Source organism: Nyctereutes procyonoides, unplaced genomic scaffold (assembly GCF_905146905.1).
Source record: "Nyctereutes procyonoides isolate TBG_1078 unplaced genomic scaffold, NYPRO_anot_genome, whole genome shotgun sequence".
In the NCBI taxonomy this organism is placed as follows: domain Eukaryota; kingdom Metazoa; phylum Chordata; class Mammalia; order Carnivora; family Canidae; genus Nyctereutes; species Nyctereutes procyonoides.
In genome coordinates, this window is record NW_026575042.1 from 46,983,368 (window position 1) to 47,127,546 (window position 144,179).

Consider the following 144,179-nt stretch of genomic DNA (forward strand, 5'->3'; position numbering starts at 1 on the left):
CTCCTTTCCCTTTATTCCTTTTCACTAATTTTTATATTCCCCAAATGAATGAGACCACATAATGTTTGTCCTATTCTGATTGACTTATTTCACTCAGCATAATACCCTCTAGATCCATCCATGTCAAAGCAATCTACTTAATTTCTTAAATGATCTTCCATTTAAATATAAAAAGGATCACCTCATTCTTTATTTTCTTCTTTCCCATAACTCTATTAAGCTAAGGATCATATCATTGGTACAAAGTCATGCATACATGTGTGTGTATATATACACATAGTTTATGCACACAAAAGATAATAGAATAATAACAAAATGGCCACTTATAGTGACCTTATGGCTTTATATGGAACATTACCAACAAACCTAAAGCTCACTTGCATAACTCCAGTCAAATTTTCTTCTTTTCATCATCCAGTTTTTAAAATTATGCTATAAATTTACCACTTTCTTACTTTTAGTGATTCAGCAGAGATTGTGTGTATGTAGGTATATATGTATGTATAAATCATATATATATATGATTACTTATTTTCATGTTGCGTGTGTTTGAGCAATAATAAAAAAAAGAAATACTGCATATATTTTTCTACAATGCTTTTTTTTTATCCAGTGTGTGATTCATTTGTGCTAATGCACATAATGGTGACTCATTAATTTTCATCACTACATAGGAGTCCACATAGGCTTATTCATGCTTCTATTGTAAGTTGTTATGAGTTATTTCCAATTTTTTGCTATTATGAATAATAGTGCTATTAACTTTCTTGCATATGTCTCCTGCATATGAGGTAGAGTTTCTCTAAAAAATGTACCCACTTGTTTGAGTAGTTGAGCCATCGGTATGAACACCATCAACTTTACAAGATGATACTGAATTGTTTACCAAGGTGCTCATGAGGGTTTACACTGCCACCACCATTTTCTAAATTTTCACCATACTTTCCAGTCTTTTCAAATCTGTGCGTGTAAAACTGTACCTCATTTGATTTTCTTTTCTATTATTACAAATTAGGTTAGGAACCTTTTCACAGGTTTGTTGGCCTTTGGTTTTCTTCCCCCTCTTCTCAGAAATATCTATTTATTTGATATAACCACCGAAGAGGGTATAAAATGTGCAGGCACAATTTAAAGAATAATTATAAAGCAAAAAATTAAAATTTAAAAAGATAAATTAAAAGAATAATAATTATAAAGCAGACTTGTATAAGCCAGGTAAAATTCAAAACATTCTAACATTATCTAAATTAAAAAGATAAATTAAAAGAATAATAATTATAAAGCAGACCTGTATAAGCCAGGTAAAATTCAAAACATTCTAACATTCCAGAAGATCCTTCATGTCCATTACCAGTTTTTCTTTCTTCATCCTCCCAGAGGTAATTATTGTCCTGATTTTTTGTGTTAATAGTTTTCGTACTATTGTCTGTTGTTTTTTCACTCATATATATATTTCTAGTGACTAGAGCTTAGTTGTGTGTTTGTATAAACCTTCTATAAATGGAACCATGCCATATGTATCTTTTCTGTCTTGTTTTCCACTTTACACACTTGTAAACATTTTTACGTATAACTCCAGTTCATTCTTATTTAATGCCGTATAGGATTCCACAAAAGAAACATAGCACATTGATTTCTCCATTCCACTCTTTTTTGACATTTTGGTTATTTCTAGCTTTGGCTATTTCAACCCTATATGAAAACTCGTTTATTTCCTGAAAAGATAAAAGAGATTACCTCAAACATTACCTACTGGAGCAGATTTGATACGTCATAGAATAGGTTTATGTTCACCTCATTTGAATGATACCAAACTGTTTTTGAAAATGGTTCTATCAAAATTATACTTCCACCAGCAGTCTGTGACAGTTTCTCTTGCTGCAAATCTCTGCCACTTCCTGATTCAGTCTTTTTTTTTCCTTTTTCCAACCAACCTAATATGTATGTAATGTCCTATCACTGTAGTTTCCATTTTTACATCCCTTTTTAATACTATTTTTAAAAATTATTTGTATGGATTATTAGTGTTTCCACTTGTGAAATGCCATTTTGAGTTATCTTTTTATTAATTTAGGAATTGTTTGAATATTTAGGCATGAATTCTTTACAGCTTTGTGTCATGAATATCTTCTCCCACTCAATAGATTATTTTTTTTTCATTTTCTTTATAATCTTTTTTGATGTAGGGAAGTTTTTTTATTTCAATGTAATAGAGTTTATCGATATTTTTATTTATATTTAGTTTTAGTTTTGTGTTTCATTTTTTAAAATTCTTATTTTTCTTGAGGTCATAAAGTAATTGTCCTATATTAGCATATAAAATGGCTTTCACATTCCATCCAGAATTTATTTTTGTTTATGGTTTGAGGTAGGGATCAAATTTTATTCTTTTCCATTTGGATACTAATCGTATGAGTGTTATTTATTTAAAAGTCCATTTGATCCTCAATGATTTTCCATGTACTTCTGTTTTATATCAAGTGTCTACATTGTGTAGAATGCTGGTTTGGATGCTTTCTTTACCTTTCAGTAGTCTATTTCTTTCATGTTTTAGTTTTAATAAAAAACATCCTGACACGCATTAAGGTAAAGTCTTAATTTTATTCTTCTTACAGTGTGTTATGGCTATCTTTGGACTTTTTCACTTACATAAATTGATACTTTTTAAAACAGATTTATTTATTTATTTGAGAGACAGAAAGAGCATGAAAAAGGGGAGAAGTAGAGGGAAAGGGACAAGCAGACTGCCCACTAAGCATGAAGCTCAATGCAGGGCTCCATCCCATGACCCTGAGATCATGACCCGAGCCAAAACTAAGAATGGGACATGTAACCGAACCACCCAGGTGCCCCCATTAGTTGATACTTTTACAACATTAAACAATTCATACACAAACATGATATATTTATTTAGATTTTGTTTTCTCCAACAATTTTTAATAAAAAGTTTAATTTCTCTATAAGCTTTTATATTTTTGTTCTGTGGGGATTTTTTTCTATTTTAAATTCTATTATTTTTAAAATTAAGTACCTGGTTTTCAGAAAGACAATTGACAGTTGTATATTGATACTTTTTAAAGTAACTTCTTTAAATTCTCTCATTATTCAAATGATATATCAGGGACTTACACTGATTTTCTTTGTTGGCAATCATCATCTATAAAAAGTGTTAGATGTTTTTTTTTTCATTCTTTCTAAATAATTTGTCCTTTCAGTTATCTTACTTTGCTGGCTGGAATACCATGGTAAATGAAGAATGTAAATGATAAAGCAGTTCCCCTTGACTTGTTCCTGATTTTAAAGGGAATGCTTTTAATGTTTTACCATCAAATCTGAGGTTGCTATATATTTGTGCAGGTAAATTTCAAATTCTCTTTTATACCTAATTTCCTAAAACTCTTTAATATAAATTGATTTTAAGTGATCTTGAATGTTTTTCTGCACTGAGATGGTCAGATAGATAATCATGTTTTTTCTTCTCTAATCTATTAAATCAATTTATTTTGGGGGGATATCCAATTTTTCTTAAGTTAACCACAAGAGGAGGTTTCCTCTCCTTTTTTTCTTCTCCCATTGCCAAGGTACAATATCAATGCTGACTACATTCAAATAAATTATTTGCTTGAGGTCTTTGAGATGTTACTGTTAGTTTGAATTCGGGTTACATATCTCAATGGGAACTAACCTGTCATTCCATTTTCTAAGAGGCGATATTTTATTCTTTAATTCATGGTCATTGTAGACATGCTTTCTATGTTTACATGAGTTTCCATCCCCTACCGAACATTTTTATTAAGGTTGTAGCCTTTTGGGGTCCCGTTTTTATAAGGAGTCTCTGGTCCAACTTCCCACAATCCATCAGTCTGGCCTTTTCTCCTGTCTTATATGGCTCTTAACACTAAACCCAAGTAATAGCAAGTTCTTTAGGCAACCACTAGTTTTAGCACCTGCTTACCTTTGAATTTATGCTTTTGCTTCATTTTGGCTTCTAAGACATTTTCATGTTTTACTGCAAACTTATCTAAGTATCTGAATTTTTTTAATATTAATGTATTATGTTTAGTTGTTTTATAGTGGAAGGGTTTTCTTGGCTAAGGGAAATGAAAATTATGTTTTATATGGCCACATGGGATTCAATTGTATGTATGTAACATCATCTATGTAGCCACATAGTTTTTATATCCAATGTTTATGACAACAATGCTACAAACTCACTTCATAAAATAGGAGTATATAGGTAAAAAGTGTTAGAATTACAGAAAAAAAGGTTATACCTGTTGGATCTGTAATATGTATTACCAAATTGCTTTCCTTAGATGTACTACATTCTATTCCCATTAGCAATGTATAAAGTTACCTGTTTCTCTTCACCCTGACAAGAATATCTGTTATCAGACTGATCTTTGCCAGTCTTGTAGAGATAAAAAAAATGGCATAAGAGTTTTGGTTTAATTTGCAATTCTCATATTTTAAGTGAAAGTCAAGTCCTAATATATGTTTAAGGACTACTTCAGCAAATTTTATGTGCATATTATATTTATACTCTTTGCTCCTTTTCTGTTGGATTGTTAATCATTTTCAAGTTGACCTATATTTCAGCTCATGGTCTGTGATATGAATTGGCGATATTATTTTTCTGTTTTTGGTCTCTTGACTTTGTTGTTGTTGCTGCTATAGAGAAGTATTTTAAAAAGATAAAAAAATTGCCTCTCTATTGTACATAAATACTGGGAAAGCCTTCTAACCTGGGGTATTATAAATCGGAACTTTCAGCATTACTTACTTTTTTTCTTTATCAAGTTTATTGTTACTTTTGTTCTTTCCTAAAACTGTAAGTACAGGTTCAGGATATCTATGACTATTTCCCTCATTTCTTATGTATCTGATTTTTCTGACCACCCTCTGTAATTTTAGAGTCTTGAATAAGATGCACTCTTCTGCAACTGCATTACATTTCTCTGTTATTTAAGCACACCACAGGATTCCTGGAGTAGTTGGAAGTTCTTCCAATGGCATGGTTATTCTGAGTTCAAAGGAAAAAAATGAGCACAATTTCCTCAGGAGTCTAAGTGTTATTGATAAGTATTCTATGAACTGAGAAAGAATCTGGTACAGAAAACACTAACAGGGCAGTACGTCTCTTCTCATTCAATATGATTGAATGAGATAGGTAACTGGGATAGATAATCAGCCAGTTAATCAAAAAAGTTAAAGAGGACTGTCATTTAAAAGGACATTATTTAGATCTTTAAATCTAAATCTAAAAAATCTAAATCTAAAAAAATATATATATAAACATATATATATATAAACATATATATATATATATATAAATGTACAGTCATTGAACAAGATTTTGACTCTTGACCTAGGACTTTCATTTGAGCATTACTTGGTTGATTAAAATTTAGTCATCTTATTGCAGATACCATACTCATACAACAGCATTGACATTTTCCTATTTGGTCTATTTTAAAGTGTGTGTGTGTGTGTGTGTGTGTGTGCATGTGCATGTGTGTTTTAAGCACTTTTAATGACAAGCTCTTCTAGAATTTTCAACTACATCCCCATCATTTACTGTTTCTTTTCAAAAGCATTTATTTTATGCATGTGTTAGAGAATAGCCCACTAGCTATGATCATACAAGATTATGTAGATGTCCATTCATGTGAAATATAGTAAGAATGTACAATGATGATTAATTCAGTGATGTGGTTAAGTAGAATTAAACTAAGTATCCTTCAATTGCATCTCCTATGGAGAGCAATGGTTAATTGAGTGATTTGGTTAGGTGAAGTTAGACAGTTTAAGTTGTACCTGCCACTTTTTACATTTCTTAGAAAGGACAGACACATTCTCAAATCTTTTACTTTTCTGATTTTTTTAGCCAGGTTGTAATAATGTACAGTTATAGATATAATCGTGTTCAGGAAAGTGAATTTAAAACATTGGCCAAAAAAATTGAGAAAATAAAATACTATCCCTATTATATAATTAGTACTATTTGAAGTAAGGTCAGTTTTTCTAAAATGTTTTCTTGGGGCAGCCGGGGTGGCTCAGCAGTTTAGCGCCGCTTTCAGCCCACGGCGTGATCCTGGAGGTCTGGGATCGAGTCCCACATCAGGCTCCCTGCATGGAGCCTACTTCTCTCTCTGCCTGTGTCTCTGCCTCTCTCTCTCTCTCCCCTATGCATATTTAAATAAATAATTAAAAAGTTTTTAAAAAATGTTTTCTTGTCTTTAGAAGACTTTTAGGTGTAGACAGCTTACAAAAATTGGTACAGAGGTTTAGTTTTCTTAATGAGGTATACCACACTTCACTTGGTTTTGTTCTCATGTGGAAACCTGAGAATACACAACCTCATGGACACATGGACAGTGGTTGGCCACTGGTTCTACTGAAATCAATATACCAGAGAACAAGTGCTATTCGAAATGTGTAAATATTATCATCATCATCCTTTTTATCATTATCAGAGCTATCAATTACTGATCATACACCATGTGTCTATCACTGTATTCTGTGCTTTGTTTGTTAAAAGCCTCTAAGGACACTGAAGAGTGTGAATTATTGTTCACATTTTGCAGATGGGGGAAGCTCAGTTAGGTATCATTTTATGAAAGGCAGACACTCAACATCTGTGTGAACAGGATTAATAATGGTCTTGTCTGATTCTTTTCCATTCAGTAGAAACTTTTTCATCAACATACTTTTAGTTAAAAATCTGGGTTAAAGTAACAGAAATCAACTTGAGTCAAATTTAAATATAAGAAGCAATGAACAGTATATAAGTTCATCTCATGAATCAGGCAGCATAAGCAGTCGGACTTTTGGAAGGGACTAAAATAGCAGTTGGATCGTCAGCAGAAATCCAATCTACCTCTCATGTCCTTTTTGTGTTCTTTTGCTTCATTCTCACCCATCTGCAACCCCTCCCCTTCTTCCTCCTGGAACCTTGTGAGTTTAATGGCTTTAGTTCTGGCCCTACACAGGAAAGACCTCTGAATCTCACTTTCTAATTCCCTGGAAGGAAAATCTAAATCTGGCTGGCCTAGTCTGTGACATGTCAGGTATTCACCATTAATAAGTCAATGGAGGTAGGGAGGAGGGTTACATATAACTAATAGAAGGTGCATCTCATCCTTGGAAAGACAGAGGCAATTCTCATAAGAGAGGCATGGCAAAGGCTGCCAGTAGCTCACCAAAATCTAGATTTTCTTTTTAGAACACACTACGTGTCTCAGTCTACTTTACAATCAGGTATAGCAAGGTTACAGCTTTTGTGATAGGATGTGACCCAAAACGACATGTGTCATTTCCAGGGGTAGGCTCTTAGAAAACCCATTTATGTGTCCCCCCATTAGGGCTGAGTAGAAAAGAGAGGCCTCAGGAGCCGTATTTCTAAGTTGGCAGAATTTTTGCAGCCTGGATTTCTAAGCAACTAGGTGGAGTAGCGCTGTTGTGCCAAACTTCCAAAGTTTTATCTTCCAAGTACCGTTACTCGGAAGATAAAAACTTTCAGCATACTTGAGGAACACATTTTGGGATCTAACTTTTATACCAATAAATAGATCTCTCCTAAGTCATATCAAAGAGAGGTCTAACGGGCTGAGAAGAGGGGCCCCTGGGTGGCTCAGCGGTTGAGCGTCTGCTTTCGGCCCAAGTCGTGACCCTGGGGTCCCGGGATCGAGTCCCACATCGGACTCCCTGCCTGGAGCCTGCTTCTCCCTCTGCCTGTGTTTCTGCCTCTGTGTGTGTGTGTGTGTGTCTCATGACTAAATAAATAAAATCTTTAAAAAAAATAGTGGACTGAGACAACATCCCAGGAGACATTTTCTATACACCTCAAAACTGTGGAGAGTGAAACAGAAATCACAGGGGAACCATAAATAGGTTATAACAATAAAATTCCCTTGAAGTCACCTATTTAATTTCAAACACTTATTTTATCAGATCTATAAAATGACTTTGTACATATATCACCTACTCTGATTGTAGTGATAGCTGAAGTCCTGATATTATCCACGGCTTAGATTCATTTTGCTTGGCTTATCTTAATCATACATTGTGAGGTTAGAGTCTAGTTGTTTTCCTTTTTTCCTCTTGGATGTACTTTCCAACGCAACTTATTGTCAGAATATATATGAGACTGTTCCAAAATATGGAATATATATACATAATGCTATGCTTAACGGTAGAAATTCCAAGTTAATTCAGCACAGCCATTGTCCCGAAGGAGATGACTGTATAATTGGGCAAAAGAGACACAGAGCACTACAATGATTAAATAGCAAGCTAAAAATGTTTAAATGCCAAACACAAATCTTTTCTTCATGCATTCTGTTTTATTTTTATTTTTAAAGATTTTGTTTATTTATTCATGAGAGATACAGAGAGAGGCAGAGACACAGGCAGAGGGAGAAGCAGACTTCCTGCAGGGAGCCCCGCAGAAGACTCAATCCTGGGACTCCAGGATCACACCCTGGGCCTAAGGCAGACACCCAACTGCAGAGCCCCCCAGGGGCCCCCATGCATTCCATTTTTTAAAAAACCTCCCAAAAGTCTGCATTCTGCATTCTCCTTTTTTTAAGGTGGGTGTGTTACATATGTATAAGTATCCATCATAAATGTCTGAAGGATTAGACTCCCAAGTATTAGTAGTGATTATTGTGGAAGGATTACAAGTGATATTTAATGGGTTGTTTATTTGTATTCTACTTTTCTTCTTTAACAGATTCGTATTGTGTGTAAAGAAAATTCTAATGGAGAAATGTAGAGGCATAGAGAAGAGTTCTGGCTATGAGTTAATTCTAAAATATTTTAAAAAGAGAGGTCAAGGAAAATGTCAAGTGGCAAGCTGTGTTTATTTTGTAATAGAGAGAAGGGGTAAAGGGAGATAAGAAGGAAATTAATGGAACAACCACACCTAAGAACTCCTCCAATATTTGAACAAGGACCGCAGCCCGTGAGACGTTATTGCATTCATGAATACATATTGAGATTTTAATACGAGGTTAACTTAAGAAATACTTTATTCTTTTGGAGCTGAGTTCCCCTTTTTACAAGTCGGATGGATCTTTTGTGTATTACTCTGGCCCAGAAGAGGGCAGACCACCACACAGAAAGAACTTTCACTTGACCTTGTAAAGAAATGACGCCCATGGCATGATCAAATTCCTACAAAAGCAAATGGCAACTCCTCTTCAAAAAATGTGTTGCTTCTTTCCTCTCAGTTGTTTCTGTTCCCATTTGTAACCATCTTCAGACACAAATGCTGCTTTCTGAATAAATTATTACCGTAATAACATTGGTACCATGATTATTCTTCCTAAAAGGTTTGTACTTCTTCTTAGATTAGATCTTTTGCATTTAGTAGTGGATCCATTTTAAAAGGAAAGTTTGCTGCTCTTTTAAGGAAAACAAACAAAGAAAAAATACTTTAGAAAGCAACTCGTCCTGTATTTTTAAGTAAGCAAAGAAATAAATGCCAAAGTAGTTTACTTAAAAAGAGAGGCATGATAGAATGAACATAATTCAGTGGAAAAGTCCACTGAAACTCCTTGCAGAGAAAAGCTAAGCCTATTTGCAAGTAGGCTTTTATTTGCTATTATTTCATTTGCTGTTATGAAATATGTTTTAACACTTGACCACCTATTTCTTTCAAAAAATTTAACAGATAAAATTATTACCATGTTAAATTGTTTGAACTACCAATTGGATTTATTAGATGAACCACCGAAGAGAATTTGAATATACGATAAAGTGGTTTGGTAACTATATCCTATTATATTTTGGATGCCTCACTAAGGTTCTCTAAGAATTCATTATAATCTGTTGTGCCCTTTTGCCATCTGGTTTGAATTGTGTTTGAGGCCAGACCCTAAAGTACAAAATGTCAGGTTGATATTTAAAATAAGTTCAAGGGTTTAAAAGTTATCCAAAAACTTATTTGCCTTTGCTTTTCTCATTCTCTGCTTAATGTGATGATATTAAGATGACCTGCCATTATTAAGGTAAGGGCTTAAGAATTACAAACGAATTGTAAATTAGCATAGAACTAAAACCTGAAGCTAATGGGGACTCGAGGAAGACTAGCTTCCAAGACTTTTATTTTTCTGAGGCTTTATTTTATTATCTAGTCTTCTGCCAAAAGGACACTTAATTAGTAACTGAACAAATTACTCCAAAGATTTTAGGATGTACTATTATAAATAATTTTCAAAAAAATTTAAGGAAACAAGTTAATAATCTCATAAACCCCAAAGAGATTACAAATATGCTGATGTATTTGGTCAGGCCAACATAATGCTTTAAGACAGTAGTTATATTAGCCAAAACTATTGCTTTCCAAAGTTGTATATAAATTATTTTCACGCATTATGCTGTAAAATTGTTGCTTGTATCTCTATTATGTTACACAATTTTTTATAAAATCTTATGTCCCCATGATTTCACTATTGAAAAACAAACATTTGTAGTTCTGAGATGGGGATTTAAAAAAAAAAACAAGATTAACTTTGAACTTCAAATAGGAACAATAAACCTCAGTTTAACTATTCTCTACCTTTGGGTGTGATTCAGAAGTCACAAGAAAAGTAAAGCTAGCTTAGAACCTTTGATTTATGATCCATTTGATTGGCTTTTGGTGACTTACTTAAAGCATAAAACAAATCTTTTTGTTATCTTTTCCTGAGTTTGATAACTCTAGCAATAAAAAGGGGGACATGTTATACTTCTAAAGCTCTCTGAACATGCCCTCATAAGTTGAAAGCAAAGAAAACTAAATCTGATTGCCAAAGATTTATAGCTCATGAATTTACTGGTATAAAATGTTTGGCTTCTTGGGCTTATTCATATGTCTGGGAGCTAGATTGCTTCCCCCTGCCCTGGTTCCATGGAATTTAAAACATATCATCTGTTCTAGAGTTTTTATTTTCCTGCATCCATCAGCAAACAATCACACCATTTTAAATCTTGAAGAATCTTCAAGTTCCTCTCATTCATTTTGTAGATAGAAAACTAATATCCTGGAAGAGCACATAATTTCACTCTGGCTGGAATCAAGAATTTTTTACATTAAAAAAATAGATGCACTAACTCATAGTCACTTATTTAGTAATAAAGGGTTCAAGAAAACTCATTGTGAGTACTGTCACAAGGAAGACTGTTCAGGCCGCAGGTAAGCAGATGGTTAGCCACTCCATTAGCCATCTGGTTGTCCTCAGGTCCTACTTATGACCAACCACATTCCCTGAACCTGAGATATTCCTTCTTTCCTGATGAAAGAGAAGGTTCAAGACTTACCATTGAGCAAATTATGGAGTAAGGCAATGTTCAACTACCTGTATTAGAAGTTCTACCCAAGTACTGTCCAGTAGAAATATAATCTACATTAGGAATAGAATTTTAAAGCTTCTCCTAGCTTTTATAAAGTAAAAACAAATAGGTAAAAATACATTTTAAAATGTTTTACTTAATGCAGCGTATCTAAAACATTATTGTTTCAACATGCAATAATTATAAAAGAAATGATCATTAAAATATTTTACATTATTTTTCCCTATTGTCTTCTCAACCTAGTGTGTATTTTATTCTCACATCTCATCTCATTCAGACTAGCAGCAAGTGTATTGGCCAGTTTGGCACTATCCCTCCTTCATTTACCTGCACAGGCTCCAAATAAGAAGAAATCATTAAGTAATCATGAACAGTTTAGCAGATCAAGAACAGTTTAACATGATAAATACAAATAAGCTAATGCTTAGTTTTTAGGTGACTAGAGTATAGTGGTTAAGTGTACCTGAGTTCCAAACTTTGGTTCAAACTTTGCTTAGGTTCAAAACTTCCTGGCTTTCCACTCAATCACATGTCCTCAGATAACATTAGTTAACCTCTTTGTGCTTTAGTTTCCTCATCTATAGAATAGCAGAAATAGAGTATTACCTACCCCATAGAGTTGTTGGAGTTTAAGTAAGTCAAGATGCCTAAGCACACAGAGAGTGCTGGGATATGTATTGGCAGTTGTAATTGTTGTTATTGATTATTATTATTACTTTTCTAAAACAGTGATTTTTTTTAAAGATTTTATTTATCTATTTGAGAGAGAGAGAGAGAACAAGCAGGGGCAGCAGGAGAGGAAGAGGGGGAAACAGGTTCCTCACTGTGCAGAAACCCCAATGAGGAGCTCCATCTCAGGACCCCAGGACTACAACCCAAGCTGAAGGTAGACGCCCAACCAACTGAGTCACCCGGTACCCCCAGAACAATGATTTTTAAAGTATGTTTCTTAGACCATCAGTATTAGCATCACCTGCAATCTTATTACAAATGCAGAACTCAGAATCTTCATTTTAATGAGATTCTAAAATGAATTCATATGCACATTAAAATATGGGAAACAATGTCCTAGAGATTAAGCAGATAAATTATAAAAATGACAAATATGACATCTGGGAATTACAATTTATGCTACAATTAGCACGGAGAGAAATTGGTGTCTTAAGGTTCTCCAGAGCAACAGAACTGATAGGATATAGATAGATGATAAATAGATTAGATAGATAGATGATAGATAGATAGATAGATAATAGATAGAGATTTATTAATTATAAGTTATTGGCTTATGCAATTATAGAGGCTAAGAATTCTCACAATCTGCAATCTGGAGACCCAGGAAAGTCAGTGCTGCAATTTGAAGGGCTGAAAGCTGAGTAATGTAGCTTCCAGTCTAGGCCTAAAGACCTGAGAACAGAGTGCTGGGGGCAGAAGATTGTTCCAGGTCAGTCAGGCAGAGAGAGACAGACACAGACTCATAGACACTAGAAGAACATATCCTCCCTTCTTCCACCTTTTTGCTCTATTCAGACCCTCCCATATTGGAGAGGTCAATTCACTTTACTCAGTCTATCAATTCAAATGCTAATCTCCTCCTAGACACATTCAGAAATAATTAACCAATTATCTGGGCATCCCTTGATCCGGTCAAATTGACACATAAATTAACTGTCACACTCAGAAAAATTAGAAGCAAGTAAGGAGCTGTAAAAATATCAAAAGGAAATTTGGCATAGAGATGAAGTAAAAACCTAAGGAATTCTAACTATGACCATCAACTTCAATTTGATTAACTTTAATCTTAATGATTTATCTTCACCAGTAAGACTAGTTCACTATAACAAAAGAAATAAGAGAAATCAAAGGTAGAAAGAGAAGTCTCATCAGTCTTTCTATGTCTCATAGGCCTCCTTGGCGAAGAGCTCATAACTGCAGAACAATTTGACTCTTAAAGGCCCAGTGAAGAAATTAAAACAGGTGATTTCCACACATTTAGTAAACAGAGAGACTAGAAAAATCATGACTTTTCCCATTACAGAGAATTAAATAGGAGAGCTTAAATTGGTATGACTAAAATGTCCTCAATCAGATCTTCATATCACATACGTGTCTGTAGGATAATAATACTGATATTTGTAATAATAACAGCAGCTAACATTGCTAGGTTCTGGTTTCTTCAGGATGTGGCATATGTTACTCATTTAATCATCATAACAACTCTATCAGACTGGTGTTATTTTATAAATGAAGAAAGTGATGCATAAATAAGTAAGTTATTTGTAAGTTATTTGTCCAAGTTCTCAAGTTAAGTCACTGAGTAGAGCTCAAATTCAGGCAGTCTGGCTCCTGAAACTATATTTTTAACTACTGTGCCATACTGTCTATTTGACTTACTAGTTGGAGGACAACAGAAGACCTGGCTGTCCAACAAGGAGCTGAACAATAAATGTCCAAACAGTCCCTAACTCTATAATAAACTATGTTATTCAGGATTTCTTTTAACCCAAAAATATTTTTAATGCTTAGCTTTTTCAGAAAATACGAGGTAAAGCAATATTTGGTAAATTGGCTGCTAAAGTTGACATTACGTAGAAAATTGAATTTATATTCAATTCAAGAAAGTTAATCTTTTTAAAGTTTTATTTATTTATTTTAGAAGGGTGGGGGAAGGAGCAGAGGGTGAAGGATAAGCAGGCTCCCCATTGAGCATGGAGCCCAGTGCAGGGGGCTTGAGCCCAGGACCCCAAGATCATGACCTGAGCTGAAATCAAGAGTTGGAGGTTCAACTAACTGAGCTACCCAGGAGCCCAAGAAAGTGAATCTTTTAAAAGTATTAGCGTATTGACTGAAAATCTCAAGTTTATCTCAAATAATTAATAATAATATTTTGTTGAGCCCTCATTTCCAAAAGTTCGATGTAGTAGGGATGGGTAGTGAGGAAACTTAGCTAACTAGTGGTTTTTCAGACTGTTCTGATATATTCAATTCAGTAACTTCCAGTCCAAATAGATTAACAGCTAAACTTAGTTTTGTGTATTTAATCGTATGAATTTTTATTCTCTGTCCCCACACCTTTGCTAGTGATAAGACAGAGGTGATAAGGAAGAAATATACATTATGTCCAGCGCATCTCTGTTAGTAGCAGGCATTTACAGCTCTCTTTTGATCACCATAGCTGACCTTGGATGCCACAGTGTGGCTAATGCCCAAATCCTAGTCTTTTTTAGGAGCTCTGTGTTTTTGCTCAATTTTCAGAGACTCCACTGATGCTTTTCCTGATGTGTTTGATACTGCAAGCTTTCTCCTCTCCCTCATTCCCCAGGTGATGGTCCACCCCATGACTCTTACTGTCAGGTTATTCTCTCTGTTCCTATGGACAGCCAATTTGTGGTACTTGCAAGGTGGCTAAAGCTCCAGCTGCCTTGAGCACTCTCTACCCATAGGATCTCATAGATCTATACCACTTCAGTCCATGGCCCTATAGATTGACTTCAGAAGCTTTGCTACCTCTTCTCTATCCTACTTCCCTGTAACCTGTAACATTAACACTAAAGTCTAACTCTGGGCTAAGTAGTTTTCAGATAACAAGTCATTCATCCAGCTATTGTAGTAGAAAACACTTGGTTTTAGCCCAAAGCATCCCAAGAAGCGATTGATAGAACAGATCCTGACCTTAATTGTATAGAAAACAGAGAAACAGTATATCCATTACCCATACTCCATGAGTGAAAGGGAAAAGACAGGATAGTTATGTGTTCTTGGGTCTTGATCACCCCCAGATTTTTGCTCTCTCTCGCTCTTTCTGTATCGCTCCCTTTAAGTAGAGTTGCCATAGAAGCACTGCTGTGTTTTAGCAAAATTTTATCCTCGAGTCTGAAGTCTTTTGTTCTTAGCCTTGAACTGTTTTCAGAGAAAACCTACAATAGAATCATGAATCCCAGGGGATCAGGAAAAGGTTTCAATAATGTTCACTTTCTCTCATTATCATAACAAATACCCAAATCATAAAGAAGTAAAAATGTAGAAATTTAAATATAAAGTAAAGGAAATGATTTTTACTCTTCAATAATATACACTGAATTAATAGTTATAAATACCAATAAATGAAGACCAACGTTATGCCAAGTGCAAAATGCTTTCTTCTGCTAATGAAGAATAACAGTTATAAAAGTTATAAAAACTTGCTCTAATCTATCTAATCTAATCTAATCTATAATGTAACCTAATCTGGAATGCTCTAATTATCTGTTTCACAAAGATCAGGAAATAGAGTTAGGAAGAAGTTATAAGGCCAAACACCTACTGTCAACAACTTTAGAGATTATTATTGTTATTATCCCCATTTTATAGATGAGGACTCTGAGGCTTAAGAGTAATGTTCTTGCTCAAAGTCATATGAAAAGTAGAGTCTTTTTAATTCTGACAGTAATTAAAAATATCTTGATATTGGCTTGTATTAAAGGTGTCCATGGCATTCGTATGGACTCAGTTTCATGAAAAAGATTTGAGCTTTTTAGGATGGTTACCAAAGTTAGGTGACTATTGTTCTCTGTAGTCCTCTGACAGCAATATCTCTTATGAAGACTGATTCCTTAGGAAAGAAAAAAAAAAGTTAACAACCTGTCTTTTGGAATTAGCTCAAGTGGAGAAAAGAAGCAAGTAGGACAATGCCTTGTCCTGAAATTATCCTATGTACATTATATAGTTCTGATAAAATTCATTGTATTCTGGTTTATATACCTCAGACTCTTGTGAATTAGCTAGAGTGGATAACCAGTTTTTCTGACCATGCTAAATCTGGGACAGTGATAAGAACTTTATTATAATTAGTATGAGAGCTAAAATTAGGACCATTGTAAGTTCTTCCTTCTTTTTAAACTCATGCTGCTCATATACCAGTGGTTAAAAAAAAAAAGGATTTTTTTTTTCTAATTCAAGGACCCCGTTGAGAATCTGTTGAAAACTAAAAGTGCACATATGCCTAGGCACAGAAAAAAATAGCTATCATTTCCAGGGTTTAAACTTGTAGCTTATGCACAGACTATCACTGAGGAACTCTCATCCTCAAGAGACTTGCCATCTTATTCGGTAAAAGATAATCACAAAATATTTATAGAATAATTACAGAAGCTAAATGGCTTATACACATGTATGTGTATACACATACACACATACACAGGGAGAGAAATTCCCCTGTCTGGAAGAAACTGGAGGTCCCTTTTGTTTAGATAAACATAGCAATGGTTTTGTGTATGCAAGTTTGAAGATGGTAACTGGACTAGAGGAAAATTGCCCTGCCTGTAAAGGAAAAGGAAATATAAGCTGCTAGAGGAGATACCTAAAAGGAAGAATTCTGGGGCTATTGGTCTCTGTGAAGAAAGAACAGAAAAACAGGATCCTGGTAGTGTGGGGACAGAGAGGAAGGCCCGGAGTAGAAACAGATCCTTGGTGGAATGAACTCAGACTGAGGCAGTGTACGACCCTCGCAGCTCAGTGCCTTAGTTATCTCAACACAATGGAAGCTTCTTTTTCCCATATACCAGTTCAGGGGGCAGAGCAACTACTCAGATTAGTTGACTTTTAAGTGGACGCTGGGAAATTGAGGGCATTTCCATCTTTTGTCTCTACCCTCAAAACCAAAGGCTTTCTCATGATTGCTATAGCTGGGGAAGAGAGAGAGTGGAAGGTCTCATATCTGCAATAAACACCCTTCACTTCTATCACAACCCCTTGGCTGAAACTAGTCACACGATCTCACCTAGCACAAGGGGATTGGGAAGTAAGAATTTCCACATATTTAGAACAAAATGTTAGTGAGTTCCAAAAATGTTTACTGCAAGACATTTTTAATAGAGGAGTCCTAATTAGTTTGCTGGAGGTATCTATTGCTAAACTTTTCATTTGTCTCCCCTGTGAAGTCTTCAGTGGAATACATAACTCTTTTCATTCCTTACAAGGACTCAAAGAGGTGTGGAGGTCTGCATACCAGTGGAGCATAAACTAGGTACAGGAAGACCCATTCTGTAGGTACAGTTGGAATACAGTGAGCAGAAGACCACCATCCGATGATAGAGTACCATGAGACAGGCAGCTTCCATGGTAGGAGAGAGCTGCCTGGCTTCTAATCCAAGCTACCTTCTATAATTCCGAGAAAGTTAAGTGACTTGCTCATGTATAAAACGAGTAAGCTAGATTTAATAACTCTAGTGTTAAATTGTACAGAACTAGTAATAGATGCAAAAGCAATTAAAGAAGAAAGAAATCAATTTAAGGAGTAAAATTATTTTTAGTCAAGTAATCTCATTTTTTTTAGCCTATCTGACCAATCTATTACTACCTCTGATGACCACTTCTATTAATGAGATTTTATTAGGTAAGATATATCAAAAAATCTAATTTTGTTCCTTAAATTATAATACTTATCATAAAAAAATACTCTTCAGTCAGATCAAGTGGGATACAATATTGACCTTAGGTACATTTTCTTTTCATTTTTATTTAAAGAAAATATATACTAACGTGGGTAAAAGTTTGCACAATGTGTTTATCTCAACATTTGGCAGATGCATATAGGGTAATTGCATATATAAAGGTGATTATATATCAGGGTTTGCCTGGGGCAGTCACAACAAAATTATGAATAGCCCCCAATTTCATTCTCTAGAGTATCCCAGTTTGAACAATAAGTTATATGTCACCCAATGTACATACCATATGGTTTTCAGTAACTGATTTTTGTATACACTCAACACCAGGGCCCTTACTTTCTATCTACTATATAATCAGACTCCAAATTAACTTAAATCAAACACAGGGGGCACTTAGAACTCATGCAAAATACCAATTTAGTTTTTATCTCTTTATCGTTCACTCCAGATAGAAGGTTTTCCATGTTCACATCACCAGCTAAAGCAATCAAAATGAGTAATTGTTTTCTCCTGATTCATTTACAAAGGGAAATCCTCCATTTGAGGTGAACAATCACTTCTGATTTCTCTGGGGTAAGCAGAAGCCAGTAATAATAAGCATTATCCTGTTACATTTTGACATCGGTCTGAATGATATACCTAATAGAGCACTGAGAAACATGAACATAGTCTGTAGATTTTCAGTCTTCTGTCATGGAAGAGCTCGGACTATCCCTGAGAATTACTCCTAATTCAAAATTAATTTTAAAAAATGGTTACACTGCCCTCAATTTAAGCCTAATCTGGATCTCCCAATGATCTTCTTTATAATTGCTATAAAAATAATTTAAACTGTTTTAGAAGAGTGATAACCTTATTTTTTTATTTAAGAATTCAATATATTTTTAATATGTCTTTAATGTTGACTTTTTTTTCCTACAGTGCTAATTACCTTGTGTTCCTCTAATTCACTATGTTTTTTAAACACTATGTTATTATCAACTAAATGTTGATAATAACAACACAAAAAGGACTCCCAACTAGTGCCAAAAATAAAATATGTATCACCTGTGTATCTTGCTCCACAAAGTTTTATAGATTACACTAAAGGATTCTACAGGTATAGAGATCTATTAGTGCTCCTTTGCAGAGTCTTGGTTCCTCCATTTCATAGGTACCTAGATTGGTTATGTTAACATGAGCCTGATATAATGGTCAGAAAAGGCAATGATGTTTTCATTATTCCCTTGGATCAACATTAATTTAATTCAACAAAAATTTAGGCCACTTCATAAATTCACAATATTTCAACAGCAAAATTGTGCTATTTGGCTTATTTTAATATTTATATATGGTTGATAATTTTATGTAGAATACAGAGAAGTTTCATTCATAGACCCTTGATTTAGAGTTTGTTATAATTCTGTTAATACTGAGCTTTGTTCCACTTCTAATGTAAAAGTTTCTAAGCTAGTTATCACTGAAAGCAGGGAAAAATAGAATGGTTCAGGAGCGAAGCCACAGGTATAAAAGAACTTGGGCTCCCTCATTCATTGCATCCCACAATGAATACTAAAAGCAGAAGGAGGCCTGAGACGTTTGTAATTAATTGGGCAATTGGTGGTAGATGTATTATTTTGAAACAAATTCCAGATAACACATTATTTTATCTGTAAACATTTCAGTTTGTATCTCTAAAATAATTTGGATTCTTTAAAATCTAACCATAATTTTATAATTATACCATAAAAGGACAACAATTTTGTTAACTCTATCGCAATTCCCAATTGCCTCCTTAATACTTTACTTTTTAGTTTAATTTTTTGAGATCCAAATAAGGACCATGCAGTGCAATAAGTTAACATCTTATAAATCTCTCTTTTAATCTCTCCTCTCTCTTCTCTCTCCTTGCAAATTATTTGTTGATAAAAAGCAAGTTATCCACATTCTGTAGAGTGTCCTATGCTCCAGATTTCGTTGATTATATTTGATGGTGTTTTTTAATGCGCTCATCAAATCTTAACCTTTAACATTTATCGACTCTTTGGTTAAACTTAGTTATGATTTATATAGATAAATGTTTTTTTTTTAATCTGCTTATTATCATGCTTTGGAAACTGGGAATTGATCCCAGAGTGCCTTATTCTTAGTCCAGGATTGGAAAGGTCCAATCCATCAGCAGGTATCTACTAACTTGTACTTATTTTCTTATTCATTGTTTGTATTTCATAGATAGAGTGACTAAGGAAATTGTCTGGAATAATATACACTGAAAGGACAGGATAGAACTGCAGGGTGAGCTATCACAAAAGAGTTTTTCACACTGGGACATAATGAATTAACAGTACACGAAGAACCGTTAGTTACCATCTCAATAATTTTTCATCATCATACAATAAAACACTGAGGCCACACCCAATAGCAATTTGGATGACACCCCTGAAAAGAGTGTGTTGTTCACAGTAATATTAGCTGTTTAACTTTGGTGCAATTTTTTCCAGACATTATTTCATAAAATATGATCTCTTCAATTAAGGAGTTTTGCTGTGTTCTGACAATTTCTAAAATATGGCTGCAGAAAAAGAGACCTGAGGCTCTCAGGCTTAAGGTCTTTGAAATATTGTTGTTTAAACATGGAAATCTCTGATTAAAATCTATAAATTAGAGTAGATGCTGATTTGATGATTTAAAGGCAGCTCTTATTTATGCCCTAGCTACATACATAGGAGTACGGTAAAACTTGTCTTTGCTGTTCACTGTATTTTTTGTCTGTTTGTTTGCTTGCTTTAAATTTTGCCAGTATATCAGCTCTGTAGAAGTTTGAAAAAGAGCTTGGAATTTATACAGTTGTTTTAATATTCATTTGCGAATGACCACAGTGATATTAGAACTTTTGAAATATACATTTTGGGAAGCCCTTACTTGTCCTTAGCTATGTTAATCAATGAAACTAATTATACTATTCCTTTTCTGTTGATGTTAAATTTGAAGAAATTACTGAATCATGTACCAAATGACCTGATTTAACCTTGATATTTACTAACTAAAGTAAATTAACTGAGAGGGACACTTTAATTCATGATATTTTTGGGAGATAATTGTCATGGGTCTCCTGAATTTCTGCATGTCTTGTGAGCAAAGGTACTGATGGCCTTTGTTGAGCTTTGGAAAGATTGTCTTGTCAAGGATATTTGTGTAGTGAGTGAGTAGCCTTGAAAGTTAGAGGTAAAATCTCCCAGAGCAGAGAGCAGGTTTGTTTACTCTCCAGCATAATAAAATGTTTTCCTCTGGGTAAAAGTTGAGCAAGTTGCTCTGTAACCCATTATAAAACCGTAGGATTCTCTAAGCTTGGGGCTTCTCAGCTGTGACACAAAACTTAGCCTCTATGGGACAAGTGGTTTGATGTCAATGTGAAGTTGATTCTTGCTGTATTGTGAGTAATAAATTGTTTTTTTTTTTCTGACCCCAGGATTCTGTGATTTCTAACAGTTTCCATAATACTGTGGCGAGTTAACTTGCTAACTTGTAGGCAGAGTAAAATCTTCACAATTTTTAATAGTTGCTATAATTTGCTTATCTTTAGAATTAAGGGATTGGTCGGTGAATTGGTTTAAATTTAATTTTTAGTTCTGATTTGATGTAGAATAGAAAGAGTCTTGTTTTATACCCTCAAGGGATTACAATCTTCTGAAGGTGAAAATGTAAGGAAGCGTGGGCAGGCTCTGTACCTGCAGCTCTAGTGAAACTCAGCCATTCTCACCATAGCTCACTGGGAGATTGGAGAGCTGAACGGGACGAAAGGTGACAGTAAAGAGCAATTGTACGAAGACATATGTTTGCCTTGTTTGGCAGAAGTGAAGAAACTAGATATTACTATCTGCATGACTGTGAAGACCAGAAAATGAAGATAACCCCCATGGAATGAGCTGAAGAGTGGAGAGAGGGGCTACAGGAGTTATTATCACAAGAAACCATTGAGATGAGAACAAAGCAGAGCTATTCATGTGATGAAATATAAAATAGGATGACAGAGATGAGAAATTCTTCCCACTTCTGCACAGTACATCCCTCTCTTTGGCACCATGAAGGCTCAGTCTCATCCATTTCACTATTTCAAGAGCAGCTTCATCAGAGCAGCATGATCCTAGAGGACGGACGTTCCCAGTGGGCACTACAGCACTCAGAGTCAGCTTTGTGGGGGACAGTGGCTATTACTTGTAGCACCAGTTTTAGTGCCCAGAATCACTGTCATTCCCAAAAGCAAACCTGAGTACTACTAAAAATGTTTGACAACAAATTCCCAGGATACTGAGTTACTACTTAAGCAGGTTGGACCAAAACCTGAAACAATTTTCATTGTTATCATTCATGTGACCCCATTTGTACTCATGGCTAGCGAGGCATGAGGAAACTCAAGTTAAACAGCAAATACAATAAAATATGATGACTATTGTAACAGAGCTTAGTGTTATGGAAACACAGAACAAAATATTTGAGCTAAATCTTGAGGTATAAACAGGCTTTTACTAAATTGTCTATAATATAAGAAATCCTTTACACAGAAAACTATCACAAAGACATAAAACTCTGGATTATGTATTTAATGTATTTTAACTTCAGTTTTTAAATTTTGATTTTATATATTTTAACTTCAGTTTTTAAATTTTGATTTGCAAGAGCCAAATTATAACATTTTCAAGACTGAAATATAATATACCCAATATATTTCAAAAGATGCATTATAATTACATAAAGCTGAATTTGTCACATCAAAATCTTATCTACAACAGTAGGGTTTTATGCTCTGCAAATTCAAATTCCATTAATAAAATAATTCTTTAGATATATCCTTGGCTCTGTCTCTATATCATGTATATATGTGCACATGCATTCCATGCAAATTTGCCAATAAACATAATCTTCTGTTTTTTGTGTTTTTTTAAAGATTTTATTTATTTATTCATGAGAGACAGAGAGAGAGGCAGAGACACAGGCAGAGGGAGAAGCAGGCTCCATGCAGGAAGCCTGATGTGGGACTCAATCCTGGACCCCAGGGTCACAACCTGAGCCAAAGGCAGATGCTCAACCACTGAGCCACCCAAGCATCCCAAATCTGCTTTTTTTTTCCCAAAAATATTACATGTCATCATAATACTTTAGTTTCCAACTAGTGTTTAACCAATAGTTGATTTAATAAATAGAATATAATCTACACATAATTCTTTAGAAATACATTTTCTCACCTACAAAATAGTCACCTCTATTTTCAGCTTATAATCATCAACCAGGTTCAATTAAAACAGTTTAAAAGTCATTTGAAAGTAATGAGAGAATTATCTCTAAACACTTCATGCATCATATCTGATAGGGAATGTGGTATAGATGAAAATCCTTTTGTGGGTCTCTATGGTTTAATGTCCTAAAATTTTTTTGTCCTATAGGGATTAAAAAAGAAATCAAATACACTCTAGAGAAGTGAGACATTGCCAAGTTTGAAAAGTTCCTAAAGAGTTTTGTTTTGGTTTCCCATATCTTCTTTGACCTTTCATATGGTGGTTTACAGTCTCTTTTATTTGTTTACTGTTAGTGTCACAGCATTATTTGATAAGGAACATCATAAATTATACCTTAAACTACATCATTGAAAACTAGCCTTGATATATTAAATCATTTTGTTCCATTGAAATGACGAATTTTTTTTTAAAAAAGGGTTGTGACTTTAAAGCTAGCTGATACAAAATATCCAGCAGCATAAATATTTCTTTGGGGTAAAACTAGTGATCCATTATACCCAGTGTTCCATCTTTGACATTGACACCTATAGTTGTTTTGCAACTAACTATTTCATTGTGCTCCATAATTCAAGATAAGATGTGTTGGAAGATGATGGTGATATTTCCCATATCACATGCTCTTCTCACCATGGGGCTCTGACGCTCTTCCCACTAATAGGCAAAGTCTACGTTTATTCCCCTTAATCTGGACAGGCTGTGAAAACAGTGGAAGCAACGCCAAGTGACTTTTGAGGCTAAATTTTTAAAAGACTATAGACCTTTTACTTGTTTTTGGGGGGATCCTCACTCTTAGAATGCAGTTATTACACTGTGAAGAGGCCCAGGCAGCTGCACTGAGATGTCAGCTGACAGCCAGCATCCACACACCGATCATGTAACTAAATGAGCCTTCAGACCCTTCTAATTAACCACTCTCAAGTCATTTCCCCCACCGCTCAAGATTTCCTAGCTGAGAACTCAGACATGGAGCAAAGTCAAGCCATCCTAACTGAACCTTCTTAAAATTCCTGACCCATAGAACCCATGAGCATAATAAAATTTTTGTTTTATGCCACTAAAGTCAGGATTGTTTATTATGCAGCTATAGTAACTGGAACAATATGTCGTCCCTAGAATCCTAATTTTCTTTTAATAACTCATGACCAATCAATCTGTATTATTATGAATTAACATTTTCAATGTTTGGTTTTTTTTTGGCTTCTGTGGCATATACTAAAAGTTATTTTCTTTAATTTGATCTAAATTCTTTTTTCGTGGCCATGATCAGATTTTGCTATAATCTCAAATAAGAATATTCTGAGAAGAGAGAACTGCACATGTAAATACAGTGAGGTAGAAACAAGTCCGAAGGGTTTGAGGAAACAAAATCTGGCTAGCGTGGCTCAAGTGTAGTAAGAGAGGAGTGATACAAGCATGTCAAAACTCTCATCCTACAGACCAGAACAGGCCATAATGAGGAGTTTGGATTTCATTCTAAAAACCAGAAAGGCTTTGCACAGGAAAATAATGTTCTTTGATTCTATTTTTTTTTTTTTTTTTTTTTTTAGAATCACTGCAGCATAGAAAAGGAATGACCAGTAAACTTGAAAAGGAGCAGCAGGAGAGCTCCTGCAGCATTGCAGGCAAAGACCGGGCTTGAGTACGTGTACTAGCAGCAGAGCTGGAGCAAAGGAAATATATTTGGGACATATTTGGGAGATAGGAATTACAACAATGTTACATATTTTATTATTGGGTTTGAGACAAGGAAACAAATTAAGAATTATGCCTATATGTGGCTGGAATAACTGAATGGATTGGGAGGAATGTTATCAAGTTGGGGAATGGGGCAAAGGAAAAGACTTTGAGGCAGGTATAATTAAGAGTTAAGTTTGAGATATTTTTGGCAATTCTGCTTTTAAATTCTAATGAAAACAACTAGGCAATGGGTTGATCTGATCAAAGTCCAGTCTGTGCAAAAAGAAGAAGGAGAAGGAGAAGGAAGAGTAGGAGGAGGGGAAAGAGGAGGAAAAGGAGGAGGAGGGGGAAGAAAGAGAAAAAAAAGAAAAGAAAAGAAAGAAAGAAAGGAAAAGTAGAGTAAAAGAAAAGAAAAAAGAAAGAAAGGAAAAGTAGAGTAAAAGAAAAGAAAAAAGAAAGAAAGGAAAAGTAGAGTAAAAAGAAAAGAAAGAAAAGAAAAGTAAAGTAAAAGAAAAGAAAAGAAAAAAGAAAAGAAAAGAAAAGATACTTTTTATATAATAATCATTTTAGGACCAGTCACAATTTTCTAAATAGGTTATGTTTCTTGTTCTAGCTTCTCTGTGTAAAATACAAGGGCTTGATAAGTACATCAAATTAATTCAAAGTGGTATTATTGTTGCAGTACTTTTATCTGTTGCATGTCTCTATTCTCATCAGCTGGACTTCCATTTTCTGTCACACAGTGATAGAAAAGAATAAGCTGTATAAAATGCTAAATAATCTTAGAAAAAAAACATAAATAAGAATGTTTTGAGGCTGATTAACTATCACAAACCTTGGCAGGTTTGGAACATTCTTGGGAACATTCTTGGGATTATTTGAAGGTGCTAAGGTCAGAAGCCCTTGACCAGGTAATAAAATTGTAGATAGTAAGAAGCAAATTTTCAATATTTGTGACTAGAATATGGGTACTTCATAAATAGGAGCCTCTTCTCTAAAGATTTTTTGGTTTGGGCATTTTTTTAATTGGAAAAACTAGATCCTTAGGGGTGTGCCCTTCAAAATACTAAAAGCTTCCATTTGTGGAAAGTTTAGTAGTACTATTTGGGAATAATTACCCTTAAGTGGAGAGAAAAAAAAGTATATGTAGAGAGATATAGTTCTCATTGATGTTCCAAAAGTAAACAAAGCAAAAGCTAATGATACCAGTGTGATTCAAAGGAGGGTTACTTTCTCTTTCTACAAACACTATTGCTACACTTGGTCTGAGAGGAAGATGTTTAAGATGGTCCTTATAGGATTCAATTGTCATGTAAAGGAAATATTTCACTCATTCTTTTTTTTTTTTTAAAGTACATATTTTATTCACATAAAGTTCAAAAAGGAAGAGCCAAGACTAATCTGTGGTGGTGGAAGTCAGAATAGTTGTTACTTTAGTGGATTCCAGAGAGTAAGCAGCACCCTCAGACTGTCCTGTGTCATATTGTAGATCAGAACTGGTCCATATGGCTCTCATCAAGTGGTTTTAGTGTTGATTACCTTTAAACAAACTAGTTGTTTCAGCTCAGACTGTGTTTTGCACGGACGTATGTACGTTCTCCTACACATGCACAGGCACAGGCATACAAAATGGATATGCTTTTTAGACTTTAAATACAACATGATCACATAACTGTTGAGGAATTAGAGCATATTTCTGTAATTCCACCTCTCAGCCCTTTAGAGTATGGGCTTCCCCCACGTAACTACAAGTTGTAGTCAGGAACTCTCTCTCTCTTAGCATTTAGCTTAGTTTAGTACCTTGCATGTACTAGGAAAACAAATATTTGTCGAATTACATGTAATTTCTCTTTTTAACTACTGCTTCTTTCTAGCCTATTCCTTCACTCATCTTGCAAGAGCAGTCTTCTCTCATTCATTATTTATCTGTTTTTAGGCAACATCCTTCTCATTCTATTGAAACTGTAAACATCTAACAAAAGAGAACAATAATCAGGTTTTTTTTTTTCCTAATTCAATAACTTATTAGTCATCATCCTGTTTGGCCTCTTTGTAACAGCAGAGTTATCCACACCTCATATTTGAAATTCCTTTGGCTTTTTTCAAGCTACTTCGTACTTTTCCTCTTCCTATCTGCAAAACCTCTCCCTCTCTATGTTTACCATTAAATTGGTAGTTACAAAGGTTTTGTCCTTAGGCCTCTTCTCTTTTCACCCTACTTGCTCTTTCTGGACTTTTTTATCCATTCTTAGGATCTCAGCTCCCAAATCTATGATGACGGTGTCTAAATCTATAAGCAAGTATTAACATTATTTTCTGAATATTTTTCTTTGCATAGTAAAGACCTCCATTCACCCGTAATATAAGACTATTTTAGCTTAAAGAACAAACAACAGAAATGGACTCTGGTTAGCTTAGGCAAAATCAAAGGAAGAACGAGGGGTTGGAGTGATTACTAAAGAATTTCAAGGAGCCTAAGGATGAAAGGCATGGCTGCCACAAGAGGCTAAAGTCCGAGGAAATCAGGAGATTTCTTTATCTCTCACCTGTACCTCTCTCTGAGTAGCTGTTTATGCCTTCTCTTGCACTGGCAACCAGCATTTTGTACTCTTTAACTCACATGTTGAATTATGACAACTAATGTTTACCAAGTTTACATATCCTCAGTTTCAGAAATCCAGAAAGAGACCTACTTTGCTTTCTGTATTCTAGTTTAATAATCTAAAGCATATACATTTAGTGGCCCGTCCTAGGAAGGTATTACCCCAACCAGTCCATTCTGGCCATGGGAACACGTCCATTGTACAAATGATGTTGGCTTTAAAACCATGTGAAATGAGAAGAGACTTGTCTTAAAAACGGGGGATGAGCGGAGAGATAAGATTTGCTTGGCTAGAATAAATAATAGGTGTTTATTTATTTTTTTTTAAATTTTTTTATTTATTAATGGTAGTCACAGAGAGAGAGAGGCAGAGAAACAGGCAGAGGGAGAAGCAGGCTCCATGCACCGGGAGCCCGACGTGGGATTCGATCCCGGGTCTCCAGGATCGCGCCCTGGGCTAAAGGCAGGCCCTAAACCGCTGCGCCACCCAGGGATCCCAATAATAGGTGTTTAAAACAAATGTCCCCTTGGCACGTGAAACTCATGTGCCAAACTAATTATTATCCACCAACTCAGCCGTATCTCCTGGAAGAAAGGGAAAGGGAGAGATCACCAGATCTCAAGGTAGAAATTACTGAATCATCTTTGACTTTGTCTAAACACCTATATTTTAGCATTTTCTAGTCAATTAGTTTTAACATTGAACTATCTCGTGGCTGCATATTTTCCAGGTCCATTGCTGCCACCGGTCACAGCCTCTCATCTCTTGCCTCCTCTCTGAGATCTGTGGCTTCATCACTGGTTTCTCTCATCCTTGTCCATACCAGACTACCAAGCTGTACCATATCACATCTTTATTTAAAAACTATTGCAACCTATAGAAAAAATAAAAATGGCCCTGTTTTATGTCCAGCACTGCCTTTCAGAGAATCCCACCACTATCTATAGACACCCTTATTAAATCAATTGTATTTATTTACTCACTCTCCTGGACTGCTGTATAGATCAGTTATAATCCTGAGATTGCCTTATATTTTTGTTTATTTGGCAAACTTTCTTATCCTCCTGGATTTACCTCAAGACCCAGTTCAAATATCATCATCTCTGAGAAGCCTTTCCTTCACATCACCAAGGAAATTAATCTTACCTACTTGACCTTAACTCAACATAATACTTTTAGCATAGTTTTCCTATAGTGTTTTGTTTTATGTATTGGCATTTGGACAATTTAATGCATTTTATATTTTCCCCTGTCCTTTAGAACAGGGGAAAGAATATATGGGTATTCATAGTACAGAGAAAGAATATATGGATATCCATGAATGAAAAATAAGAATATTTTATTGTTGACTATAGTTTTAAGTGGACTCCTTTTTTTGCATGTACATTTTTAAATTATGAAAACTGTTATAGGTAGGATGTCTTATGGAAATTATTCAACTTCAAAAGTATTACTGTGTTTTCCTATTGTGACTATGGCACTGCAGAAATAGTATTGCCACTGAGAATGACATATAAACAAATGATAATATTACAAGTTAGATTATAAATGCTAGAGATACAAGAAAGTGCCCTTATAGGAAAAAAAGAGCAGGGAGAAATTAATTTTGGTTGCAAACTAGTGTCACAAATGAAAGCATATAAAACAGAGGGGGACATAGTCTCAAACGGTACCCTATATGGTCAACTAAATAAACCCTGTCTTTTTTTTTTTCAAAAATTCTTCATAAATTTGGTACATAGTATACAAAGTTTGTCTTCTAACTACTAAATTATTTTTGTTAATTTGCAACCACAGTCATGATTTATAATGCCTATAAAAACCAGCCTGAGATAAACATTCTCAAATACACAAACACTCACACAACATGACTGCCAAAGGTGGTAATTTCATTGGCTGAGCTTTCAGCTCTACATTTGAGTTAAAGGAGAAGATTAACATGTGTTAAAGTGAGGGTTTGCTAAAGCTTAACTATGGGTGTCAGATTGCCTATATAAAGCAGTAAGTCAAATACCAAGCCAAGACAAAAGTGTTTGTTCCTCACTTAGGCTTCCAACCCCCGGCATCATGTATTTAAGAGCAAGCTTAAAGGCAAGCCTTTGGAGAATAGAGCATAATGTTGGCAAGCAAGTCATTCCCAATTAAGCAAACTAAATCTTAAGAACAAAACTACAATAAATGGTCAGAGAATGTGAGAGAACAAAACCCAAAGTGGTTGGCATCTTGTTTTCCTCTTCATTGCTTTCTTCCCCATTCCTCTCATTAAGGGTTGGCATTATATGCTCTATGGAATCTGATCAGAAGTGTTAGAGGATTTCAGCCTGCTGTAAGAGCAATTGCCTTGCGGCCTCGTTGGGCTTGGTAACAGCTGTCTGAATGAACAGTCTCTGTGATTCTAAGGAAAGACTAACGGTTAATACACATATCAATTCATGTAGTAAACATTACTTCAAGGAATGGAAAGAATGATGTCTTGAGATTGGTTCTACCAAGAGCAGGTTAGTTGGCTAGACTTGGGAAAATTTTTAAATTTTGCTTTAAAAAAGAACAAAAAGTCTTTTCAGGCCATCAAAATTGGCTACCAAGATAAACAAATTCCATTAGATTGATTTTGCCATCAAACATTTGATATATGATACTTCAGTTTCTTATTCAAACTCCCCATTGCTGGGTTCTATTATTTTCATTTGCATTATTTTGAAAATGTAGTTTTAGTTCATACATAATAAGGAACTAATAATATGTAGATACATTCCTAACTGCTTTCATTCTCAATTATTCATAAAATCTAGTTCTTACTCATTTAGCAGTGTAAAGAGCTCTGGAGAATGAGATGACCTTTTCATCCATGACCAGTAAAAAATGAAAATACATTTTATATGAGTAATCTCTCTACTGATCATAATTCTATCAAGGATCATCCTTGAAGAATGATTGTTATTTGTGCAGTATGTACCGGTATGGCATCGTGGGCAGCATCTGATATCAGCCTCTGATAGTACCCTGATGAATAGTTATAATGATCTGGATGGATATAAATATAGATCTAGATATAGATATGTAGATATATATATATATATACATATATACATGACATTTATTCCTTTTTATCTTTATTTATTTATTTATTTTATTTATTTTTTAATGAACTAATTTTCAAAATTAACCAGAGGAAAATTTGGAAGTAATGTTCATATTATTATGTGCACTAATAGCTTTCAGTTTTTGTGTTCGCTCCTGTTCTTAATGACATTACCCAAACTATCATTGTGAAATCGTGTGCTCTTCCCCACTGTCAGAAGTAGACTTCATATGTCATTTATTTCACCTAATCTGTTTAAAATCTCAGTATATTTTGTCATATTTCACAGAACTTTTAAAAAATTATATATTTTTGGGACGCCTGGGTGGCCCAGTGGTTGAGCGTCTGCCTTCAGCTCGGCTCATGACCCCAGGGTCCTGGGATCCAGTCCTACATCGGGCTCTTCACAAGAAGCCTGCTTCTCCCTCTGCCTGTGTCTCTGCTCTCTCTCTCTCTCTCTCTCTCTCTCTCTCTCTCTGTCTCTCATGAATAAATAAATGAATCTTTTAAAAAAATAAATAAAAATTATATATTTTCCACCTTTAAGAATCTAAGTGCCAGTAAACTGTAGGAAAGGTGATATGTTGATTATTTATTCAATAAATGTATATTGAACCTCTGTTTTGAGCCAGGAGAAACAAATAGAAGTATGGCAGCACATTGGAAGAAACAGTTTGGGGCCAGTGGGGTTATGATAGAATCTTGAGCTAGTGAGTGAACTCTTTTACTCTAATAGTATCAGTAATTGGCTCAATTTTGGGAACCAGGAAAGGTTGACTATAATCCTGCCATTAAGATTTTCAAGTTTAACCCATCTCCCCACATCTCCGTTATACCTCCTCATAGGATGATAAGTCTGATATAGTCTGTTGTATCATTTTTCGATCCATTATTCTTCGGATGTTGACTCTTGCTGAGGTACACACCATTCTGCAACTCATTAATAAAAGGCACCTGGAATATGACTTCTCACAAAAAAAAATTAATATTACCACTGCTTTGCAGATTAAGTCACTCAAAACCCAGAGGCTTGATAATCTTCCCAGAGTTTCACATCTATGAGCAGCAGAACTCAGATTTTTTTTTTTAGTTTTTATTTTAGTCATCCAGTGTCCATCTCAAGTGTGCTCCTTAATCCCCATCACTTATTTCACACATGTACCCACCCACTCTCTCCGCTGGTATCCATCAGTTTGTTCTCTATCATTAAAAGTCTGTTTCTTGATTTCTCTCTCTCTCTCCCTCTCTCTTTCCCTTTGTTCATTTGTTTTGTTTCTGAAATTCCACCCATGAATGAAATTCTATGGTATTTGTCTTTCCCTGACTGACTTATTTCATTTACAGTTATACTCTCTAGTTCTATCCATGTCATTGTAAATGGCAAGATTTCCTTTTTTTGGGGAATAATATTCCATTGTATCTATATACCATATTTTCTTTATCCATTCATCTATTGAGGGACACAGACAGCATCCATATCTTGGCTATTGTAAATAATGCTGCTATAATAATGGCAGCATTATCAATGCTGTATAAACTTGTAACGTAAATAATACTGCTATAAACAGGGGTGCATGGATCCCTCTGAATTAGTGTTTTTGTATTATTTGGGTAAATACCCAGTAGTGCAATTAACTGGATAGTTCTATATTTGGGTAAATACCCAGTAGTCAATCATTGGTAGTTCTATTTTTAATTTTTTGAAGAACCTCCATACTGTTTCCAGAGTGGTTGCATTCCCATCAGCCATGCACAAGGGTTCCTTTTGCTCCACATCCTCACCAATGCATGTCGTTTCTTGGGTTGTTGATTTTTAGCTGTTCTTACAGGTGTGAGGTGATATCTCATTGTACTTTTGATTTCTTATTTCCTTGATGATAAATGATGATGAGCATCTTTTCATGTATCTGTTAGCCATAAGTATGTCTTCTTTGGAGAAATACCTGTTAATTTCTTCTGCCCATTTTTTATTGGGTAATTTCTTTTTGGGGATTAAATTGTATAGGTTCTTTATACATTTTGGATACTAAGCCTTTATCAGATATGTCATTTGCAAATATCTTCTCTCATTACACAGGTTTCCTTTTGGTTTTGTTGTTTCCTTCACTGGGTAAAAGCTTCTTATTTTGATGTAGTCCCAATAGTTTATTTTTGCTTTTGTTTCTCTTGCCACATAGCTGGAAAATGCGCCTATGGCTGATGTCAGAGAATTTACTGCATGTGTTTTGTTCTAGGATTTTGATGGTTTCTTGTCTCACATTAGGTCTTCAATCCATTTCTTTTTATTTTATTTTATTTTATTTATTTTATTTATTTTATTTTATTTTATTTTATTTATTTATTTTATTTTATTTTATTTATTGAGAGAGAAAGAGATAGCAAGAGAGAGCACCAGCAGGGAAAAGAAGATGAAGCAGTGTCTCCAGGAATGGGGAACCCCACATGGGACTTGGTCCCAGGATGCTGGGATCATGACCTGAGCCAAAGGCAGATGCTTAACCGACTGAGCCTCACAAACACCTTTTCAATCCATTTTAAATGTATTTTTGTGTGTGATGTAAGAAAGTGGTCTAGTTTCATTCTTTTGCATGTTGCTGTCCAGTTTTCCCAACACCATTTGTTGAAAAGACTACCTTTCCCCATATAATATTCCTTCCTACTTTGTCAAAGATTAACTGACCAGATAATTGTGGTTTATTTATGAGTTTTCTATTCTGTTCCATTGATCTATATGTCTATATTTGTGCCAGTACTATGCTTTTACTACTACAGCTTTGTAATATAGCTTGAGGTTCAGAATTGTGATGACTTCAGCCTTGCTTTTCTTTTTCAAGATTACTTTGGCTATTTGGGGTCTCTTGTGGTACCATATAGATTTTACGATTTTTTTATTCTAATTGTGTAAAAAATGCTGTTGGTATTTTAATAAGGATTGCATTAAATGTGAAGATTGCTTTGGGTAAAATAGGCATTTTAACAATATTTGTTCTTGCGATCCATGAACATGGAAAGCCTTTCCATTTCTTTGTCTTTTCTTCACTTTCATCAGTGTTTTATAGTTTTCAGACTACAGGTCCTTCACCTCTTTGATTAGGTTTATTTCTAGGTATCTTATTGTTTTTTGGTTCAATTGTAAATGGGATTATTCTCTTAATTTCTCTTTCTGCTGCTTCATTATTGGTATACAGAAATGCAACAATGCCTATAGATTGATATAATATATGTGACCTTACTGAATTTATCAGTTCTAGCAATTTTTTGGTGGGGACTCTAAGGTTTTCTACAGAGGATCATGTCATCTGCAAATAACAAAAGTTTTACTTCCTTCCCAATCTGGATGCCTTTTCTTTTTGTTGTCTGATTGTTGTGACTAGGACTTCCAACGGTATGCTGAATAAAAGTGGTAAGAGTGGACATCCTTGTTCCCGGCCTTAGGGGAAATGTTCTCAGTTATTCCCCATTAAGGATAATATTAGCTGTGGGTTTTTCATTTAATGGCCTTTATTAATTGAGATATATTCCCTCTAAACCTACCTTGTGAAGGGTGTTTATCATGAATGGATGTTGTACTTTGTCAAATGCTTCTTCTGCATCTAATGAAATGATCATATGGTTCTTATCCCTTATCTTATTGATGTGATGTATTACATTGACTGATTTGTGAATATTGAACCACCCTGGCAACCCAAGAAAGAACCCCCCTGGATCATGGTGAATGATTTTTTTAAATGTATTTTTGGATTCAGTTTGCTAATATTTTGTTGAAGAATTTTGCATCTAGGTTTATCAGGAATATTGGCCTGTAGTTCTCTTTTTTTAGTTGTATCTTTATCTGATTTTGGTATCAGGGCAATACTGGCCTCATAAAATAAAATGGGAAGTTTTCCTTCTTCTATTTTTGGAATAGTTTGAGAATAGACATAATATTAACTCTTTTTTTAAATGTTTGATAGATTTTGACTGTGAAGCCATTTGGTCCTGAACTTCCATTTGTTGAGAGTTTTCTGGTTACTGATTCAATTTCTTTGCTGGTATTAGGTCTATTCAAATTTTCTATTTCTGATTCCGTTTGGGTATGTTATAGGTTTCTAGGGATTTGTCCATTTCTTCTAGGTTGTCCAATTTGTTGGCATATAATTTTGCACAGTAATCTATTGCAATTGTTTGTCTTTTTGTAGTATTGGTTGTTATTACTCCCCTCTCATTTGTGATTTTATTTGGATCTTTTCCATTTTTTTCTTGATAAGTCTGGCTAGAAGTTTACTAATGTCATTGATTTTTTTTTTTAATTAAAGAAACCAGATCTGGCTTTTGTTGATCTATTGATTTTTAATTTCTTTTTAAAAATATTTTATTTATTTATTCATGAGAGACACAGAGACAGAGACACAGGCAGAGGGAGAAGCAGGCTCCATGCAGGGAGCCTGACGTGGTACTCGATCCCAGGACTCCAGGATCACGCCCTGGGCTGAGGGCAGGTGCTAAATAGCTGAGCCACCCAGGGATCCCCATGATTTTTAATTTCTATATCATTTATTTCTGCTCTGATCTTTATTATTTCCTTCCTTCTGTTAGCTTAAGGTTTTATTTGTTGTTCTTCTTCTAGCTCCTTTAGGTATTAGGTTGTTTATTTGAGATTTATCTTTTTTCTTGAGGTAGACCTGAGGTGCTCTTAGAACCACTTTTGCTGTATCTCAAAGGCTTTGAATAATTGTATTTTCATTTTCATTTGTTTCCATCCACCTTTTATTTATTTTATATTCTGGTTGACCCATTCATTGTTTAATAGCATGTTTTTTAACCTCCATGTACTTGTGCTCTGTCCAGATTTTTCCTTGTGGTTAACTTCTACATTCATAGCATTGGGGTGAGAAAAGATGCATGGTAGCACTTCAATCTTTGAATTTGTTGAGACTTGTTTTGTGGCCTAATATGTGATTCTTCAGGAAAATATTCCATATACACTTGACAAGAATGTGTATTCTGCTGTTTTAGGATGGAATGCTCTGAATATAACTGTTAAATCATTCTGGTCCCATGTGTCATTCAAAGATCTTGTTTCCTTGTTGTTTTCCATTTAGATGATCTGTCCATTGATGTAAGTGGGGTGCTGAAGCCCCCTATTATTGTATTACTATTGATTACCTTGTGTCTTGTTTCAGTATTTGATTTAAAATCTATTTTTTTCTGATATAAGTATTACTACTCTGGCTTTCTTTTGACATCCATTTGTACATGTTTCTCCGTCCCCTCATTTTCAATCTACAATGTCTTTAAGTCTAAAATGAGTCTCTTGTAGACATCATATAGATGGGTTTTGTTTTTTATCCATTTTGTCATCCTATATCTTTTGATTGAAGTATTTAGTCTATTTACATTCAAAGTAATTATTGATATGTATTTATTGCAATTTTATTAATTGTTTTGTGGCTATTTCTAAGAATTTTCCTGATCCTTGTCTTTCTCTCTTTCATAATTTGCTGGTTTTCTTTAGTGATATATTTAGATTTCTTTCTCTTTATTCTTTACATATTTATTAGTGTTTTTTGATTTGTGGTTAATTTTATATGGTCTTCTGCATATAGCAGTCTATATTAAGGTGATGATTGTTTATGCTTGAACCCATTCTTTATTTTTCTCTTTCTTGTGTTTAGTTATATGGTGTCATATTTTACATCCTTTTATTTTATGAGTTACTATATTTTTGGTTTTCTTTCTATTCAAAGAGTCCCCTTTAATATTTATTCTTGCAGAACTGGTTTAGTGGTCATGAAAATCCTTTATTTTTGGTCTGGAAAACTCTTTATCTCTCCTTCTATTCTGAATGATAGCCTTGCTGGATAGAGTATTCCTGGCTGCAGGTTTTTCCCATTTAGTACGTTGAATATAGTAGCCACTCTTTTCTGGCTTGGAAAGTTTCTGCTGAAAATTCTGCTGATAGTCTTATGAGGGTGGAGGCCGGATGGGGGTCAAGGATTCCTTTATATGTAAGTGTCTTCTTTTGTCTTGCTGCTTTAAATTTTTTTCTTTATCACTATATTTTGCCATTTTAATTACAACACCTGTTAGTGTGGATATGCTTTTGTTAATTTTGTTGGAGGTTCTCTGTGCCTCCTGGATCTAGATATCTATTTAGTTCCCCAAATTAGGTAAATTTTCAGTTATAGTTTCCTCAGATAAGTTCTCTGCCTCTTTCTCTCTCTTTTCTTCTTCTGGGACACCTGTAATACAAATGTTATTATGATCAATGCAGTTACTGAGTTCCGTTAAGTCTATTCTCATTTTGCATAATTCTTTTTTCTCTCTTTCTTTTGGCTTGATTGCTTTCCATTACTTTGTCTTCTAGGTTATTAATTCATGCCTCTGCTTCTTTCAGCCTGCTGTTCATTCCATTAAGCATGTTCTTCATTTTGTATTGAGTCCTATATCTCTGCTATGATATTCCTTATCTCTATGCTAATGATCTCACTGATGCCCTCCACTCTTCTCAAGTCCAGTGAGTATTCTTATGATCATTGCTTTACATGTTATATCAGGCATGTTACTTATATCTGTTTCACTTAGATCTTCAGGTGTGGCCTTGTCCTCTTCTTTCATTTGGGACACTTCCTCGGTCTTCTCATTTTGTCTAAGTCTCTGTGCCTGTTTCTGTGTCGTAGGAAAATCAGCTGTGTCTCCCATTTTTGAAGTGTTGGCTTTATGAAGAAGAGTTCCTGTAGTGCTCTGCAGTGCACCATCCTTTGTTCCCCAGGTCCTGGTGCTTCTGGGAGTGTCTCTACTATGTGCTGTGTGTGCCCTGCTATTGTGTTCTAGCCACTTTATCCTTCAGGCCAGTTGTCTACAGAAGCTGTCTTTGCCTGCTGTGGCCAGTGTTTGGTGCCTGGCCTAAATGTGGTGCATTTTAACTTGATATGCTCTGGTGTATTTGTGTAATGAGATCTGTCTCCACCACCTGAACAAGACCACACAAAACTTCCAGGTGGGGAGGCACAGTGTTGGCAAGAATTTGGGCCAGTCTTCTGGGTGCAAGGCACTATTGCACTTGAACTGAGGCAGATGTGGAAAAGAGTGGTTTCACCAGAGCTTAGGTGGTGGAGAGGGCTTGGTGGAAGGATTAGGTAGTATTTGTACCACACTAGTTCCCATAGGGTCCTCTGTGCTTATGCTGAGGGAAGGGGAAGGAAATAGTGCCTGCCGGTTCTTTTGTTCCCAGAGGGGTCTCTCCATGAATGTTGCCTCCCTGGGACATGGTCTGAGATGAGCATGTGTGCCCCAGGTGCTTTGCAGATCATTGTTTCATGCTGTATGTCCACAGGCTGTTTGCCTTGCCTTTTCTCCAAGAGCAGCTTCAATGCCCTCTGAGCTCCTGCAGAACCAAGCATGCTGACCTTTAAAACTCTAGGCTTTATACTCTGCTGTTTGCAAGAACTCACAGATTTGGGCCCTCTTGCTTTCCAAGCCAGTTGCTATGGGGATTCGTTTCCTCCAAGTGCTCCTCTACTTGCTGGTCTGTCTTTCACCCTTCTCTGTGACCATGGCTCTCTCCCCACCACAGCAGCCACAATGCATTTCTCTCTCAAACCATGTCTCTGCACTTCCTACCTTCCTTGATGTGGGCTTTTTTCTACCTTGAGTTGTGGAGTTTGTTCTATCAATCTTCAGGTCAATTTCTGAGGTATTTAGGATGATTTGATAGTTATCTAGTTGTATTCATAGGACAAGGCAAACCTAGTGTCCTCCTACTCTGCTGCCTTATTCCCATCGCCTAGCACTAATTTTCTTATCCTAAAGAACTTATCCTATCAAAGACTTGACTAGAATGAGTCAGAATTAATATTCAAAGGATAATTTTTGCTCTATTTACTTCATATAAATTAAGCTGTTATTAATTGATTAAACTAATATTGATGTTCTTTTCATTGTTAACATAAATTTCATTAATTTGTCTAACTTATCCCATTCTCAAGAATGCATGGCCACATGTCTAATTTTAAAGGGAATATTTTCTTCCTAAGTGTACTCCATGCCCATCACACTTCTTATCTAGATATGAGCAAATATGCATACTTCTGTATCATGGGGTTTAGAGAAGTCAAGAAGGAATGAAAACTTGCTAATAATTTTATGTCCTATTCCCCCAAAATATTAAACTTAATCATCTATATTTTAAATGATAAGAAGCAAAATGACTGATATCAAGTATGTAATTTTACTCTGGAACTAGGATATTAAAACTCAGAGGCTATTTTAAAATGAATACTGGTTCTAATTGCTTACCAAATTATTTGAATGTATCTTTATATTACCTACCTTTGTTTTATTAATGATTTATCATCCTTTTGCCAGAAAATGCAGTATTTTGTGTTAGAATAGCAAACAGAAGAGGAACTGGTTTCAACAACCATTTATTATTGTTCAAAACATTATAATTACTCATATTCTATTTGTTCTCATATATAAACATATTAAATGGACAACTAATGACACTCAAGGAACAAAGAATTCAAAACTGCACCTAATAATTTATTAGTGTATATTGCCTAACTATAAGGAAATTGAATCTAGTGTTTGCTTGAAAATATTTACCGTCTGAATTGTAGAAGAGGAACATTAAAGGAAAGAGGGAACATGAGCGTATAATATTGTAGGATTCTGTTTTTTTTTTAATTGACTTTATTTAGAGCAGTTTTTAGGTTTACAGCAAAGTTGAGCAAAAGGTGCAGAAATTTTCTATATACCCCTACCTCCACGCAAGTAAAATCTCTCCCACCATCGACATCTCCCAGAGTGGTACATTTGTTACAACTGATGAACCTATGTTGACGCATCACAATCACCCAAAGTCTACATAGTTTTACCCTTTCCAGAATGTCATACAGATGGAATCATACAGTATGTAGCTTTTTCAGATTGATTTCTTTCCCTTAATAATGTGCATTTCAGTTTCCATCATGCCTTTCAATGGCTTGACAGTGCATCTCAGTTTAGGACTGAATAATCTGGATGACCCATAATTTATTTATCCATTCACCTACTGAAGAATATCTTGGTGCTTCCAATTTTTGACAATTGTGAATAAAGGGGCTGTAAACATCCATGTGCAAGGTTTTTTGTTTGTTTTGTTTTGTTTTGTTTTTGTGGACATAAGTTTTCAGCTTCTTTGGAAAAATGCCAAAGAGAATGATTGCTGGATAGGATTCTGGTTTTTAACCAGTGTGATTAAAAATGGCTAGTGGGAGAATCCTAGTTTAGGGAGACTTTATTCCTCAAAGTTTCTAAAAAATTTCTAAAAATTATATATTTTCTCTCATCACCCGAGTTATCCACCTGAAAGTCAAAGTACCATTTGTAGTTGATTCTATCTGCCAGGGGTTTACCACCTGCCCTTTTTCTGTAATCCTTGCATTTAGAGTGCTTTTCTTATTCCCACTAGTCAGTACTTCTGTTATGACACTTTTTATAACTACCTATTAAAGGCTACATCCTGTGCTTCTTCCCCTTTCTACATCAGCTATATATGTGTACAATGAGAACAAAATAATTTTGGGAAAATGTGTGCTTTTATAGTCATGAAAGCAGTGACATTTATTCTCCAACCCTATTATCACCATTTTAAACCACTAAAGGGATTATTTTATTTTATTTTATTTTATTTTATTTTATTTTTTTTTTTATAAATTAATTTTTATTGGTGTTCAATTTACCAACATACAGAATAACACCCAGTGCTCATCCCGTCAAGTGTCCCCCTCCGTGCCCGTCACCCATTCACCCCCACCCCCCGCCCTCCTCCCCTTCCACCACCCCTAGTTCATTTCCCAGAGTTAGAAGTCTTTATGTTCTGTGTCCCTTTCTGATATCTCCCACACATTTCTTCTCCCTTCCCTTATATTCCCCTTCACTATTATTCATATTCCCCAAATGAGTGAGAACATACACTGTTCCTTCTCCGATTGACTTACTTCACTCAGCATAATACCCTCCAGTTCCATCCATGTTGAAGCAAATGGTGGGTATTTGTTGTTTCTAATGGCTGAGTAATATTCCATTGTATACATAAACCACATCTTCTTTATCCATTCATCTTTCGATGGGCACCGAGGCTCCTTCCACAGTTTGGCTATTGTGGACATGGCTGCTAGAAACATCGGGGTGCAGGTGCCCCGGCGTTTCATTGCATCTGAATCTTCGGGGTAAATCCCTAACAGTGCAATTGCTGGGTCGTAGGGCAGGTCTATTTTTAATTCTTTGAGGAACCTCCACACAGTTTTCCAGAGTGGCTGCACCAGTTCACATTCCCACCAACAGTGTAAGAGGGTTCCCTTTTCTCCGCATCCTCTCCAACATCTGTTGTTTCCTGCCTTATTAATTTTCCCCATTCTCACTGGTGTGAGGTGGTATCTCATTGTGGTTTTGATTTGTATTTCCCTGATGGCAAGTGATGCAGAGCATTTTCTCATGTGCATGTTGGCCATGTCTATGTCTTCCTCTGTGAGATTTCTCTTCATGTCTTTTGCCCATTTCATGATTGGATTGTTTGTTTCTTTGGTGTTGAGTTTAATAAGTTCTTTATAGATTTTGGAAACTAGCCCTTTATCTGATATGTTATTTGCAAATATCTTCTCCCATTCTGTAGGTTGTCTTTGAGTTTTGTTGACTGTATCCTTAGAGTGCTTTTCTTATTCCCACTAGTCAGTACTTCTGTTATGACACTTTTTATAACTACCTATTAAAGGCTACATCCTGTGCTTCTTCCCCTTTCTACATCAGCTATATATGTGTACAATGAGAACAAAATAATTTTGGGAAAATGTGTGCTTTTATAGTCATGAAAGCAGTGACATTTATTCTCCAACCCTATTATCACCATTTTAAACCACTAAAGGGATTATTTTAATTTGCGTTTTAAAGATAGACCAACAAAATTGTTCTCTCACCAAAAAGTTAACTTCTATATCCATTTATTTTATCATAAATAATGAATAAAATAGTCAAATGTTTGCAACTATATAATTTGTACAGGATTCACCCTATTTGATCAAATATTTAATGGAGAATAAAACAGAAGGTTTAAGAATTACTTCTCTAGGATATTAGATGATTATATTTTTTCTTATCTCCTACTTCAAGATCTAATTTTTTTTTAATTTTTTTTTATTTTTTTATTTATGATAGTCACACACAGAGAGAGTGAGAGAGAGAGAGAGAGAGAGAGAGAGGCAGAGACACAGGCAGAGGGAGAAGCAGGCTCCATGCACCAGGAGCCCGACGTGGGATTCGATCCCGGGTCTCCAGGATCGCGCCCTGGGCCAAAGGCAGGCGCCAAACCGCTGCGCCACCCAGGGATCCCAATCAAGATCTAATTTTTATCTGAATTGGAGCATATACAATAAAAAGAGATGGAAAGAAAAGAAAGCTTTTATGGACTGAAGGCCTTTTAAAAAAAATCTTGGGAACTCTTACTGTCTTACTATTTAGGATTTATGGTAATAAATTTCTATGGTAATCCATAGAAATTCTACAGGTTGATAGGTAGTTATGAGACTTTGGTATTCATAGTGAATTCATGCAAATGGCTCAGTGGAACTTCAGGCTACCCAAACTTATTTCTTTATTACTCACTAACCCATTATTTTAGTGTATTTTATTGTGTTAGGTACATGGATTACAAAGACCTCCCCTTGTTAAGACATGTCAGTTTGGACTGTTATCCAGACTGTTACATCAAACCTCTAAATGGATTCCTTGCTTCTTTTCTTTCTTTTTTAAAGATTTTATTTATTTATTCATGAGAGACACAGAGAGAGGCAGAGATACAGGCAGAGGGAGGAGTAGGCTCCCTGCAGGGAATCTGATGGGGGACTGGATCCTGGGACTCTGGGATCCTGCCCTGACCCCAAGGCAGACACTCAACTGCTGAACCCCCAGGCATCCCTGGATTCCTTGCTTCTTTCTCACTCTAACTTGTATTTTCACATTGAAGCCAAACTGACTTTTCTAAAATAGGATTATCATTCTACTCAAACCCTTAGCCAGTAAATGGCATCTTGTGAACTCAGGATAGAAGGTAAAATCCTTAACCTGTCCTTTTAGGTTCTTTATAATCTGATCCTTGCTCCCTCCAGCCTCACCACCAGACAGTCTCTCTCTCTGCTCATAATACTATAGCTCTTGGCCTTTTAGATTCTCATGGGCACCAAGCTCTCTCTCTTTTTTTTTTTTTTTTTTTTAGCCTTTGTTTTTGCTAAACATGCTCAGCTCCACATTTTTGGCTTGGCCAATTCCTGTTCATCTTTAGCTCTTAGCTAAAAGATATTTCATCAAAGTGACATTACCTGAATTAGATCCTCCTACTAGACTCATCAAAAAAGAGTCTCCTTCTGTAATTGATATATGTATCTCTGCAGATATTTAATAGAAATTTCTCTCAAGAGACCATAACTCTAGGAGTGTACAAATCATATCTATCATACCTACCATACTGCATACAGCATTTAGCATAATACCTGGCATATATGACAAGTACTGAAAATCAGTTATTAATGTTTGATCAAATGAGTGTGTGAATGCTCTAATGGTATCTGGACACTTAAAGCTCCTTCTTTAAACAAAATTAAAATTAATCCACCAATCTTTATCTGCATTTCCAATGTCCAAAATAAGATCTGTGAATATAACTAAAAGAAGGGACTTTTTATTTTTATTTTTTTACTTACATTCATTTTGCCAACATATAACACTCAGTGCTCATCTCATCAGGTGCCCTCCTCAGTGCGTGTTACCCAATCACCCCAATCCCCTGCCCACCTCCCCTTCCACAACCCTTTGTTCATTTCCCAGGATTTAGAGTCTCCCATCATTTGTCTCCCTCTCTAATTTTTCCCACTCAGTTCTCCTCCTTTCCCTTATAATCCCTGTCACTATTTCTTATATCGCCCATATGAGTGAAATCATATGATGATTGTCCTTCTCCGATTGACTTATTTGACTCAGTGCAATATCCTCCAGTTCCATCAATGTCGAAGCAAATGGTTTCTGAAGGCTGAGTAATATTCCATTGTATATAGAGACCACATCTTTATCCATTCATCTGTCAAAAGACATTGTGGCTCCTTCCACAGTGTGGCTATTGTGGACATTGCTGCTGTGAACATTGGGGTGCAGGTGTCCTGGCATTTCACTGCATCTGTGTCTCTGGGGTAAATACCCATATTTTTAACTCTTTGAGGAACCTCCACACAGTTTTCCAGAGTGGCTGTCTCAGTTCACATTCCCACCAACAGTTCAAGAGGCTTCTCCTTTCTCCATATCCTCTCCAATATTTGTTGTTTCCTGCCTTGTTAATTTTCACCGTTCTCACGGGTGTGAGGTGGTATCTCATTGTGGTTTTGATTTGTATTTCCCTGATGGCAAGTGATGCGGAGCATTTTCTCATGTGCATGTTGGCCATGTCTATGTCTTCCTCTGTGAAATTTCTGTTCATGTCTTTTGCCCATTTCATGATTGGATTGTTTGTTTCTTTGGTGTTGAGTTTAATAAGTTCTTTTTTTTTTATTTATTTATTTTTATTTATTTATTTTTTTTTATTTTATAAATTAATTTTTATTGGTGTTCAATTTACCAACATACAGAATAACACCCAGTGCTCATCCCGTCAATAAGTTCTTTATAGATCTTGGATACTAGCCCTTTATCTGATACGTCATTTGCAAATATCTTCTCCCATTCTGTAGGTTGTCTTTTAGTTTTGTTGACTGTTTCCTTCACTGTATAGAAGTGTTTTATCCTGATTAAGTCCCAACAGTTCATTTTTGCTTTTGTTTCCTTTGCCTTCATAGATGTTCTTGCAAGAAGTTGCTGTAGCCAAGTTCAAAGAGGCTGTTGCCTGTGTTCTCCTCTAGGATTTTGATGGATTCTTGTCTCACATCTAGATCCTTCATCCATTTAGGGTTTATCTTTGTATCTGGTGTAAGAGAATGGTCTAGTTTCATTCTTCTGCATGTGGGTGTCCAATTTTCCCAGCACCATTTATTGAAGAGACTGTCCTTTCTCCAGTGAATATTCTTTCCTGCTTTGTAGAATTAGTTGACCATAGAGTTGAGGATCCATTTCTGGGTTCTCTATTCTGTTCCTTTGATCTATGTGTCTGTTTTTGTGCCAGTACCACACTGTCTTGTGATCACAGCTTTGTAGTACAACCTGAAATCCAGCATTGTGATGCCCCCAGCATTTGGTTTTCTTTTTCAATATTCCCCTGGCTTTTCAAGGTCTTTTCTGATTCCACACAAATCTTAAGATGATTTGTTCCAACTCTCTGAAGAAAGTCCATGGTATTTTGATAGGGATTGCATTGAAGGTGTAAATTAACCTGGGTAGCATAGACATTTTCACAATATTTATTCTTCCAATCCTTGAGTTATGGACTACTTTTCCATCTCTTTGTGTCTTCCTCAATTTCTTTCAGAAGTGTTCTGTAGTTTTTAGGGTATAGATCCTATACCTCTTTGGTTAGGTATATTCCTAGGTATCTTATGCTTTTGGGTGCAATTGTAAATGGGACTGATTCCTTAATTTCTCTTTCTTCAGTCTCGTTGTTAGTGTATAGAAATGCCACTGATTTCTGGGCATTGATTTTGTATCCTACCACACTGCCGAATTGCTGTATGGGTTCTAGCAATCTTGGGGTGGAGTCTTTTGGGTTTTCTATATACAGTATCATGTCATCTGTGAAGAGGGAGAGTTTGACTTCTTCTTTGCGAATTTGAATGCCTTTTATTTCTTTTTGTTGTCTGATTGCTGAGGCTAGGACTTCTAGTACTATGTTGAATAGCAGTGGTGAGAGTGGGCATCCCTGTCATGTTCCTGATCTTAGGGGAAAGGCTCTCAGTTTTTCTTCTTTGATGATGATATTCACTGTGGGCTTTTCATAGATGGCTTTTAAGATAATGAGGAATGTTCAAGAGGTGACTTTTTAGAAAGATTATCATAAAGATCTTACAAATTAAACTAGAGAGGGTGGGTAAAGGAACAAAAGAGGGGGAAACAAAGCAAAGGGATTATTAGAAAAACAAGTTAAAATGAGGCCAAGTGGAGTACTAATTTTATTTTAATAGCTGTGCTTATACCTTTGCATTTTTAATGGCATTTTTTAATACTCTGTATTTTCCTGGGAAGCAGATTGTCTTTCCTTCCAAAACATTACACAAGAAAGACCTCATATTATGTAGCCTGAGCTTCCAGGTCCAAAGCTATGGCTGGGCTCAGTAGTTAGATGCCCAAATTCATCTTTCAGGCATTATCAGTATACAATCAGAGATCCTGTTGCCCACAAGAATTCATTTAATACTTGATCCTTAATCCATTTTACTTCTTCATTAAAAGCAGAGTTTTCTTTCCTACAGAAGTTTTGAGAATCAGGACACTTTCTTCTCATGTTCCATGTCACAGATAATTGCACTGAAAAGAGTAAATTAAAAAGCCAAATTATGTGGGTGTACTAAGTGTGATGTGTTTTCTAAGTCTGATTTGAATTAAAAGTACTCTAGATTTGAAGTAAATATAAAAATATGCATTCTAATTGTACAAAAAAATTTTTAACTGAATATCAAATCAGTTTGAGTCATTATTGTTAATATATGCAATTTTACTTCTTAGATGAATGAATAAAATCTACTTTGATTTCTCATTTATAATTATGTTAAAGTTCAGCTAGTTTTGGTACAATGATGCCAAATCAAAGCCAAAAACATAGTTTTATGAATAATGCATTTAAAGATTACCAAAATGATATTTGAATAGGAACACAATGAACATCTCAAAAGGAATTAATACACGTGTCTATTCAGTTATTATAATCCATAAAGGCCATGAAGTAATACTACTCTTTAATTATTTTTTCCTTAAAAATCAGCTTAAATGTGTATGCTTTACATTGTAGCAGAAGAAACCACATGACTCTCATCTCCCAATATGTCACTCATATACCAGAAGAGGTGAAATACCAAAAAGAAAAAAAAGAAAAGTAGATGAATATTGTACAATATATTTAAAACTATAGATATGCATCTAATAAGAAAGTAATAGGGAATGGTGTTCAAGATATGGTATGTAAGAAAAAGTAAAAAATTCTAACATGACAAAGAACTTTATTATTTTTTTTAATTTTTTAATTTGTATTTATTTATGATAGTCACAGAGAGAGAGAGAGAGGCAGAGACACAGGCAGAGGGAGAAGCAGGCTCCATGCACCGGGAGCCTGATGTGGGATTTGATCCCGGGTCTCCAGGATCACGCCCTGGGCCAAAGGCAGGCGCCAAACCACTGTGCCACCCAGGGATCCCAGAACTTTATTATTTAACTTTGAAAGAGTGTTAAAGTTTTTAATAGCAAAGAGGAATCTGGGGGAGAAAAATCCTGTTTTCTATTTAGCATCAGTTTTCACAGTGAAAATAGTCAATGACTTTGATATGTCAAGATACCACTGTTAAAAACATTAGATTATTAAATAAACTTTTAAATAAGAGACATTTAGATACAAAAATCTATTCAGCTGTATTACATATATTCAATTTCAGTTTGCATGGTGAAACATACTGAAGTCTAAACCCTCAATGTGATGATTATTAAGAAGTGGGAATTTGGAAGGTAATTAGGTCATGAGGTAGAGCCCTAGTGAATGGTATTAGTGTCTTTTAAAAAGGGACCCCAGAGCTCTCTTGCCTTTTTTCCATTATGTGAGGATACAATGAGAAGTCAGCTATCTGCAACCTGGAAATGAGCTCTTACCAGAACCTGATCGTGCTGGCATTCTGATCTTGGACTTCCAGCCTTTATTGCTGTGAGCAGTAAATTTCTTCTGTCTGTGAGCCACCTAGTCTATGGCACTTTGTTATAACAGCCTAAACTACCTAAGACATCATTATGTTATTTCCTTTTCATATAAAGAAAAACGATTGCTTCTTGAAGTTACTTATGTTACCAAGTTCTATTACTGTGTCCTATAGTTTTTCAGATATTTCTCTTTGAGTTTCTAGGTATATAATCAAACATCCTGTAAAAATTGTATCTTTTCCTTTCCACTTTTAATGCCACTCCTCTTTTTTTCTACTCTTTTCTAATTAAACTGAATAAACAGAACAATATTATATTTGTTGGTAATTTTCACAGAAGTACTTTTAGTATTTTACAGTTAAGCACAATTTCGTATTTCTCAGAAATAGGTTTTTTTTTCTGTTAGGAAAATGTTCATCTTTGTTAATTAAAATTTTATATCAGGAAGAAAATTGAATTCTATCAAATCCCTTTTTAGTTGCAATCTTTGATGGGCTATAATGAGGAAAATTAATGGATTTCTGAATATTAGCCTTCCTTGCATTCCTGAGACCAAATACAATTGACTGGGCTATAACTCAATTAATATGCCGCTGCATTCTATCTGGGATTAATTTTGTTACCATTTGCATTACTATATGTAAGAAGAACTACTTTGAAAATTTTTTCAGTATCTAACAGAATGTTAAAATTGACATTTTGACAAAGCACCAAGATAAAATATAATGTGCTAGACATTCCTCCATTCCAAAGTAGGTGTTATACCTCATGCAAGATTTGCAATGAAAATATCCCTAAACTGGCAACACAATTCTTAAAGCCCTACATCTTCGTTAAGAATTGAAATGTTTGAAATTTGATGTTAAAGAGGTTTTGTGAAAAGAAATTTTGAGACCATCACCAACATACTAGGAATCTCAATTGCACAGCAGGGAAAGTTGGGTAGTGTCTATTTTTCACCTCAAGTGTTGTGGAAGAGGTTTTGAAGGGCCTACTAAGGAAGCTTTATTTGTTTCTCTCAAAATTTGTGGCTTATGCCTAAATGAGCTGGAACTGGGAAGTTATTTTCTTTCTGATAGTGGGTCAGTGTAGGTTATCATGGTGACCACATATGGATCCCAAGTAGAAATGTCATTCTGGAATTATTTGTGATCCACCCCAGGAGGGTTGCCTTTTAGGGTGAGAAATAGCAGCCAAAAAGGGATGTGGGGTGTCCATCCAGAAGAAAATCCTCTGTGGTGAGGACAGACCTAACAAGGGGAAGACATTGCCATATCACAGGAGTTTTAGGAAAAAGGCACTCCACAGAGAAATCGTCAGAAAACCCACAAAGTACCCAACAAGTGAAAAAGTTGTCTTCAAATATTTGCAGTGTACAAAATCATGAAGGTATCTGTCAAATGTGAGTTTTCCTATTTGCCTTTTCTCTCATACTTCACTATTCTCCCAACCCTACCCACTCTGATGGTGTTAGATTAAGAGATGCCAGTGGAACAAGAGGTGAATCAGAAGGGGAGAAAGGGAATTAAATGTCTTCTCTTTCTCTGAAAGTAGTTGGCCCAAAGGAAACTCCAGCTTAGAGAGAAAGGAGAATCAACCTCAAAGTTTTGATGATTATTCAGGACTGGATATTTTAAAGGTTTAAACTCAATGTAAACAAATGGTCAGAAATAGCACTTCGTTTCGTCATCACCCAGGGGCAGAAAAAGCATAATACTCACTAATCAATTTTAAGAGAATGGTGAGGGTCAAAACTATGTTTAATTTTATAATTATACATACCAGGAGTTCTTCTGGTTCAATGTACAGTTAGATTTTGTGTTCATGAAATTCCAGCTTCAAGAGAGTATTTATACATTTTTGTTCTTTCTTAGAGCTTTTTTTTTTTTTCCTTTCTTGGTACTTTACAATAGTTTTGATAAACACCTAAATCAGCTTTGAGATAGTCATAGGGGATGACTGGTTGTTTAGTTTTCCTATTTTCTTAGACACTACTTTTGGTATAAATCACTTTTAAAGAAGGCCCAGCAACTTAAGAGATCTATTGATCATTTTGGGCCTTCAGTCTTCTTGACCCTTATTGTAATATCATTACTTGGCTATTATCTGCTTTCCAAAGACCATGCTGAAAAGCATGATGGCCAGGGAAAATTAAGTTTATGGTACCTGCTAGAGCAAGTGAGAACTTTACCTTAACAGAGTCTTAAGAGTGTCTCAGAAGGGGAAATCAAAGGAAATGTAAGGTTTTAGGGCCTCAGCTGGATCATTATAATTTGTATCTTGAAAGGTAAGAAAGCAGCTGTAATCAGGCAAAGTTTATGATATAATGACGTTGGATTGGTGGGCACAGCAAAGTGAAGGTGAGAAAAGATTCTTTAAGCAAGTCTTGATGAGCAAGCTCTGAATCTGATTAGTATACAGTAATTTATACTGTATTTAGCTGTTTCATACTCTTGTCTATCAGGAATAAGTTTTTCCTGGGACAGTAGCTAAGCACTTTTTGTTTATTCTTAGTATTATTTAGATATGACTGGGAAAGTATACTCAATCATAGAATTTTGAAGATGCGTTCAGAAAAATGTTTAGTCCCAGTATTGTTTAACACAGAGAAAAGGACTTGTGTGGGTTCAGTTCTCAAAATTCAGTTCCACAGATTCAACTTGTAGAAAGGAAGTCAGAGTTACAAGAAGAAACTACATCTTCAGTGATTTAAGTGTCACTGAAAGAACACACAGAAGCACGAGGTAACATGGGACTTGTCTGGCTCCAGACTGACAAGAGTCTCAGGATTCCTGGGATTTATAAATGACTTTAGAAATAGCATATCATGGGGGCACCTGTGTAGCTCAGTCAATTAAGTGGCTGCCTTCAACTCAGGTCATGATCTCAGGGTTCTGGGACTGAGCCCCATGTCTAGCTCCCTCTTCAGCGGGGAGTTGGTTTGACCCTCTCTCTCTGTCCCTACCCACCACTTGTGCACTCTCTTTCTCTCTCTTGCTTTGCTCTTTGTCTCACAAATAAATAAAATCTTTTTTAAAAAAAGGAAAGAAATAGCCATATCATGGCCAAAGACTATAGCCTGAACCTGAGAAACTTAACCTTTTCTTTACCTTAGAGTTTATCCTTCTTATAAAAAGAGTATTTAGTTGAGTTCATCTCCTCCATTGCTTCCATAAAGGACCTCTCTTAGGCAGAATTCTTGCCAAGATTTTCAGAAATAGTTGCTCCACTCTCTGTCCTGTCCTACTCAGCTCACATGTAAGCATGAAAATAGTGATAAAAAGAAAAAAAATAAGATTGAGAAATAAAATAGTCCATCTAAAAAATATAAAATCAGCTTATTCAATTGCAAAAACTAAATTACAATTTATGTTTTCTGAGATAAAGTCAAAATCACAAACTCTTCATCAAAATGGAAGTAGAGGGGCACCTGGGTGTTTCAGTTAGTTAAGCATCTTATTCTTGGTTTTGGCTCAGGTAAGGATCTCAGGGTTGTGAGATCAAGCCCTTCATGGGCTTCCACTCAGCAGGGACTCTGCTTGAGATTCTCTCCCCCCGCCACTTTTTCCTCCTTTGCTCTTCCCTGAGCTTGCATCCTTGTACACGTGTTCTCTCTCTCTCTCTCTCTCTCTCTCTCTCTCTCTCTCAAATAAAAAATAAATAAAATATTTTTAAAAAATGGAAGCAGAAAGCTACTACCACTAAATCTATTATGCTAACTGCCACTTTTGACATTTTGGTCATACTACACCTATGGCGCATGACCCTCTCTCTGATCCAGGTAAGCTGTAGTCAGGGGGAGACATGTTAATTTCACCTAGGGTGCCAAAGGGAGCATCAGACCATCTAACAAAGAACCACTTAGGGCCACATTCTACAGAAAGTTTCTGGGAAACTGAGTCTTCAGGGGTCAGTCTGCTTACTATACAAAGTTTTCAAAGGAATCTATGTATCTATTCTGGATAGCAAAAAAAAAAAAAAAACTGCCATTCTGGAAATTTTCTGTGAATTGTCCAGTGGGACACTCTCTATAAGGTCTAAATGAAGAGATATGTAATTTTTGTAAGACCCAGATGCTAAATTCTACCCAAAACTGCAAATTACCCCACATTATTACCCCACATTCATAACATTATTTACACAATTATAATCAACATTAACCCCCCATTCACTGTAAATGCTATTTAAAGCAATTTAAAGGCATAATTTTAAGTGCAATTCAATATTTATCTGAGGCCATTTTTTATCTTCTCCTTAATTATCTCACTCAGAACCAAAAGTCATATTACAAAGACATACCTGGCATTTTGTTCATCGACCTAACCCAGGTTTCACAATAGCAGTACTGCTGACATTTGTGCTGAATAATTGTCTCTTATGGGGACCTTTCTGTGCTTTATAGGATGTTTAGCAACACAGTGGATACGGTTGAAACTGCTTCCTCATACCACACCAGCTGTGACAACCAAAAATTGGTTTAGAGATTGCCAAATATACTGGGGTACTGGGGTAGGGGAAACAGTTTAGAACCTCTGCAGTAGCAGAACTTTAAGGCTTCTCAGTTTGCACATTTTGCATTGGCTGCTATTTCGTTCCTTGGAAGCCCATTGATTATTACTGATGATGTCTAAGCTAATTGGTTCTTGGTTTATGTTTACAACCTCTTCTATACTCGAATACACATGGCAGGCAAAAGCAGGAGGTTGAGATGCCTCCAGGAGTATGCTTATATTTGATTTTCTTCAGTTAGAAGGTGTTATTTTCCTACCAGAGGATTTGGATCGATATTATATTCCTCCCCTTGGAATCAGTTATGGGATCTACATTCAAGTTCCATGTCAGTTTCCAATAACAAGATCCTACTAACCAAGTCTTATCTGTATAAAATGCTGTTTTCAGTGACAAACTCCAGCAGTTTAATACACCATCTTTACGCAAAACAAACCATTTTGAATACAATAGAAGCATTATTATTGAACTAAAATTTATGTTTCGTGAGAGGCTGTTATTGGAAAATCATGACTGCAGCTCACTCTAGACTGAACTGTGAGTCAGGAAGAGTCACGAACTTCCCATTTCCCATTCTCTGAGTACTTCCCCCACTCCCATGGGAGTGATTTATGCAGTGGCAGAGTCAGTCTAATTTTCCTCCTGCTTCACTTTCAAATTGCAGCATGAATAACATTATCAGATCTTTATTGGTGGTTCATGAAAATTATACTCAGTTTCTTATTTCAGGAAAATCTTTCACTGAAATGTTCAGCTTTTTAAACAAATCCTGGCATGATGTCATATTTTCAGCTTGTTTAGTAGGACTTCCATACATGGGAAGAGACGGGGGGAATTGGAGAGGAAACAGAAAGGTGGAAGCCAAAGACAGCCCTTTAATGGGGTGTCTCTCTGTCCACCACCAAAAAACAAAATCTTCCGAGTAACTCCTTGGAGAAATATTTCACGTAATTAAGTGCATTGTGATGGAATGAAGAATTATTGTGGCAGGCAAGAGAGAAACCCAGCTTCACTTCTTTTAAAGACATTTTGTATTTCCTTCTTTTCTTTACTCATAAGGGTAAATAACTTTCATTAACCTATTCAATAAGAATTTATTGAGCATTGAACATATGCCAAATGCTACATTTTGTGCTTAGAACACAAAGGTAAATATGAAAGACTTCTATTATCTACATTTGTCTTAACATATTCATATTCAAAAAGAACTCACCTAATAAGCAAAATGTGATGCAAATAAAGTTTGGGATATAAAATATAAGCCAAAACACGAGAGTTTAGCAATTAGTGACAATATTCTGTGTATATAAATCATATAGAATTATACAAATGTATGTGCTCTGTTTCTAAACATATAACTTCCCAAACAAACATCAAAGACAACCTGAATAAATAGTCATGTCCTTGAAGGGAAGACTTAATGTTGTATACCCCCAATTTACTCAAAATAAATAAAATCGAAATCCCTGAGAAACAGGAAAGGGACATTTTAATGCTTTGGTTGTTATATTCAGTGCAACATTAATTCAAGAATATTTTAGAAAGATTTATGAATCTCAAATGGTCAAATCCTTGACATAACATTTCACATATAGATATTTATCCTCCAGAAGTAAGTGCCAAACTATAACATATATTCACCTCTGTATTGTTTTGATAGGTAAGAACTCAAATTTCCATCAGTAGAGAAAAACTATGATAGACCCATTTAATGGAGTAGCATGAATCCATTAAACATAATGAGATAGACTTAAATTTCGTTTCATGAAAAAATATTCAAAATATGTTGCTAAATGAGAAATGTCAAATTTCAGAGCAATCTGTATGATATCTTTCTTAAAAGAACAGTAACAATATTAATAATATGTACAGAAAAAAGCTAAAGGAGCATGCCTGGGTGGCTCAGTCAATTGAATGTCTGCCTTCCACTCAGGTCATAATCCCAGGGTCCTGGGATAGAGCCCCACGTCAAGCTTGCGGCTCATCAGCTCCTCTTGCCTCTGTCCCTCATCCTGCTTGTGCTCTCTCTGTTTCTCTCTCTCTCTCTCAAATAAATAAATAAAATCTTGAAAGGAAAGAGGAAAAAAGGAAAGGAAAGGAAAGGAAAGGAAAGGAAAGGAAAGGAAAGGAAAGGAAAGGAAAGGAAAGGAAAGGAAAGGAAAGGAAAGAAAAGGAAGAAAAAAGCCAAAGGACTGTATAGTCAGAAACTAATGGGGGGATTATAGAGGATTTTTACTCATTTTATACATTTCCTTAATTTTTAAATTTTAACTTTGGCTTACTTTTGTAATTAGGAAAAAAATAAGGCAATATGAAATTTTATGTCATAATGTTGTCTTCATGAGAATATGACATTAAAAATATCATGGGTCAATTTTCTTCTTTTTTAGAAATTTATTTATTTATTTATTTTGGCGGGAGAAGTGCGAGAGTCAGAAAGAGAGGGAGAGAATCCTTAAGTAGTGTCCCTGCTGAGGACAGAGCCTGACTACAGGTTCAATTCATGACCCTGGGATCATGATTGAGCAGAAATCAAGAGCCCAGCATTTAACCAACTCAGTCACCCAGGTGCCCCTCTTCTGTTTTCATACCAGTTAGAATTTATGAGCTGAGTAGCATTAACATTGTTAAACACTGCTATCCCAAGTTGTTCCTTAAATAGTTTTTAATTAGTCCTTCCTTGGAGGAAACATAACCTGTTCTATAATGAATTTGTCTAAACAAAAATGATTTAAGGGGTACCTCGGTGGCTCAGTAGGTGATGAGTCCAACTCTTGCTTTCTACTCAGGTCATGATCTCAGAGTCATGGGGTAGATCCCTGCATCAAGCTCCAAGGTCTGCTTGAGATTCTCATTCTCCCTCTCCCTCAGCCCCTCCCCTTGCACACACACACACACCACACACACACACTTTCCTCTCCTTCTCTCTCTGAAATAAATAAATAAATCCTTAAACAAATAATTTAAGAACTCAAAAGATTTACACCAAAAAAAAAAAAAAAAAAAAGATTTACACCCATGGCGGATTTGACATCTTTCCCTTCAAATTTACCAGAGGTTTTTCAGGTTCATTTTTTAATGACTGCTCTTATGTATAATTGCATTGTGAATGACTCTGATGAATTATTGAAACGTTTTCCTTAGCTTCTTTTGTGTGGGTTCCCCCCCACCATTGAATTTTGATCTCTCCGAATTAATTAGGTTGGAAAAAGAAATGTAAGTTAGTCTAGTTGATAGTTGCTATATCAGTTACAGGATGTGTGAAGTATGATCACTTTACCTCAAAATGTGCTAAAACAAAGAGAACTGTATATACAGGCCAAACAACTGGTTCTGAAATCTTTAAAAAACCTCTATATGTTTCTAAAGTGTCAGCAAAGGTATATTTCCATATAGAATACATGGTGACCTCAACATTTCCTTAGCCTTTATTGCAAGAGCTTTGGTTACTTCATATTAATACATGACATAGGCCTCAGGAAACTTTTAGCTAAAGTTGACTACGGTCAACAATATTTTACTATAGAAAGTACATGTAAAATTTCCCTTTGAATGTAATAACCCTGTTACATTGTACTCTAAAGATATGCAGAGGAAAAAATGCATAAAAGTCATTTTTTGACAATATAGACTAAGTTGGAATTATGCAAGATAAATTGAACAAATTCAATAGTACTCTGTTACAAGCTCATTACATTATTGTCTTTAGTATCAGTAATGTTATCTTGTCATTCTTTAGCCAATTAGGTACAGGAGAGTAGAACTTATATGTTACAGAATAAATAATAGAATGTGGTATAGGCCACTAGTCATGGGAATGAAATATCTTTGCACTTGCGTATTTAAGGAACATCACCAATTGTACCTTTATGGTGACCCAGAGCCAAATCCAAATATATATACCAATGCCATTACATCAATTAGTAGATTTTTTTTATTGCTAGATTTTTAAATAAAGGCAAAGTTGAATTTTAGTAAAATTCTACTTTTTGACTAGAGCAATCATATGTAAATTCCTAAGTGCATTATTCTTACATTCAATAGCCTATGTAGTGGTCACTTTTCAGTCCTTACATTATAGCCCAAGAGTCCCATTGGAAATCACTGGTAACATAAACATAGCTTTACCAAGCCTGGTATTTGACCACATAAAACAGTTTAGCCTGTAGTTGAAATTTAAAAATCGTTTTTCAAAGTAAGTGTTAACTGTGTAAAAGATAAATAAAAAGACATTCCACTATACAGTATCATATGTACAAAGATTTAGAATGAAGAGAAGGAAACTCAGAATGGATTGAACACAGAGGTCCATGTTTTTAGTTGATTACCCTATCATATCTCTATAGGAGAAAGATAAGATTACAAATTTATATTTTCATTTTTTATTTCTTGAAATCATAAGGTTCTTAGTGTTATCATTTTATTTTGAGTTGAGCTATTATCATAGCTCTTTTTTAGGAAGCCAGGGACAAAATAACATGTTGATAATTATTAGACAGGAAGGAACGAAGGAAGGAAAGAAGGAAGGAAGGAAGGAAGGAAGGAAGGAAGGAAGGAAGGAAGGAAGGAAGGAAGGGAAAAAGGGAAAGAAAGAAAGAAAGAAAGGAAAGAAAGAAAGAAAGAAAGAAAGAAAGAAAGAAAGAAAGAAGAAAGAAAGAAAGAAAGAAAGAAAGAAAGAAAGAAAGAAAGAAAGAAAGGCATTGTTCTAAGTGCAAGTCCTTTTTAACTTAGTTTATGAGTTTTTGTATCCATTGATGAAAGTTATATACTTCTAATATGAAACACGATTTAATAATAATTATAATTTAAAATTATTGACTAGATGCAAATGCTGAAAACCTATGTTCACATAAATAAGGAGATGGGAACTGTTATAGCATTGACACACAACCGAGCCAACTCATTCTGAGTAATATGGTAGAAAACAGTCATCAATATTTATTTTTAATGTTAAGCTGAATGCCAAGCAGATCCTGCTCCAATTTAATTAAGAACAATGAATAAAATACTGATTTATGAGAAGATTAGTTACCCAGTCATTAAATGCTCATTGGCCCAACACCAACATCAGCCTTCCGAACACCATTTTGTTTGGCATGGAGGAGGTTACACCTGTGGTCAAAGCCCTTTACTAGGGTCACTATTAGTGGAGATGTAGGATTTGTCTTTTGTTATTTGGGGAAGGGCAATTATGAAAAGGAAGGCAAAACTTAGAACCAGCATATGCCAGACAGATTCATTTGGGGCATAAACATTTTTTCATCCCAGACATTCTATAAATGATCAATTTTAGGAAGCCGACAATTGGAAGGTAATGACTTTAAACTATCCACCTCCAAACATCCTTAGGAAAGTCTTCATGCATGCTCCCTGAAAGCCTAAGGGTATTCTGATTTGAAGGGTAGAGTCATTTTAGTGTTCTGGCTTTATTTTAGGTCAGGATGTCACTTAGTTTTCTTTTACAGAGTCCAACAGCTTGTCACCTGCTCCAGTTTCCTATCCCACAGCCATAGTATCCATTCTCTTACTTAGCCATTCATGTTTTCACTTCCTTCCTTATTGGTGGCACCTGAAGATCTTACTTTCTTCCCTTTTTGTACAACTCCACAGTTATAAAAACTTTGGTGATACTTTGCCAGCATTCTTGTATTGGGACAATTCTGAAGTTGACTCAGTGTGCCATTCCATCTGAATAAAAGTTTGTTCAATCAAGAGCCCAAATTATCCAGAAATCTGAATTGCGACTTCCGACTGCAGTCTGGCTGGAACAGAGAAAGCAATCTTGACTACATAGCGTGCACACTGCAATTTTTTTTTCTTTACGCTGTATATTACACATAAAAATATAGAAAAATTTCACGATGCTATACATGCCGCCATAATATTTAGAAACTATAAGAATTTCAAGGCAGGGATGGGAAAGATGGAGGTAAATGGAGGTAAAAACACCCTAAGACACCACTTAATACTCTCACCCATGATTACACGCCAAGAAATAAAGCTAACACTTAAATAGCTACAGTAAGAATTACACAGTGAACCTGTTATCTACCGAGGCATTTAGAAAACACTATTTGATATGGATGAATTAGAAATATTATGAGTTGATAGAAAAGAACATATGCAAGACAATTGACTGATGACTAAAAGTTTACTCAGTACTAAATAGTAGTAATGAAATTTAGAATTCACATAGCTTTATAGTGTGTATCCTTTGAGTAAAAAAAATAAAGCCTTTTCAAAATTTTGTTTACTATATATCATTTATCAAAAAACTGTGCATATGCGGTTGTTTAATAGTGTGTCCATATAGCTCTTTTCAAATTACCAATAGGGTATATAAAGAAGATAGTCAAATAAATAAAAACACAAACAGGAAAAACAAAACAAAATAAAATATGGTAAACATTTTTTAATAGAGGGGAAAAAAATGTTAAAACTGGAGTCGGGGCACCTGGGTGGCTCAGATGGTTAAGCATCTGTCTTTGGCCCAGGTCATGAACTCTGGATCCTGTGATCAAGTCCTGCATCAGGCTCCCTGCTTAGCCACTCCCTGCCTTGTGCACTCTCTCCCTTTCTCTCTCTCAAATTAATAAATCTTTAAGAAAAAAATGTTCAGAGTCACAAAATTGAATCCAGCTAATCTTGTTGAAGTTTGGGACAGCATTGGGAGATGGCAGAGTAAGAGGCAAACCTACAGGCTGCCCTCTGTACTTACCTTTATACCACAGGGGTTCCGGGGCTACCCTACTCTGTATTTGATCTGGAATGCTGGAATGCTCAAGGATAATGAAAGGATTACTTAGAACTATGTCAATGGGCAGTGAGCAACTTTTTCAGTGCTCTCTGAAACACTAAAACAGTTTACCTAAGAATAAGCTGTATCCCCCATTTTCAAAGATCTTTTTAGGTTGAATGGTGTGGCTTTATTTATTTATCTTATTTATGGTTTTTGTTCACAAGCACTAAGGTTTTCAGAGGTTTGTTACTGCCCTTTTTAGCTTGACAGTAATTCTTCAGACAATTGGAAAGTAATGGATTTAAACTATCCATCTCGAAACATCCTTAGGAAAGTCTTCATGCATGCTCCCTGAAAGCCTAAGGGTATTCTGATTTGAAGCATACAGTCATTTTAGTGTTCTGGCTTTAGGTCATTTATTGACCTAAATAAAGGCTCAATTCTTTATTGAACAAATTTCTTGACAATTCTTTGTGATATGCCCACCTAGAGGTCACATACCCCTTTTTGGATCATGATCTAGATCCTCTGGATCTCAGAATTCCATGTCCGGTAGTCCTGAAGGACTTTTTCGAGCTCCATCCTCTCAAGGGCAGACTGAACCATTATGTGTATATCCCTAGACCCAAGGAGGTAGAGTTGGATGGGGAGTCCACATGCGTGCACAGTACAAGACAAAGTGGAATGGTATTTGGTATATGATACAAAGAAAAAGGGAATAGGCCAAATTCTGGCTCTCTCTCCATACCACATTCTGGTATAGGACTCCAAAATAAATAAATAAATAAATAAAATCCAAGTTTCCTGTATTTAACCTGGCCTCCCAGATCATTTTGAAGATTTATTTGTCAAAGTGGAAGGAAGATACATATTTTACTTAACAGTTTATTAGGTTAAATTATTACCTTTAAATATTTAGATATGTAGCATTAGACCCTGCTGCTAGTGATTTTTTTTTTTTTTTGTCAGTTTTTCTTTTTCTTTGCCCTGGGCCCTACATTAGATAAAGCTAGGTCATAAAACACCCCTCATAGCCACAACAGCCAGGGCCTCACAAGGGGATTTTCAGAAAATTCATACTCATATGCAACTAACCAAATACAAAGCAGAATTTTTCACATGGAGATTTACAGTGCAAAGACAGTATAAGGTGGAAAAGGGTCTTAGCCTGCTTACTGCTTACCTTCTACCCTCAAAGCAGAATTTAAGACTAAAGCTTTTGCGACACAATTATTTCAGAAAGTGACCTCAAAAAAAAGTCAGGGAAAGTCAATCTAAAGCTGTATTGCTGGGCTGGTTTTCTGTGGGCTCAGTCCTACTCAGTCCTGCAAGCTACTGTGCAAAATGTGTCTCAGAACTGTCCATCCAAAGAACATTATAGGGGAGTCTAAGTTCACTGGCTTCTAGCCAGCCAGTATTCCTATAGGTGTTAATTCCTTTGCTCTTTTAGACTTGTGCTCATGTTGGCAGAGCTGAACAATCTCCAGCCTGGAGAAGGCCCATTTGGTGGAAGCAGAGAAGGTTAGAAGAAAGCAAAGATATGCACTGCAATTGAATGAGGTGCTATCAGGTTGCATCTGTAGGCAGATGGTTACCATAGAACTGGCTAAAGTAACACCACAGGCTGAGAGAAAACGAGGTAGGCATAAGAGATTCCTGATTTAGGGAGCAATAGTTCCTTTAGGGAAGAATGGGGAAAATAGCAATTACTTTTAAATTGCTCCAGAGAATGGGCAGACAATAGTAGTTGGAGATGGAGGATATGTTCCTTTCCTAGTTCTACTGTAAGAAAACACCACATATTGGGTAGCTTAGAACACCAAAGATTTATTCTCTCATATTTCTGGAGGCCAGAAGTCCAAAATCGAAGTGTCAACAGGGTTGGTTTCTTCTAAATCCTATGAAAGAGAATCTATTCCATGCCTCTCTCCTGGCTTTTGGTGACAGTTGGCAGTCCTTGTAGAGCCATCACGTCTCCCTGTGTGTTTGGATCTTCATATGGCTGTCATCTTGTGAGTAAGCACACCAGCTATTCTGCATTGGTGGCCCACCCTATCCCAGCATGACCTCATCTTAACTAATCACATTTATTTCTAAATAAGGTCACATTCTGAGATACTGGGGATTACAACTTCAACATACTTTTTGGGGAGAACGCAACTCAACCAATAACAGAGGAAGATCACTACAGGCTGAAAGAATTTACGAAAGTGATGTAGATGCTTAAAACTATTCAGGAAATATCAGTTAAATGGCATTACTGGAACTTCGGGTGAGAGAGTGGAAATGGAGAAGTTAAAGAAGGCATGGGTCAGACCATTAGGGTTTGGAATGCAACAGCGAAGACTATGGGCTTGGTCCTACAGGTGGTTATCAAAACCCTATTTGTAGAGGGTAGTGTGGTCTGTTTACTTCTGCAGGCTCAGGTATTGTGGATAGAGATTGGAGAAGATTCAATTAATATTTCTCTTTATTTTGATGCTTTTTTTAAAATCAAGTTCTTTCTGCAACCTTCTTTGCAACATTTTTAAAGGTCTGTAGTGTATTTCCAATGGTATTAATGTTTAAAAATAAGCTCCTGAGTACTCCTGCTTCAGAAACCTCTATCTCCTTTTAGAAAAGAATAATACAAAAGATCACTACTGCTTCTACATGTGTCTGTTTCTTAAACATCAAGGTCGGCAATGCAAAGAAAGAAAAATGATATGAAAACACTAAATCTTCTTCATAAAAATTTCTGTATCTTTACTCAAATATCATTGGATGTAGAGAAAAATCAATGCATTTATTCCTGAAAACCATGGAGTATCTAAACAAATTTAAATCTCAATGCAAATGTAGCATATCATTAGTAGCATTATATTACATTAGTATTAAAGCATTATATTCACCATTAGAACTATTAGTTTTTTAAATGTGTGCTTTATAATCTTGGAGCAAAAGCACTGAAAAAAAATTCTGGATGTAAGAAATATCCAGAGAACATATTGTTCCTCCAAATTAATTCCAGTGGGTGGGCACATGGTGACTGATGGCAAGTGCCTTGTAGCTATAGCATGATAGTTTATACTCACAACTTGCTGGAAACTGAAGTCTGTGAATTTGAAGACAGGAAAACACGATTAAACTTGGCTTCAGTGGTACCTTCAAGGGGACCTCACTCTGCTCTCCTCTCTTAGGCTCTCCTAAGTTGGCCTCTGGGGTAGGAAACCAGAGAGCCTGCTCTCTACGCAGGGTCTGGTTTACAAGTACAGACAATGAAAGCAAAGAAATGGACTTGGTGTTCAAAGGGCTAATCCACATGTGAGCTTGGCTTGCACAATAAGAAGGGAGCCATTTCCATATCATCACAGGACCGAGAACAGCCAGGCTTTGACAGGGCGTCGAAAATGTCCGGCCTCTTGCTGGTACCCATTCTACTCTTGTCACAGACATTGAAGCAAGTGGGCTTGGATAAATACAAAACTGGGCCTCACGTGGTGCTCCTCCATTACACACATGTCAATATGGGGAGATTTCTGCCCAAGCGGAAACCATGGAAAATGGAAATTCAACATATGGTCAATGAGGGCTGCAGAAATCAGGGAGAGGAACAGTTGCACTCCTGAGGCTTTCAGTGGCACTCTTTGGTAATTGCTTAATTGAAATTTTATTCCTTTCATTGAGCCTCCCAGCAGGAGGGAATCTACAATTACAAAGCAAGTTTTGATATTTCATTCCTGCCCTTTATACCAACGGGTGAAGAATGGGCATTAATTAAGGGATAGCTACAAAACAAATTGCTCTGGAAGGGAAGAAAAGGGAGAGATGGGAGAATGTGTATAAATGCAATTAAAAGAGTGGAGAGCAGAAACAACATAGAAAAAAACTTATTTTCCTTTGTATTGGTAACAGCAACATAGGAAAATGATTTTACTGAAAAACTTGTGGGTAGATAAAAAGGACAATAATTATAGTGAAAAGAAAATGGTTCTAAATCAGCCTAGTTCAATTTTGTTATTCACAGGCCGAGTGACTTGAGCAATTCATATCACCCCTCAGAACCTCAAATATACTACAACCTTGATATTGCTGCAAATCGTTATACTTTACAGGACAACTGTGAAAATAAAGTAAGACACTGCATGGGACAACATGTTGCAAATCGTAAAGCTCCTGTGCTCAGGAAATTGCATGATTGATTCAGAGAAGGAGGTAACCATTAATTTATTTTTTTTAATAGTGTGAGAGAGGGAAGTCGGAGCTGAGAAGCTATCAGTATACTCCTTATTAGCACTCCAACACGGTTCAACCTTACAAAACTACTGAGTCAAAGAGAAACTCAGTCCTTCTGCCACTGGTAATTAGCCACAGGAAAGAATTATAATGGGATTGAGACTTTAAGGTGTTTTGGGGAACTTATTTAAATATGTCCTCGGTATGTGTAACCAGAAATAGGGTTGAGTGCCAGTGTCTTATACCAAATCTCTGGGTCTTAGACTATTAAGAATATAAATTTATTGCTCTTATTTGCGAGTCATCTAATGAGATTAGCATGCAGCTCTCATTAGTCTCCCAAATGTTCAAAGGCAACATCTGCAAGTAGTTCTGTGAGTCAAGTTGGAGTTTAAATAGTTTTCTCAGTTCTCCAAAAAAGTAAGCTTTTAGGGAATGGAACAAAATAAATAGATTTAGATGAAAAATAACTAATAGGGCCAACTAGGGGAACATATTCTCTCAGCCAACGTGTCTCAATATTTTTTCTTATCATTAAAATATATCCGTGGTTTGAAGACCATAAGAAGCAAATAAATATAAAATAATAAAGACCTTTTTGGACTACTTATAATTCCACCAGCATATGATATTGAGTGATATATTGTTAAAATAAACATGTTCACGTGTTTTCATCCATGACAGAGCCAGTGTTTCCATCCAGGCATAATATCCATTCTCCGTTTCTGCTTTAAGAGCAAACAACCCAATATTATTTGGAGCAGTGATATGCATGACAAAGATATTTTATTTCCCACTCTTCCTTAGAGCTAAAGGTATCAGTGATGTAGGAAATGTTTGGTGTTCAGAGCCCATGGCCAAGAAAGAATTCTTGAGACATCTTTGGTGAAAAGAAGTTGTTTTATTAAAGCACAGGGACAGGACCTGTGGGCAGAAAGAGCTTGCACTGAGACAATGAGAAGTGGCGGATTATATACTTTCAAGTTAGAAGGAGGTTAGAAATAGCATAAGTCTCAAAGGGATTTTGGCAGCAAAGTTTCAAGACCTTTTAGATGAATATTGGTCAGCCATATGCTTGGGGGATAGCTGCTGACATATATCTTGGCAGGTAGAGATAAAGGAAATCTCCAAAGGAAGTTTTATATGTTAAAATAGATCTCTAGGATCCTGGAGAGTTGGGATAATGTTAAATTAAGATGCCTTTTGCCCTTAGCAAAGTATTAACATTGAGGCAGCTGAGCTCCCAGAGGAAGGTCACTCGACCTGTGTCTTGTCAATGGGCTGTAAATAGTAAGGAATTTTAATTTTTTTCTTTTGCCTTTGTTTACCACACCATCAACATGACTACATCCTAATGAGTCAGAAGTTTGGGGAAGTATGGTTGGTTCCTTAAGAGGTAATATTTCCCTTTTGCTTTCTTCTCTTCCCCCTTCTTGCTGTCCGGTAACGGATGTGAAGGCTGGTGCCACAACAGCTCTTTTGAACAGTGAATTACCTTGAGGGTGGAATTTAACCAATACCGGGTTAAATTCAGTTTTATTTTGTGTTAACGAAAAATAATGCGATCTTTAAAATCTTATTAAATATTTTTATATGCAAACAACCTAATCTTTTTGTTTTGTTTTAAAGATGTTATTTATTTATTTATTCATGAGAGATGCAGAGAAAGAGGCAGAGACACAGGCAGAGGGAGAAACAGGCTCCATGCAGGGAGCCCGATGCGGGACTCGATCCTGGGACTCCAGGATCACACTATGGGCGGAAGGCAGGCACTAAACCACTGAGCCACCCAGGGATTCCCAAACAACCTAATCTTAACTGATGTACAACAGCTACAATATAGGTTCCTTGAAAGCAGAGGCTTTTTTCATTTTGTTCAGAGCCCAGTACACAGGCAAGCCCACAGAGTTTCAAAACTATTTGTTACCTGAATGCCTCCTATTGACTCTTTCCCTTTTATATTGTACTCAAATACTCCTTTCTACCTCTTTTCTTTTCTACTTTTCCTACCATAATTTCCTAAATTATTTCCTCATTGCCTCTTTGCTTACTCTTCCAGTAAGCTTTGTTGCTGGTAATGCCATTGTCTTGTTCCTTCTTATTTAAATCAAAGTCTGTCCCAATGAAAAATTAGCAAATTATAAATCCAAAAGACATGACTATTTTACTTTCAAATTTGATTTAAATAGAAACCAGGATGATGGACTATTGTATAACTCTTTAAGAGTTATTCCCACTAAAGGGGACCTTGGGTGGCACAGTCATGTAAGTGCCTGATTCCTGGTTTCAGTTCAGGTCACAATATCAAGCCTCATGTCAGGCTCCACATTCAGTGCAGACATTGCTTGGGATTCTCTCTCCCTCCCCCTCTGTCTTTCCTACTTATGCTCTCTCTTTTTCTCTCTCCATCTCAAATAAATAAATTAATCATAAAAGAGTATTCCTATATTATTTTTTAAAGATTTTATTTATTTATTCATGGAAGACACAGAGAGAGAGAGAGAGAGGCAGAGACACAGGCAGAGGGAGAAGCAGCCTCCACGCAGGGAGCCCGACGTGGGACTCAATCCCAGGTCTCCAGGATCATGCCCTGGGCTTAAGGTGGTGCTAAATCACTGGGCCACTGTGGCTGCCCCAGAATATTCCTATTTTTAAAATATAATTTTATCTTTCTAAATGTAAAATAATTCTGTCCTACATCCTTTTATGAATTTCAGAATAGTATTATGGGATATATATTTCATAATGGTATTATGACCTAAAACAAAGATTCAAGCTTCATGATTACTGTGAATTTAAGAACTTCAAAGTTTGTATATTGAGTGAGTCGATGGGGATATATTTGCAACAAAAAGTCATGAGACAATGACAAATTAAGTTGAAGAATTGGTCTCAAAGTTTTACATTCCTAATCAATTAAGAAACAAAAGTTACCTCCTAATTTTCAAAGTAAAATTACAAATGAGAGAATTCATTCTAGAAAAGGAGAAATGATTAAGTGTCCTTAACTTGATATTTTAAAAATGTGATTGGTCATTCAAATTGCCCAGCCATATGCATGTATTTTTATATTTCTTACAAGTTCTAGGGTAAGAGACTGTAAGATGAACTAAGAGAAGTATATCACTCTAAGGATGAAAGAAAATGAAAGAATAAGAGTCCTTTACTGCTAGTCTTAAAAGTCACATAATGTGAGGTTTTTTTATCTTTACTCTCTAACATTTTTTCTTCCTTTTATTTTTTTCATCAGTTTTACTAAAGTGTGCCTAGATGTGATATTTTTGGTATTTACAGTATTGGAGAGCAGTAGTTCTTTGTAAAACTCTATCTTGGTATCTTTACACAGCTTTGGAAAATGTTTTGCCTAAATCTCTTGAACTACTGCATCAGTCTCATGTTCGCTCTTCTCTTTTTCTCTTTTACACATACACCATTTCCAATATCACTTATGTCTTCTAATTTTGTTTCTTTATCTTTCAATCTTCTTTTCTCTTTGTTTTCATCCTGGTTATTTTTTTTATTTTTATTTATTTATGATAGTCAGAGAGAGAGAGAGAGAGGCGCAGAGACACAGGCAGAGGGAGAAGCAGGCTCCATTCACCGGGAGCCCGACGTGGGATTCGATCCCGAGTCTCCAGGATCGCGCCCTGGCCAAAGGCAGGCGCTAAACCACTGCGCCACCCAGGGTTCCCTCATCCTGGTTATTTTTTACTGACCTACATTTTTGTTTTCTTATATCTAATCTGCTGGTAATTTACTCACTGAGTACTGAATTTCAGTTATTATATTCTTCAGTTCTGGAACTACTATTTGATTATTTTATATATATCCCCATATTTTCTGTAACTCTTTATCTTGTCATCAATTTTATTGACTATATTAATTACAATTATTTTTAAGTTTCTGTTTATCACTTCACTGCCTAGATCGTCTGTCGGTCTGTTTCTAGCATATATTCCTTCTCTTGTTTTTTGGTCATTTGCTACTCTTTTGTAGATTTTTAAAAAATTCTAACCATTGTATACAAAAGACTACTGAGATAGGAACTCTATATAAAATTATCTTCCTCAAAGAATATTTAATTATTCTAGTGATTAGTTAGTATAAGGGCAGATTTCATCACTCTAAGCAAGGACTGATAAAGTTTAAGAATAGGTTTCAAGCTTTGTTAAGAGCTGTAATATTTTTACTTTTTCATATTCCTGAAAATTTTGTGTGTTACCATTGGCTCTCTTTCTCAGCAGATTCTTATTTCCAATTTGTGTTATTCTGGTGTTGTGAGACTACAAAAATTTTTCTTTGCCTTTTTGCCTGCTTTCTTCTGTTTTTCAGTCTCTTACACTCTGGAAGATTAATGCTTGACAAATGTTTCAAGGAAAAGAATGTTGCTGTCACCTCTTTATAAACTCATCTTTTCCAGATCTTGTTATTTTGAGTCTGACCTACCTTAGTAGCTATATTTTTACTTTCTCATCCCAAGTTTCACAAACATTCTACACAGACACTTTCTGCTTAAACCTGAGCCTCACACTATGAAATGGAAAATAATAGCACATGTTTCACTGTGAAAAAGCAGCTAAAGTATAGCTCCTTTCAGTGTGTTTCTCTTCTCTTTCTGATCTGTACCTCCAATCCTGGCTACTTTAATTGCTCTCTAATGCCTACATAGGCAAAACAAAAACAAAAACAAAAACAAAAAAACCCACAAAAACAAACAAACAAAAAAAACAAACCCTAAACTGAGATTTTATAGTAGCTTTTTACTGGAGAACTTGTGTAATACCAGCTATCCAGCAGATTTGGAAGATTTTTAGAACTAATTTTTTGACCTTTTGTTTTCCCTCTAGGCCTGACTTTTTGTTATGTGGATTATGTTGTACCAAGTTGGAATTTTTCTTAATATACTAGTGAAAATTTTCTTATGTAACATTTTAGAAATACTGGCAAATTTATATGAAAACTGTGCTACTTAGTTGTTTTGTCCCAAATCAGAGAAAAAAGAAGTTGGGGAGGGGCCATGGATTTATCCCTATAAGATAAATTGTTTTCATTATTTATGTGTCCAAGAAAGGGATAAAGAAGAGAATTGGTTCAAGTTAAGCATTTTTGTTTTGTTTTCCTAAAATAGCGTTCCTAGTGGGATTAAATTATATTTTGGCCAGCTTATTACATTTATTTGCCAATGAATGAGTCCAAATATGAAGGAATTTTGTTTCTATTTGGACTGATATAATTAGCCTGTCTATAAATAGATTATTTATATCTGTATATTTTAGCTGATGACTTGTCTTATAGAAGATAAATCCTTATTTTAAAATGTTCAGAGTGTAGAAGACCCAAAGGAAGAAATATTTGTCCCTGCTGATGTCGTGTGCATACTATAGTAGAAGAAATAGTGGGGTAGTGGAATAGGGAATGCATATACATATAGTGGAATCTCAAAAATGACATGCATTACAAAATAAGTAATTATGAAACGCAGATTATAAGAAAAACTATTCAAAGACACAAAAGAACTATGGGTGAAGAATATAAAACAAGATAAATTTTTTGCTAGAATTTTAGGATTACAAGTTATGGATGTCCTTGCATGATTTTAACTTAGATATGAGAATATAGTTACATAATGTTACCTAGTGTGTTTAATGCTTTACTGCTATGCAATCTAAGTGAAATGACATATCTGGTATTATGTGACTTAATTTAAGAACAAAATTCCCATTGTAGTTCCTGTTGTAGAGATCTTAAATATTTCATGTTGTGCTGACAATGCTTAGATTCTTATCTCAAAGAACTGTATTTTGATGTGGTTATTGACTTTTCTCTTCAATAATTCTAAATGGAGAAATACAGAAATGAAATTTCTTTGTTCTCATGTGGCAACTGTTAAGATGAGTCTCAAAAAGAATATTGAAAACATATGATTTTAGTGACACATGAAAAAAATAAAGCTCATCTTCAAATAAAGCTCATCTTCATGGTAATAAGTTCCAATTAAACATAGCTTAATTAAACAGTGTTACTGGGAAGCCTCGGTGGCTCAGTGTTTAGGGCCGCCTTCAGCGGTGTGATCCTGGAGACCCAGGATCAAGTCCCACATCGAGCTCCTTTCAGGGAGCCTGCTTCTCCCTCTGCCTATGCCTCTGCCTTTCTCTCTCTCTCTCTCTCTGTGTCTTCCATGATTTAATAAATAAATAAATAAATAAATAAATAAATAAATAAATAAATAAAATCTTTAAAAAATAATAAAAATGAAAAATAAAGTGTCACTAACTATGTAATAGTTTGAAATAAGGCATTATTATGTCTAGCTTGCATATCAATTTTATGTTCTTTTGATTTAAAAAAAAACATTTGGGGAGATTATTGCTTTTAAGCTTCAGAAAATTGTAGAGGCTTATTGTTTCCCAATAACACCTGAGGATAGCTGAGAGATGAATTTTTCATGGTCACCTACAAAGTCAGGAATGTGACTCAATTTTTTAATTTATAATCCACTATGTTTTTAAATTCTATTGTTTATTAACAACTGAAAATAATCAAATAAAACATTTTATTTTCAGTTTGACTACAAGTTTAGTCAAACTTGCTTTGAAGTGGAAAAAATAATAAAAATTATATGATTTCACCTTCGCTCATCTTCTACAGATGAATTATTAGTGTAATTCTTGATCAATAAGACTATTTGTTTTCTTTTTTGCTTTTGTGAATTCTCAAGAAAAATAGTGAAGCAGAGTGGCCAGTTATCTACTGTAATAGCACCATTCAATCTCTACAATAATGTATATATATTCTTCAAAGATTGTACAGGATATATACATCTAGGTGGATAAGGGACTGATTATTAAAAGACAGAATATTAGAAAACATAAAATGCAAAATGAAGAGATATATGACTGAAGTGGATGTTAAAAAACACACAGAATTTTCTATTTCATTTTCAATCAATAGGGAAAACTGTGCAGAACAGGTGGCATTGCATACAGAAGAAAAATAGGTACTTTGATCATCTGGTAAAGAAAAGGCATTTTAAAAGCAATTTTGATTCACTTGTAAATTTATTCCAATATTAGATTCTCTTTGTATTTTTTTCATTTGCTGCTAAAGTATAATTAGAATCTAATGTAAATTTTCTCCTGTGCTTTAAGAATCTTGACATTTAACACCTCATTTTAACAATACCTTTCATACAGTGTCGTTTCCTTTTATAGTCATTACACTTTAAAAAAAAATTCTGCTTTCATGGAAAAAAAAAGATAAAAACAGTATTAGAATAACTGACAATTCAAAGGCAACAAAGGGGCCCCAAGTCACAGATAGCTAAATAAACACAAAGGAAAAGTTATATATTGCTCCTAAGTAGAATTAAATTATAGCTGTAAAAATACAAATGGCTCAATCTGTATTATCTTTTGTTGGTACAGCAGCTTATTGCTAAAAATACTGACAATTATAAATATAGTCCTTTTCCTTCTGCCATTGGAGCTATCATATCTTCCTATGAAAGTCACAAGTGAGAGATGAATTTGACATCTTGGGTAGGAAATTGAATAGAAGCAAGAAATCAAGTAGAAATTCAAATCTCTGTCCTCTCACAGGAACATATGAAAGTGACTTCCATAATGGCAAAATTTTCTGAGAACATTAAATTAGAATTTTAAGGACCGTGTTTATTCCAAATCAATATGACTCAAGAGATTGAAAAAAATCATGCCTTTTGAGAATAACGCATACTGTCATTCTGAATAGGCAAGACATATTTGTGAAACGTCCTAAAAAACAAAGACTAGAACAGGGAGAAATATTAAATTTACTTTTACCACAAAATCTTCCCAGAATTTAATTTAAAATTAAAATAATTTCATCTTCATTATTTTTATAATCATTGCCAAATGTTTATTGAGTCCCTACCAAGTACCGAACAGAGAATTAAGTGTTGCCAGCCCTGAAGAAATGATAGTCCCTATTTACAGGGGCACACTATCTGGTTAGAAAAGAGAAAGTAAGTTTCTACTGACATATGTTCCCATTACTTATATGACTATATTCCCCTGTTTGGAACCATACAATTCTAATAATTCTTTGGACTTTCATTTAATACGTTTTTTTTTTTCCTTGAAGTTGAGACAGTGGAAGTTGTAGGAAAATCTACCTCAAATCTCAGATCATCAAACCCTACTGTGTCTTCGGTAGGGACTTAAGGTATCAGTAACTCCCTACTGAAATCAGAGTTTAATGGACAGTGTGTTTTGATCTAAGTTTGTCCTATAATATTAGAAGTCTTCAACCTAACATCATTAGAAATGAAAAAACACTTTAAAGAAAACCTAACTTTTTTTACAGTGATATCAGTTGCTGAATATGAATCACACTGTGTAGTCACCTAGCAACTATTTATTTGATATGAGATTTTAGCCTAAAACAGACATTTTTCCCACGACTAAATTCTATTTCAAGTTCATCACATCTATTTTCACATGGATGTCCTGATAGAAACCATAATAACTTAAACTAGAATAGGCAAGTGACAGATCTGCTCATAGTGAAAGCTGCCATGGGACTAAAGCATAGATGCTGGTGGCACTCACTGACTCTGGACATATTCAGGGTGTTATTTCATGAACTATGTTCAGTATGAGAGGACAACCAATGGGAAAGTTACTGGATTAAACACCACAAAAAGAAGAAAACTTGATGTATCTGTCTTTGTTCTTTCCTTTTCCGGGCTTCTCTGTGATACAACACTCTTCACATTTTATCATAATGATCTCTTTGTGTTACTTTTTATCCAGCCAAACTATAGGCTCTTTGAGTAGAGCCTGTCTTACTTACCAAGAGGTAGGAAAAGTGCTTACATCACTGTAAATTTAAAAAAAAATGTGTAAATGGATGAATAAGGGTCTAAAATGGTGTGTTATCTGTCAGAGAAATAAGGAACAAGTTGTAATAATGTCATAGGATCTTGAGGTCCATGATTTTATACAACCCAGCAGAATTATAGAACAAGAAGTTGACAGGCTTCGTATTCATTACTAGCTCGGATATTATAATTTGTTGAATAAATACTGTGCAAATGCTGAAAGACAGGACGAGCAATTCCCAAGCAGCCCTGGACTCATAATTTGGAGTTATTTGAAGTTTTGCTTGGCCACAAATTTGAATCTCATGTATTCTGCATGAGCTGGTGAGTCACTCAGCTGGTAATGGAGCCTAGCCTTGAACATCCCAGGTTATGTTTTGTCACAACTCTGAGCTCTGAGAGTTTGGCGCTCTCAACTCTGAGGCTGTAAAGTTCTGTATGTCCTAAGACCTGAAAAAAAGGGAGAAAGCACAAATTTAGTCAAACGTTCCCTATGCACTTCTCAGGGCAACTTTGATTGTTTTGTTTTGTTTCTGCTTACCATCACTTACATGGTAACCCTCACAAGAGATTTAAAACGTCCTTTCAGCATGAACATTGCTTTGCATAAAATTTTTTTCATGTAAGTTAAAAAGGTGAGATGCTGGGGGTATAGCTCAGGGGTAGAGCATTTGACTGCAAAAAGGTGAGATGAGGGGCACCTGAGCAGCCCAGCTGGTTAAGTGTCTGACTCTTGGTTTCAGCTCAGCTCAGGTCCTTCCAGCTGTGAAATCAGCCACACATCAGGCTCTGTGCTCAGTGCCAAGTCTGCTTCAGATTCTCTCTCTCTCTCTCTCTCTCTCTCTCTCTCTCTCTCAAATAAAAATAAATAAATAAATTCTTATAAAAAAGGTGTGGTGATAAAAAAAAAAAGAACCATATTGGCATTTAGGTAAGAGCCAGGAGACTGTGCAAACATTGTGGCATAGATAAATTTGAAGTTTCAAGGCAATTTTGAGATTTATCATTCATGAATTTCACCAGTTCACTGTGCATGAAAGAATAAAGGAAAAGGCTTGAGAAATGGAAAAAATGTATTTATTGTACACTCACATTAAGGTCTCCTGTGAAGCACTTATCTTGCAAAAGAAGTGGTAATTCAGTGAAACATAAAATATCTGATTATTTTCAAAAACTATGACATGGATGGAACTGGAGGGTATTATGCTGAGTGAAATAAGTCAATCGGAAAAGGACAAACATTATATGGTCTCATTCATTTGGGGAATGTAAAAATTAGTGAAAGGGAATAAAGGGAAAGGAGATAAAATGAGTGAAAATATCAGTGAGGGTGACAAAACATGAGAGACTCCTAACTCTGGGAAATGAACAAGGGGTAGTGGAAGGGGAGGTGGGCGGTGGGGGGGTTGGGGTGACTGGGTTACGGGCACTGAGGAGGGCACCTGGCAGGATGAGGACTGGGTGTTACGCTAAATGTTGGCAAATTGAACTCCAATAAAAAAATTTAAAAAATTAAATAAATAATAACTAAATAAATAAATAAAATACAATAATCAATTAAACAGAGGTCAATTTTTGTTGAGATGAAATTAGTCAAAGAAAAGATAAACATTAAAAAAAAAGAAAAGATAACATTGAGGACAGCTGGGTGGCTCAGTCAGTTAAATGTCTACCTCTGGTTCAGATCATATTCTCAGGATTCTGGTATTGAACCCCTGCTTCTCCCTCTGCCCACTCCCTGCCTGCTCTCTCTCCCTGTCTCTCAAATAAATAAAATCCTTAAAAAAAAAAGAAAAGATAAACATTGAATAAACTGATACCATGGCTTCTAAAAATAGAAAAGTAATAAAAGGTAAAGATTAAATCAACTCACAAGAGGAAGAAGACACAAATTCAGAGACAAAACCAAAAGCCATGAAAGTATAAATGGGAAACAGTGCCGTACTCATTAAAACTGTCTATTAGAATTGTCTGATGCAATTTATATCAGATATTATCATTGGAATTGGAGACCTAGAGATCTAATCAAGTAATAGAATTATATTGCATTTTCTTCATGAATATGAACATTATCCTTATACTGATCATCAATATCTACAGCTCTCCTTCTATACACTTGTTATAATCGTGGCTTTATTATTTGGATGTTTATTGGTATAATGGCAATTTTCTCAATAGACAGAAATCTCTAAGAGGTAAAGGCCAAGCCTGACTTGCTCACCCCTAAATTCCCAGTGCCTAACACAGAGTGTGACACACAGTAGGCGCTTAAATCCCTTGTTGAACTTGTAAGTGAACAATGATCTGCATTGGTTCTGCAAGGATTCAACTGTGAACAGTGCTATCTTTGACTATCACTAAACATTTTAAACTTGAAAAGTAGACAGAGTTGTGGCTCCTACACCTCCAAAAACAGGTTTGCTGTGAGCTGAATATATCCAGGAAACAGGAAAGGAGAGATGAGGATCTGGCAGGGGTATGCCCACCGGGATGCTCAGATGCTAGCTTGCTCTCTGCTATCTGGACATATTTAAATCCAAACCTAAATGAATAATTAAATTCAACTGCATGAAGGGCTGCTTTTTCTTTTGGTCTATGGAATTTATTTTGGTGGTTCTTAAAGTGTGGTCACTCAAGCAACAGAATCAACATCATCTGTAAATTTGGTAGAGATGTAAATTTTTTGGCCCCATACCAGACCTACTCAGTCAGAAACTGGGAATGGGGCCCAGCAATCTGTGTTTAACAAGCCTGCAAGTGATTCTAAGGCAAGGTAAAGTGTGAGAAACTCCAAATACTGAGTGAAGTGAAAATTACAGTAAATAGACTATTTAATGAATTGTCATCCCACATCCTTTGTTGTTAGGGAGTCCCCAATAAGCGATATTGTAATCCCGACTCTGGTGGTCCCATCAGTATCTGGACTCCAAGCCATTCAGGGTCTACATGAGCAGCAGTTGCAGTTGTCCTTTGATTTTTGGAAGAAGTAAGACAGAACTGTAAATTATTATATATTGCACTTACATATAACCCTACATCTAATAATCAATGCTATTTTCAAATAATTTTTAAGAATACAGGAAATGCATTAGAGAAAAAAAGAAAATATGACTTATTAGTTCTTATTAGTTCCACTTATAACTCCCTGTGAGACTTTTTTCTCCAGGTTCTTTTTTTTTAACAACATACAACATACTGCACATACTTAAAAGCCTACAATATGATTCATTTTCACAAATGTAATATGATGAACCATCAACGTAAGACAATGAGTATATCAATAATCTTCAAAGGGTCCTTGCAGTCATTCCCACTCAACTTTCTCTGTCCCTCTTCCATCTCCAGGAAACCACTATTATATTTTCTGTCACTATAGATTAGTTTTTATATTCTAGAATTTTGTATAGCTGGAATCATAAACCTTGTATGTTTTCTTGTCTCAATTCTACTGCTTAGCATAATGATGTTGAGATTCATCCATTTTGTAGCATTTATCAATAGTCCAATCCTTTTTATCGTGGGCAAGTATCCGTTATACAGACAAATCACAGTTTGCTAATCCATTCACCTGTTAATAGACCTTTTGGTCATTTCTAGCTTGAGATATTATAAATGAGGTTGTTAATGTGAGCTTATATACAATTCTTTGTAGGGACATAAGCTTTCATTTTCCTTAAAATGCTAAGGAGTGGACTGACTAGATTATATTATAGGTGTATGTTAAACAGATTCAGAAACTGTTAAACTCTCAAAGTAATTGTATTATTTTACATTACCACAAACAGTTTATAAGATTTCCAGTTTCTCTACTTCATTGCCAACCTTTGGGATGCTCAATCTTTTTAATTTTAGCCATTCTAAAATATTTCCTTTTTTAATATTCCCTAACTTAATTTCATGCACAGTATTTTTCAATCTCACACATCAAAGTTTTTATATTTAAGAGTTCAAGTTGGTGGTTTTGTATCTTTCCATGTCTCTCTTTAACTCTTTGAACATATGTAATATAGTTGTAATAGCAGTTTCAATGTCCTTGTTTAACATTCCATCAATTTTAGACCCCTTTTAATGTATTGTTTTTTTCTCCTCAACATGGTTCATGTTTTCTTATTGCTTTGCAAGTCTATAATGTTTTTGATTCTATTTTTAGCCATTTGTGAGTTTTACTCTGAGTTCTGGACAGTTTTGCTTGTATACAAATATTCCTGAGGTTTGTTCTAGGATGCATTTAAGTTATTTGCAAACAGTTTGTTCTTTTGGGGGTCTTAATTTTATATTTGTTAGAATCAGAGTAGTGTTACTCAAGACTAACTTGAGTTAGTCACTCAACTAGTGACTACTAGTCACTCTTCAGGCAACTTTTTTGTTTTCTCTACCCAGTGCCATTTGAGGTTTTCCAATTCCAATGGTGGTAACAGGCATTACTCCAGATCCCAACTGAGCGCTAGGCACTGTTACTTCTAATACTATCAGGTGGTCCTTTCCTTAGCCTGGCGTAGTCTCCTTGCATGTGTGTTAGTATCCAGCTGCATACTCAAGGGGTGTCTTTGCCAGGTTTCTGAATCTCTCTCTCTCCCTCTCTCTCTCTCTCTCTCTCTCTCTCTCTCTCTCTCTCTCTCTCTGTTGCTCTCTTCTTCCTTATACTCTACTGCAGTGTCTAGCTACCTCAGTCTACTTACATTTCCATCTCCTCCATATGCTGGGCTCCTACTGAATCTCTCTTTCTTGGCCTAGAAATTCTTAAGGAAATAAGTTTCAGCATTTGCTAGGCTCACCTTTTGGTTTCCTATTTCTCAGGTCTCACTCTCCTTCATCATCTGACATCTATCATCTTAAATCTGTTGTTTTAAATGCTTTGCCTTTTGGGGGGGGGATTATTTCAAATCGGAAGACAAATCCAGTCTTTGTTACTCCATTTTAACTGACAATGGAAATATCTTCTCAAAAAAAAAAAAAAAGGAAATATCTTCTCATATTTTAAAAGTCACCATTGGAATAAATGATCTACAAAGACCAACTCAGCTATAAAAATTAGCAATTCTTTCACAGGTCAGAACATTCACATCTGTGTTGCATAATCAGACCCAGTTATGTACTACCCAATAGGCTCCTTTGACATGTCCTTTGCAGACCTCAACTTCCTGACTTTGTTCTTGGTCTGAGCAGCCCTTGCTTTGACTCACACAGTTTTGAGGATGATAAATTCTAACTACTGCCATGATCAGGTCTAGAAACCTCCAACTAGTAGAGACCACTGTCTCCAAATCCTGGCAGGTCAAAGCTGTGAAGGCTGTGGCTTCTCTGACGGCTCTGTGGAAGAGCTAGGTCATACAGCCCAGAAATGTGAGGACTTCATAGCTCCTGGAGTGGATTTGACCAGTGAGAACAGTAGAACTGAACTGTCAGATGAATTACTCTTCTACTAGCACCTCATGCCCACCTAAGAGATAGCTCCCAGATGTAGTGATTTCATGAAGCTTGTCTAGAGATAGCCTCCTATGTGACTAAATAACTGAGTGCATTTTCTTGTGAAATCATAGATAGCTGGATTCATTTCTGGCCCTTGTTCCTGCCTCATTTCCTTTTTCCTTCACTCTTACTGCCCTTGCACATAGTATTTCACTCCTACCAAAGAACATTAGTGTGTACAACTTGGTTCTGACTATTTTCTAGAGTACTTAGGCTAATGGAGGAAAAAAAGAGAATATAAGAAAGACAATAATCATTCCCTTATATAACATTTACTTGTTCCATTTTTATACTCCAGTAGTCAAATTTTCTGTTTAAATGAAGAAACAACATATTTTAATTTAACATGTTGAAAATTCAACCCAAATTTACAGAGCTGTGAGAAATATTATCAGAAACTATTGAGCTTGTGGAAGGGAAAATAACAAAACATAAATGTTCATTTCTAAAACAGCTGCCAAATCAGGACAGGCAGAAAATTCCATATGCAGGTGGAATGTCACTGTGAATGCTGGAATTTTAGAGCTCTTACCTAGAACATGATTTGGAAGATTTGTAGGAGAATGATGATCTAAACACTTGGAGCAATGTGTAGTTTGCCTGCATTTGTAAATACCAGGATGACTTTAAATAGAAGAAGCTAAAAATGTTTTTCGCTCGGTGCTCTGTCCTGTGTCACAGCTTTGTGATTTGTTTAAACAGATTTCTTCAGCCCAGTGGAGTGATATTAAGCATGTAACTCCTAACCCAAAGTTACAGAGTATGCATTAGTTGGAGAAAAGATCATTTGGTAAATTATGAATTTGAAAGTGAATAAATAAGTTTTAAAAGTTGTGTAGAAAGCATATTTTTAATCAAAAACCCGTTATAATGTGAGATTTATTCATGAAATACTAGATTATTACAGTGGGAGTCCTAACCAAATTATGATTTTTTTAACCTTCCTTTAATAAACTATTCTTGTTTATTCATAGAAACCAATAAAGTGACATAAAGAGAACTAAAGCTCTTTCCATTTTTTAAATGCAATTTATTTAAATAATCTTAAATCCTAGTATTGTGGGTTGGATTGTATTCCCCAGTAAGAAATATCCTACTCTAATACTAAGTGCCTATGACCTTATTTGGAAATAGGGCCTTTGCAAATTAATTAAGTTAAAATGAACTAATGCTGAATTAGGGTAGACCCTAAATCCAGTGACTGGTGTCCCTATAAGATGAGGGAAATTTGGATACTGACACATAGAACATGTGATGAAAAAGGCACAGACAGGCGCATCTAAAGTCAAGGATTACCAGCAAGCCCTAGCAGCTAGGAAGAGGCAAAGAAAGATGCTTCCCTAGAGCCTTCAGGGAGAACGTGGACCTGCTGACACCTAGATTTCAGACTTCAAGCCTCCAAAAACATAAAAGAATAAATTTCCCTGTTTTAATCCCCTTTGTTGTGGCAATTTGTTACAGTAGCCCTAGGAAACTAACATACTTAGTTATAATTTTTGAAATAATTTTAAAATTCTTATGTGGGGGGATCTCTGGGTGGCTCAGTGGTTTGGCACCTGCCTTTGGCCCAGGGCGCGATCCTGGAGTCCCGGGATCGAGTCCCATGTCAGGCTCCCTGCATGGAGCCTGCTTCTCCCTCCTCCTGTGTCTCTGCCTCTCTCTCTCTCTCTCTCTCTCTCTCTGTGTGTCTATCATAAATAAATAAATAAATCTTTAAATAAATTAAAATTCTTATGTGGTAGGTTTTACAAAAATTCAATGAAGTTTATGAAGCTTTGTTTTCTGATATTATTACAAATTACACTAAGTTAAAGAATCTTTGAGGCTTATGTTTGAACTCCATATAGAAAACTGTATTGAAAAGAAATCTTTTATTTTCCATTAAGGAATTTCCTGTAATTCCTATTCAGTCCAATTTACCAGGTTGTTTGTAATATCTATATGTGAGTAGTGCTCTAGGAGATACCAACAATGCCAATACCATGACTTCAGACTTCTGGCCTCCTGCACTAGAAGAGAATAAATTTTTGTCATTTTAAGTCACCTGGTTTGTTGTTATGGGAGCTCCAAGAAACAAACACAATACTGATAACTTCAAGATCTTATGTAAATGATAAGGGGATTCAAGCCCCTCCCTTATGACCTCATTTAACATTAATTACCTCCAGGCACCTGGGGTGATCAGTTGAGCATCTGACCCCTGGTTTCCCCTTAGGTCTTGATCTTAGGGTCATGTGATCAGCCCCACATCTGGCTCTGCATGGAATCTGTTTAAAACTCTCTCAATCTCCTTCTGGCCCTCCCCTCTTCAATCCCTCTAAAAAAAAAAAAAAAGAACTTTAATATTAATTACCCCCATAAAGGTCCTACCTTCAAATACCATCATTTGGGTGTTGAGGTTTCAACATACAAATTTTGGGGGGCTCACAATTCAGTCTGTACATTGTGATTATTTCTATTTCTTTAAATATTTTAAAATTTTTTTATCTTCCCCTACTATGACCCCTTATTCCTGTAACCTTTTCCTTTTTAGAACCAAATTTCCCTGTAACATTTTGTTCTTATGATTCATTTAAGGGTAACCACAACCCCAGGATGGCACATGCCGTAGTCCTAATGATTCAGAGAACTTTATCTTTTTCTTCAGAAATGAGCATGGAACCCAAAGAAAAACTTTCTTGGGCCTCTACAGAAAGAGAGTCGCCACTATAGATCATGTTCCCCAGAGTCACCAGAATGAATCTTTACACAATGTGAGTGAGGCTGCCAGAAAATAAAAACACTCAGAAGAAAGTAAGGCCAGAAGAAGAAGACACTGCTAATATCCAAACACTCAATGCAGTCCATCAGACTGGACCCATACATAGGCTTTTAAGTTACCTGGGTCAATAAATTTCATATTTTTGTTTAAGCTAGATTAAGTTGGCTTTCTGTTATTGGTATTAGAGTCCTGATTACAACAATTCTGGAGTTTTAGAACACTGATAAGTATATATCATAATCACATAGCAGAGGAGATGGGATCTCACTTCTCAGATTAAATGAAAAGATTGCATTTTTGGTCTTTGGTGCTTTGTCTTAACTCTCTCTGGATCACTTACCCTGGATGGAGCCAGTGACATGACATGAGGCCCACCTGGTGAGGGACCACCTGAGTGAGACAAAGCAAATCTTCTCCTCATTCCCCAAACCAATTAGGGCCTTTAAATAAGACCACAGCCTCAAGCTGACAGCTTGACGCAATGTCATGAAAGACTCTGAGCCAGAGGCAGCCAGCTTCACCACGTGTGGATTTCTGATGTGCTGACATTATGAGAGTATAAATGTTCATTGTTTTAAGCTGCTATTTTTTAGAATAACTTGTTATATGGCAATAGATAACTAATAAAACCACTTAAAATGATATATCTTTGAAGCTATTGGAAAGCAGTATTACATAGCATAATTTACTATAATATATTGTCTACAAACAGAGATAAATCTATTGACCATTTACGAGTTGTTTTCTAGATAAGACACTGATTTACATTAACACAGAGGGTCTCAACCCATATAATCTCGGTAACAGGAAGGAAGCATCAAAGTATAAAAAGCACAATTTGTGTTTTACACCCTTGAATTTGAGTGCTGAGTCAACCCGAATGTACTAAATGACCCTGGGCAAATCATTTAAATCTATGTGCTTCTGTTTCCTCTTCTGTATAATAGAAATATGAAAATCTACTTAAAGAGTTTTCTGCGGATTAGAAATAATACATGTAGAACATTAAAACTATGAATGGGTACATAAGACTGGAGCTCAATAATACATGGTTATAATTCTTTGACTAGTAGCATTCACTTCAAAATGTAAGAGCAGATTAGCAATAGAAATACATACCTCTGATATGGGCATGATGCTTGGGTGTGGACCCAAGTTTGTGATTAACTTGCTTGTTGGCATTAGTTTTTTTTTTTTTTACTATTTAAAATATATTTTAATGAGAACACTTTCTCACTACCTTTAAATTATTTACATTTTTTTAATATGAAATTGCTCTGCAATTAGGACTTTTTTTTTTTTTTCTTGTAGGTCTACTAAGGTTTTCTTTTTTTTTTTTTTTTTTTTTTTTTTATAAATTAATTTTTATTGGTGTTCAATTTACCAACATACAGAATAACACCCAGTGCTCATCCCGTCAAGTGTCCCCCTCCGTGCCCGTCACCCATTCACCCCCACCCCCCGCCCTCCTCCCCTTCCACCACCCCTAGTTCATTTCCCAGAGTTAGAAGTCTTTATGTTCTGTGTCCCTTTCTGATATCTCCCACACATTTCTTCTCCCTTCCCTTATATTCCCCTTCACTATTATTCATATTCCCCAAATGAGTGAGAACATACACTGTTTGTCCTTCTCCGATTGACTTACTTCACTCAGCATAATACCCTCCAGTTCCATCCACGTTGAAGCAAATGGTGGGTATTTGCCGTTTCTAATGGCTGAGTAATATTCCATTGTATACATAAACCACATCTTCTTTATCCATTCATCTTTCGATGGGCACCGAGGCTCCTTCCACAGTTTGGCTATTGTGGACATGGCTGCTAGAAACATCGGGGTGCAGGTGCCCCGGCGTTTCATTGCATCTGAATCTTCGGGGTAAATCCCTAACAGTGCAATTGCTGGGTCGTAGGGCAGGTCTATTTTTAATTCTTTGAGGAACCTCCACACAGTTTTCCAGAGTGGCTGCACCAGTTCACATTCCCACCAACAGTGTAAGAGGGTTCCCTTTTCTCCGCATCCTCTCCAACATTTGTTGTTTCCTGCCTTGTTAATTTTCCCCATTCTCACTGGTGTGAGGTGGTATCTCATTGTGGTTTTGATTTGTATTTCCCTGATGGCAAGTGATGCAGAGCATTTTCTCATGTGCATGTTGGCCATGTCTATGTCTTCCTCTGTGAGATTTCTCTTCATGTCTTTTGCCCATTTCATGATTGGATTGTACAGCAATTTGGTAGCGTGGCAGGATACAAAATCAATGCCCAGAAATCAATGGCATTCCTATACACTAACAATGAGACTGAAGAAAGAGAAATTAAGGAGTCAATCCCATTTACAATTGCACCCAAAAGCATAAGATACCTAGGAATAAACCTAACCAAAGAGGTAAAGGATCTATACCCTAAAAACTATAGAACACTTCTGAAAGAAATTGAGGAAGACACAAAGAGATGGAAAAATATTCCATGCTCATGGATTGGCAGAATTAATATTGTGAAAATGTCAATGCTACCCAGGGCAATTTACACGTTCAATGCAATCCCTATCAAAATACCATGGACTTTTTTCAGAGACTTAGAACAAATTATTTTAAGATTTGTGTGGAATCAGAAAAGACCCCGAATAGCCAGGGGAATTTTAAAAAAGAAAACCATAGCTGGGGGCATCACAATGCCAGATTTCAGGTTGTACTACAAAGCTGTGGTCATCAAGACAGTGTGGTACTGGCACAAAAACAGACACATAGACCAATGGAACAGAATAGAGAATCCAGAAATGGACCCTGAACTTTATGGTCAACTAATATTCGACAAAGGAGGAAAGACGATCCACTGGAAGAAAGACAGTCTCTTCAATAAATGGTGCTGGGAAAATTGGTCATGCACATGCAGAAGAATGAAACTAGACCACTCTCTTGCACCATACACAAAGATAAACTCAAAATGGATGAAAGATTTAAATGTGAGACAAGACTCCATCAAAATCCTAGAGGAGAACACAGGCAACACCCTTTTTGAACTTGGCCACAGTAACTTCTTGCAAGATACATCCACGAAAACAAAAGAAACAAAAGCAAAAATGAACTATTGGGACTTCATCAAGATAAGAAGCTTTTGCACAGCAAAGGATACAGTCAACAAAACTCAAAGACAACCTACAGAATGGGAGAAGATATTTGCAAATAACATATCAGATAAAGGGCTAGTTTCCAAAATCTATAAAGAACTTATTAAACTCAACACCAAAGAAATGCAATTAGGACTTAACAGCTTCCTGATCTACAGGGTTTAGATGCCACCGCACTACTAATTCCCCAGTGCTCTTGAGGCACGTGTTAGACACGTCTTCCTCTGTTGGAAGTCCCTGTGGCAGCTTCAGGGGCTTGATCCTTATCAAATGCTTAACCACTTTCAGTTTTGCATTCACTGAAGGGATGTTCTTGCGAACTTGAGGAGGATGTGCTTTTTATAACCCAAACATATTTATTATATCTTTTTCCCAGTATGGATTGTCTCTTTGTACTTTTTATTCTGGTAACAATATGCAGTTTATGAGGGTGCTGTGGATCCCCACCATATTTTTTATGATCTGCAGGTGAAGGTTGAAACACTTTATCCGGAATTCTTGACTTCGTAAATTTGTGACGAATCCAGTCCGTACAAATAAGAGGCTCCACACCTTTTGTCATCAGTTTGAAGTTGGTCTGGGGGCTTCTGAACTATTTGAGTGTAAAATCCCTGCCGTGATGTGCTGACCTTTCTCTTCAGAGGCGAGGGAAAGGAGAACAGAGGAAGGACCACCTGGGCTTGGCATTGGGTTTTAATTGATTGGCTGACCCTACACAGTTCAGGTTTTCATATATAAGGTTGCTTGTGGTCCCTCTTTGAAACTCACTGGGAAATTACACCATGCTGAGTAGAAGATACATATAATCAATGTGCGAGTTAAGTCAGTTTTTCCCCAAATGGGACTTTCTGTTGCCAATATTTAACCAACTGTCCCCAAGCCTCTCTTTAATATATCCCTTTCTGTAAGAGTGTTAAAGAGTTTCATAGATTTATTTACTTGTTTATGCCATAGTTGAGCCTAATATTTTCTATTAGTCTAAATCATACCAATCTTCATCATATCCCCTGAGGCCATTTAGGTAGGATTACATATCATCAGTTTGCAATTGGGAAAATCAGTACGTCAAGAAGTTAAATCCATTTGTAGTGTGGAAAGAATCAAAGCTTTTTACTGATTCTGGAGAATTCTATCTTTTCTATAGTTTAGGAAGTTGCAAAATAAGAATTACATGTCAACAGAATCACTGATGTAGTAAACATGAAATTGTCTCTCAGTATATTCAAGTCTGATTAGATCCTTATTAGGGAATAGTATCCAGTCTGGCAATCCATAAATAAAGCAGATATCTCAGATAGTATGAAATAATAAAAGAAAAATTAATAGTTAAGTGTTAATATGAAGCATAGCCACAGAATTGCCATGAAGGTGATACCCAAGTACATTAGTTAGGATATAATAGATTTTGTCGTTTATAAACCCAGTGTTTGATGTTTAGTTTAACAGACCAATAGATAGTAACATAAAAATTATAACCATTTTTTCAGATTCCATCAATATGTTCTCATTATAGAAAAAAAAAAAAAAAGAGAGAGGGATCCCTGGGTGGCTCAGTGGCTTAGCACCTGCCTTTGGCCCAGGGTGTGATCCTGGAAAGCTGGGATTGAGTCTCACGTCAGGCTCCCTGCATGGAGCCTGCTTCTCCCTCTGCCTGTGTCTCTGCCTATCTCTCTCTCTCTCTCATGAATAAATAAATAAAATCTTAAAATACAAGAGAGAGAAAAAGAGAATGCCAAAGATTGTTTTAAATCATTCATAATTCCAACATCCAGAGATCATTTATTATAATTTGACATATATCTCTATATCTCTATAATCTATCTAAATGAATACTACAATATATGTGTATATAGAAATATATATATATTATATATATATAATTTAAATCTATAAATCGCATATTTGGGATTTTACCGAAGACATGGTTTTGTGCGAATGGTACTTTTTCAATTTAACAGTAACATAATGTCAAATCTGGCTTAATGTTTAATATGTCATGAATTGTGTAGAGCAGTATAGGCTGGACACTGCATAAATCTAAGGGATATCATCATTTACCTAGACTATGACACACATCCTGGTGTTGTATAATGTGACAGCCTATGTTAAGCATTCTAAAAAACATTTGAAATGGCCACATAGTTGCTCATTACCTAACAATGCCATTCTTTATTAATGATTAGTCTACTGCTGGATGTTTAACTTGTTTCCATTCTTTATATTATAATTAATGCTATATGAAATCATCTGTACAAAAATATTTGTATTCTCTGTGCATTCAAGTATAATATATATAAGTCAAAAGATTATTTTATTTTTTAAAACAATTTTTCTTTTTTTAAGATTTTATTTATTTATTCATGTGAGAGGCAGAGAACAAAGGCAGAGGGAGAAACAGTCTCCCTGCAGGGAGCCCGATGTGGAACTCGATTCCAGGACCCCGGGATCCCAACCTAAGCCAAAGGCAGACACTCAACCACTGAGCCGCCAGGTGCCCCCAAAGATAAACAATTTTAAAGATTCTTTATATATGCTTAAATATGTAACAAATGCTTTAGACTAATTACTTTGGATTCCTGTTTTTCATTTCAGCCTGTAATTAAGCCATCACAGTTCCCTTGGTTTCAAGCAAATAAATTTATTTCAACAAGAAGAAATATCTATATGCATATGTATGTATCTATTTGAAACATAGAAGAAAATATCACACAGAATCCTAGGCACTCAGGACTGTAAAGAAATGGAACCAGGAACTCAAAAGCCTTTAGCAAATTCATTAGTACTAAAATTTCACCTGTCTCTGAATTTACATGCTATTCTCCTCTCTCCCCCCTCTTTCCTTTTCCTCTCTCCTCTCCTTCTCTGTCTCCCTCTCTTCTGTTCTCCTTCTTTCATCCTCCTCCTCTCCAGCTTTTGGGATTTCCCATGGTCTAAAATATCCACAACACACCTTATTTCATATTTGCACTCAATTGACCAGTCCACATCAAAATAACATCTTTGAAACAGGTAACACGTTCCTAGGAGTTAAACCTTATTGACCTTTCTCAGGCCACTTGTTTCTTCTCACTTAATTGTTAAGAACAAACATTGAAGATCCATGTAGTACAAATATGATTATTATGGCCCATCACCGGAAGGAATTTCTAAAAGAAAGGCAAGCACTATGATATAGACACTGTAAAATATGACGACGCAGTGCCATAATCAGTAATCTGATTGATAGAATTGTGGATTCTGAACTGATAGAACACTGAAGATAATCCAGTGACTTCAAATTATCTTTAGTTTAACTCTTAGAGAATCATGAAAGAACCATAGAAACCAATACAGTAAGAGCATAAATAGAGACTGGATAAATTGACTCTGGGACCCCAGAGTTTCACTACAGCTGTCCACTTGTATATGTTTCATATATTGTCCTTTCCTATAAGTTTCAGAGGAAGAGAGATTAAGAAAGAGAGAATATGGGATAAGCGAAGGGGGAAGAGAAGAAAGGAGAGAAGAATTCTGTGACCAAAGATCATCTGAAATAACTTACATACTTTATCCTCTTTGTTTTATCTAAGCAGGATCTTTTCCCTAAAAATAGCAGTGAATCTAGAACATGGGCGTATGGATACCCAGTATCACACTTGTTTCATTATAAAATACTACCTCTCCTAGATTCCTAAATTCTCACTGATCTTACATTAAGATTTCTCTATAATGGGTTTCCTTAGGGAACATCCTTTTTGGATACTTTCCCTTAAGACTACAATAGTTTATGGAACACCCAAGAATAATTCTAAAACTACCTAGGAACTCTAAAAAAACAATTATCTTGCTGTGCAGCCAATGGAGGAATTAATCTGCTGCTCCAGGAACTATCACAGTCCCCTGTTTCAGTAACCTCCCCTCTGATGGCCCTATGCTCTCTCTTCCTCTCTCCCCGAGGCAACAACCTTGTGACCAATCACCATCAATTCCTTCTGATGTTTTGCACATTTCACAGCACAAGGATTAAATAGCACTGGTTTATCTCCTCTATCAAGGAGAGGGTGGGACTCTGCTCCTAGTCTAATTTTGTTTTTTTCCTCAGAAAATGATGAACTGGCCACTGGTTGCCTGGATGAATGAGACTAGAAAGACAGTGGTATTTTCCATTCTGTGCTCTATTAATATTCTCTTAAAATATCTAAAATCAAATACAAAATTCCCTTTGAACACATCCTTTCCTGAGAGAAATTGATATTTTCCATTATCATAATGTTGATTATTTCACGTAAAACTGATACCTAAGCTTATGATGTTACAGTCTATTTACCCATCGTTTGCAAGCTCTGTTACTTAAGAAGGTATCTTCCATTAACTGACAATGAAAACTATTCCCAAATAAATTAATTCTCACTAATCTGGGTGACTAAAAATTGTTTTACTTCCTCATCTGGGGATAATTAATATGTTTAATATAGGGAGAAAAGGCACTTAAAATGAATCAGCATTAAATTGGCATGACAATTTCATTTGTAAAAATAGAGGAAAAGATTTTGATTGGAACTTTATCTTGAGAAATAAAACCAAAACTATAAAAATGTGATAAAAAGCAATCTAACATTTAAATTTAATTTATTTACAATGTCAAACATGGCTCAGTTTTTAGAAAAGATAAAGAACATTGTTTTCTTCTTGATGTAATTTACTATCGGATGATACTGTATCTGCACAAAACGTGGTTTTTTTTTCAGCACAATAATGAGGATTATTTTTGCAAATATACATGTGCTTAATCAAGTTTTGTAAATATCTGTCTTAAGTCTTTGATTTTTAAAAATTGTTCTCCTTTGAAACCTCTGTTCTGTCCTCACTGGTGTTAATGTTTTCTCTTCCCACTGCTTACTGCCTACTTGCCAATGGCTTCAAATGAGATCTAAGTATTTCTCTAATATCCTTTTTGTGCTCTCCATGGAATTCTGTTCTCTTTTGCACAGCTTAAAATTTCATTTGGCAATAAATTTGCAATATATTGGCCTTCTAAATATCCAAGAATAGAAGCAGGCTAAGCTGCAAAGAGAAGGGAAGCTGCGGAAGGGGACTAAATAGATTCTACTGTTACAATAAGATGGAGGTAGGGAGAGCTCAATCTGTTGAGCATCCAGTTCTTGATTTGGGCTCAGTTCATGATCTCAGAGTCCTGGGATGGAGCCCATTGTTGGGCTCTCTGCTTGAGATTTTCTTTCCCTCTGCCCTTCCTGCTCACTCCCTCTTTCTCTCTCTTTTTCTCTCTCAAATAAATAATTTTTTAAAAAATAAAATAAAGTAAGATGGAGGTTAAAGGGTGTTTGAGGAAAAACTAAATTTCCATGTGGTTTGTTCAGTCATGATTTAGTTTTTATTCTCTATGTCATCTCATAACCTCTTGGAAAGCAAATACACAGATAAAAACGGACCCCGTATATAAGAAAAATGAAGTACAATTCAATTAGCCTTTAAGATCTCTTAGAGAATTAAGAATATAAAACTAGCTCTACATTTATTAATTTAATCTATTTTTGCAAATCTTGATTTGTGTAGGTCATGCAGTCAAAATTCCTATGAAATCATTTGTCAAAGTGATAGTTCGAACAGTTGAATATGTCTGTATTGTCCTCTAGGTAGTAGTAGGGATACTACCAAGCAAAGCTGCAATGTAAAATGAGAAGATGTTAGTGTTTACCCTCCTCCTATTTCTATTAGGTAATTTTCTTAGATGCTTTGCTGCTTGCTCTCTTTTCTATCTTTCCAATCCCACTTTTTTGATTATCTATGGTTGTATGAGAAACCACACCACAACTTAGTGGCTTCAGACAGTAATGTATTATTGTTTCTAATAATTCTCTGGATTTATTGGGCCACCTGGGTGGTTCTTACATGCAGCCTTATATTTAGTTTTAGGCAGATGTCAGCTGGGCCTGTAATCATCTGGTGTCTGTATTAGCTAGACATCCAGGTTGGGTGTGGCAGTGGCAGTACTGGGAGATTGGATACATAAGGGTAATTGACCAAATAAAATATATTCAAGATAATAAGACCCTAATTTCCCAATGTCAGGCTAAGGAGTTATAAATATGGAAAGGGCAAAAACCAGAAGATGTTGTGTTCTGTGGTGTTGTATTTGAAGTGGAGATATTAATGTGAACTCTTCATATTCTAGATAGATAAACTACATATGGAAATAAGTATAAATCTATATGTAACTATATATCTCTACCTACCTACTTAAATAAATATATATGGATAAAAATTATATATTATATAATATATTTCCTAACTCTCTCTACTGAGAAACTTGGAATCAGCAATCTCCCAATAGTAATAAGAACACCTAAAGCCCAAATGTTGGGTTTTAAATACTACTGTTCATTTAAAAGAAGCAAAATTTCTTGGAAAAATAACTCAATCTATGATTGGGCAGAGATATGATGAGGTGAGCCTGGACAATCTTGTTGTGTTAGAAAGAAACTCTCAAAAAATAATGGAGAAAAGTCAAAAGGACAAAAAAGGTGCCTTCAAAGAGAACCCAATGACTACATCTGGGGTAATTTTAACATTAAAATAAATAATGAGGATATTGGGCTGAAACTTATTTAATAAAACAAGAATGTACCATACTGAATAAATAAGTGAATAAATGGAAATTGCAATGAGAAGTGAGATAATTACCTAGCCTCAAAGTACTTCCCCACAAGCTACTTCTTAATTATAAAGGGACAAAAGTAACTTTATAATAAGAAGCCTATCAGATACCACCTAAAACAAGTGATCAAAGTTAACATCACCAGTAATGGAACAAATCAAACCTGCCCATCACCCAATAAGATGAAAGGAGGAAAATAAAGCAGAGTCACTTTTGTGTTATGCCTGCTCGAGTTGAAAAGCCTATATTTAATCGTGGAGAAATGTGAAAAAAAACCCAGCTGAGGTATTTCTACCAAATAATGGCTATAATCTTCAAAATTGTCAGAGTTGTGAAAGTCTCAGAAAGACCAAAGAACTGTTCCAGATTGAAGATGTTTAAAGGAATATGACAACTTAATATTATGCATGATTGTAGACTGGATCTTCTTCTTATAAAGGACCTTACTGAGACTATCTGAAAAACTCCAATGGAATCCCAGGATTAGATGGTAGTAATGTATCAATATCAATTTCCTGTGTGGTTGCATTGGTTATATAAGAAAATGTTTTTGTTCTATACTAAAGTGTTCAAGGGTGATGGAGCATCAAGTTAGTCTCTCATGCTCAAATGGCCCAAGAATATGTTATTTGGCCTATTCTTGAAATTTTTAGAAGTTTGAGACTGTATCAAAATAAAAACATTTTTAAAAATTAAGTGACAACTGAAGAATCATTCAACGACACCCAAAGAAAACAAGATAAGAATAATAATTATGAATAGAAATTAGAGCTATGCAGCATAAAAAAAAGCTATCTCAGCACAAACCACAGAAGTGTCATAAAAAGAATATCAGGGACTTAGAACTGGAAAGCTCACTCTGATTGAATCATTCTGTTATCAGTAATGGTAGACATGGTCCCAAGCCAAGCTTTTTATCCTCAGTGTGAAGGATTTGGAACTTCATATCAGATCCCACCGTATAGATTTTGGAGTTTATTGTGAATTTTGTGGTCTCCTAAAATATGTGATGCGGTGATTCTAAATCATATTATTGCCTTAAAAATCCCAATCCTTCCATGAAACCTCTAGGTGAACATATTACCAGATTACATGGAAATATATATTTCAGTATAAATTCCTGGACCACAGGGTCATACATGTCCCAAATGGACAAAATCAGGAAAAGTGGTTCCCCACACAGAACTCTGTTTTATACATTAACTCTTTCTAAGTTTGCTCTCTATGATACTATACTGAAAAACACTTGGCTAAATTGAATGGCCTGTACATATTTACGTAATAGAATTCCCAAATAAAGTCTACAAAATTTAATTATAAATGAAGATCTAATGTAAACATTCTTTGGATTTTAGTACAGGAGTAATGCTTTGCTGCATACTTAAGAATAAGAGGAACGTAATTAGTAATAAATCACTCCACCCTCAAGAGTCACAAATCTAGTTGCACTCTAAAATCCCCATTCTTCTGAACTACATCTTAATGTTACTTTAGAAAGTGATGAAATTTACACAGAGTCAAAGGATTAAGTTTTCTTGACTCATTTTGCTTTCCTGGAGAACGGGAGCTACCACTTTTAATTGAAGGACAGACTAATTAAAGGATTAATTTCTATTTATTTAGTCCTTTGAAGATTAAGTATTTTCCAAATACAATATTATTAAGATTTATTTATCACTCTCAAAAGACAAGCCTATCACAAACTTAAACCCCCCTTAATCAACCTTTCATTTACAAATGAGACTAGTTTATCTATTAACAAAAACTGAAATAAAATGTAAGATCTCAATAATCCCTCCAAAGTTGCAGCAGTTAAAATCAATGATTAGGCAAATCTATATAATGCTACAACACTTAGTAAATTGTTTAACCTAGAGTTATTACAGCATTATAGAATATACCAAAAACTATAAGACTTGCTGCATCCTTATTTTACAGTTATATAATATCATGCTGTTTTTCTTAACTATTCCATAAATATAGATTGATGTATACTCTGAACACAACTTCTTGAATCTTCCAAAGCTTATATCAATTAATGGAACCTTTCTTCCAAATTGAATTTTTGATTTTATTTAATTTTTCTAAATTTATTTGGAGACATTTGGGGAAATTATATACACATATGCTGGAACTTCCAAAAATAATCTCTAAGTTTTACCTTTGGATAGCATTTTTCTTGGTTTACCATGACAATGAATAAAATTTCAAATTGAATCATGGATCATGATGTCCTTTTGCAATAAGACTAAATGAATTTATCAAAGAAACAAGCCAACATTATTTAAAGCACCATGTAATACCTCTTATTTTATTTTAAATATTCATGGAACTGTGTAAACTAAATGACAATTTATTTTATCTAAGACCAAAGTGAATTCTTGGCTCCTTTCAGTGGAATTTCATATGGTATCTGAATATATCTGCTGTCTAACAAACCAGTTATACGAATGTTTATTGAACGTCTTTCATAATTTCAACTTACTGATAAATGTTGGGCAGGATAGAGAAGTTTAAGCACACCACTACATTCCAAGAAGGATTTAAAATGCCTTCTCACAGATTAAAAGAGAGAGAGAGAGAAAGTTTGAGTTAAAAATAAATTTAAAAAACTATTAAAAAGGATAGGACAGAGGGACGTAAGATGTTATATAACCAAGTACAAAAATGTAAACTTCCTCCCCAACATCATTCCACACATTCATTCTCTAATTCACTCATTCCAGTCACACCAGCCTCATTTCAGATTTGTCATCTTGCCAAGCTCTTGGAACTTGCTCTTCTCTCTGTTATGTTCCTCTCGCTTGGAATGTTGACCCTCTCAACTACAACAGTCCTCTAACATTTACTCTATTGTTTCTCCTCCTCTATTGCCTTCAAAGCACTTATCACTTTGGGAAACTATTATTAACTTGATAGTTTGTGCGTTTCTTGTCTCTTGAACCCATTAGATTGTTAGCTCCATAATGATAGGGACTCCCTTTTATATTACTGTATGCCCAGTACTTAGCACAATGTCTTGCACATCTTAGTTGCTTATTAAATATGTGTTGAATGAATGCACTAGATATAGAAAACTGTTATCTTGTCACTCCCCTAATCAACAGCAATTTATATAAACATAAAGTTCAAATCTCTTTAAAATTGCCACCAATAATGCTTCCATGACCATAAGTTCCATTCCACCTTCTGTATTTACATGTTGGCCTACCTCTCTTAGCCACCATTTGTCATGTTTAATTAAGTACTCTTTTAGCAGGAATTTCTTCGTATACCTTATATTTTTCTACAATATAGACCTTTGCTCCTATTGTTTCTTCTTTCTAGATCCTCTCACTAATATCACATTCATTCTTCCAGGCAGGGTGACAATGTGACTTTTGTGAGCCCAAGTTAACTTTGTTTTCAGGGGCCCTTTCCTCCATCCAAATATTAAAAATTATTGTATTTTTACATTTACATGTATATTTACATGTATAATCCTGTTGAGTTATTATATATCCATTACTGTACATTACATTTTTATGATATGAAAATAGGTTAAAATTAAGGCATTTTATCTGTGGGCCCCTAAAAGTATCATGGGTCCTAGACAGTATGTTTATTGCACCTTTGGGTTAGTTGATTCTTCTCCCAAGCACAATGTAAATATCAACTCGTCCTGGAAACGTTTTTGAGCAAACTCCCCCCAAAACACATACATATGCACACACACACACACATACACACACACGTGCCTTACTTTTTCTCTATTTTTTCGTAGCACATTCTATTTCATAATAGATTAAAGTCAAGACTAATTAATTCATCTTTCTGTCCCTTAAAGTTTCTTTCATAGATCTTAACATTTTCTAAGCAAAAATGATTGTCTTTTGATTTGAGATATAATTCAGGTACTAATAATATGGATTCTAATAGTTAAGGAAGTTTTCAGTAAAGAAGACTTTATTGAGATGGCCCTAGAACCATTGATAAGCAACAGATCCTAAATCGTAAACTACTGAATATGTATGATAGAAAGATTTTATGAATCACATCTGCCAGAATAAGAGGTTATGAAGCAATAAATGCATTTTTACATTTGAAATCAATCAGTTAATAAACATGCAATTTTTGAACAATGTAGGTAACTTCTTTTGGCTTAGGCCATAGCAGTTCAAATTGAACAATATAATAAAGGTAACTATGTGCCAATTTTCAATAAAAGAATTCTCAGTTACCTTATTTTATTAATTATATCAATTATTTCTCACTATTACGTTAACCCCATTTTTATAGGACAGGAAACTGATAAGTTATGGTACTAAAAGGGAATCTAGGGCATCTGACACAGAGCCATTGATCTCCTCAAGGAAGGCAAAGCATATACATGATGTAGTTATATCAAAAAGTAAGGGAGTTGATGGCACAAAGTCCAAATTTCCTTGCCAAGAAATAAGACCTCATGGAAAAATTGACATTGTAGATGAGCTTTGAAATTGTAGCTTGTTCAGAGAACATTTTAATATAGAAAACAGCATGAATGCAAATGTGGAGGAAAGAATCATCTTGTCATATGGCTGGAAAAGTGTGTAAATGGCAGTATCAGAGAAAAGCTGTGTTGAGCAGTACAGCAAATTGAATTGGATCAGTAAGATATGGTTAGATAGGAAAATGAAACATCAAGAAGGCCTCCAGGATATATAATAAGAAACCCAAGTATCTGTTCAAACCATCCACCAGGAATAGGAATATGGAAAGAACAGTGCAAGGGAAAGAGACCTGATGAGGGAAAGGGCAATGAATTTAGTGTTGAATATGCAATATTCACCTATAGTTCTTCTTCATATGGAGTTGTCCAGTAGGCAACCGGGGATGGCAAAACATGGCAAAATGGGGAGACAAGATGCCCCAGAGTAATCCATTGCCAAAGGGAATGCAGGTATTTACCAGAGAAGGCTGGAAAAATATAGTCACATCTTCAGAAAAGGGACATTTAGAGAAATAAATGAGTTTTATTAAAGGCATCTATATTAAAGTATAGAAGGTCAAGAAAAGGAGCTGGCGAAAACAACTGTTTCGATTTGTAAAGGTGTGATGTTTGGTTTTCTTCTCCATCCATCTTGCATAGTAGAAACAAAAAGGCAAGATTTTCAATATTGCTCTCAGTAGTATTTACACTAGTCGTCAATACTACCCATGGCACAGGAAGCTCTTTATATGCAAGGGGCCAGTGGTGATGGGCCAAGCCTACAATATGCCAGGGGTAGAAACAGGTGTTTGCCATGACTATTGAATTTAATCCTCTCAAAAACTTATGAGGTGGTTATAATTACCTTCAAGTTGGTGAGGCAGGAATTCAGTCCATACTGCTCATCCACTGGATGGGAGAGCCAGTGTTCAACTTCAGAATTGCCTGACTCTAGAACATGCACCCTTACCTACTATTTTGTAAACTTCACTAAAATTAATGGACTATAGAGAAGCCTTAATGCTGGAGCACAAAACGGTAATTGAATGTGTTCCAAATTATAGTTCACGTTTCACTACAATGCCACAAAGGTGAGCTCCTCACCAACTGTAATTGTCATTGCTCAATAGCAAGGAATTAAAGATTTTTAGCATATATTACAGTAATTAAATGAACCTACCCTAATCCCAATCCCCTTTTTCTTTCTAAACCTTTTAAATTGTCTACAGCGTGCCAGACTGTATGTCTCATCTTCAGTTCTTTTCATTACCAAGCGGAAGTGAGATGTAAATTGCAAACAAATGAATAAAAAATAAGAGAGCTTCTTTTTCTCTGGTTTTCCTCAGCCTCTGGGTAAATCTCACTTAAATATCTTGCGATACAGCCATTCCTTTCCTAGCTTTCAGATGGTGAGCTTTTTAGTCATCATTTTACAAGGCCAGCATGTTTGTTGACTGGAACAGTCCTAGAGAGGCCAAGAGCAATAATTCTTATCATTTCATCTTGAGGGAGTGAATCTATTTTATACCATCTTTGGATACTATGTAAATCTCGGAATCAGAAGCCAGTCTGTGTTCAAATGAATTAACCTCAGACTGAAGTAACCATGATATTTGGGCCATAAATTAGGCTGATTTAAAAGAATTCAGCAGAACATTCCTAAAGTGGTTACAGAGCCAGAGAGACTGAGATCTTTTACTTTTAAAGGAAGTTATTCTTCATAGCATTAGCTAATATAGGTCATAGTTTTCATTACTGGTGTAACATTATTGGTATAGTGTAGTTTAGAGCCCCAGCAATGAAAGAAAGCAAGATGCCCAACATTAGCACACTGTAGTTATCCTCTTCACTAAGAGCACATTAAAAGCTCTTTCCCCTCAAAGTTTTTGTCAGAAGAGCTGAGCATATTTTCTCCTGAAATAATGAAATATAGGGAAAGGATACTTTTACATTAGAAAAAAACTAGAATAATAACTCACATATTTTAATTTTAGGTGTTTTATCAAAGAACTTCCTCTTATGATTGGGATTGCATTATTCAGCTCTATTAATAAAAATGTTTTTTTGTTTTTTTTTTTTTTTTTTACCTCTCGCATGACATAAGAGGTATAGGTGATGATATGCTTTCGTGGACCTCTTCCTATCTGCCTTATCTTTTCCTATGTGCTTTACACATATTAGCACACTTTCTTAATATGGACCCTAGGGAATAGATATTACTGTTACTCTTACTTGATAAAGAAACTGAAATTTAGAGAGGTCAGCACTTACCCCGGGTGGATCAGCTTGTAAGGAGCCCAGCAGGTATTCAAGCACAGGTAAGCACACTTCCTTAACTGCTTAGCAAAATGACTACGCTCACTATATATATTTTTTTGAATTAACTTGATTGAAGTATAATTTACATATAATGAGCTATACACAGTTTAAGTGTACAATTCAATGAGTTTTGACAAGTGGATACACCATTATGGGAAGGATACAGAACATTTCCACCATCCCCAGGAATCTCATTTGGTGCCAGTGTCCTACCCCTTCTTCTTCTTTGACAACCACTGATATGTTTTCTATCACTAGATATACTTTTTTGTTTTATTACATGTGTGTTCTGTTTAACAACACAACATTGCACAAAATGCCAAATGCACATTTCTTCATTTCTTACAGAAACTTGAAATAATATGGTACTTTTGTTAATATCAGTTACTATCGCCAAGTTTAACTACTTACCAGCTAATATGACAATGAGTTTAGGGACTAAAGGATCAAGGGATATAAGGAGGGAAGGAAAAAAGCATATAAATTTATTTTGTAAAATCGAGTAAATGAAAAATTAATCCCAGAAAAAGTACATAAATTTAATGTGGTCTTTTGTGCGCCAAAGTGATACTACCTGACCTGGAGGGGTGATCATAGGTCCAGTTAGTATAGACTGCAGAGTCATGGAATCCCAAGTCCTCTGTCTGCCAGACATGATACTTTCAGCCTCCTCTCCTGTCCTCCCTGCCTATCAGCTTCTCTGCACCTCCCTCATGGGGGACGTTAAGACTCTCCAGACACCTTTCATCTTGGGTTATGAGCCACGTGTTCTGACCTGTGATTCAGCCACCAAGTGACAGAACCAAATATAAATTGTGACAAACCAGTATGAAATCTTTTTGGTTCTTTATTATATGATTGTTGTGGTTTAATTAAAAGAAATAACAATTTACAAATAGGTGAAACACTTTGAGTAGTAAATAGAAAAATTACAACAACTTTCAGATAGTCAAAGCAAATGGAGTTTTGTTTTCTATGACTGATCTGATTTGCCTTTGAGACCTTCCTCTCTTTGAGTGGTGGGTGGGAAAACAAAACACTGCTTTAAATTCCTTATTTCTTCCCCATTAAACTGTCTCTTCTGGTTGATTCTGTCCTTCTCAGGTAAGTCTTCCAGATGCCCTCTCTTCCTCCGTGCTTTTTGGAGACATGCTGTGTGAGCATAAATGAACTTTCTTAGGTAGGCAGAGGTAACAGAGAAGGATATTCAAGGGCACAATGCCTTCAGGAAAATATCTCTCTGCCATAGATCTTCTTTTCTTTTCTGTTTTGTCATCTCTTTCCACAATCTGATGCAGCATCTAGGTTGGGCTCTCTACTTCCTCTTCTTTTCTTCATCATATCTTGCTTCTTCTCGAGGGACTTAGACTCAAAACAGAGTCCATCCCACACACCAGGAAAGGAGCAATAAGATCTAGTCAGATGTCTGGCTCCAGATCCCTTAGTGGAAGCTATAGAAATTTGGAAATCCCCTTTATATTGCAGCAGTACTAAAATTTAAAGGCTATTGTTGTGCTAAGAACAAAAAAATACAATTTTGCAATTCAAAACTTAGTACTGCTGTTCTCTCACTCTTTTGTTGTTTTATTCTTTGATGTAGCAATGCTAATCTTCCTTGAGGCAGAGTAAAGCAATATGAAGGATTATATATTAAAAAGAGAAAATCATATGAATAGACATATTGAAATGTATTACCATTGTTTCATTTATAAATGCCATGGAGAAAGGTAAAAAAAAATACATCTTTGCTTAATATTGTTCTATAGTGTCCCTTTCTAAGAGAGTCAAAACTTGACAACCAGGCATTTGAATTTTCCACAAAATTATTCATCTCATCCTGAACTATTCTTTAGACACATGTTAAACACATGTTCAAAACCCAAGAGATTAATCATTATTTCTCTAAATAGCGTTTGCTTTTCTGTTTCCATATCTTTGCTCAAGCCTTTCTCACCGCCTGGAAGGTTTTTCTTTTTTCATTCATTTGGGCCAGCTCAAATCTCATCTTTGCCATGAAGTCAGACAATATTGATAACTATCTTGTACCCTTAGATATCACTATCATATATTGCATCTCCGTTATAACAGTTTCTTTTTCTGATATGAACAAGAGACACTTCTTAATGAGTCCGTCTTCCACATTAAAGTGAGTGGCTACAGGGCAGGAACTGTGAACAATTCACCCTGGTCTCACCCACAATACCCAGCAAGATGCCTTATACATAATACATGATATGTGGCATGCAATCACACATATCTGTGATGTTGGTTGAATGCAAATTAAAGAGAGAAAATGTCTTCTAATTAGTTATTTCTTGTAAAATTCAAACGAAATATGCCTGGCCTTTTGGAACTAAAAAGAATCTAACGCAGCAGAAGTGTCACTCACAGTCCCTATAACACAGGGGACTTCACAAAAGACAGAGAATTTCTTCAAAAAGAAAAAGACTTTTCCAGCAGCTAACATATTGAGAGTCTATTCAGAAATTTTGCTTTAAAATCTCTACAGTTTTTGCAAAGACTAATGCATTTTTATGCCACTTGGAAAATTACATGAAATGAGGCATTCAGATCTCAATGTCCAAATACCAAAACAATATAGGCTACTTGTAATTTAAGAAGAGCAACTACAATAGGTAAAGTGTCAAGGATAGTAATTCAAGGGAAATTAAAAGCAAAACATAAACACAGACTAATTTGTGTCTAAAGAATATAGCTTAAAGTATATTACCATATTTAAAGAATGAGAAGCCAGAGGTGCCTGGGTGGCTCAGTCAATTGAGCATCCGATGCTTGATTTCAACCCAGGCCATGATTTCAGGGTTGTCTGTGGAATCAGCCTCATTTTGGGGTCCCCACTTAGTGGGCTATTTTCATAGAGATGAAACAAGATTACAGATGAGTTGCTAACATCTGACATTTGGGGATGTGCATATGGGGGGTTTAGTACATTATCCTCTCCATTTGGATGTCTGTTTGCTATTTTTCAGAATAGAAGTTCTTTTTTAAAAAAATATACTATTATGTACATATGTAATATTATATATATAATAGATTTATACTTTATACATCAGTGCTTAAAAATGCACAATTACTTTTATTAGGATCTGTTGAAATGTTGGCATGTGTATAGGACTCTTGTCACTGAAAAATATCTATATTTGACCAGACTCATCCTATGTAAAATGAGATGCTTACACTTGGAAAGGTATGAGGGAACTGAGATGATTAAGGGACTCCAATCTCATGCTCACTTCAACATATGCCTTTATTTGCTCTGGTTGGCAGATGTACCCAGAGTACTTACATTGCTTGTCTCTCTTTCTCAGTGAGCATAAACTATCGAATTCATGTAATATGAACCTATGTGTGATATGACACCAGCATATACGGCTTTAGATAGCAGAACTGTATTGTTTCCTTGTTGTATTTGCAGCTGCTCTAAACTTTATATGTTGTGGATCCTTAAACAATTAATGGAGAGTTCATGTTCATTTTATAGTAACTAAAGAGTGATTTTTCCATTTACAATAAATACAGGCACGGCACGACATAAAGCAAAAATAATTCCCGTGGGTATCAACAGACTTTTTTTTTAAGATTTTATTTATTTATCCTTGAGAGACAGAGAGAGAGGCAGAGACACAGGCAGAGGGAGAAGCAGGCTCCATGCAGGGAGCCCAACATTGGACTCAATCCCAGGACCCCAGGATCACGCCCTGGGCGGAAAGCAGGTGCTAAACCACTGAGCCACCCAGGCTGCCCAGGAGACTGGGGTTTTAAACTTGCTTTCAAATTCTCCTGCTTGTCTGGTCATAAGTATATCACTTAAATTCTCCAAGCCTTAGTTTCTTCATTTGTCAAGTGGATGCTCTAGAATTTCTTTTGTGTTGTTTTAAAGAGTAAATGAAAGAGAATAAGAAAAATTAATTTTTTGTGCATTGACCATGTGTTCCACGCAGTCTGTGCTAAGTTCTTTAACATAAAAAAATCCTTTAATGATGTATCATTTTTTTCTTTTTTAAATGGGGTTCAAGGAGAGTGAGCAATGAAATAATATGGGTAAAAGGGCTTAGCAGGTAGTGTATGATAGGTGCCTGCTAAAAATTTGCCCCAGTTCTTTGTTTATAGTACATATTCAAAACTGCTTTGGAATGAATGACTTTTTAACTTAAATTCAATTAGCCAAAATAGAGTATATCATTAGTTTCAGATGTCCAATAACTTATCAGTTGCATATAACATCCAGTGTTCTTCACATCACATGCCCTCAATGCCCATCACCCAATTATCCCATCCTCCCACCCACCTCCCCTCCATCAACCCTCAATTTGTTTCCCATAGTTGAGTCTCTTGTGATTTTTCTCCCTAATTGATGACTTCCCACACAGTTTTTCCTCCCTTCCCCTATAATCCTCTGCACTTTTTCTGATATTCTACATGAATGAAACCATATAATTGTCTTTCTCTGATTGACTTACTTCACTCATCATAATACCCTGGAGGGTATTGTGGGTTCCATCCACATCGATGTAAATGGTAAGTATTTATCCTTTCTGATGGGTGAGTAATATTCCAGCCTATCTATATACCACTTTTTTTTTATCCATTTATCTGTTGTTGGATATCTTAGCTCTTTCCACAGTTTGGCTATTGTGGACATTGCTGCTATGAACATTGGAGTACAAGTGTCCCTTCAGATCACTACATGTGGAGCACTTTTTCATATGTTTGTTGGCCATTTGTATGTTTTCTTTGGAGAAATGTCTGTTCTTGTCTTTTGCCCATTTTTAAATTGGATTATTTATTTTTTGAATGTTGGGTTTGGTAAGTTCTTTATCAAAGATCTTGGACACTAGCCCTTTATCTGATGTCATTTCCAAATATCTTCTCCCATTCCATAGATTGCCTTTTAGTCTTGTTGACTGCTTCCTTTGCTGTGCAGAAGATTTTTTTTATCTTGTTGAACTCCCAATAGTTCATTTTTGCTTTTGTTTCTCTTTCCTTTGGAGACGTATCTGGCAAGAAGTTGCTGTGACTGAGGAAGAGGTTGCTGCCTGTGTTCTCCTTTAGGATTTTGAATCTTTCCTGTCTCACATTTTGATTTTTCATCCATGTTGAGCCTATTTCTTTGTATGGTGTAAGAGAATGGTCCAGTTTCATTCTTCTGACATGGCTATCCAATTTTCCCAACACCATTTGTTGAAGAGACTGTCTTTTTTTCCAGAAGATAGTCTTTCTTGCTTTGTCGAAGATGAGTTGACCATAGAGTTGAGGAATCATTTCTGGATTCTGGATTCTGTTCCATTGATCTAGGTGTCTGTAGGTGCCAGTACCATACTATCTTGATGATCATAGCTTTGTAATAGAGCTTGAAGTCTGGCATTGTGGTGTCACCAGGTTTGATTTTCTTTTTTAACATTGAATGAATGACTTTTAATAGTCAAACCTAAAGAATTTGATGAAAGTTCTTTTATAAAAAAAAAGCAAGTTCTTTTATCAGATTTAAAATCACATGATAGTCTTCTGATGCTTTTAGTTCCTTGTAGATGTTTTCTGTGGTTTTTAATATTACAGTGTGACAAATCCATGAATTGGTTACATTAACTTCTCAGAGGACAGATTAAATATAGATTTATAATTAATTATAATTAAAATGGGTATCTGAGAACTTAAGATAAATGTGAGAATTAATATACTTGATCTATATGTTATTTGTAAAATAAATAAATGAATAAATATACAGAATCTATGATGCTTTTGATTTTTAACTATAGACACCTTTTTTATTACAAATAAACATATTTTTTCCTGAGTCAAAGTTATTTTTAAAGAAAAATTTTATGCTCCATGTAGTCTGCCTTTGAGAAACTTAGATCTTTGTGCTTGGGAGTTTTAGTTGAAATGGGACATGAAATTTTTTGAATATTGAAGTGCCCACTGGAATGTGACAATTCCCATTTAATGTCTCTCTTTATTTACACTTGATGCCTCAATTTACATACAGAGTGGTATTCAGTGGGTATTCTGTAGGTTTTGGCTTTAAGGATTTATTACTTTTGGGGCACCTGGTTGGCTCAGTGGTTGAGCATCTGTCTGCCTTTGGCTCAGATTGTGATCCTGGAGGTCATGGAATCGAGACCCACATCAGGTTCTATGCAGGAAGCCTGCTTCTCCCTCTGCCTATGTCTCTGCCTCTCTTTGAGTCTTTCAGAATAAATAAAATCTTTATAAAAAATAGAATGTATTACTTTTTTTAAAAACTGAAATTCATATTTTGGAAGCCAAAATAAGTGAAATTACTCCCTAGGACTTTTATAATTTGTTAAAAATAATTTAATGATGCTTTTCATTGTGTTTATGAAGCCATGAATATTAAAATAATAAAAGTAAAAATCTTACACCATTTAAATTTTTCAAAAAAAAATTTCTGCTTTGGTTTGCTCAGTCTGGAGCTTAGAATCTTTTTTACGTATATATGCCACAATAATGAATAAAATTTATTCTCATAGAGCCTTGTGTTAACATTAACCTCCATAGCTCATTTCTGACTGCAGGTATTTTCTCCTACTGACTCTGTATATGGATTCATCTGTACATAAGTTCCTGCTACTTGTTGTTATCAGTCCCCTCCCACTAGTCTGTCCTCTCTAACTACTAAACTTCTTTATGTCCCTTGACCAAGTCTTGAAGCAAGTCATCTTATTTATTGAGCAAATCCTTTAAAAAGGCTGAATTTTCTTAAAGATTCAAGAAAAAAAAACCAAAAACTTAAAATTGGATGTTAGATATCACTTCTAAATTTCCTCAACCATTACTTTTGTGCTGGAGGTTCAAAAATAAAACACAATAATGAAAGCACTGTCTTTCCCTAGTAGGAGAGGGGAGAGGATATGTGAAATGACAGCTGTAGCAGCCTTGACTTCCATAAAGCTCAGTATAGTTTAAAGATACAATGTAAGTAAGAGTACCAATTGTCAATATGTTATTTACATGTAATTTATATATCTCTGAGGCCTCTCATGTCTTAAGATACTCTTTCCTGTAATATCAATTACAGGATATCAATAGCAGAGTTGTACTATCACTCACTTAATGACAAAATGCAATTACTTTTTTATTTTTAGTTTTTAAAAATTTGTTTAAAAGATTTTATTCATGAGAGAAGCAGAGAGAGAGACAGAGACATAGGCAGAGAGAGATTCAGGCTCCTCACGGGGAGCCCAAAAAGAGACTCAATCCCAGGACCCCGGGATCACACCCTGAGCTGAAGGTAGACGCTCAGCCACTGAGCCACCCAGGTACCCCTGTAATTACTTTTTAAAAATATGTATATTTTATTTATTCACCTAGAGAGAGCAAGCAATAGGAGGCACAGAGGAAGAGGGAGAGGGAGAATCCCAAGCCCTCTCTGCACTGAGCTCAGGGCCTGACATGGAGCTCCATCCTATGACCCTGAGGTCATGACCTGAACTAAATCAAGAGTTGAACACTTACCTGACTGAGCCACCCAGGCATCCTAAAATGTTACTTTTTATCAATCCCACTATTCTTCTTTTTCTTCTTCCTCCTCTTCTCTCTTTCTTTTCTTTCCAAAACAGTTCAATCAGAAAGCCATTCAATGTAGCTGATTTAGGTAGATATCTGCACAGATTTCAGGGGTGAGGAAGAAGGAGAGTCCCCAAACGAGGAGAGTTCTGGTTTGAGGTACCTGAGTTTAAGCAGAAGAAGGAGGGCATCCTTCTGTGACAAGAGTCAAGCATAAGATATCATAACCCAAGAATGAAACAGGGTTTCACATAGGGAAGAGTCCAACTTGAGAGGCCTAAGAAGGTAAGGAAGATATTTATGCAGAAGAAGACTGGCAGTGATGATGGCAAGTGATCCCATAAAGAGAGGTTGTTTTAATAAGTAATATATTTAAGACAGTAAGGAGCCAGCTTTCTCATTGTCACAGAAGGCAATTCAAATATAGAAAGAAAAAAATTGGAATTAACCTCGTTTTGGACTTGGTAGTATCAGTGTGAAATAGTGGTCTATGATAGGTCAATAAAGACAGAGAATTATAAATGTAAATGTATGTACCGTGTGTCTACATGTCTATTTTGTATTTTCATATACATACATATACTCTAGCTTGTCCACTGAGTAGTACGAGAGTAGTGGTTCTCTATTAGTCACAAGTGCTCATGACTATCACTCAGATCTTGGCTTCCAAATACCATTCTTCACTGATAAGAAATAGGGTTTGTTGGAGAAGAGACTGATTTTAGGTCTTAAAGCAATGCAATATGAACATAGACTATGCCTCTGTGCCAGAAACTAAAGAATTGCTCAAAGAGGATGGCAGCATAAAAGAGCACAGTAGTAACTTAAAGGATATTTATTAACCCAACTAAGGAAAAGTTGTGCTTTTGGCATAAAAATGGATGTACAGGTCAACAGAACAAATAAAGAGCCAAGAAATAGATACACACATACATGGTTGATTGTTTTTCAACAATGATGTGAGAAAATTCAGTATGTAAGCATAACTTCTTCAATCAAGATGTTAAAGCAGTTTTGCTACATGGGAGAAAAAAAGTTCAACTCTTATTTTACATCATATTTTTAAAAATCAGTGCAAAATGGCCCATATACTTAAATGTAGGAGCAAAACCTATCAAACTCCTAGAAGAAAACATAGGGTAAAAGTCTTAGTGAATTTTGTTTTAGTGAAGATTTTTTTAAAGCATAGCAGAGTAATCATTTAAAATTTTTGAAAAATTTGGACTATTTATAAGCAATTTTCTTTAAGATTTTGAAGAGAACTTGCATCTAGCATATATAGTGCATTCTTACAACTTAAGAAGAAGAAGACAACCCAAATGGAAAGAAAATGTGAACACACACTTGACCAATGAAGATATATGGATTGTGTAAATGAGTACATGCAAAAATGCTCAACATGGGCAGCCCGGGTGGCTCAGTGGTTTAGCACTGCCTTTGGCCCAGGGCATGATCCTGGAGTCCCGGGATTGGGTCCCATGTCGGACTCCCTACATGGAGTCTGTTTCTCTCTCTGCCTCTCTCTCTCTCTTTCTCTCATGAATAAATAAATAAAATCTTTAAAAAAAATGCTCAGCATGATTAGTCATTAAGGAGATGTGAATCAAAATCACAAAAGGATAACACTACACACTCACTAGAATGACTAAAACTTTAAATACTGACCATACTCAAGTATCAGTGAGGATGCAGAGCAATCAGAACTCTTACACACTTCTGGTGGGAATGCAGAATCGCACACTGACTTTGGAAATGAGTTTAGCACATTTTTAGAAGTTAATAGAGCCGATCCATTTCACTCCTAGGTATTTACCCAAGAAAAATGAAAGCATATGTCCATACAAAGCTATGTACGCAAATTTTCACATCAGTTTATTTGTAATAGCCTAAAACTGGAAGCAACCCAAGTATTCTCCAGCAGGTGAATAGATAAACAAATTGTGGTATAACCATATAATGGAGTACAGCTCAACAATAAAAAGAGAATGAATCACCAAAACATCTACTTAAGTTCCTTGATTTGTACCATGTCTTCAAACAAAGTAATTTAGTCACCCCCCCGCCCCAAAAATGAATTACAGAAATGGCTAAATCTCAAAAATGTTATGGTGAGTGAAAGAAAACAGGTAAAAAAATAAAAGAATACATAATGTATTATTCTACTCATATAAAATTCTAGAAAAAGCAAACTAATATCAAAGTATTTATTTATATCTATTCTATAAAATAATGGCCTGTAATCTACAAAAGTGCCATGAAAGGCAAAGAAAAACCAAGGAACTGTTCCAGGAATCTGAAGAAACATAGCAACTAAATGTGAAGAAAGATACTGAACTAGTTATGTTTGCTACAAAAGTGTCATTGGGGCAACTGGGAAGTTTTAGGGTGGTGTCAGGATTAGGTTAGACTCAAGAGTCATATTGGAACTGCTGAAAATATTTAATGGAATCTGATTAGATGTAGTAATGTGTCAATATCCACAATTTCCTGGTTTTGCTTATGTTGAAAATGTCCGAGTTTATAGGAAACGCTAAAATAGTAGAGGTGATGGGGGCACCAGTTTGGCCACTTACTCTCAAGTGCTTCAGGAAAAGTGAAATTGTTCTTTGCACCATACTTTCAATTTTTCTATAAATTTCATTAAATAGATGGCTTGATAAACATAGATAGATATAAAGGATTAAGATGATCAGAATGGGCTAAAATAATAAACAAGAAACATTTTCATATATATCAATCTATTGAAATTTATAGAAAAACTACTTTTTTTCAATAACTCCATCTTTTTCCTTGAAATCTCTCGATCAAACTCAAGGCTCTTGAGTCTTACTTTCCCTAACAAAATATCTCATTAAGATTTCCACCCCATCACCATCATATGTATACACATTTCTCCGTGGAGGAACTCCACAAATTTCCTCCAGCAAAGGTCTACAACCAGGTGACCCAAGGATTTAATCAGACACAAACACATATTTTGCAGCATCTGTGTTTGTGTGTTTCCCCCTGTGCCTGTTCATCATTGTATTTTAGAATCAGACAGTTTACTTTCTAGTTTTATAGGTCCAGAAATGGAAGAGAAATATTGCTCTAGGCTGGGTAATACCCAAAGTCTTATTCATATCGGACCTAGATGATGATATTTGGTTTAGAGGGTTGATGAGAGTTTGATGAGATTTTGGACTGGAGTTGATGCTGTAATACATTGAGACTTTGGGGGATGTTAGGGTGGAGTGAGTATATTTTCCACGTGGGATGGATGAGAGCCCTTGAGGCCATGGAAGGGACTATGGCAGGCTGAGACATGCACCACCACCACCACCCCATCCCCCAGTTCAAAAAGAAAGAATATACAGAAAAACTCTGGAAGTTATGAATGTTCCCTTTTTCAGAAAAAGGGCCTTTTCGGCTGTGATTCAATTAAGAAGATTTTGAGATCTATTGTCCCGAGATAATCATGAGTTATCTGGGTGGGCCCAAATCCAATGACATGACAAGTTTCTCATAAGGAGAAAGGCAGAGGGATATTCGAGGCAGATATAAAAGGAGAAGATATAGACACAAAGAAGGTGTGTGATGTGAAGACAGAGTTGGAGACTGGTCAACAAGCCCAGGATGCTAGGTGAGCCACCAGAAGCTGGAAGACAAGAAACAAGTTGTCCCCTTGATCCTCCAGAGGGAGTATGGCCCTAGTGATTTCACACTTCTGGTACCATTCTAGGCCCTGGTTTATAGTGGTGAGCAAAACTAAGTCTTCACCGCAAGGCATTTACATATTAGTGGGTTAAACAGATGAGAAACAGATATCTGTCATCAAATAGTGACATGTGAATTGATGGGGAATAAGGCAGGAGGAAGAATATAGATACTATTGGGGGATATCCTTAATATCCATTTTCCAGGGCAGCCCCGGTGGCTCAGCGGTTTAGCACTGCCTTCAGCCCAGGGCCTGATCCTGGAGTCCCGGGATCAAGTCCCACGTTGGCTCCCTGCATGGAGCCTGCTTCGCCCTCTGCCTCTCTCTCTCTCTCTCTCTCTCTCTGTCTCTCTCTATCTCTCTGTGTTCTCATGAATAAATAAATAAAATCTTTAAAAAATATACCCATTTTCCAGAATGATAGAAGGAAACATGGCTCCCTGAGTAGAAATTGCATTTCTCAGGATCCTTTGTAGCTAGGCCATCTGACAATGTTTTGGCCAATAGAATATGAAGAGAAATGATGTGTGTCAATTCTAAGATACATTTAATAAAGGATACCTTTCTTTCTTTGTTCCCTCTTGGCAGGAATGTGAAGCAGCTTGAACATGGACTCTAGGGAATGGAAGAGCCTCCAAATAGAAGGGATCTATATTCCTGAAAGATGTTCAGACAACGAGGTGCCTCCCAGTCTACCTATTTCTGGAATGTTATACAAGAGGTAAGTACAATTCATTTTTTTTCTTAAAAATCTCAATATTAGGTCTCTTTGTTTTCTGGCAGCTAAGCCTGTAACCTAACAAATAAATATTTTAATTTACATGGGCAAGGAAGGCCTTTCGGAGCAAAGACCAAATGGACTAAGGAAGCAAAGATTGCAGAGAGGCAGCATGGCCTGTTGGGTTTTATATGCTCTAATTTGGATTACTTCAAAAGCAAATTTTGGGGTAAAGATTTGGGGGCACGTACTTGTTTTGAGAGGTGATTGCAGGAAGCACAGATGAAGGAGTAGGGAAAGAAAAGAGGAAAAAGACGTAGAAACATGTCAGCGAGCAGGTTACCCTTGAGAGCAGCAGGAGCTCCATCCCATTCAAGATCCTCCAAGGAACTTTATGGAACATGTCTCAGAACACTCCTCCCCTCCTCTAAGAGATGAGAGACAAAGTGATCACCTCCCATATCTACCTCCCACAGAGTCTTCCCTGGAGGCATTAAAGACCTGGCACCATTAAGCTTTCCCCTGCAAGCCCCCAACCAATAATCAGAGAAAGCTCTCAGGCTGACAAGTATAGATACCAGGTGCCTGGGGTGGGAAGCTCCAAGCATGTGGCAACTCATGACTTGCCCTGCAGACGAAATCAGAAAATAGGCCAAGGGACTATGTGGCATGACATTAACAGTGTCTGATAGGCAAGTTTTGAATACTGGGTCCTCCACATACCAGCTGTATCACCTGGAGCATGTTGCTTAGCTTCTCTGTGTCTCCAAGTCCTCATCTATAAAATGGAGATGATTGTAGTACCTTCCTACTCCATAGGCTTATTATATGCATGATATCGCATATAATAATTAGAATACTGCTTTTCATATGGTAAAAAAATTATTTATTAGTTTATTGTTATCTGAGATAACAAATTGATTAATCTAAGCCATAATCTGCTTCTTGTGGAAGCTTCAATGCTTGCCGTTGAACCGGACACTAGTAGTAGGTGCCATATACGTGTTTCTTTAATGAGTATACCAAATAAAGGTTTTGAGGCTGTTGCTAGACTTCTTGGATGCATTCAGGTGTGTATCATGGGGAGAAGCAGACTAGTCCCTTCTTACCCAGAAGACTTGAATAATATCACCCTAAGATGGAGTTTACTGTGGGGCCAGTGATGAAGCCTACTTCATGAAGGATCTGAAGTATAATTTATAAACAGAGTTTCACAAGCCTATTTTCTTGGGTAATTTCCACATTCTCTTGGGTAATTTTCACATTTCATAGGAGGCTCAGTTATAAATAAAATTAATGAAGTTTCTTGGCAAAATAGGGGAAAATCAAAAACCCTAAGTGACAGGAGATTGTGCCACTTGAAAGCAAGCGAAACTTGAAGATCTCCAGAACATCCCCCAAGGAACAGAAAGCTAAAGAAAGGCCAGGGAACTTTTGTTACGCCTATGGAACAGAGAGAACACAGACTCATGGGAGTAAGTCCTGAGGCAAGAAGAACAGTGGGTATTCCACACAGCAGGCCATTAGAGCCAGTGATGGGCCATTGTGGAGGCTAGGATACACTGGAGAAGATGAGGAAGAGAGGGAATGCTCACTGAATGTCTCATGTGGACCTCAACACCTCGTGTTTAAAAGTTACAGGAGCACTTTCATTTAATCCTCCCAATACTGTTGTGAATAATATTATCCATTAAGTCCTGCTAATCTCTCCCCCTCCCAAATCCATGCTCTTTGCAGCCAATTTAAAAGGAGAGAGGGTGTCATGCAATCCCTAAGCATGAGCTATGAACTACACCCAGATGTTATGGATAAACTGCTGAAGATTTTGCAAAAGTGCACGAGGATGAGACCGGCTTCCTAACTCAATGGCTACTAGGCCTCAGTCATTTCATTTATTTGAGACCCAGAAAAGATACATCACTTGCCTTCATGCAACTGAAAGTAACTTCATGGGGGTACCTGGGTGGCCCAGTGGTTGAGCATCTGCCATCAGCTCAGGTCGTGATCCCAGGGTCCTGGGAACGAGTCCCTACATCAGGCTCCTCACAGGGAGCCTGCGTCTCCCTCTGCCTGTGTCTCTGCCTCTCTGTGTGTCTCTCATGAATCAATATAAGTTCTTTTAAAAAAATAAATAAATAAAAAATAAAAGTATCTTCACGAGTAGGATAAAACTTCATAGCCTTCCACAAAACAGAGAAAACAATAGTAATGTGCCACCAGATATCCAAGTCGATTTCAGATTCCAGAAACACTGCATGAAAGGGTCTATGAAGTGGCATCAGTACTCAGGTTCTCAAGAAAGGTGAGGAGGTAAAAGCTTTGAAGGCCAGCAGCAATTTCAAAGGAAATAACGATCATGAAGATAGACTCCACTTTGGTTGGGTTCGACTTTGCATTGAAACGACAACGTCACCGAAGAATCTGGTATGAACCAGGAGAGAAACAAGTCTTGAAGGTAGGCAGACCGAAGGCACCATGTAGATAAACATCTCACTTTTGTTTTGTTTTGCTTTTGCTTTTCAGTCTAAGGGTTTGCCTTTGTTTGTTTGTTCTGTTATTTCTGTAGTTAGAGGGTGTGGTTTGTTTGTTTTTACTCTTTTCCATCACTGGGAATGCAAATAGGTTAAGTGAGTGGGATCCAGATTTAAAGATCCTCCGTTAAAAATCTTAAAATTAAAAAAAAATCTTAAAATTTCTTGTGATATGCCGGAGAGGAGAGAAGCACCAGTGTTTTGAGTGTGCAGCTATATCCAATAACAATATTTCAATGGTCTCTGCAAGCACAAAGGAGCAAGGGGAAGTGGTTTCCTTTCAGATATTTTGTAAAATTTATTTGGAGGGGTGGGGGGGTTATTTGTATTTTAATTTGGCAATAAATTTCCTGTTGACATAAACCTTGTCATCTTGTTTCACTTTGTAGAAATCCCAGGCCAGCTTCATATATTGTTGAATTTAGAAAAAAAAAAAAGATTATTTGGATTTCTATTAACCAAAAAAACAAAAAAAAAAAGTTTTTATGACTTCAACTATATACATTTATGGCATTGAACTATTTTTTCTTTCAAAATGATAACTTCATAGGATTCGGTCTAACATATTCCTGATACTTCTACTGAGAATTAGTGATTCCCTCCCTAATATTTCTATAGCTCAGTAAGATTCTGGAGTATATTCTTGATTATAAAAGATAAAATGCAATTATGGCATGAGAGATTATCATCTACATTTTGGGAAGTGGTGCTATTTGTAAAGCATGGCATCCTACCCCCCACTTACTTTATTAATTTCTGTTATTTGTTCAACAAGTATTATTGACCATCTACCGTAAAGTGACATTTTAAAATATAGGGCCTAAAATCAAAATTAATGGATTCCAATCCTGATTTCCCCACATTTTAGAGTTTAACACTCTCTCTATATATATTTATTTGTCTTCATGTCAAATGTTCTTTTTCTATAAAGAGAGGCATCTGACTCACAGAAGACCAAGAATTGAGTAAAATGATAACTGTGACTTACAATACCTGGCTCATAGCAATTGCTCAGCAAATGTGGGGACACAGGCAACCCTGTTGTCGTGGAGCTTGCAGTCTAATAAAGGAGACAGACATAAATTATCACAACGGTCACAAATTTTGTAAAGGAGAAGTCCGTGTTCTTCTACAGGCATAAGAATATTCTGTGGCAAAAAAAAAAAGAAAAAAAAGAATATTCTGTGGCAAGCAGGAGAAGCTTCCTTTGGAAAATGGGAATTAAGCTGAGGTCTGAAGGATAAACAGTAATAAATCAGATGAAGGTGTGATGGAAAGTATTCAGGGCAGAAGAAAATTCATGCCCTATATTTTGAGCGACCATGACATTTTAGGGAGCTCCTATAAGGCCTGCGAGGCAGCAGTGCCAAACCTCTGCAGGTGAGGCGGAAACGGGGCCCAGCCACAGGGGTCTTTCAAACCATGTAAATTCCTTTAAATAGAGGGGTGAAGTCATTGCCTAACTATGCTGCAGAACAGAGACCTTATTCTTTTTAAGGTACCTAGTGTGACTTAGTTGTTTTGTGGCATTTATTAAACATAATTTGACGTGCCTTGGCTTCCCACAATAGTCACAGTTATTTCTGAATGAAGTATATGTGGACGGGGTATTTTCTCTGGTCCGGTCTCTCCACTTTCTTCTCCACGTACAATTTCCAAAGTTAGCGAAGATGTGAGGCTTGAGGGCACTGTCCTCTGAACCCCTAAGTGTTCCTAGGACTTCTGACCCCACCTACAAGTGAGGAGGGTTTCCTAAAATCACTGTCGGTTTTGATAATTCACTAGAAGGACTCACTGAGAGGTAATGTACACACAGTTATGGTTTATTATAGGGAAGGAATAAGTTAAAATCAGCCAACAACACATAGAACAGAATCTGGGAAAATGCCAAAATGTGAGGTCTTGGTCATCTTCAGAAGGCATTACGCCTCCAGCACTGATGTGTGTGACATATGCCCTCACTAGTGCCAACCAGGAAGAAGCTTTGGTGTCCACAGCTTTATGGGGACTTCATTAAGTAAACATGATTGGCTTGTTGCCCACGTGGGCGCACTCAGTTCCTAGTCCCTACTTCCCAGAAGTTGGGTTGATACCACATGGCCCAAGGAGCCCACCATGAATCACCTCAATAGCATAAAGTGTCAGGTGTGATCCAGAAGAACAAAGACATTCCTATCATCGAAGAAATTCAGAGTTTAGAAATTACCTTCCAGCAGCTGGGGACAAAGGCCAGCTCTTTCCTTTGGCCAAATTGAATAATTTACCATAAAGGCTATACCCTCCTGCCTTTGGCCAAGTCTGTCTTAGAGCAAAACAATCCTATTGGTCTAGGCAACTACACTTAGAATAGATTTATATAGTAGTCGCAGCGATGGTATCCCATGAATGTGCCTCACATTTGGAGGAGCCACTATGAGGAAAGGGATAGGTTTAAAGAAAAAAATAATAATCTCTCCTATAAAGTCATCCCATAGATTATATTTCTATTTTTGCTCTTTGATTTATCATTATGTGTACCTTACAATAAGCTCATGAAATGATATTTAGCATAGAAATTAGTTGATGAGGGACACCTGAGTGGCTCAGTCGGTTAAGCATCTGCCTTTGGCTCTGGTCACCATCCCAGGATTCTGGGATTGAGTCCCGAGTCAGGCCCCTTGCTCAGCGGGGAGCCTGCTTCTCCCTCTGTCTTGCACTCCCCCTGCTTATCCCCCACCCCCCGACAAATAACTAAAATCTTTTAAAGAAATTAGTTGATGATTAGCTAAATTCAGCTCTTCCTTAGGCTAATCCTTTTCTATCAGTATTAGACTTTGAGGAGGCTTTAACTCATTTTCCCAATTTGACTACAATATCAGCATTATAACCTCAACAAGGCCAGTATTATACCCTATGACACCATGGCACCAAATGTGACTTAAAATATAAGAATGAAAGCATACTGGCACACTACCAGAGTCCTACGCAGTCGTTCACAGTACGATCCATCCTCATATCACAACCAAAGTGTCTCCCGGAGCAATGCCGCGCGGGTTTGCAGGTTTCCCTTGAACCGTGTCAGGTTGCAAAAGTGGAAGTGGTCTTCACCCTTTCAAGCACTGGTGTACAAGTGAGCTCTAAGATGATATTATCTCTTGTTCTGAGCCTTTCTCAAAGTAGTAACGTAATATTTCATTTCCCCCCATTGTATAACCCATTTTTTTTCTCTCCCATAGTCAGCTACTGTTTTCCTCGGCAACATGAACTATCTAGTAGTACCCAAATATTTTCTCCTTTGGAAAGGTTCATAAGGTTGGGCTGCTGAGGAAGTTCAGATTGCCAGTAGTTTTTTTTTAATATTTTATTTATTTATTCATGAGAGACACACACACACACAGAGAGGCAGAGACATAGGCAGAGGGATAAGCAGGCTCCCTGCAAGGAGCTCGATGTGGGACTTGATCCTAGGACCCTGGGATCACACCCTGGACCAAAGGCAGATGCTCTACCACTGAGCCACCCGGGCGTCCCTCAGATTGCCAGTAGTGGTACTAGTCCAGCAAGCCTTTCCCTTCAGCGTATTCCCATTACACAGGGGAGGATTACGTGGTACGTACGTCTCCAACACTGAGCAACTCATGTGCTACATTTCCCACCAATATCTATGATGCCAGATGACATGAAGGCACAATCCAACTTACCAGGCCCTTAGGAGTTCTGACATAAAGGTTAATATAGGCACTTTTTTGTTGTTGTTTAGGGATCATCCCTGTTTTTCTGACACCAAGTGTCATAGGCCTGGTCCTAGGACCAAGTGCATTAGGTAAGAAAGAAAGTCGAGGTGATAGGAAAAAAGAAAACAGAGTAGTCATACCAGCATCCATCCCTGTGGGAAGAATTATATAGTGACACCAGAATACTTCCCTCCTTCCTTCTTCAATTTTTCAGAAAAGTAGTGGGGGATTCTGTCTAGTGGAGACCCTCCCCTTAGCCTCTCTTATGTTGAATGTGAGAACACACTTAGGAAGCTGTATAAGCTAACCCTTCTTGCTTTTATCTACCCTATTTTAAGCAGCAAATGTTCTAACTGCCCATTCTAATTTTCTATCAAACCCTGCTCTGTGAATACTGGCTCTCTGCCCATTGTTAGACACATCTACTATAAAGTGCATTCCTTGGCCCGACAGGATGTGACTTGACAGTCCAAACTGACATTTCCCAAGACCACCCTCAGTTTCCATATTTGATAAAAGGACTCATAGAAGTCCTTGGGAGCCATTACACACACCATTAAGGTTTATTACAGGGAAGTGATACATTAAAACCAGTCAAGGGAAAACACAGAGCAGAATCTTGGGAAGGTCTCAAACACAAGGTTTCCTTGGTACTTAGGACACATTTTCCTCCCAGCCTCAACATATGATGCTATGTGTAGAGTATGGTCATCTCAGGAAGCTCATGTGACCTTCTGTGCCCAGACTTTTTATTGAGGTTTCTCTACTGGGGCCTGACTGGTTGAGTGCCCACATGGCTGCACTCGATCTCCAGCCCTGACTCCCAGGGCTCAGGCTAATGACATAGGGTCTAGAGGTCCACCATGAGTCATCATGAATAGCATAAACTCTCAGGTGTGGTCAGAGGGCTCCACCACTCATCATAAACTGGCAGCTGTGGTTCACAGAGCCTACCGTGAAAAGCAAAGACACTCCTATCACTAGGGATATTCCCATGAGTCTAGAGATTACCTCCCTGGAGTCAGGGATAAGGCTAGACCACTGTCTGCCAGGCCAAATGCTTTACAACAAAACATATCATTTTGAAATAATTAAAGCATAAAATTTTATTTTTAAAGTACTTCTACAAAATTTGCAATTTTCTATAGCTCTCTGTGGAACATAGGGGTGGTTTTCAAGTGGGTATGTGACCTGCAGTAAGCTGACCCTTCATCCAGATAAGGAAATGGTGAAAATAAAATAGGAAACAAAGACACATAAAAATAATCAATGGAGCTAAAATAAATTACAATTTCTTTGAGAAAACTCTGGCAAGGTTGAAGAAAGAGATGAAGACAGAGGGGTAAAAAAGAGAGATGAGAGAGCTCAAAGAATTGCCATTAGAAATAGATGGAGGAGAGGATCCCTGGGTGGCTCAGTGGTTTGGCGCCTACCTTTGTCCCAGGGCATGACCCTGGAGTCCCGGGATCGAGTCCCACATCCAGGCTCCCTGCATGGAGCCTGCTTCTCCCTCTGCCTATGTCTCTGCCTCTCTCTCTATGTCTATCATGAATAAATAAATAAAATCTTTAAAAAAATTAAAAAGAAAAAGAAATAGTTGGAGGACATAACAGATGTAAACATTTAAAAAGAAAATTAGGCATTATTATATACAACTGTATGCCAATAAAGTTGAATATTTACATAATTGGTCAAATTCCTGGAAACCAAAACAAAAAGAGAAACATCATAGTCTTGATATTATTAAAGTGTTTGAGCTGTTAGTGAAAAAACTTCTCACAAAACAAAACAAAACAAAACAAAAAAAAGAAAGAAAATAAGAGTAAAAGAAGTCCAGATGTGGCTTCTCCAGCAAGCCCTATCGCTCAAAAAACAAACAAACAAACAAACAAACAAACAAAAAAAAACGATGACAACACAAAATACCTCAATCTTACGCACACTGCTCCAAAGTACATGTAAAAAAAGAGGAAACGTGTCAATAAAATCAGCCCAGATTCAAGGGGATGGGGATTAGACTCCACTTTATGTGGAAGGAATAGCAACGAATTTGTAGCTCATCTTGAATCTGCTGCAAAGTGGTTTTCTAAAATATTGTGAAAAGGAGGACTGTGTGAAAAACAACAAAGTAGAAGTGTGCTTACATACATTAGTAGCAATTTAAATCTATAGTAGAACTTATTTCTATTCGTGTTTGACTAGTGTTTTAAGACAGTGTATTCAAACAAATGAAATGGCTAATGCTCTACGGATCCTGCATGTATGACGGAGGGAATTAATTCCTTCATAATACATGTTTTAACTTGTATTCACATAAATTGATTCTTTCTGGGCTTGCAACCTGTGCTGTTGCTGCATTTATGGAACATAGCAATTTCTTTTTATGAAAAATGTCTGTATCTCCACTTAAGTATGCTTTCCATATATGTCTTCAATAGAGTGGCGCAGATTTGTAGCTTGCTATAAGCCCTGTCTTGCATACAGTAGGCATTCTGTATTTGTTAGCTGAACTTCGTGAAAGAAAAGATGACCATGAAAAAAGGTGTGAGAAGACGATGAACTGCTCTGTAATTTGTAGGAAACAATTATGTCGAGCAGTTATAATGTTGAGGAATGGCAATACCTGAGCTCACCCAAGACCTCATAAAGGTTCTTGGCCAGTTTCCTTTGCCATTTTCATAACACTTGATCTCAGGGAATCATTCCACAGCCTCTATCTAATACGCCAGTTTCATCTGCTATATCTAAATCAACATTGTAAAAAATGAGAACCTTTCGCCTCAAATTTAGTTTTTAGTTCCTACTGTGGTATATATATGTGATTTTTGTTACCTCTGATATATGGAGACTCAGCGGATCAAAGCTCAGAGGTGACATTTTTATCAATAAGTGTAAAAGTCTTTTATTTAGGAGTTTGATGAATTGTTCCTCATCCTTAAAATATGACTTCAAAATAATTTTTTTTTGGTGGGGGGACGGTTACAAGTACATATCTCAATCTTTATGGTACTTTTTCCCCCCTTCCTACAAACGTTCATTAACCCATTCAAGAAATTTTAATGAAACTCTTACAATATTCCTAACACCATGGTAAGCATTGAAGGTCAAATTGTAACTAGATAATCTTGCCAGATGAAACACAGGATTTCCAGTTACATTTGAATTTAGATCAATAAGATATTTATAGTAAAAATTACTGTATATCAAGTTTAAATAAAACCGGGTGTCCTGTAACCTTCATTTTCTTTTATGTTATTTATTTTACATGCATGTTAAATATGACAGCACTAGGAAAAATAAATATCGTTCCTGATCAGCGATGCCTGGGTGGCTCAGTGGTGAGCATCTGCCTTCAGCTCAGGGTGTGAACCCAGGGTCCTGGGATCGAGTCTTGCATCAGACTCCCCTCAGGGAGCCTGCGTCTCCCTCTACCTGTGTCTCTGCCTCTCTCTCAGTGTCTCTCATGAATAAATAAATAAGAAATCTTAAATATATGTATTTGTATAAGTACTTATATATAAACTATATATATCAAATATATTTATATTTATATAAATATTTATATACATATATATAAACTATACATATCATTTGAATTTCAGTAGGCAAGTCACATCCCAATCAAATAACCTGGTAGAGGAATGAAAAAAATATAATCGTGATAAGTGTTAAACCAAGGACAAGTACAGAGCTATAGAAGGAGAAAACAGGCAGAGAAACCTGGCCAGGAAGGGAACATCTGGGAAGACTTGCAGGTAAAACTTGACAAGTGGGACTAAAAGTGACGTGGGGCCTGAGGAAGCAGAGATGCCCTCCTAGTGTTACTTTCAAATATGACTTTACCCCACAGGGGGACGTGTCTAACCTTAATGGTACAAGCACTAGAAAGCCCGACTGCTCGCCACGCTGCAGAACCCTCGGGAAGCAGGTGACCCCACATGTCTGTCTTTTCTGTTTGGCCCCTGACTGATCCTGACTGACCATGAACCAGAGGCTACACTTTGTAGCCTGGATGCTGCAGGAGATTCCACTTCAGTATCCGATCCCAAACACAGTGGGCCTTTTCTGGGACCATGGAACGAAAGGTGCCTTGTTCCCCCAGGCCTCTGGCCTTTGCTGCTGCCAGAAGTGAGAGGGGACACGCCTGGTGGGAAAGACTCCAACCCATGATGCACTCACGGGGCAGGTGCCAGGCTGGAGTGTCGCAAGGAAACACACCCTTCAGGGCCTCCGGCAGGGCTCAGGCTCCCAGACTTTCCCAACTGCCCCCCTTGTGATTCCTCCCTCCTTTCCAAGTTTCCCTGTGCATGCAGGGCAACCAATGGCCTTGCGGAGTTTGCATTAATCATTCACGTTTGAATATAATCTTTGTTCACCATCACTGTCATAGCGAGAATAATCCTGCCTCAGGTTCTGACATTTATTCCCATGTGCTCAGGCTCCTTTCATTATCTTCTTTATCTTTATGATGTCTGCTAAATAAAAGGAGGAGTGACTTATACCGATTTTTATGGATGCAAGCACCCGTATACACACACACACACACACACACACGCACACGCACATATATATATATGTCAGAAATGCCACCTGTTAAATTATAAAATTATTTGATTCCATGATTTTATTATGATGGCAAATAGCATTATTATTGACTATAGCATTTTAGATACCCAAAGTAGCAGATGCTCTAAATTTCACTAATAAATTATGTATATTAGAAATCTGCAAATGTGGGGATATCTAAGCTTTTCTCTAAAATTATGAAGTACTTTTTAATTATAATAGAGTAGTATATCCCTTCATAAAATCCTGTGCCCGTAGGGGAAAATTGAAGAAATCTGTGCTTTTAAGATCTCTACCTCTTTGTGTAGCACTTTGTTTTCTGAACAACAGTATTTTTCATAATGATGTCTATATCTTTATAGTAATTTAATGTACATTGGACTCAAAGTGGATATAAATATCAAATGTATAAAAGATGTGTGGGCTTTATAGCCATATAAAGTCATATAAAGCAAAGGCTTTATTTTCTAGGAAAATTTAGGAACCAGAACACATATGGTTTTTTGAAAAAGCAGCTTTTGTTTATTCAACTAAAAGCTAGAGAATTCCTTACCTTTTTTCTTTCAGAATTCCTTACTTACAACCAGAAAGTCAACTATTGAGATCCTGCCTTCATATATAGGTTTCTATCTTATTTTTGTGAATAAATGGACAAGCAAATTTCAAAAATGATCTTACCTTTTTGGTGTTCTGTTTTTTTTTTTTTTTTTTTCAAGTTGCTTGTGTTCTTCAATGCTTTAGAACAGAAGGGGCTCCATATCCTTCTTAGTCTCTCTCCACGGTGGAAGCCAACCCACTTTTATCTGTACCAGGGAAGTTTTCAGATATAAAATGTTCCCCTAAAAGGAGTGACATAAATGTCACTGTAGGGCACATTGTACCACACCCCCTGTAAGGCTTTCAGAATTTACTTATGAAATATGCCCACCAGATTTTGAAATTAATTACCTCAACCTTGAGGAGACTTTTTATAGTGAACATATCTATGACTCATAAGAACGTAGGGCTATAGGTGTGTGTGGGTGGCTCAGTCGGTTAAGCTTCCAGCTCTTGATTTCAGCTCAGGTCATGATCTCAGGGTTGTAGGATCGAGCCCCGAGGCGGGCTCTCCACTGGGTGTGGAGCCTGCTTGGGATTCTCTCTCTCCCTCTCCTTCTGCCCCTCACCATCTCCCTTCATGCACACTCTCCTGCTCTTACACTCTCTCTAAAATAAATAAATAAACAAATAAATGAATAGTGTTATATTTCAGATGGACTAGGATTTTAAAAAGAAAGAAAGAAAAATATATTGGAATTACTGCACACCATCTCTGTGGACTGTACCAAATGCCTTCTTACATAGTGTGATGTGGACGGTGAAGTGTATCTGAGCCCAAACTTTGTGCCAAACTCCTGGATGCCAGCAACTATAGAAGCAATTCCATGGACTCCTTCCCACAATCCCACAATGTTGCTATATTGGCTCCATTTTACTGATGAAAGTTCTAAAACTCAGATACTTAAAGAAAGGGATCTTCCAGCTAGGCCCAAAAGAAGGCTTTGTGGTGCTTTCCTATTGCTCATAGGGCCTATCAGGCAGAAATATGGAGGGGTATGCAGTTGGAAGAGCAGCAAAACATCTTTGGGAGTACAAGCTGACCTGATAACAGTCTTCTGAACTGAGGCCTATAGGATACATACTCAGATAATGGGGCAGTTAAGAAAGGTGCCCCAAGGGGCGCCTGGGTGGCTCCATCAGTTACTTGCCTTTGGTGCAGGTCATGATCCCAGGGTCCTGGGATTGAGCCCTGTATCAGGCCTCCTGCTCAGTGGGGAGTCTGCTTCTCCCTCTCCCTCTGCGGCTCTCTCCATCTCATGCTCTCTCTCTAGCTCTCTCTTTAGCTCTCTCTCTCTCAAAGAAATAAAAATCCTTTTTAAAAATTAAAAAAAAAAGAAAGATGCCCAAAGCAGAACATTTTAAAGGAATATGAGAAAACACAACCTACTCTCCTTCTCCCTTTACCCAATCCAATCCTACCACATGTTGCAACTATTTTTGGATTAAAAACAATAGTTGGGTGGTAGCAAAACCAAAATCCACCTACTTTCCGATTTTAGGTAGAGCTGGTGCTTTCGGTATTATGGAACCCTGATTTATGCAGACTTCATCATTGCTGGATTTCCCAAATCCTACTAACTTTGTTGTTTTCAATATGCTTTCAACCCCGAAGCATCTAAGAACTCGAAAAAGTCCTTTGTGATTTGTCCTGTTGCTTTCTGCTTTCTCGTTGTCGTAGCTTTATTTGAATATTTCTCAAAGAATCTTAGCAAAATTAATTGTTTTTATCACACTCCTTTTTGTTTTATGCAGAAGGAAAGATAATCATATTTTAGTGCAGACTCACTGTTGAGTCTTTATAATAATTACATTCTCAGCAATCAGCAGTAGTATCACATTTCAGTCGCCTTGGAATTATTTCTCTTCTCATGATTTGGATGCGTTTCTCAGACTCTTATCTAAAATTAAACCACATCCATGACGTTATAGTCTTGAAATCTGTCATAGCTAGCTCTACCTTTTCTCATTCTATCATTTAAACTTACTGCAAAGAACTTACAGAGAGAATGACTAGATTCTGAATAATAAGTTCTTTATAAGATTTACTGTCATCTGGGAAGAATAATATTTTAGATGTTCTTACTAATCCACAAGATGTTTTTTCTAAATGGATTACTGGAGTCATAATGCGTACTGGGTTCCAATTTTGTTTTACCTGAAGGGAGTAAATTGTTCTTGCAATTTCTAAGTCATTCATGACTGGTTTCTCAGATTTTCCTAAAGGTTATCATTATTAGCAATTACATTCAGAGGACCTCAGGGGAAAAATGGCTCTTAACAGAACATCACCTGAAATTCAATAAGGATATTTTGAAATATTAATTCCTACAATGGGCAAGAACCTATTGCAGTGCTATGCACTAGTGCCTAGAATAATTCTTTCCACCAGCCCTAGGTCACCAACAGTAGAGGCCTTCTCATACACAAACATCTGCTCTACTAGCTTAGTCTTGTTCTCCTTTCTTCAACTCAGGTGGATTTTGTAGGAATTTGCTGTGTTACACATCACCTCTTAAATTGGATGTGCCAGAGAAACTATGAGAACATATGAAATAGACTCTATCAAGAAAGGAGCTTTATGATTATGGAGTATTATGATATGTTGTCTGCTATAAATATTTGAACATAGTCTAAGGTTCTACAGTGTGCATTTTTTCTCTGTGTACAGTACTACCATTCAAACTATAACAATAATCCTGTAAATGTTAATGCTTTATTCTATCATACTGACTATTACCTTCATCACGAGTGTATTTTCGGTCTGAGGCAAAAAATCTAACAAACTAGATATTATATTTCACATAAAATCATGATTTTAAAGTGAATCAACTATAGAAAGTTATTATTTATAAACCATCTGATATGTTTAGATAGATGGATCCCAAATGATAAAACTGGTCATGAAAATAACACTCAGTCAATAATCTGTGGCTCAACAAGAATTAACTTGAGGGTTTAGAGAATTAAAATAAAATTTAATTTAAAATTAAATTAAATTTAATTTAATTTAATTTAAATTTTAATTTGCTCTATGTTACATTTCTGTATCTGTTGTATTTAGTTTTTGCCAAAAGTATCAGAGGCAATTCTTGTGTTTTCTTAGTTTAGTGACTCAGAGAAAGAAGGAGATGAAAGTGCTGAGGGGTGAGGACAGCATTTTTGAGAAAGTTTGAAATCCAATGGATAGAAACCTAATGGTTTTTGAAAATCATGCTCAAGGCCATTTTTTTTCATCATGAAGAAAGGAAATAACTTCAGTCAAGTTTTGTATAGTACTCAAAATATCTCCATGATGTAGTTGATTTTGAAGGAATTTTTTTTGTTTTATTTTAATTTTTCATACCTGATATGTTTATTTGTTTGTTTGTACCTAGAGATTCATTGCTGAACCTCAGCAATCATAGATAAACCATGAGATTTGGAGAGTCATGTCAAGAGCAATCTGGTTCAGCTTATTTGCCTGCTTGCTAATAGACTACCTAGATACTAAAGTTTAACCTAATTCCAAGTATGCAAATAGAAAGCATTCTTAGCCTAAAAATTCCATCTTGAAATCCTAATGGAGTCCTCAGTCCAGTGTTCAATCCATGTTATCTCTCCTAGCCCATCTGTCTAGCAGATAGACATTATGTCTAGGATTATAGTTGCTTGCCCCTCACTGCCTTTTCCTGCTCTTATCTGCTGTGCCTTAGAATGTTCAGCTTCTCTGTTTACATCCAAATTCCAAAATGTTAAGGCTCAAGTGCTGTTAAACTTTTCTGAAACCTTCTCCAGAAATTTACCCTCAAGTATCTTTTCTGTACTGTCAGTATTTCGAGAACATTTTATGAAATGCACAACATCTATATACCTGTTTTCTATTAGCTTCCTGTATGTAAGTTAAATTAGGAATGGATTGATTCTTATATTTCTTTTCTTTCCCCACAAATCAGTTTTGTTTTTTTTTTTTTAACTGCAGGTCATGACTCACATGGTTTATAAAACCAATTTAGTTCATTGATAAGCCTCTTTAAAAAATGAAATAGATTAGAATAGAAAATATCAGAGAGTAGTGCCCAAAGTAAGGAGTAGTATTGATTTACAACTCTTGTTTCAGATAGACAGGCAGAGATATAAAAATATAGACATTTGTATTTTGCATCACAATGTGAAATGTATTTTTTACTTTGGATCATAGTCATACAATTTTTTAAAAATTTACCAAACTCATGTTTATACTCATTCATATGTAGAGTTATTCATTTATTCAGTATTTTGAGTACACCAAAGTATTAAAAAAATAACAAAATCATCTCTCTCTTTGAGCACCTAGCATTCTCTTAAGAGAAATTGATATGTACACAATTTTAGTATGATGTGCATGATTTCTAGATGCAGAGTACAGATAATTCCCTGGAAACATAGAGGAGGAGGTAATAACACTTCCTTAAGAGTCTCTTGTTAACTCACATTCTGCATTCTTCCGGCGAGGAATCAGCATGCTAAGTTTTCATTAAAATATTTGTAAGATGTAGTCCATTTTCTTTTATCTTAATGTTATATGGTTATTGGCAAGTAATGGAGTTATACTATAAAACTCTGTGTGGTGAGGTTGTAAAAATAATACATTTCTCTTCAACAGTCTTGAACTATTTTCAAAAATTGATACTTGGGTTCATACTCCAGAAAAGCTATTATCTATTTAGAGGAAGAAATTGCCAGAAAAGCTTGACCTCCATAAAGTTCCCCTTTATATTAAAGGAGATCATTTGCTCACAGCAAATCACCTGTCTTAATCTTTCCTCACATTCTTAAAATAATATGTGAACATATTACAACATAATATAAAAATGTTAACAGTGGTATATACATAAAATTTCATATTGATAAATACTTATTCCTAAAAATATATTAAGGAGTCAGAAATATTTGGTAAATATAGATGATTTAAAATAATAGATCCTGGCACTATCAATTTCTTTTTTCCTGAAATACAATGTTTTTTGAGTTGATTGGATGCACAGTTGACCCTTGAATAATGTGGGGATGTTAGGCATCAACCATCCACACTGTTGAAAATCTGAGTATAACTTTTGACTCTTCAAACATTTTACTAACAATCTATTGTTAACTGAGAGCCTTACCAATAACATAAAAAGTTGATTAGCACATACTTTGTATGTTATATGCATTGTATACTATCTTCTTACAATAAAGTAGGTTAGAGGGGGAAATATTATTAAGAAAAATCATAAGGAGGGAGCACCTGGGTAGCTCAGTGGTTGAGCATCTGCCTTTGGTTCAAGGCGTGATCCCAGGTCTGGGGATTGAGTCCTACAATGGGTTCCCTGCGTGGAGCCTGCTTCTCCCTCTGCTTGTGTCTCTGCTTCTCTCTCTCTGTGTCTCTCATGAATAAATAAATAAAATATTTTAAAAAATAAAATCATAAGAAAAATACATTGGTAGTGGTGCTCTTTATCAAAAAAAAAAAAAAAAAAAACCCACAGGGGCACCTGGGTGTCTCAGTTCCTTAAGTGTCTGCCTTTGACTCGGGTAATGACCCCAGGGTCCCAGCATTGAGCTCAGAGTCTGTCCAGCTCCATGCTCAGTGGGAAATTTGTTTCTATGCATTCTTTCTCTTTGTCTCTCTCAAATAAATAAATAAAATCTTTTAAAAAAGGATAAAAAACACAAAAATCTATGTATAAGTGGACCTATATTGTTCAAAACCCTGCTATTCAAGGGTCAACTGTACATTTAGAATCAAATGAAGAAATATTTTTATAAAAGAACTTAAAAAACACTTAGAGTCTCTTTGATATAGCAAAAATTAGGCTTCCAGTTGGATTAAAAAAGAAAATAGCCATTACATTCTGCAAATGTAACCAAAACATACTACCAATTTTTACCAATTTTTAGAGTACTTTCTTGAAACCTCATTAAGCAAACTCTGAACATGTGACCTATCTGTTCCCTTGGATTCTTAGTACATGCTTTTTGAGTAAGTGGTATTCTTTCTCCAGCTCTAATTAATTTTTATCATTATTTTTCATTTGGGGTCCATTAGAAGTTTTTAAATGTTCTGATTCCAATTCATAATTTCAAAGTAAAGGAGCTTCTCTGGATAGTTAAATGTATATGCACACTCTCCTTCCTTCTATTATTGCATTAACTAGAGCTTATTTAGTATGCTGTACTACATGAAGCTTTTTGTGCAACACATTTCCTATGACCAAATCATAATATCAAGTCATTGGGAATTCTTTGCTTTGTTTTGAGAAATCAAGGTCCAGAGTCCAAACCTCTGAAATTTATTTCTATATTAGGAAGTTGATTGAATAATTTTATAAAAAGAATTATCTATTTACTTTCTGAAACAGCTTAAAATGTTATCAAATTTTTAACAAATTACTTTATTTTAATAATAAGTATAAAATCTAGTAATGAAATCCCCAGGTCATGAATTTTTCTAGTGAAACAGTTTAGTTTTATTTGCTAAGAAGTCCTGAGTTTTTCATAATGAATATTATGTTTTTTTTGTGTATGTGTGTGTGCTACAAAAATCTATGAGAATTTTTATATGATCTCCATAAATTGGTTTTATATATTGGAAATATCTACTTATTTCCTTGAGAATTTTCCCTTGGAGTTTATGTAGCATTTTTAAATATAATCAATTTGCCTTAATTTTTATACCTCCTCTGGTATACATTATATGTAGATAATATAGATATTGATGTATAAATAGGGTTTTATACTTTCAAAGCCTTATCTCCTACAGCAATACATCTGATTCTCCTAATAATCAGATAAACAAACTCAACATAGTGTGAATAATTTTTGTCACCAGTTTACAGATGGGAAAACTGAGGTCTAAACAGGTGAAGATATTTCTTAAGAACTATGTAGTAAGAGGTAGAGGTAGGACATGAATCCCTATCTTCTTCCTCCAAATTTCATGTTTTGAATATGATGTGAATATATAAAACAGCAAAAACTCAGTTGGATTAGTCAGGAGTCTCCAGAGAAACAAAACCAATGGGAGATACATAGATCTATACAAAAGGATATTTATTGTAGATATTGGTTCACATGGTTATGAAAGCCTAGGAGTTCCATGATCTGCCATTTGCAAGCTGGAAAACCAGGAAAACCAGCGGTATACTTCAGGTCTTGTCTGTAGGTCTGAGAATAGAGGAGGCCGATGGTACAAGATCCAGTGGGAGACAGAAGACCCAAGAACCAGAAACACCAATGTTCAAGGGCAGAAGATGGATGTTTCCACTCAGAAAATTTACCCTTCCCCAATCTTTTTGTTCTATTCAGGCCCTGAAAAATTGGATGACGCCCACCCACATTAGTAGGAGTGATCTTCTTTCCTCAGTCTACTGATTCAAATGCTAATCTTTTCATGAGACACCCTCCCCCACACACCCAGAAATAATGTTTACCAGCTATACGGCCATCCCTTAGCCCATCAAGTTCATGCATAAAATTAACTATCACACCAGTATTCTTAGAATTGTTCATGATTGCTAACAATATGGTGAAATTCATTTTTTGAAAACTGCAAAGCCCTGTTTCTGCCCAGATACCTAAATCCTCCCTACTCTACCTACCTAGGCTGTGTTTCTGTTTCCTGAGCCCAACTTCAGTAGATTTTGAGAACATAGTGTTCCTTACCCTGAATCATATTTCAGTGGAGTTTTCCCAAACTCGCAGTATCAAAAACTCTACAAAACTCAGTGTTAAGGTAAAACTAGGGAGTAATATCTGGTCAGGGGATGGAATTGGTAGGATTGAAGGGCCCTCTATTACTAGGTACTATGCCTGGTGCTTTCTATATGGTAAATCTCCTATTACATACAACAATCTATGACTTGGGCATTTGCAATTGCCCTGCAGGAGGAACAAACCAAGATATGGAAAAGTTAAATCCATTGCTGCCAAAATTCCCTTACTATGCAGGTAGAAGCCTGGGATTAATGCTAACCTCTTTGTAGCCTGAGGTTTAGGATGTTTCCACTATGCCATTCCCTAGAAAAATGCTTGTGAGAGTGCCCTTTCTGAGACATGGGTTTTCTGAAGTTGTTGCATTGTTAAGTTGCTGCTTTGTTGACCTTCATTCAACTGTATAGGAACATCTAGTGTTTTTTAAGCAAGGAGTTTATAATAGCTATTATCTTCATTTCCCTAAGTAGAAGACCGACATATACAATGAGTTTAGAACTTCCTTACTCAGATCATAGGAAAGGATTTGCTCCGAGAAGCTGTGCAGACTGTGGTTATCAGAGAGGACTGCATTGAAACCAAAAGCAATTTTTATGACAACTGTCAAAGAATATCAAGGTAAAGCTGCATTACATGATGTTGGCTTATAGATTAGCTATACTCCATAGACACCATATTTAATTCATGACAGCTTCTGCAACCCCAGCAATAAGGAGAGAGCTTGCAAAGTATGAACTGCTGGATAAAGACAATAAGAGAAATCAAAAGGCAGAGCGGGAAATGCTTGTTAAAAATTTAAATAAGCATCTGTCCCTTGAAAGAAATTATTCAGAATTTCATACAAATTCACTTAAATAATAGAATCCCGAATGCACACACTAATAGTTCATAATTCTTCTTTTTAAAAATGTGATGACTGGGGCACCTGGGTAGCTCTGTCAGTTTTGTGTCTGCCTTTGATTCAGGTCATGATCTCAGGGTCTTCAATCTAGCCCCAAGTCAGGCTACCCACTCAGAAGGGGATCTGCTTCTCCCTCTCCTTCTCCTCCCTCCTCCTCCATCCCCCTCATGCTCTTTCTATCTCCATCTCTCTTGAATAAATAAAATCTTCTTAAAAATAAATAGTGTGATTACTTCATCAGTGTAGTAACACTCTTTGACTCATACTTTGTTTGTTTTTAGCACACTATATTTCTGTCAGATACCTTGTCTCTAAAACAATGCAGATTCTTTAGAAATAGACTAGTGTGAAGTCAGAGAGACAGGATGGTCTGTAACCAGTAGTGCTAACAGAATAAATCAATTTTGCCAAGTTTAAAGAAAAACAAAAAACAAAGAGTAAATCTCATCTTAAGAAAATCAAATATATACATGTTCAACTTACAAAATAGACAAATTGTCCTTTATTTTCACTGTACAAACATCTATTGTATTCCGTCTAATATAGCTAGAACAGATTTCAGATTATCAAGAAAGCTGGAACATTTATAGTCAAATATCCCAGGTCTTAGTGAGTGTTAAATTTGAAGAACATTTATACTAGACTGTCCATTTTATTTTTCAAATTGCCTTAAGAGAATTCCCCTTAATCCCCCTATTCCAAAAAGTCATTCTCCTGCCTAAATTTCTAAGTAAACTTGAAAGATATTTGTATATGCAGCATTAAAATATATACTGATTCCAACTTAAAATATCAGAGAAAATGTTTTCTTCCACAGAGTGACTGGCTCAAAAAACAGGCTAGAAAAACAAACAAACAAAAAAAATAGAAGAAAAAGAAGAAGAGAAAAAGAAAACAAGCTAGATTGAGTACCAATTATCAGAATGCTTGGAACTTTTACGGGACCCTAGAGAAATTTCTCTGAGTCGGGCTGTTCCTCTGTTTCAGTTAATTCCCTGAAAATTATGAACCTTCTTTTTTCTGAAATGTGAATATATTAACCCTTCCAATGGTATACTTTCAAGTGATAAAACTATGCTGACTCTCTGTGTTTTGTGATTAACCTTCATTTTTCAAATGACTAAAGGGATTGAATAAATCTTTGAGATAAAGTACTTTCCATCAAACATATTAATCTGCTGACAGATGGGAACTAAATATAACTCTGGCATAAAGTTTCAGTGGAAAAGCCAAATAAAGAGTTACATTCACTAACCACTTGAGAATCCCCCAAAAGGCAGTACACATCTTATAAAGGAATACAATCATAATGTTAAAACTACTGGTGAAAAAGAATTTTGCCATAAACCGAGGAAAGAGTACAAATCTTTTAGTGTTAAAACTACCAAAACATGTTTCTCACCTTCAGGTTTACGAGCAAATGAAATATGATTATGATGTTTTGGTGCAAAAGATCAAAAGGAGTGCACTATGTGGACAAAAAAAAAATCTTCATATTTTTGTAAAAAAAATATGAGATTAACAATTTCAAAAAAAAATTAGTACAATAAGCCAAAAGTTTGTAAAAAAAAAAAATTCTGCCTCACACAGTGCTTATAAAAAAATCCCAAGTAGATAAAAGAGGTAAATGTTAAACTTAATTAAAAACCGCAAACTAACCTCTATAAAAGTAAAATGAACTATGGGCATATATATGCTATAACTACTACTGGAAAAGATCTTCCTAAGAAAAACATAAATGTCAGAATTCATCATAAAAATATTCAATATTTGTTTTGAAAAAGATTCCTTAAACACAGTTAAGACAAATTATAAGTTGAGCAGCAACATATAAAGCAAATATAAGAAGGATTAATACCCAGAATATATAAAGAGCCCTTACAAATAAATATGAAAGGATAACAAATAGAAAAATGAATAAAACAACAAAAAATACAAATGGCCAACAATTGTTTGAAAAGATGTTTTACCTCCATGATAATAAAGGAGATTTTTAAAAAGTATATGTACTAGGAGTTTAGAACTTAGAACTCAGAAGCAGAGAATATCCATTATTTACTAGGCTCTCTTCCCTTAGTATCAGGATCTTGGTTTGGATAGGGGCAGCAATGTACTCAATTAAAAACAATCCTATTTCTCAGGCTTCTTTGCATCTGAGGATAGCCAGGTGACACACTTCTAGTTAATGTGATGAAAACAAATATATATGTTTGTGTGTGTATGTGTATATATATATATACTATATATATATGTATACATATGTATATATGTATATATATATATATATAGTATATATATATATATATAACCCTAGGGTGCCATAACAAAATATTACAGAGTTGGTGGCTTAAACAACATATATTTATTTTTCCACATTCATGGAGACTAGAAGTCTGAGACCAAAGTGTCTGCAGAGTTAGTTTCTTCCAAAGCCTCTTTCATTGGCTTATAGATGACCACCTTCTCCTGTATCTTCACATGGTCTTCCCTCTGTGTCTGTCTGTCCTAGTCTTCTCTTCATATAAGGACATGAGTCATATAAAAATAAATAAAATGACCTCATTTTAACTTAACTACCTTTTTAAGACCCTATCTCCAAATACAGTCACATTCTGAAATACTGGGAGTTAGGAATCCAAAATATGAACTTTTATGAGGGAAGCACAGTACAGCCAATCACAGCAGGATTTTCAGGAAAGCACCTTACTGGGGCACAAGCCCTAACTGCACGTTGTATCTCTTCCTTGTTCTGCTAGGGAGGCAGATGAGAGGTCTGAAGCTGGGACGGTCTTTCTGTGACAAAGGAAAAACTAAGAGATCTCAGAATCTTTGACCCTGACATATTCAACTGCAAGAGTATTGTCAACTAATCCTACCTCTGAGCATCTTGGTAAGTGTATACTGGAGGTAAAGCAGGGGGAGGGATTTAGAACTTAACTTGTTTGAAGTTTCTGTTACATATAGCTGTACCCAGATACACACTGAGGTGAATTCTAATTGCCAATAATTATAAGTAAAATATTTTTTAAAGAAACCTAAATGTTCATCAATAGAGAGTGTTTTTTTAAAAAATAAGGTAATCACAAACTGGTGTAGCCATTATGGAAAATAGATGGTCAAAAAGTTAAAACCAGAACTATCCTACAACCCAGCGATTGCACTACTAGGTATTTACCCAAAGGATACAAAAATAAGATTCAAAGGGGTACATGCACCTCAATATTCATAAAAGCACTATCAACATTAGCCAAATTATGGAAAGAGCCCCAATGTCCATCGACTGATGAATGGATAAAGAAGATGTGGTATATATTCATATACATATGAATATTATTCAACCATTAAAAAGTGTTGCCATTTACAACGATGTGAATGTAACCAGTGGGTATTATGCTAAGCAAAATAAGTCAGTCAGAGAAAGATAAATACTGCATGATTTCACTCATATGTGGAATTTAAGAAACAAAACAGATGAACATAGGGGAAGGGAAAAGAGAGAGAGAGAGAGAAAGAGAGAGCATGAGTGGCAGAGGGAGAAGTGGACTCCCTGCTATGCGGGGAACCTGATGTTGAACTCAATCCTAGGACCCTGAGCCAAAGGCAAATGCTTAACTGACTGAGCCATCCAGGTGCCCAAGCACTGGGTGTTATATGCAAGTGATGAATCACTAAATTCTACTACTAAAACCTATGTTATGCTACATGTTAACAACAATTTAAACAAAAATTGAAAAAAATAAAAAAATCCACATTATGAAATAGTTTAGAGTCATTAAAGAAAAATGTGAGGAAGATCCATATTAAATAACAAAGTTTTCTAAGGTCTATTATGAAGTGAAAAAGTAAAGTTGCAGAAAAAAGACATTTATTTTTAAATGTCACATAGAGTAAATATATATAATTGCATGAAAGTTCTGTAGGGATACAGGACTGTGTTGTTTAAACCTTTAAAAATAAATACATATCAATGCATTATAGATAAAAACAGAAAATATATTTTATAAAATTGAATTACTACTTTTCTTTGTAATTCTGTATTTGTACAAAGTGCTTTGATGAAAATTTTTGAATTACAAATATCAAACCATATCTTAAATCACAGATTTTACTATAAGCACCTAAACCTTCGATTTTGTTGGAGAAGATGCCATAGATCAATTTATAATTATTTTAGGGGCTATGTATATTATTCTTTTAAGAACAAATTCATAACTTAAATTGGTTTTCTGTGAATGGACCAATCTGCTTTCTAGAGTGCTTAATAAATTATGAATGTTGTGTTAAAAATTATATTTGAAGAGAATTCCACTTGCAGCATGACAGTGTGAGGGTCATTATGGGCCCATTCTCCAGCAAACTTAGGGGGAATATATTTTAAAAGAAACAACCATTTAATGTCTCTGAAAATCATCCTAAGGGCATACAGCAAATGAAGAAACAGTTATTCAAGAAAATCTACTAAAACTCACTATGAACAGCAAGAATCTGAGGTCTATGAACCATGATGGGTTCCCTCATCCCTCCCCCAGATCAGTAAAACAGAAATGCCACTCCAGACTGGTGTATCTGAGAATACAGTCATCCTTCTTTCTCCCCAGCTTCCTGTTAGAGTGCCCTCTAACTAATAGGAGCAGGATGTCAGCATTTTACATACTATTTCAAAACCCCAATAATGTTTGTTTTTGTTTTTTTCAAAATGGGCAAGCCGGTGCTAAAATTCATACGGAATTTCAAGAGACCCAGGATTGTTATTACATTTTTTGAAAAAGAACAAATTTGAAGGACTCACACTTCCCGATTTCAAATTTTACTACTAAGGCTACAGTTACCAAAACTGTGGCTTTGGCATAAGAATATATAAATAGTCCAATAGAATAGAATTAAAAACAGAAATAAACTCAATGGTCTATCAATCTATGGTCAGTGGATTTTTGACAAGAATGAAAAGACCATTCAATGGGGAAAGAGCAGTCTGTTGAACAAATTGTTCTGGAAAACTGTATATCAACATGCAAAAGAATGAAATTGGACCTTTATCATCCACTATATGCAAAAATTAACTGGAAATGAATCAAAGACCTGAATTTAAAATCTGCAACTATAGAACCCTTCAAAGAACATATAGAAGCACGTATGCATGAGCTTGGATTTGGCAATGGATTCTTAAATATGATGCCCAAAACATAGGCAACAAAAGAAAAAAACGACTTGATTAAAATTTAAAACTTTGGTTCATTGAAGAGAACTATCAAGAGAATCAAAAGATGTCCATTCAACAAATGATGCAAAACCAGCCGGCATCAACATTTAAAAAAAAATCTATATACACACTTACACTCTTCATGAAAATTAACTTAAAAATAACACGGATCTAAAAATAAAACGCAGGGCACCTGGGTGGTTCAGTCAGCAACAGGTATCCCGTTTCTCCCTCTCCATCTGCCGTTCCCCCTGCTTGTGCTCCCTCTCTCCCCCTCTCTGTCAAATAAATAAATCTATCTTTAAAAAACATACATATATAATGGAAAATCATAAAATTCCTAAAAGACAACATAGAAGAAAATCTAGATAACCTTGGGTATGGCAATGACATTTTAGATGTAATGCCAAAGTATGATCCATGAGAGAGATCATTGACAAGCTGGACTTCATTAAAATGAAAAACTTCTGCTCTGTGATTGACAAGGTCAAGCGAACGTGAAGACAAGCCACAGACTGGGAGAGAATATTTGCAACAGATACATCTGATTGAGGACTCTTATCCAAAATACACAAATAAAAACTTTAAACTCGACCAAAAGAAAGCAAATAACCCAATTTAAAAATAGATTAAAAAAAATCTGAATACACGTGACTAAAGAAGATAGACAGATGGAAATAAGCACATGAACATATCCTCAGCATTATTTATCATTAGGGTATTACGAATTAAAACGCCAAGGAGACATCATTACAAACTCACTAGAATGACAAAGACTCAAAACACTGACAACAACAGTTTGTGAGGATGTGGAGCAACAAGAATTCTCATTTACTGCTGGTGAGAATGCAAAATGGTACAGTGACTTCAGAAAAGACTTTGGCAGTGTCTGGAGAAGCTAAACAGAGGCCTGCGTAAGATCCAGCAAGTGCACACCTACGTATTTACCTGAATGAATTGAAAACCTACATCCACACAAAAACATGCATACATGTGTTTAGAGGGTCTTTAATTATAATCATTCAAAACTGAGCACAACCATGACCGCCCCCCTTCAACAGATGACAGGATAAACGAACTTGGTAAACGATTAAATGGAATAGTATTCAACAGCAAAAAGAAATGAGCTGCCAAGCCATGAAAAGACATGAAGGAACCTTAAATGCACATTGCAAAAATAGACCAGTCTGAAAAGGCGACTTCTCGTGTGTCTCCACAAGTGTGTGTATGACAGTGTGGAAAAAAGGCAAAAGCCATAGCGTTGGTGACTAGCTCAGCTGTTACCAGGGATTCAATGGGGTGGCAAAGGAGGGCTGGTTGATAGGTAATACACAGGGGGGATTTTTAGGACGGTAAAGCTACTTTGTAGGGTACAGTAGTGGTGAGTACAAGACATCAATCATTTGTCAAAATCCACTGACTTTTGTAGCACAAAGAATAACCATTAATGTATGCAATTGCTAAGAAATCATTTCAGAGTTTGGAGGATTCCAGAATGGAATGCAGAAAGTGGCAAAAGAATTGAAATGTATTACAAATGCCAACTGGGGGACGTTGTATAAAATATCTGACCAATAATCTGCAAAACTGTCAAGGTCGTCTGAAACAAGAGAAGTCTGAGAAACTGTTAAAGCCCAGAGCTACCTAAGGAGACATGACTATTCAATTTAATGTGGCATCCTGGACGGGATCCTAGAACAGAAAAAGGAAATTAGGACACAGTTACGAAAAAGAAAAGACTAGCCACAAACTGGGAGAAAATATTTGCAAAACACGTATCTGTAAAAGAGCTTGTATCTAGGGGTGCCTGGCTGGCTCGGTCAGTGAAGCATACGAGTCCTGATCTCAGGGTTGTGAGTTCAAGCCCCACACTGGAAATAGAAATTACTTATTAAAAAAAAAAGAACTTGTATCTAAAATGTACAAGTAACTCTTAAAACTTAACAATAATAAGAAACTAGAGCCAAATCTAAAAACTGAGTGCGGGGAATAGTAAAACCCTCTATACTATCTTTGAAATAATTCTAAAAATAAAAGTTTATTTTTTAAAAAAATCCTTAATAGTGTCATATCCACTTAAAAACAATCCAAATATAAGATTTCACCGCATCTTAGTATGGACAAGTGGGGACAAAGCAGTGAAGTTCTTTTAGGCTGCAATATTCCTGAAGAACGAGTGATAGGTTCTCGCTTGTTTTATTTTTCCCTAAAGCCAAGATGTGTGTGTGTGTGTGTGTGTGTGTGTGTGTGTGTGTGTGTGGAGGGGACAGTGGAGGTGATAATATGAAACATTTCTTGCATTTTATGATGTTCTTTTTTCACTTTTTCAATTTCTGAAGCCAGGATGTGGTCCACACTTGATGGGAACATTTAATACTGTAGTGTTTTGTTTAGTTTGCTTGAGTTTCTTTCCTGTATGGCTATTATTAAATCAGTTGTGCATCCTACAATCTATGGTATTTTATAATTGAAGAAAGATGGTGTATGGAGTCCATACGAGTGTAGAGAACAATAATGTCCTTCCCGAAAGAATCTTTCAGTTCCCGTTTCAGTTCATGTGACAGGCTAAGTCTTCCCCGAGGAGGAAGTTTCATTTGTTTATTTTTATATTCACAATGGTACTTTGTGAGTTCATAGGTCAAGCTTTACTGAACAGTAAAGGAAAACAGTAAAAAAACTGAAATACTATTTTACACGCATACACTCAAGGCCTTCTAACTGTCACCAGCAAAGTTAAAAAATACCCCAAGCTGCTGGTAGCTGAATGCTGCATGCTTCTCTGTTTCGTATCAAACCTCTAGAGGCTAGAGTGGGATATTCGGGTAATAGCAGTACTGAAATCTGTCCCAAACCTCAGCAAAAGTGCAAAATAGATTATATTTGCATTTGTCACTAGGCACACTCTCTTGTAGATGGATGTTATCACCCATCCTCTCCTCTTTAGAGCCCTCAGCTGTCCATAGCAGCTCCTCAAAGTGGGGAACCATCTGCTCTCCTCACAGAGAGATTATAATCTTCAAATCCTTTTTTTTAAAAGATTTTATTTACTCATGAGAGACACACAGAGAGAGAGAGAGAGGCAGAGACACAGGCAGAGGGAGAAGCAGGCTCCCTGCAGGGAGCCCGATGCAGGACTCGATCCCAGGACCCTGGATCACACCCTGAACCAAAGGCAGATGCTCAACCACTGGGCCACCCAGGCGCCCCATAATCTTCAAATTCTTATCCTGACTTTCCCCATGTAGAGTTCTCATTTTTTTAGGGACTCCTCTGAACTTTCAGATGTCATAGATATGATCATTGGCAATATACTAATACCAACATATTAATACAGGGGTCATCAAACTCCTCTGCCTTGGCCAAATAAACCCCTGCCTATTTTTGTGAATAAAGTTTCATTGGGCCACACCCATTCGTTTAGTATTTAGTACGGTCTTTGGCTGCTTTTGCCCTACAATGACAGAGTTGAGTATTTGTGACAGAAACCGTGTCGTCCACAAGGTCTAAAATATTGGCTGCCTTTTGCATAAAAAGTTTGCTGGCTTGTGTTTCGATCTATCATTTGTGTTGAGACGTAGGCACCATTTAGGTGGTAAATGGTCTGAAAGGGTCCCACTGTATAACAGGAGGTGACCCCTATATTCCTCCTCACTTTTATTTTGCAAAGGCATCGTAGAAACAACCCATGAAGAAAAAGTTGTGATGATAATTTTGAGGTGAAACTTATAAAATGGAGAATGCTGAGAGCACAGGTATTTCAGCAGGATATCTGACAAATAGATCATGTTATATCAATAATTGAGAGCGAGAAATATTGGCTAAAGTATAGCAAGATTAGGTGAATTCCATAATGTTATTTTCTCCTTTTTTTTAAAGATTGTATTTATTTGTTCATGAAAGACACAGAGAGAGACAGAGAGAGAGAGAGAGAGAGAGAGAGAGGCATAGACACAGGCAGAGGGAGAAGCAGGCTCCCTACAAGGAACCCGATGTGGGACTCGATCCCAGGACCCTGGGGTCATGACCTGAGCCAAAGATGCTCAACTGCTGAGCCACCCAGGTGTCCCTATATATATAATTTTCTAAATGGTTCATGTGAACCCAGCTAATGATCAGGTGGTGTACTTTAGAGCCCCACCTTATTAAATAGTTTTACTAAAGACTACTGTAAAGACTTTATCATACACTGATCAAAACTGTACATGAAAAAAAATGGAGAGCAATAGAAAATACGCTGACAGAAAGAACAGAGGTCTTAAGAGCTTGAAACAAGGAGCTAACTCTGCCTAGATGTCATCTAACAGGAATTGAGTGACAAGCCCTAACTGTGGAATACAAAACCATTGTACAGCTATGAAATAGCCGTTTCACAGCTTAGTAGCCTGGGTAAGAAATGCTTTAGGATTTAGCAGACAGTAAACCCGGTATGACTCTCCTTTGCACCGCAATTGCCAAGAAAATGTAGTGAAATTATTAGGTATTAATCAGAAAACGTGTCTAGAAGGTGGGTGGATATAGGCTTACAATCTCCACATAGTGTGTTGTGTTAAATACTGAACTTGCAGAGAAACTTTCACAAATTGGAGCATGTTGAAAGGAGACAAACCAGGGGAGCCGCCTGAAATTAAGTCACGGGGGTAAAAGCAATGAGGAAGGGACCACAGATAGCCCCTGACTTAAGGTGGTTAGACTTAACTTTTTTTTTTTTCTATATGATGGGGCTAAAGCAATGCACATTTGTTAGAAACTATACTCTCATTTTGGAGTCTGGATCTTTTCCTGGGCTAGTGATGTGCAGTAGGATGCTCTCTGGTGATCCCAGGCTCCCAGTCAGCCCCACCATCAGGAGGGTAATAACTTACAACCCTTCTGTACCCACATACAACCCCTCTGTTTTTCACTTTCAGTGCGCTGTTCAATAAATCACACGAGACATCCAACACTTAATTATAAGATAGGCTTTGTGTCGGGTGGTTTTTGCCCAACTGTAGGGTATGTACGCATTCTGAGCTCATTTAGGATTGACGAGGCTAAGCTATGGCATTCGGCAGATACGGTGTATTGAGTGCATTTTTGACTTAGGATATTTTCCATTTATGATGGGTTTATCAGACACAACCCCATCATAAATTGAGGAAGAATCTGTATTAAATCTGATGTATTCAAATATTTAAAGGGATGACCTGAAGTTTTGACCTTGCCTCTAGCCCTAATCTTTGGTTCAACATTAGATAAACACGCACACACACACACACACACACACACAGAGAGAGAGAGAGAGAGAGAGAGAGAGAGAAGGATAAAGAAACAAACCATTAGAATTGTCTCAAAAGAGAATTAACTGAATTAGGTGTACATTCATCGTCACTGGGATGATAAAAGCACACAAGGAAGGGTCATTCAGGATTTGGAAGTCAAACTAAATATTTCCTAAGTCCCTTTCCTTAGAGAATCCTAAGATTCATAATTCTTTGGATTGCAGATGCCATGTTGTTGAGGAGGCTTGAAGGAAATGCCTCACTGGAAAGGACCTTGCCGGGGCATTCTCCATCCCGGATTCCGGGCTCCTACTCACATACCCACCTTTGTCTTCCAGGAGGCCGGGTTTGTGTCTTACAAAACTGGGGATACTTGATCATTTCTTACCCACAAAACCAATTTCCTACTGCCCTATCTACTAATATAAGTGTTCTCCAAGCATGCCTTGAATCTTCCAACCTCTAAGCATATGCGGTTCCCTTCCCCAACATGAGGTAATCCTCCAGGACACTCTTCCCCCACCTCTGCTTATCTAAAGGCTACCTTTCTTTTAAGGTTCTACTCATCAGTGGCGCCTTCTTTAATGATTCCAACAATCTGATTAGATGCAATATCTAATCTGTGTATCTTTAAGATTTCTCACCCAGGACAAATGATACTGCTTTATATGGTTATTTGCCTTTTCCTTTATCAGCCCTGATTCTTAAGAGGGTCATAACCCGGCTAACTTCTAGTTGCCGTGTGCCTCCCCACAGGTTAAGGGGTGCAGCAGATAGCTTCTGATAAGGTCAAAAAGTCCAGAAGTGACCAGCCACTCTGCCTCTGAATAGAACTAATCCTGAATGAAATGATATAATGAGATAATTCCTCACAGATTCTCTGACCCATGACTCACTACGAAATGTGATTATTATACAGTTCTCATACTCTGCAGTTACCAGAGACAAAGCTGAGCTTTGGTAGGTACATGCATAGTAGGAAGGCTTTTGGCAGTGCTGCTACCAGGATCGTTTGTGCAGAATTATGAATTAAGCAGTTTTGCCGAGGCAGATCTAATATTCTTTTCTGCACAATGAAATAAATCTTCAATTTCCACATTCACTTCCTTTTTCATCTTTTTCTTTCCCTGGAATTTGTTTTGCAAGAACATTTTAATGCATTTATCTCTTTCCCTCAGCTTGTGAAATTACTCATCCCTGTGATGCATAATTGAGAGGTGTCCTATTACACCCATGGGATTAGAGGCTTTATGAATCACTCCAACATGAGAAAAATGTTTGTACAAGAAGCACTAGATTTGTATGAAAAAGGTACAAAGACTTTTTAATAACCCTGGCTCTTGGTTTGGGCAGGCCTACCAGGGAAAATTTCTATACATGCAGGCTGCGAATTATGTATCATTGGCAACATTTAAATGTGAAAATGTCCTCATGCAAGCAGGTGCTTTTTAAGTGGGAATTCGCAGTGTACATTTTCATTGGTTTCTCCTCTCAGAAACCTAAGACCTTGGAAGGGAATGTCTTTAAACCTGCCACCAGTGCAGGGCAGACCTTTAAAATTGGAATTGCAATTTCCCTAAGCATAGAGACATATGTGGTGTGGGAAAGGAATAATTATCTTTAAAGAAATGCTACAAAAAAAAATAAAAAATAAAAAAATAAAAAAAAATTTTAAAAAAAGCTACTAGGATGAGTTGCCTGAGAGTGAATATGAAATGGTCTGCACCTCTTTCAGAATATCACAGCAACTTTTTAAAACTTGATGGTTAGCTGTATTTTTGTTTTATTAACTAGACATTCTCGAGTTCTGGATTCATTGTGATCATTGTGTGTGTGTGTGTTTATGTGTATGTGTGTGTGTGCAAGTGTGTTCATTATAATTTACATTCACTAAAATTAGTTTTAGGCTATCAAGAAGAATTTTTGAGAACACTAAGTGGTTCTTTGTTAGTTGGGCATCACTGGAATTTCACTAACTGACATTCATTTTAGTAAGGTCCTTCTTTAAAAAAAAATATTTTATTTATTTATTCATGAGAGACACCGAGAGAGAGGCAGAGACACAGGCAGAGGGAGAAGCAGGCTCCCTGCAGGGAGCCGGATGTGGGACTCGATCCAAGGACCCTGGGATCACTCCCTGGGCGGAAGGCAGATGCTCAACCACTGAGCCACCCAGGTGTCCCTAGTAAGGTCCTTTTAAATGAAATAACTCGTACTGGTGATAATGTTGAGCTGCAGAGACGCGTGGATTGTGGTTGGAAACCCGAAGACTTCTAGTTCTCTAAATGGTGCTCCTTTCCTCTGCAACTTCCTTTTGAAGTGTCTGAACATACTTACTTTTTAGAAACTGTTTTCAGGAAAATACCTGAAGCTCTTTAGCATAAATGGAAATGAATCTCAATGTAACGCGGTCGAGTTGCACTGGGGACTTGAACCCCAACTAATCCAACTCCTTTATCGTTCCAAAGCAACGAAACATAGTCTGAAGAAGTGTGCAGCCAAATTATTGAAAAGCTAGATTCATGGAAATTGGGTCCATTCCTCCTCACTGTGGCCTTTGAAGTCTGTTATAACAAATATTCTCCCCTGCTCTGGGATGTAATCGTAGGCTGAAAGGATTGCTTTTCCAGCCACGATTAGATATTAATGAATAGTGCAACTGACTAGTTTTTCAGGCATTGTAAAGCTTAATATCTATTAGTCAAGTTGGGCTACAAAACAGATTGGGTGGCTTAACCAACAGAAATTGTTTTCTTACACTTCCAGGGGCCAGGAAGTCTGAGATCAGGTACGTAGGTCGATTTTGTTCATGGTTAGGGCTCTCTTCTTGGTTTGCAGATGGTCGCCTTCTTGAAGTGTCCTCCTATGGCAAAGAGAGATATCTTCTCTCTCTTCCTCTTCTTATTTTTTAAATAAATTTATTTTTTATTGGTGTTCAATTTACCAATATACAGAATATAAAATCATCAGTCCTGCCAGATTAGGGCCCCAACCTTAGGACCCTCTTTAGCTTTAATTACCTCCTAAAAGGCCTCTTTTCAACTACAATCACATTGGAGGGAGGGCGGGTTGTGCTTCTGCGTATGAATTTGGGGGCAGTGGAACACAATTCAGTCCATAGCAATATCAGAGATTCCCTCTCTTACCTACTTTGGAGCTAAAGTTTTTGGAAAGGATCAGCTTTGTTTGGGTTTATTTTATATTCTTCCTGGCTTTTGCATTCTTCCCCCATTCACAAAGCTGCTGCTCTTGTCTGTGGAGTGGAGGAAGGATGGGAAAAAAAAAGAAGTGGTACCGTGTAGTTCTCTCAGCCGTCCATACCTATGGGCAGTTCTTTAAAAGTTAGTAACTTTAGGGTATCTTTGAGATTCTTTGAAGATACCTGCTATCATCAGAGGTCCTGCTGAAGACTCCATACTGCATGATGTCTTCTCCAGTTGGCTGTGTATGACATCTCCCTCCGTCCCTGCTTCCGAAAGTCCCACGGAGACTCTCTCTGTTGTGTCACCTCTAATGACTTTTTTTTTTTTTGGCTCCCTTTCTAGATAACTCAAATTCAGCTTCCTTCTGTGGGGCCTCAGAAATATCTACCTCAGCCTGTGAGAAAGAAGTAATAATCAAAGCTAACACTTAACTATGTGCCAAATCGTCTTCCTAGCACCTAATATATTTCAATTCATCTCATTCTCACAATACTCCTTTGAATGATTCCCACAAAGCCACAGAAAAATTAGTTGCACAACCACAAGTACTCAGTTAATACCTGGTGGAGGTGAGATTTGAACTAAAGCGGGAGCACACGCTTAACCACTACAGCACATTGAGGGAACAGCCCAGGATGCTTCCTTTCCTCTCGGTCTTTCTCCTCACCCTTCAGTTGAGGCAGCTCCAGTCCTTTCCAAGCATAAATCAGGAAACCCAACCAAGGAGTACATGCTAGGCTTTGGAACGACCTCATGGGGGCCTGCCTCACCCATGTGTGGAAGTGGAAAGTACCACTTGTTCTCCCCCATGAGGAGGAGGAGGAGAATAACCAGGACCCAAATGCCTCTAAAGAAATTCTCATTAATAAACTCATAGAGTCCACATGGTTTGTTGGGCTAAAGATCAAAGAACCAATGTTGGGATCCCCTCATTTGTAATTCCTGTTCAGATGGCCTAGAACCCCCAATTAGAACATAGGGATACTTGGTACCTGGTACTTTCAGCTTGGAGGTCTCACCTGAAAACGGCCAAGAGACGAAATATCCCACATTAACATCCTAGTTAGTGAATTTTGCAGTATCACAAAAATAGCTAGTTGCAAAGCCAGAAAGAAAATTGTCACCTGACTAGAAATAAGTTAATAAATCTCCAAAGAAACTTACATTTTTTTTTAGAGATCAAAGATAAAAAGTAAAATGGCAATAGATATGGATATATTTCTGTGGTGTGTAAGAGTGTGTAATCCATTTCTCCTTCTAATAACAACAACCTGATTTTCTTCTCAGAACCTACTCTGTCCATACCTCATGCTATATTACGCAGGCAAGTTTTTAACCAGTTCCCATAGTTATAGGAATGGTTATATGAACCCAGTCCAGCCAATCATCAAATCCCATTTCTCTACCCATACATAATAAACTGGTAGAGAGGTGTACAAGGGATGTGCTTTAGTATAGGGAGTGCCTCCTTAGACGTATTCTGGAACTTTTGGAAAATAGGTGATTTATCTATTCTGGGCTTGCTAGCCAGATTGAATCTAACTGGTAGGCCATTTTACTGCCAAAGGAGATAACCTACCTAAGTATGAAGCCAACACATAGGAAAATAGTCCAAAAAAAGGAGAACAAATCATGATAACATTACCAGAAAGCCTGAATACAGTCATGCCTGAAAACAAAGACTTGAAATTTTCTATTATATTGAACTATGAATTCATTTATGTATCAATTTATCAATCAGTTTGCAACTAAAAGATCATAATTGAGTGTTGTTTTCAACATTAGGGGAAGATAAAGAGTTGTCACGGGCTATCACTCAATGTTGATTGATTTCCCTGATATTCCTGAAGCTATATTTCATATGTGGTTGACTTCCCTGTGCCTATGCCCCAGACCCTGTCAATGGCCTATCTACACTTGGTACTAACATTTGTGTAGAACCACTGGCTTCCATATTCAAGCACCTGAGATTCTTTGAGAGCTTTAGGCTGTTGAAGACTACTCTGCTCATGTGCTGGCAGATCAGAAAATCTGGGCACTTTATGATCCTTGGGAGCTGCTCTCAATTAGTGACCGTCAGAAGTAGATAAATAAATACCCCTAGTCCCTCATACCTTGCTGGAGATGACACACAGCTCACTAGAGGTCCTTAGCAAGATTGAGCTACTATATCTACGAAGGTAGCTTGCTCAATAATAAACATGTA

At 36.1% G+C, this 144,179-nt stretch overlaps 1 pseudogene; it reads right to left on the minus strand.

Annotated features, from left to right (window-relative positions):
- Positions 1-83,033: 83,033 nt before the first annotated feature.
- Positions 83,034-83,921, minus strand: LOC129506978 (39S ribosomal protein L30, mitochondrial-like; annotated as a pseudogene).
- Between the last annotated feature and the right edge of the window lie 60,258 nt (positions 83,922-144,179).